We start from the raw sequence: 144,179 nt of genomic DNA on the forward strand, positions 1-144,179 counted from the left end.
GTACGTCGCAATGTAGCCGCAACATAGCATGGCCTGGTGTCCAGCTGCTCGCGTAAATGTGACATGGGTAAATTAATGAGGAAGTGATACAGCCGGGGTGGTGGTAAATAAATTAGGCCTTACGAGCGAGCTTCCTATGGGATTTCCGACTTCACAAGGAAGGGGAGAAGAAAGGGATGGAGGCAGGGAAGGCAATTCAAGAGGAGTGGAACACACGGAGATTGACAAGCAGAAGCAGTTTTGAGATCTTTATTTCTCTTCTTTCTTGCTCTCTCTGTTTGTCCATGAGCTTATTTCTTCTTTTCATTTCTCTCTTTCTTTCTTTCTTTGTCCTTGTCCGACACTCCTCCTTTGAATAAATTCTTTTCTGTCTGGCCCGGCTCAGAGTCTGTGAAAATGAGGGAGGGAAGAACAAGAGATGGAGATGGAAGATGATGGCTCGCAGAATGTAGATACAATTTCAATAGGCTGGGATACGATTTCAGTAATAGAATTTGACCTCAGATCTCTTTCTCTCTTTGCCTCTCTCTCTCTGTATCGGTGCGGCTCGCTGTCATGTTGTGTTGTCGCTGGGATGGGTTAAACTCAGGGCTAATCCATCTCGCTCCTCGGAGGACACACGCACACAAACAACATAATCTGACGTCGCGTTGCCTCTTGCGCACTCGGAAATTCAGATGAAGACGCCTACAGCTTAGAATGGCAGGTCTCTCCATGTGAGTGTCGGTCCTGACTCTGCCAAAGGAATAAAAAAATTAAAATAACACTTGGGTTGTGCACACACAGGCAAGGTGACTTACACCGTCTAAAACACGGTGGTGCACACACACATACACACACTCGCACGCCGCACTGTCTTTCTGGGGACTTCCGGGATGGTCCGTGTCATTTAAAAGTGATTTGACTCACGTGGTGACACTGCTGTTCCTGCTCTCCACATTCCTGAACGACAGAACTCCTCCTTCTTTCACTGATTCTTCCACTTTTCTCCTCTCTTGACATTTTAATTCGGAGGTCTGTATTGTTTTTCACTAGCTATGCTATAAACCACAGAGTGAAGCGCTGGGACAAATTTTAAATAATGAATTTTGTAGAAATGTCCCATCTACATAGTTGAGCACTAAATAGATTTGTATTTATGTGGCTTTTCTAGTCCTGATGATCACACAAAGCATTTACAGTACTGTTTTTTTTTTTCACACACACATTCATACAGTGCATCTATGGGCAATTTGGAGTTCAGTATCTTACCCAAGGACACCTCTGGATGCGGAATGGGGAAGACTGGGATTGAACCGCCGACCTTTCTGGCGCCAGTCTTGTAGCTCCAGTTGTGTCCCTCAATATCATAGCAACTAGCAAACAGTTGATTTTGGATTTTGATTTAGAGTATTTATGAGTGTGTGTCTACTTTAGTTCACTGTAATATGTTAGTAAATACCCAAACACTTATTTGTCCCAAACACACTCTATACTGTAGCTAAATATAAATATCATTCAGCCAGAAAGGCGGAGAGTTTTTTTTTTCATCATCAACAATCATCTGAAGTGTGTTGTTTTGTCTGGTAAAGCAAAGGATGAACCATACAGCGGCTGGAGATTATTCCTCCCACCAACTGTCCTTTCTTTACCCCTCGGACAATCCCCACCGGATCCATATACTGTAAGTTACTGACTTCATAAACTTTTATTTGAGCTAAATATAATGTTAGTTTAGACCTTTCAAGTTTCAGTACAGCAACAAAACAAAAAACATTTACCGCAGCTCCTGGACAGTAAATCAGAGAGAGGGTAACACTGCATGCACATTTAAATAAAAAAATATATGTATATATTAAATAAGAAAATATCCCTGCACCTGTATATGGCCCCATTTTGCGTCTTAGGTAACCAATTTAATCTTCCTCTACCAAAAAAAAAAAACAGTATTGAAGCATTGATTAAATTCCTCTGTTGTGTAGGCGGCAGAATATGCAAACTCTTATACTCCAGGAGTGCAACAACAATGTAATGTTATCAACCGCCACTAACTCATAGTCTTACACCTGAATTTATATTATTCAGATCGCATTATCCATTCGGGACATTTAGACATTTTTACAAAGACCAAAGGAAGACATTTTTTTTCTCTAATGGTGTTTTCATTTAATATGATCATGCATTAACATTGGTGGGAAATACTATAAACAAGTAAGAGGACATTTAAGAGGACTGGTTTTAATATGCTTATGGTATTTGGTGCATTTGATTTTGTCCACTCAGTCTCATTCAGGCGTTTTCCATGCAGAGCTGAAGATGTTGGCTTTTCAGTTGGAAGCCTTTTTCAGTGGTACATTCAGAAACACACCCACACCGGGAATCAGTGTATCAGCTGAATGTGCTAGTTTACCGCCATTAAACCAGCATCCATGTCGTCCTCTTTCATCCTGTTATCCCACTTGTCCATCGACTCCCAAAGCAGGGGCCAAGAATTTCCCTCTAACTGGAGCAGAAAATTCTGACTGTCTGCCTTATAGCCCTTGTTCCCCCCCTTACCTCACACCCCCAAACCTGCACACACTCTTCTTTTGCCCTTGCCCTTTAGAGCTGAGTGTGTGTGTGTGTGTGTGTGTGTGTGTGTGTGTGTGTGCGTGTGTGTGCTCTTGTACAGATATCTTTGTGAGGACCAGTTTGAGCCTACAACCTACGGAGGACAATTTGGGAAAGTGAGGACATTTTGGCCGGTCCTCAGTTTCTGACCCACCTTTAATGGACTGTTTGGGGGTTAAGGTTTGGTTTTAGGGTAAGGGTTAAAATAAGGTTTAGGTTAGGGTTAGGCATTTAGTTGTGATGGTTAAGGTTAGGGTAAGGGGCTGGGGAATGCATTATGCCAATGAGTGTCCTCACTAAGATAGAAGTACAAACATCTGTGTGTGTGTGTGTTTCTGTGTACATTCATGTGATACAGTTTTTGCTTAAGGGTGTGTATTTATAAGTGAGAAGAGTGAGGAAGGGAAATGAGGACATATGGCTGTGAAGTCCCTGAGATCCCACCTAAAAAACTGCAGTATTCAAAACATAAATCACCCAGATTGCTGAAACACACTCTAAAAAAACTCTACCCTTACGTTTATGCATCCTTGTGTGTGTGCACGCACATGCATACGTGCGCACACACGCACACACACACGCACACACACACACACACACACACACACACAGACACACACACACACACACACACACACACACACCTGCACACAAGCCAGAGAGTATTTCCTTACAAGCTCTCCCGTCACTGTGATGATTGCACTTTCATTTGCATTTACGTGCACACTTGTACACTTGTAGGGACATTATGTCATGCGTGTGTGTGTTCTCGTGTGCATGATTTGCATACCTGTGTACCATAATGGAGCTGCTCTACAAATCCAGCCCTCGAGCTCTGGTCCGCCCTACCATCCCCCTCTTTCTCCCACCGTCTCTCTTTCAAGTTCAGCGCGGGTTCTCTAATGCTATCACTCCAACCATATGGTGGGAGCATCAGTTAAATTGCTGCTGTTTCAGTGCTTCCTGGCTCGCGTACAGATCAAACACGCACATGCACTCACACTTGCACATACGCTACCTGGCCCGTGTGCGGATCCAAACAAAGCCATATGGCCGTTCTCTTTCTTCATTTGCTGTGTGTAACCCTGGTGCAGCTGAAGGACAAGAGGAACCAGCCACACCTGTCTACGCAGGGCACTGCACACAAGAGGGATAAAGAAACAGAGATGCACATCACAGGACTTTCTTTCTCACATAGCCGGACAGTGTGTCATCACTGGAGAAGCAGCTGGTTTAGCTGCACCTATTATTATTCTGGTAGAGCAGTGATTCCCAAACTAGGGTTCGGGACCTCTTGGGGGTTTGCGAGACACAAAGCTGAGGTCGTGAAATTATTTCCATTAATCAAATACAATTTAAAACCAATTAAAGTTGGCGTATTTTAGCCATAATTGTTACAAAAGATAACAAAATAATGGTTAAATTCAAGATAAAACAATCAATCCATTCATTCTCTATCCTGAGTAATCTGGGTCATGGGGGAGTTGGAGCCAATCCCAGATGATATTGGGCTTACTGCCCGGACAGGTTGTCAGTCCATTACAGGGCCAACATAAGCCTTTTTCCGACATGACCTCCGGGTAAAATCCGGAGAATTGGCTATGGAGTTTACCCAGAGTCTGCCTTTCACACATGCACAACGCAGCGAAGGGTTTTCTGCACAGACGCGTTCGCAACATCAGTCCAATCCAGCGCGGGATCCCCTGCTGGTTTCACACTTCGACTTCTCCTGAATTTCTACATCTCACTCACTACAACATTTGCATTTACACATGCACCTCCTCCGGGAAAAAAAATACGTAGTTCAGGGCATGTCTGAAAGCAGCTATACGAGACAAACAACGTTGCACTCACACATCAACACCTAAAGTCACCTTAGAGTCTCCAATTAAGCTGACCCCAATCTGCATGTCTTGGATTGTTGTCTGAGTACCAAGAGAAAACCCACGTTAACTTGGGGAGAACATGCAAACTCTGCACAGGAAGCTGAATTCAAACCAGGAACCTTCTTGCTGTGAGGCAGCAGTGCTAAACATTGCACATCCATCCTGCAAGATAAAACTATGCAAATGAAGAATCCCCACATAACCCCTGAGGTGATTAATCATAGCGTCAGTTGGAGCAGGTTAATTTATAGCACAAAGTGATACAATGCTACATGTGCACCAAGGTCCCGAGTCTGGGGGTCAGGATTGAGACATTTGGGAACCCCTGAGCTTGAGAAGTAGAAAAAAAAAACACTCTTACTTATCTGTATTTCTTTAGCAGTGACATTGTCCCTACTAAATAGTGTCGGGGGGAGGGGGAGGACCTGTTTTGGTCGAACATTTGAACTCAGGGAGGTGATTACTGGCAATAAAATGATTAATTGTTCCCCCCCGAAAAAAACTGTGGAAGTCTTACGTCATTTATGTGATTGCACGATCCAAATCTTTGAAGAAATTTGTCGCTAGCTCGGAGCTTGTTGTTGTTTCCAGCACGTAGGAGATTTTGAAAACTGACCAGATGCAGACGGGGAGGACAACGGTCTGAGAGACACGTGGTCAGGCTTATTCCTGCAGCCGACATCCGGTGAGCCGGACTAAGTCAAACTAGATCATTGCCCTTGTGCAGAAAAGCCACTTAAAACTCCACCGCCAGCTTCACAGGATGAGAGGAGAGTGTGGGGAGATTAAATTATAAGATTGAATTAAATCCTTCATCTTATCAGCACTGCGGTGCAGCTGTAGATGCATTTTTATATAATGCGGCCCTATCCGGTTTTACTGTTTGCATTTTACTCATGTAAAAAAGGTCAGAGGTGTACCTTAGAGGCCAGAGTTTATCCAAAGACATCACTTCCAACTTCCTCATCCAATGCCTGTGTATGTGTGTGCTTGCATGTGTGTGTCTATTTTGTGGGAACATGACTGTGGATGTTTCCTCTCCTCCTAGCCATTAGAAGGGGCTCATATAACCAGCCACTGGGCCTTAGAGAGACACACTCTCTATAAATACACACCACTTAAGGGCCTGTGGGGGACTTGGTACACACACACTCACACACTCACACACACACACACACACACACACACACACACACACACACACACACACACACACACACACACACACACACACACACACACACACACACACGCATACACGCACACGCACCACACAACCAGTACTTCTTTGACTACCTATTAAGCCTTCAAATTGATGTTTATGCTTTTGCTTAATAGGAACTGGCCAAAAAAACTATATGCCTCAATATTTGGCAAGGTCAAAAAAACGTAATGCCAAGCGACAAATATTCATCCCTAATGTCCCTCTTATTGCTTACCTTTATATCATACTGCATTCGTGTGTGACTTTGATTAACTTGATGAATAAAATTTGTCATTCACATTGGACTTAGGGGAGCGGAGGGTGGCGTTTTTAGAGTTTGACATTTTTTCGGGAATGGGGTTAATAAGGTTGTTGCTCTCTTCCTACATCACTGTGTGGGCCTCAGAACATTCTGCTAGGAACGAGATAAAACTGTGGAACAGATGTCCCTGTTGTCCTTCTGCTGCGTGTGTGTGTGTGTGCATACGTTTGTGTGGATGTGTGTGAGTGTACAAGTCCTTTGCCATTAGTATTTTTACTCTTTTAGCACCTTGTTTTGGCAGCATGTTCGCTACTTTTATCTAGTGCCTCGGTAATGGCCAGAGAGCTATTACACACACACACACACACACAAAACACACACAGAATACTCAAAGCCAAACCACTACTGCTACTAAACACACACACACACAGAGAGAAAGGGAGAGACACACACAGACTGGTGTAAGAGCAAACACGCACACATCTGCATACACACTTTAAAGCTGAGTCCTTCCCGATGTCGATGGTCTTCAGAGATGCGTCGTCCTCTCTTCACCTGGCCCTTGTGGATCCCATTTCTACATCAGGATGTCAAGTCTGTTCATCTCTTTTCCTGTCTGCCCATTTAGTGCATCCCAGTAGGCTTGTCGACTGTCTGTCTGTTTTTTTGTGCGTCCAACAGTCTGATAGTATGTAAGTCCATCTCATCAAAGCCCACTCTTCCAAATAGGAGCTCCATGTGTTTATCTGTCTGTCCGTTCAAACTGTCTGTCCATCTGCTTGTCCCACATATGCAGGCCAGTCTCTCTTTGCCCTCTCTGTCTCTCCATCTTTCTCTCCACTTAACGGTTTTGTTGTTAATTCAGATAGTCCGTCTGCCCAGTGGTCTGTCATCAATCTGTCCATCTGCTGGTCCGACTGTGTGGGATAGAGAAGAATCATAATGCAGTTTTTGCATCCACATACAAAAGAGCATCATAAGATGGCGATGAAGCAATTTCATGTTGTCTGTACGTGCTGTGGAGTCAAAGGTTGTTTTCGTGCTGAATACCTAGAACCATATATACGGATGCTTCAAAAATCCACAAAATGCTATATTAGATTCATTTATTTGGAAATTAGATGAAGGTATTAATATCGCGGTGGGGATGTTTGGTTTCTGCTGCCATACAGAAAATCACAAATTTAAAAAAAGAATATGTTGGGAATACAATAAATTCCTGAATAAATGTAAATGTGAGTGGAGACAGCTGAAGTGTTTCCAGGTCAGGATTAGCAGCATATGCTGAAGGTCCAAAAACATTTATCACTACTTCTCTATTTGATTTTATAAGTAGATGCTCTGCTGTGAATCACAAGCTGCTCTCTCAGTGATACACAGGCAATTGTATTTTTGTACATATTTATATCAGTTTTATTGTTCAATGATCTAAAATACATCCAGTCAACTATTCACCCTTCTACCTCATCTCTCCCTCTGCTCGTCCTTACTCATCCCTCATCTATTACCATTCATCATCCTTCCCTCATCCTCCGTCCCTCATCCCTTCATCCTCATCCTCTACCCTCATCCATTCATCCTCCTACCCTCATCCCCTCATCCTCCTACCCTCATCCATTCATCCTCCTTCCCTCATCCATTCATCCTCCTTCCCTCATCCCTTCATCTTCCTTCCCTCATCCATTCATCCTCCTACCCTCATCCCCTCATCCTCCTACCCTCATCCATTCATCCTCCTTCCCTCATCCATTCATCCTCCTTCCCTCATCCCCTCATCCTCCTACCCTCATCCATTCATCCTCCTTCCCTCATCCATTCATCCTCCTTCCCTTGTCTGCATCCCTTCTTTGTCCTTCCCTTATACCTTTACCCTCAACCCTTCATCCTCATTCCCTCCCTCATCCCTTCTTATTCCGTCTGGTGTATACTTCTTGCACGTCTTGTTCTAGGTTTTGGCCGAGGTGGGGTGGCTGTAATCAGCTCGGTTGGAATGATGCCTGAGATGGAACCTACACTCTTCTTCTTTCTTCTGACCGGTCACCATTCCATCCTTCAGCACCAGCTGATCAGCCACATCTTCCCCCTCCCCTTTCCCTCAATGTCCATTTAATTTTCCTAAACATCCAATAATAAATCATATATTGTTGTAGCGTTGTTCTCGATAAAGCGACAATGGTTGAGTGAGACTTCAATTTTCGATGGTTGGTGAGATACACTGAGCAGCCAGAACAAGTAAATCAAGCCATGTGGACACATCGCCGTGGATACGACTGAGTCAGTTACATGTTTCAGACTGGCTGCTGTGCGGCTGACTATATGTGGCTGCTCCCTCCCACTCAGTGAACGCAGCTGACAACCCACAGTCACAATGAGCAGGACTGAAGATTCGCCAGGCTGCATTAGAGCTCTTCTCCATGAAGAGTAGAAATCTGCCCAGAAATTCAAGAGGTTCATCGCCAGGCTTGTTTGCAAAGAAGAAATTAAAACCACTTGCCAAAGTAACCAAATCCAGCGACACTGTTGTGTTTCCAAAGATACTCCATTGGGCTTTTTAACAAATGTGTGTCACATTTCTATGTAATGGCAGATAATACTGCACCTCATGTAATGACGTACTTGAAAACTACAAAATAAAACGCAGTACGACTCTTTATAGTGCTGGTTATTCACACCATAAGTATTTGTACTGTGATGCTTGACTTGACTTTATTATATTTTAAGACCATTTTCAGTCTTGCATTTGGCTGTATTATTTTTGTGCAAACATTTCATTAGGGAAAAAAACAGATATCTTGCTGTCACTAAAGCATCTTCCTACCCACAAATACCACTCCGCTTGAGTAAAGGTCTATCCTATAAATAAAGAAAACCTGTGAATAAATGATAAGTAGTCCCCGATGCACTGTATATTTTCAATGTGGAGCTCATTAATATAACATCTGCATCCGAAACACTGCCTGTGCATATAAATGTCTCAAAACAGACATTAAGATCTGCAATTCACAAATATCCTGGTCCAGCCGTTATCTGACACGTGGAGTTTAGAGACTCTCCTCCGTCTTTCTCCGGCTCCATCTCATACAGGAAGGGTCTTGATTGCAAACAAACAAACAAAAAAACATCAAATACGTAGTTAATGTAAAAAAAAACAATGATTTAGATCAGTAGCTAAAACAAGGAAGTAGTAAAAAAGTGGGATAACCTATTTCAAAATTATTCAAATATTTTTCAACTCAAAATCAGATGATGTTCAAAATGTATCCAAGTTATTGTGCAAATACAAATGTGCCCACAGCTTTACAAAAAGAAGGATGCTGACAGTTCATGGTGTCATCATTAGGTCATATTATCCGAAAGAAACAAGAAACCGAAACTTAGTGAGAAGTACCAACATACAGTTTGCCCGTAAGCGTGTATTGGTGTTTATAAAGTTACAGTATTTTGTATACAGGCTCTGAGCAAGAATGCAGGTCAGACATATTCGAGCGGAGCCGTGGCACAGAGTGAACAGAAACAATTATAGCCCCGAGCAGAACATCGAGACGAGTCTGGGCTGCATTAATTCTCTTTACATACTCGCATACTTATTCTCAGGGTCACAGGGGTGCTCGAGCTGATCCCACAGGGACAGCAGGAAAACACCTCAGACAGGTTGTTTACACACTGCAGGCTAATACTTAAACAGACAAGCACATTCAAACCCAAGGGTGATTTTAAATCCTCACTTTCACTGATATGTCGGCGAGAGAAACGAAGACACGAAGAACATGCAAACTCCACGTGAAGGGTTCAAACCTTCGCTGTGAGCCCACACTGTTAACTCCGGCGCCGCACATTCTGGTCACACATTAGCTCCTCTTTTAAGACAATTTAGATGAGGTCTGGCAGGGATGATTGTGCAGAGGGATGGAAGTCTGCACTGGTGCACCTCAGGCTGCACCTCAGGGGGCCGACACAGAGGTGGTATAAGGTGCTCTGAAACTGCATCAGCTCAGTTTAGAGATGTTGGCAGGGTGAGTTCCTCCAGGTAGATATAGATAGCAACCGGTGCACAGCTTAACTGCATTACCTCTTGGAAAAAAAATCTGCTTCTGCGTGCACACGTTTAGTTTATTTAATCCTCTCGTTGATCCATCCAGTTCAACAGATGGTAGAGTCTGAGATGCAGCCTGGAATCATTAGCAGCAATTTACCTTGTAAGTGCAACCTGGTGACTCACAAACACTCACAAAAAACCGTTGCACACACTTTGATAAGCGAGTCTGTGGGCTGGATGCAGAGTGTGTGAGGTTTTCTACCCTGCTGCTGCACCTTTGTTTCTGTGTGTGTGTGTGTGTGTGTGTGTGTGTGTGTGTGTGTGTTGTGTGTGTGTGTGTGTGTGTGTGTGTGTGTGTGTGTGTGTGTGTGTGTGTGTGTGTGTGCGTGTTTTTGTCGAAGTGTGCACATGTGAGTGTTTTTTCTTTTTGTGCAAGCGGTGATCCATTATTCTGTCAGCTCCTTCCCATGATGCTTAACAGCAACAGGAACATTGTGTCTGGAGAAAATGACTTCATCCTTTGAAAGACAATACTGCCCCCTTCCTTTATTTCCCTCAGACTCTCTCCCTCGCTCTTATACTGTTTTGGTCTACGGTGGAGATGCTCTTCATCTCTATCAGTCCTACCTTTCTGGATCACTTCTGTTCTTCCTGTCCTCCATCTATGACAATTTTTTCTCTCCTGCTGTTCTTTCGTGTCTCCCGCTGAGACTGTCCTCTTTACAGATTCTCTCTATTTGTCTTGTTTCATCAAAAGCTCCGGTGATATGTCTCTTCTGAATGAGGGATAATTGTAACGTGTCACACACAGTGTTCTTTCCTCTGTCTGAGTCATGCTCCCTCTCTCTCTCTCTCTCTCTCACACACACACACACACACACACACACACACACACACACACACACACACACACACACACACACACACACACACAGAGTCATGTCTTTTTGACTTCATTACATTGACTTACATTGATTTCCTGGAGACTATAATGTTACTACTTGCCTAACCCTAACCCTAACCCTTACCCCGACACTAACCTTAACCTACACTTAACCTTAAAACATGTCCTCACCTGTAAATTTAATGAGTTATCCTATGGGGACTGGATTGTTGTCCCCATAAGGAAGACAAGACCCACAACAAGTGTAATACCTGGACCACACACACACACACACACATACACACTCACAGAAGAACACTTGCTCCACCAGCGTGATAAGCATCATTAACCAGCCCCAAGCTAACTGACCTTGGTTGCCAATTTTCATGCAAATAACTTGTTAGTGCGAGTTCCACAGAATTAACTGTTAATATTTACAGATTATCTTTATTTAATATTTGCCGTTTGATTACATCCAACGCAAACCCTCTGAAAGGACCAATTAATATATTTAGTTTCTTAAATAGCACAACAAAACACCCTCAGAGACTTAAAACTCTAAGGACCCTATTTCATCACGTAACTGCGATTGCAATGGCCGGTGCAATCAGTGTCATAATGCTGTAGCACACACAGTTGAGACCATTTCCAAACACACTTACAGCTTTCAGACACATCTGCGCACACGAGTGGCATTTGCAAAATAATAATAAACCTCTTAGCCAATCGTTTCATACCTATAAAACAGCTGTGCAGGACACAATAGAGCATAATGAAAATTGCTCTCACAGTGGAATGCAGCACCGGTGGGGTAGATTTAGTGCAAAGACTGAGACTGTGGCCAACACCCCCTCTCCTCGCGGCAATGTATTCTCCAGGCCTGAAACTATTCAACTTCCATAACAACTGAATAAACTATTTTGCAGAGGAGGAACAACAGATTTGAAAGAAGCTTGAGGATCAGATTTTAGCTGACCAGTAATTCAAACTTTTTTCAAGAAATGGTAAAATCTGTTATTATCTCCGCCAAGGAAAAAAAAATTTTGTGCGTAAGTTAGCAGGATTACGCAAAAACTACTGGACGGATTACCATGAGAGTTGGTGGAAGACTGCGTCAAGACACTTGACTCTTGCGCTCGGCACATGCAGCAATCACAGCAGAGGCAATGCAGTGGACCCTTCCAGTTTTTAAAACACATTTTTATAATTTTTGCTGCCAGAAAAATCTGAGCTGCAAAAGTAGGTTTTCATCTTGAAACAAAAAAACAGCATTTGGAGTTCTGCCAGCCGGCCCATATCCATATGACTTTTTTTCCCTTTCTATTGGTAGAGCAATAGTTCAGAACTTTCATCTTAACTGCTCCAGTTTGTGAATTTCTTTTACAAAATTAAATCATTCCTTAATTTCCTGATAGTATAAATGTGCATATAATGCTAGAATGGGGCAGAGGAGAGTGTATTTCAGGAGGCAGTGAGAAATGGTTGAAAAGTGGGTCTGTCCCACTTTAATTGGGTCATCTACACCCTGTCATCATCGCCAGATCTGGGGGGCAGAACCTCTTGGGAGTCTGGATATATGGTCCACATTCTTTAGTCTTGTTTAAGGGCCTGCTGCTGCCTTCTGAATGAGCTATAAGAATATAACGCAGGTTTTGTCATTTGAAAAACTGTAAGAATAGAAATATCACAGAGATATGATACAAACAATAGGATGTCTGGTTATTATCGGAGAGACTGTCGTTATGAGTGATGAAACCGAGAGGAAGAGGAGTCAGACACAAAACTCAGACCCTCTGTCTCACTGTTATCGGCGGGTGTTGTTTTGATGTTCTCTTGTCCGAGAGGTATTCAGGCAGTATTATGTGTGAAATTAGTTTCAGTGGGGATTTGATTGCATTCGTCTCAATGGGTCAATTTCTCACCTGCTTGAATAGTGAGCTGGAGGGGGAGAGACGTGCAGTCATGCTCTGCCTCCAAAACCGTCTGCTCAGACAGAGGCGCTTTCTTTTGTTCTTTATTCATATTACAATTACAATTGTTCTGTTTTTTATTTCCCTTCTGTGCTCATTGTACATTTCCTGTGTGAGTGCTGTTTTTCACCTGCTGCAGTGGAAGCGAGAAATCAAATGGTTGGTGGATGTGGTCTTGGGGGGGCTGTTGTTGCCATGACTTAATTCACAAATAAATACCAACACCTTGCCTTGTGTGCCTCATTTACATGCTGCTCATTGTATTTCATTTTGCTCCCCTCCCACCTCCGGGCCATGCCAGGTGTGCAGGGCACAAAAATACCAACTGAATAGTAAAATGCATATTAAGTTGATGTAAATGCCAATGTGCCACAGCAGAGATAGAAATGACAGACTGGAGGCTCTGAGTCAGTGCTACCTGTGGAAGGTTTGGGAAATGTGAGTCATAAAATCATGGATTGAGACTATTAAGTCATTACGCACAAGGAAGTCAATATGAAAATAAAAGAAAGTAGTGAGAAAGTAGAGCCATAACATTGTCTTAATAGGGGAAATAATGGTTGATGATCACGTTACGAGGTTGTTGTAGGGTTTTGCTCAAACCAGTGCAGTTTTAAACCTGCCTGTTTGGAATGGGCTGTTTGTTTGGCCTGTGGTGATGCTGGTTGTAGTTCTGAAACTGTAAAAAGTGACCTGCTGTAACTGAGCAGCAGCGAGTAAAGACCGACTGCTCCGCTCCACAGAGCTGGAGCTTCCCCACCGCCGCTGCACAAGGAGCTGCTCGCCTGTTAATTCAACGTTTATTTGGCATATTTATCTCGTAACCAAATCCCACCAAATTAGACACTGCACTTCCTCAGGCCCTTAACAGGACACACGCTGATAGCATTAACAGTTCTTGAGAGATGTCCTCCACATACAGACAGAGAGACAGAGCTTTCTGGAATAAGATTTCCCCTGAGAAGCAAATTATCCATCAGAACAGTAAAATAGTTTTGTGCACAAAACAGAACAAAGAGTGCATTGACTCACAGTATGAGCTCTATTAACACATGCTCGTGTTTTATATGGGTCTTCTGGAACTAAACACTTTGTTCCTGTTGCAAGAATTTAGCATGTGGCCAAGTTTGTGTTTTTTCTCTCTCTCTCTCTCTCTCTCTCTCTCTCTCTCTCTCTCTCTCTCTCTCTCTCTCTCTCTCTCTCTCTCTCTCTCTCTCTCTCTCCCTCTTCTCTCTCTCTCTCTCTCTCTCTCTCTCTCTCTCTCTCTCTCTGTCTCCGTGCATGTGTGCGTGCACGTTCATGTGCAACAGTCTCCTCTCCTTACAGTGTTTTTCCACACAATGACAGCCCATTCAAATCCAATTAAAGCAACACAGAGAGCTGCACAGCGTCACTCATTCATCTGTCACTCATTCCCCATCTCTCTCACTCTCTCTCCCCCTCTCTCCCTCATTCTCTCTCTCTTCGCTGCAGGTGGATGACTGGTTGGTAACATGGGTGTTGAGCTCAAACTTTCACTTCTGGTATTATCTCTCTTCCTTTTATACCTCATGTTGTGAATATGTTTCACTTGGCATAATATCAAGATGTTGATTTAACTAGAAAAGAAGTCTCTTCTTTGTTTGTATTTATGCTCTCGCTAAAATGCTTCAATTTGTATTTGAGGGTATTTTAAGCCCCTCTTTTACTGAAGCTTTGGTAAAACATAATATAAACAATAAGAATTTTATGTTAATTACTATAAATTGTATGTTAAACACTATAGCAAAAGGGTATTTTAGAGAGAAAGAGTTATTTAAGATCTCGCAGTAATAATATATAATGGTATATCTTGTTTGCTTTTTATTTACTTCTTTTTATTTTCATTCAACAGCAGACTTACAAAACAATTGTATGTAAAACAAACAACACAGTAATACAAGTCTCTTGAGAACAGTCTTCAGGTCTCAGCATCCCCTTCATATCCATACACTGTTCCAGTAGGGAGAGATGGATAGTGAGTTTCGTCTATTGGCCCTCAGAAGACAAATAAATACACAAAAATAAAAATAATAATATAGATTATTCATATTTGTATTAGAAGAGAAGAAAAATTAATTAATAAAAAAACACATCTGTTTTTAATTATAACCTTGCATTTAATAAACATATCTTCACTGGTTTAAAAAAACAAATCTGAACTTCAAGGTCCACTTACTTGCTTTTTCTGGAACTTTCAAAACTACAAACTGTTATTTCCAAAATTCAATCTGAAAATGTATACACAGAATATATTGAAACTTTTTTTAACGTACATCGTTTACAACACAGAGAGCAAATCGAGATGTACATATCATGAAAATATTTTCCGGCGAATTAAAAAAACCAACAACAAACCTATATTAGGACCTTTTTAAAGCTAGATAATAAGGACTTGCAGGTGCACGACTCCAAGGTAAACACTTTGTTAGTCAATTAGAAGCAGCCGATTGCAGGTTTGATGGTGTGCATGGTTCATGGTGCACGTTGAAGCAGAGACCCAGCTGCAAATCCACGACCTACTGGTGAGCAACAGTGCACACATGGCAGCTACAGGGTGTCTCGTTTGGCAGCGGAGGAACTGCTCCCTTTCAGGACGGCTACACTATCACCACCAAACAGGAGAGCGCCCCACCGCCAAATGTCACACCTCAGCCTGCACCTCTTGGAAGAACAAACCAGTTTGAGGGCCATAACCACAGCATCCATTAGGGTTAGTTACATCACCAGGATACACATTGACCCATATGGGAAAATGAATTAGGAAGCAGAAGTGATGATGTCGTCAAAAACAAAACAGCCCCAGTGAAGCTAACCTGATATATTTACACGAGCAGCAGTTTTGGATTGCATCTGCAGGAATAAGGTCAGATTCCTTATACCTGCATGTTGTGTTGTTTTAGACATAACTAATATTTCACTGTGTGACAACAAGACAGACTTGTACACTTGAAGTCTGACTCAGCTTCATGGCAACAAGTTCACAGAAGATAAATAATCTATACGTTTTGTTATTAGGTTCCATCACATACCATATTCTGAAATCTTCTGGGAGATTCCCACTTATTCCATTTGAAGCCTGAAGACTTAAACATCATTTACAGAAAAGTGTTGTTTCTGTGATTTCATTCATCATTCATGCATCATTTTTGTCCTCATCCTCTCTGTGATTGCAGTCATAGTTCATTAAATGCAACTTTAATTATCTGTAAAAGCAAATGGCTTCCATTGTTTGTATGGTTTTATTTTACACACAGGCAGCCACTGCGTTGAAATCAAGGGGCTCTATTTTAGCAATGATCTAAATTTTATTGTGTGGCTGCATTCAGGCCAGCTCCAAATGAACTTTATCTAGTTTAACGTTGGGCAAAAAAACACCAAGCGCATGGTTCAAAATGACTGGATGCATTTTCTTAATTAATCATGGGTGTGGTTTGGGTGTAACCTGCAATAAACCAATCAGAATGATGATCTTGCATGATCAGATCGTCTGTGTGCGTGACAAATAACGTACGTACATTTTTTCCAACCACCTATTACCATCTTGACTGTGCACCATGAAAACAACAGTGAGTTACTTTGCCAAAGACTTATTTTTGTTGGTCAAAAGCACAATCGCTTTCTGCTGCCTCAAGAATCCAATGCACCATAAATGCACCTGACAACACTTAATCTTGAGACCAACACACCCATGGGTGCTCAGGCACGAGTGTATTCGATTATTTAAACATACGCTGGCCGTCTATGGAGCTGACCAACACAATTGTCAGGAGAATAACAACTGTGTGTGTGTGCGTGCGTGTGTGTGTGTGTGTGTGAGGTAGGGGTATACTGCAGACAGCGCTGTTTCCATTAATGTCAGTACTAAGATGCAACTCAGCTTTCTGAATTATGTAAATGAGGTACTGTAAATTCATGACAGAATCAATGGCTTTCATTTTTATCAAATCAATCTGGCTTCCATAACTCCACAAAGTCCAGACCACTGCAGGACACACACACACACACACACACACACACACACACACACACACACACACACACACACACACACACACACACACACACACACACACACACACACACACACACACACTGCCAGGGCCCTATATTAATCCTGCCAAGACAGGCCTTAGAATAATGAGTTTTGGAATGATGTGTATACAGTCATAAATATAATTTTTGCTTTTAACCATCAGCTGATTCATGATAATGTGAATGTGTGTGTGAGAGAGAGAGAGGGAGAGAGGGAGGGAGAGAGAGAGGAGAGAAGGGCCTTTGTGATGAGTCAACTATTGGGACGTTACCAAATAGATCCCAGCCTGATGCACTATAAGTCATGAAGAATGAAGAGTCTGGACATTTTACTACAGAACCGCATATAAACCCACACTTTATTCCCACTCTCTCACACATGTATTGTATATGGAATTGCTCCTGTTACAAGCATAGTGGAGTGGTTGAGACATCTCTGTTGTAAATACATATTGACAATTGAAGACCGTATATCCTGGTATGTGGGTAAAGCTGAGGGAGACCAGTGACACTGGTGTTGGTGTGTTGTATAACTTTTTTCTTCGACAAAATTAATTATTCCCTGAAATTCTGAAAATTGCCCTATATCGAAATATTTTTTTTATAGCATCATACCACTAATTAAAACCAACTAATACTTAAAATAACAGAAGCTATATTTGAGAAAAACATCCCATATCCCATCCACTAACATGGATGAGGTGGGATTTATACACTTATACTGCAGCCAGCCACCAGGGGGTGATTGAGATGCTTTGGTCTCACTTTTTGGGAGCTGTCATGTCGTCCATCTTCATATGCACTCTATGGTTGATATTAAAATTGATGTTAAAATTGACAATTCAGCATGTGGCGAAACACACAATAGACTATTTTGGATTTTAAGAATGAATGATTGATTTCCCTATATGTCTATGAATAGGACCGATATGTGATATTACTGTATTTAACATTTTAATTGTGATAAGTAATCAAAAACAGGTCTTTACAGCAATAATGAAATAGAAATAGACTGAACATCCAACCCTCGATTATCCGGTTCATGACTCTCCGTGTTCATTTCTTTCCCCTTCATTAACCTGAGAGAACTTTCTGGCCGACAAGGGATTTAAGATTACACTCTTCACTTCTTTACTTGTATCTTCAAGGCTTTTTTGTAGATAAAACTACAAAAATCTGCCATGTCAAATCATCCACTTCTGCTGTTGTCATGCTTCCTTGTTTGGGCGTACGACAAGCATCTGTCCACTTCAGTTTGCTCGCTTCTCCTGAGCCACCAAGTCCCATCATTCTCCCGAGACACATCAATACATTCCCACTTCCTCCCTATATCAAATAAAGTCTAGTCGGGGGTTTCAGCACATCCTGGAGCTGCCATTGAAGGCTCACCTCACCGTCTGCCTCATCATGTTACACAAGCAGTGCATTTTACTGCTCCTTACCTCATACCATTCTCAGTTTTATGTCAGAGATGATATCAAACTTTACGTCAATCTTTTGAAGCTGCATCTATTTCCGGATTCTGGGACTCGGTTCATCTCTGTGCTTCTAGTTCAACTTTTGTTGAACCAGGCTGCATCATCCAGTTAAATACATGCATGTGCACATTCATGGTGGATCCTGTTGGAACATAAAGGCCACATTTCAGCTGTTCAACTGACATGTTTCAATCTACTACTTCACACAACTGACTTCAGGTCACAAAACAGTTGCCACGTTGATATAAACTAATTTTGAAATGGATGGAAGCGTTAGTTATTATTCTCTCTCTGCTGCCTATCTTCTGCAATGATTTCAGGAAATCACAAACCGAACCATCTCCTAATGTTAATATCAGTGAATGGATTAACGTTAATTCACATTTTCTGCTGCTGATGGTGAGGAGGTATTAAATGTGTTTTCTTCTTTTAGAAGAAAATTACCAGCCTGTGGTTGTTTGCCTAAACTAACCAGTGCAGCTTCAGTCCACACACATATTTTTTCCAGACTCGTATTAAGTCACAATGACCTTTGGCTACTGAAATCTGATCAGTGGTCAAAAATTGAAGAAAATCCCAAAGGGCAGACTTGAGATATCACGTTCACGAGGCCAAAAACATGTTTGTGACGCCACTGTGACTTTGACCTTTGACATCAGTTCATCCTTTAGTCCAATTTAACATTTGTACCAAATGTGAATTAATTCCCTGAAGGCAGTCTTGAGATATCTTGTTCACAAGAATGAGACGGACAGACTAACAGAAAACATTAATGTGTCCGGCCACTGGCTGTAACCAGCGTGGCGGTGTAAAAATAAATAAATAAACAAAACCTCTGAACAAGGTCCAACTCACTTGTTACTTCCAAAGCTGTCAGGGGGAGTAGCTCAGTCATCACTCAGGTGCTTCAGAACACATACGACAGACCTTCTGAGCGTTCTTTACTTTCTTAAGTTGTTGTTTCTAAAGTAAACTATTTTTTGTCTTTTTCCTTGTAATGTTGCATTTCAAACGTGTGTAAACTTTTAATTGAATACCTATATTGCCCTCATTTGTGGTTGTATATCTGAACACTTGAGTTGGCGGGTTTGGATGTTTGCTTTCACTCACACAGGATATACAGGTGTGTGTGTCTGTTTGTGTGTGTGTGTTGTTGGGGTGCAATCATTTCCTGTCTGTCTTAGAAAAGATGTTGGCATGACAACATGAAGGGTTGAAAGGTAGACATAGAGGAAAAACACTGTTCTCTCCCTCAGTAAAAAACTGGAGGCTTCATGTTTGCGGGACTTTGTGAGAGGGACTTTCAGGCCCGGATTTGTTTGTGAACATACCTCAGATCGAAACTTGCATCACAAACCAAAAATATTTCTGAATTAAAGAAAACAACTTTGACAGAAAAATGCTGAATCTGATAAAATATGACTCCAAAAACAACTGACGCAAGAGAAAACCCTCTAAAAGTAAAATGAACCCAACATTAAAGTAAATGAGATCATTTAACATCTCACTTTACCCTCAGTCACTTCACACAAACACTGAGAAGCAAACAGTGTCATTCACTCAGGGGAGCAGCTAATCTTTGCAAATGTGGATGAATGAGAATGTTTTTGCACGTGTTTAATTTACAAATAAGCTTTATGCATTGTCTGCCTCAACATTTATGAGACACTAAGCCAAGATAAGCAGTCATTATGAGACATTAAAGCCATTCAATATGGCTGCCATATTGATCCCATCTATCCATCATTCGCTCATATAATATTCATGAGGAGGCAATCGGGCCCATAACCACAGAGCACAGATATACGCTTAAACACCATTGTGTGACTTCACCGTCTAAGACTTTAGCTGATTCGTTAAAACACGGCTATATCTGTTTGATCTAACTGAACAAATGTTTTATTATTAAATATGTACAATTATTAACAATGTAAATGACCTGCAGAATCCACCCTGTCTGCCTAACTCTGCATTCAGTCAGGGAAAAAAAATAAAATTGTTTACACAAAGGTATTTTCTAGTTAAATCATCAAAATGAAAAGACAAAATAATAAATGAAAATAAACATAAAGTGCAAAAGAGAAGGAGAGGGGGAAAAAAGCTGGGGATGTTATCTTCTGAATTATTAATCAAGATAATTCAACTACCAATGACAAGAATATCCATCTCTGCGTGGCGCTGCACACACACGCCACAAATACACAACCCGCACACACACACACACGATTGTTCTCGCATATGCACAGAAAACTTTTATCTCCACTACTCGACAGTTGTCGCTTAAAAATGGGTCAAGACAAAATGAAAATCGAGAAACTTCTCATTGCGTGAAAGAGATCGAAAGGGAGGGGCGGATACGGGGGAGGGGGGGGGGTTTGATAAGAAAAGTTACCTTCACAAATCTGGAGATTGCAAATGAAAGTCTCCTCATATTAGTGGATACCGTGTGAATTTCATGTGTGGGCGGTGCTATGTTTGTTGCCACAGCAAAAAAAAAAACACACAACATGTATTTTGTGTATTTTGTAATGTAAGTGCTGTTCATTAGCAAAAACTGTCGTTTTCTACATTGACTTCATGTTTCCTCCGTGTTACCAAGACAACAGACCTACAAAAAGTAACATTCAGCCTCGGCTCCGATTTCCTCTTTTTCTCCTGAGGTCAAACGGTCGGAGAGCATCCGGTGTAATATTATAAGACGGCTAATGATGCCCTAACTCTTAAGGAACAAAGATCCTAAAACAGAGTTTGAGGAGGAGAAAGCGTGAGGAGCCCATGCAGCAAACAGCGACCGAGGTGGGGGGGGTGGGGGGGGGGGGGGGGGGATGTGAGAGGAAGCAGAGGAGGATGACGGAGCGCGGCGGCTGACACCCTCAGTGACGAACGCCAGACAGAAAACACAGCGTGATGACGGTGTGGTCTTGTAAAAATCCACAGTTGCTTTATTTGCATATCGTTTTCCTGTGTTTATCCAGTTCGGTAATTGACGATCAGACCCGATTAATAACGAGAGGCTGATAACCTGCCGTATGTTCAACACAGCTTTCAACATTTATCATGGCGTCACACAAACATGCCCCCGAAGCCATTTGCTAATTTGCTTTTTTCTGGAGTGTGCGCTCCGTGTCAGTTTCTTCCTCTATTGCCATTGGCTTCGTAATAATAGCATTGAGGATCTGTGAGATCTAAATAGAATCAGGTTGAAATAACAGCATCACAATGAGAAGTGACACACCATGACATTTTATCAAAACTGGGTAATATGGAACTTTTAAAGGCTTCTGTCGAGTCTAATTATCAATCAAACTGTTAAGTAAAAACTAAATGAAGGTCGTATAGGATCAAGAGCATGAAAACCTAGCTTGAATAAAGCATGGGAAAGCTGTGCCTGCCATACGCCTGCATGCATTCTTCAACTCTTCCTGCGTCTGCTTGGTTATCTATAGAAGGCTATTTATACCGCTGCCTAAACATGTGTCTGCGGTGTCATATTATAGTGTATAAGTCAACAGTGCGCCTATATGTACATCCTCTACATGGATCACTCTGTCAGGCCTGTCTGCTGCTGCTGCAAGAAGAGAAGCCGGTGATGGAGGAGAACACAAGCACCGACAGTCCGCCCTCATTTGAAACAGACACGAGCGGGTTTAATTTAAAATGCTGTTCATATACAAATGAGTTCCAGTACGAGGAGCCGACGTTCATAATTCAAAAGCCGGTGACACCGTTTTGTGTTTGTTGAACCACTTCTGTTCTACTTTTATCTCTCGCACCTTCTCATTTGTACCGAACATTTAGGTTAAGGGCACGCGCAGGTAAGCTGGAGAACAAATGAAGAACACGCTCGTCCATTCACACAAATCTGGTACAAATAAGCACATGGACGAACCATTGAGAGAAATTTCACTTCACCTCACACAACTTTATCCTGTAGTCATGCAATTGATTGGTAAAAATGTAACACATTTGCAGATGAATCCTATTTTAGTTTTATTATATTCTGTGTGTGAACTGCTGCCTCCGGGCTGTACAGTATGTGCCTGTAAATGCACGGAACGTTGTCAATAACAATTCTTCAACATATGTGAAGTTGATGATGCATAAAGAGTTTGTGGTTCAAGCATCCTCTTCAAACACATTTCACTTAATTGTTTTGTTTCATACGGCGGCAGTATCCCAGCCGTCATGCGGAGTTGTGTGTGCGTCAGTGAGAGGACACTTAATTTGTCAGCGGCGTCCTGCTGTTAATGGTATTAAGCGAGTTGTCTTGCAGCAGCAGTTTTGAAACCCGGCTGCTGTTGGAGACGCTAAACATCGCAAAGGGCATTTATTGTTCATTTGATGTGTGTGCATGTGTGTGGAGATTGAAAACAGAGGGTCCTTCGTTCACACGCTCTGCCTCACAGCAATGGGTGATAATTCCCGATTATTAATGTGTAAATGCAGTCATGACTTCTTTCTCTTTTCCTTTATTAACTGCTGAATTAAAATAAAACACATTTAATGTCTATCAAGAAAACGTTACACCCTTTCTCTCACCCTCTTAAACTTCACCAAATTACTTTGCGGTGCAAATGCTGCACATACACAGTTTGTGTTGTACGTTCTGCGCAGGCTCTGAATGTGCTTAAAGTTTCAACAAATGAAAATGATCCCTTTCTTATTTTTTTAATGGTGTTTTCCTTTAAATGTGCCTAAATAGTTTCAAATTCATTATCTTCACTCACCCAAAATGATCCTGCAGCATGGATTTGCAGGCTAAAACGGAATGGACCATGTGGAAATGTTTCATAAGAATTCCGCTGGGATTCCTGCACAGTACATGAATGAAGGGAAATCGTCTGTCATGCATCGTAAGCTGAGCTGTTGCATTCATAGAAGGAATTTCACATAATTAATGTTGAGATCATAAATAATGGATATAAAGAAATACAGGTTGACGGTAGCTTTCTTCAAATCTCAGGCTTTATTAAAACAACCGGCAAATCTGAAACACTTGTTCAACATTTACATGCATAATTCAACTACTGTTTCTGTATTATTATGCAGCTTTAATGTATGCGGAACATTTTCCAGTACATACGGCGACACCTTTCATATTTAATGCTATTCCTACTAATACATGCAGAAATGTCTACTGTATATGGATGTCTAATTGGTTACGACATTTTGACCAGGTTGCACTTTTCATTTTGAAAATATGGGATGTTGGGCGACCTCCTTGCCGAATAGCTAAGGTGCGTATCACATGGGTGCAAATATTTTGAGCAGTGCGCCCGTCTGATTCCCAGATGGCTCGACCGTTTACTGCGGGCCCCCCTTTTTGCCTGACCTTTGCTGCATGGCTTTCCCTGTTCTCTCTCCCCATTTTACACATAAACTCTGTCCAATCAATAAAGACCATACTGCCCAAAATATCTGAAAAAAAAGCCCCCAAAATACTGAAATTCCATGTAACAGGCAACAAACCTTTATTTGTTTGTTGCTCCACTTAGATCCTAAACCCTTGAATATAAAACCAACTCACTGAAATTAAAATGCAAAGTTCTTTTTATCCACATAAACCACAGCTCCACCATTCAGGCCAGCCCCTTCCAGTATGGCACCACGTTCATGTATAGCACCAACACACAGACGCAGTTGGATTGGCCCGTTGCTTTGTCATCAGCCTGTAACAGTTTGTGGACTGCCCCTGTAAGACTTGAGATATTTTCCCGTGTTGCCAAGATACAACAGCAGCCTCACCTGGTGGCGCCGTGGTTCTCTCAGGTTGGTTGATTAGTCCCACGAACTGAACACATCTGTTAAACTCAACTCACATGTGATGAGCTTCATGTATGTGTCCTGTATTTTGTTCATGTATGATGAGAAAGTAGCCGTTGAACCAGGAAACCCCAGTTCCTGTGTGGCTGAGTATTTGGCAAACATGAATCCACCATGACACACAGACCTAAATCGTTACAAGCTCTTGAATGCAGGCCACTACCAACAGGCACATTCTGAACATCCACTAAACTCATTTATTTATTATTACTTTATGCACAGAGCTCAAAATGGAAGAAGGAGAGGGAAGCAACTCAAGATTTTAAATATCCAGCATATGTGGAATTTGCACAAAGTGATTTATCTTATGAAGAACGGAAAATATTCTATTATGTAGTAGATGCAGCCTCTGCACCTACAGTCCTCCCACACTGGTGCTTCCTCACTGGACATCTTCTCACACCTCGTCTCCACCTGTTTGGGCAGGAGGACGCGCTGACCTGTTATCTTGTGTACTCCGAGTTCTGTGTCATCATAAATTCCCGCCATGGTTCCACTCATTTAAAACCTGACCCAGTCCAATCAGTGAGAGTGATTAGAAACAAACATCTGTGTGGGTGCACAGAGGACTTAATGAATGGAGACTGCAGTCACACAATCAACAAGAACTAATTTCCTCCCAACCAATCATTATAAATACAGGAAACAATGATCTCCAGCATGAAGGCTGATGACATCATTACATTACAAGACGTTAAGATATGGGTGAATCACTCGTTCATGTGTGTTATCAATGTGTTGCTGTCTTAAAAATGTAGAATATATATAAATGTCAAGAGTCACAGGTCTGCATTTTCACAGGCAAGGAATAGCAAGCCAGCTCTGCAGATTGATCTTATAATAAAAGTCTTAACTTGCTTTATTTTCCCGGTGTCTAAAGAAGAGATGACAAGTGAACGATAGAGGATTTCACTCATTTCCTCTGCTGAGACGTGCACATCGCCGCACCCCCAAAGGCCAATTAGTGTGTGGAGTTAATTGGTTTGTAGTTCATGGTACACAAACAGTGGAGAAGAGAATCAGCTCCCTTCAAAGTAATTATAAAAGCATTATCACACATTAAAAACTGTGTTGTTTTCTTTCTGAAATATCCACATTTTCCAAGAAGAAACACATGTTTTGATCCCACTTTTTCAAATCCTCTTATCTTATGCAACTCGTTACAGATGACTCATTAGCAGAGCTCTAAAATGTAAGCTGCGATCAAACACGGAAGAGACGTATTCTAAATACTGACTCTGTGGACTTTGTTTTGGCCCATATGAGTTTTATTCATTCTGTATTTCCTCAAAAACGCAGCTGGGGCCTCTATTCACCTCAACTGAAGCTAATGGTATTTAATTTGAGGCAAGGTTGTAAAAGGGGCGAGGGTTTTACTTCTCATTCCACCTGTTTGATAAGTATAAATGATCATCCACCCTGTTTATCTAGCCTTGTTGTTTTTCTGGCCTGTATTTTGGGTCTGGCCTTTATTTGTTTTTGTCAAGTGCACCATTATTGGAGTCTTATGGGCTTTTAAATTCCTCTCTCTCTCTTTTTCTTTTCTTTTTTTGTATTACCAGTGTTGCATCTTGCATAATACAAAGACAAAAATCACTGTTGCACGTATGTTTACCAAGAAGTATAGAAACTGTCAGGGTTTGCACCATGGCCGCCCCTCCCTTCTGTGTGTGTGTGTGTGTGTGTGTGTGTGTGTGTGTGTGTGTGTGTGTGTGTGTGTGTGTGTGTGTGTGTGTGTGTGTGTGTGTGTGTGTGTGTGTGTGTGTGTGTGTGTGTGTGTGTGTGTGTGTGTGTGTGAGTAAGAATGAGTTCTGATTGGTCTGACATGTGTGAGTGTGTGTGTGATTGGTTTGGTTCTTGCTGGACCTGCAGCTGATCACCACTCATCACGCGCTCCAGCATAAAAACTCTGGTCTTCAATTCTAATACCCGGTAGAATCGTTAGATCCTGGTCATCACTGATTCCCTGTGCATCACCAGTGTGTTCCCGCTCTGTGTCTCTGCCTGTCCTAGATGCTGGTCCGCCAGCCGATTAGTTTGCCTGCCTGAATCCTGTCTGCCCGTCACCAGCATGATCTGTTCGTACATCGGCGCCTAGTCCGGTCTGAAGTCTGTATCCTGTTTCCTGTCTCCTGCCGATCACCCTGTGGAAGTCTTCCGGGCTTCATTTCCTGCAGATGCCGCCGTGCACATCCACACCACGCGGTGCACCACACCAGAGACTCCAGATACCAGTCACCGACAATCAGTCTGACAAAACTGCTCATTTAAACTCTAATTCCCTGAGACCAGTTGTCTGAGTAGTTCGTCTGGGCCTTGCTAAGGCCTTTACACAAACCTTCACAGCTATTTACGTGCTAACGCCCAGAAGTTCAATGTGCGTCATTAAGTCGCAGCAGAAAAGGTCCAGACTGCCAAGAAGAAGAAAGTAAAGGTCTTCACTCAGGTGTCATGTTTCCCTTGCCAATAAAAACTGTGACTACTTCATTTATTTGACCTGGGAGTTAATGACAACAGCAGGCAAAAGCCAAATATTTTGTGTCTCTCTTTGTTTCTCCATTTCTATTTTCAGTTCTAAATTTTTAAGGTCATTCCTGATTGAAAATTACTGCAAACAAGCACTTTTTTTTTCTTCAACTGTGATGTGCACAACTTTCACTTTTTCATTACAGTTACATTTCTTGGGCTGGTTGTTGCAAATTTAATTTAAATGACAGTTATCTGTTAACAGACCTTTTGTGCAACTCATTAATTCAAATAAGACCTACGTGCACATACCCTAACTTGTATTGTACCTGCTCTATACTACAGACAAATCCGCTCTTTCATGCTCGGATTTTCAAAAACTGATGCAAGTCTCTATTCATTTCAATAGATGTGCTCACAGATTGAGCGTGCATGTACTTTACCTGTGTGCATCACATAAAGACCATCATTAGCTGATTAACAGACAACCACCGAATGCCACCGAGGTTCTGCACCAATCTTTTCCCGCTTGTCTCGACTTCTGACGGGCTCAGTGAAAAGTGGCTTTCACTCACAGATGCTCATAAACACACACAGACAAACACTAAGCCATGCCGGCACACATAGACACATGCGCCCACACACACACACACACACACTTTTCGGAGAGTTACACACACTTCATTTGCGCTCTGACAGCTCAGTACATGCTCTAGATGAAAGAATTGACAGTTCAAGGTGACGGCTCCCTCCAATCAATCCAGCGTTGCGTTGTGTGACGTGAGCTCCTCGTACAGGATTTGTGTTTGTTGTGTGGATGTGTGTATGAGCGTATGTGTGTGTGTGTCTCCTCGTTTGTAGTTTTGGTCTGGTTAGGGGGTAGCTGACAGGTGTCCCTTCTTCTTTACCATGCAATTTATCACCCCACTGGTGGTTGGGACCTTTGCCTGAGTCCAAATGTCCATAGAACAATTCCTCTCTCTCTCCCTCTCTCTTTCTATATATATATATAAAACAACAAAAACAAACAATCGTCAAATAATGTCAAAGTGAAGCTTAAAAATATATGATACTATTGTTCAACATCACCTCTGTGTTACTTTGCTCTTTTCTCCCTGCTCCTCTCTCTCTCTAACTCTCATTATCCATACACCGACAATAGCAGCAAATATATTCTAACAAGAAAAGAAAAGAAAAGGAAGAAAGTCATGGCATGCTGAGCATCCATGGAGATTTTGAATCTTTTGTTCTTTCTGACTTAATAATAATAAAAAAGTGTTTCGGGGCTCGGCATGAGCCAGCTGTCAGAAATAAACCACGGCTATCAATATCTCTGCTCAGATATCATTATTTTAGTTCTTTTCAATTAATTATGGGAGCGTGGTGAGTCGCTACTTTGGATCTCATTTCAGGGCGTAAATTGGTTTGTGAGCGTAAAAAACCTTTATCGTGTATGCCCTGTGGCAGACTCGCACACACACAGAGACACTCACGCACAAATAAAATGGTGTGAAGAGTGACTTTGGATATGGAAGTTAAATGTTTAATTTGGCTGCTGGAGATCACAACATTTTGCTGGATATCGACCTTTTCATCATCAAGCTTTTATTGGAGGTAAAACTCTCTCTCTTGATATTTTGTTCCACTTGATGATTTCTTCTTCTTATTTTCTTTTTTTTATTCTGTTGAAATAGACATTCCTTCACTCTCTCCTTGGTAACAGTAGCTTTCTCTGTGGGGAGCCCCTTACCACCAACCCTCCCACACCACCCCCAAAACCCCTCCTATTCTTTTCATCCTCTGCTGCTGTACCAAATCAGCTGGGGGGCGAGGGCTTTAGGGAGCGCGGGGGTGGGCTGCAGGGTTATGGGGAGAAGCATGAACCATGGCGAACAACACAGGCATAAAGAGAGGGGCCTTAAAGTTGAGATACAGATCCAATTCCTTGTTTATTTTCCCCTTCTATTTTTTCCCCACCTTTTTATTTCTATCGCTCTATAGCCCTGCTGTCTTAATCTGCCCCGCCTCTCTCTCTCTCTCTCTCTCTCTCTCTCTCTCTCTCTCTCTCTCTCTCTCTCTTGGCAGTGGACAGAAGGAGTCAGGGTGATAAATAGGTGGTGTCCGATGTGCTTCTCCTCTCCTGTCGTTCTTCCTCTCCCTCTCTTCCGCTCTCCTCCTCTACCGTCTCGGCTCACCGCACTCCCAGCCCAATAGCGTGTTCATTCCTGTCAGCAAAAAGGGAATCACTGGAACAACCAGCTCTGCTGCACACATGCGCAGACACACACACACACACACACTTTCATACTCGTGCACGCTCTCTCACACAGACCCACACACATAGTGGGGTGGATAAAATAGGGCGATGGTGGTATGTTAATGTGTAAAAAGCTCTCGGAGACTCACTGAGAGCCACAGCCGCACACTGGGCGTACAGTACACACTCACAGCCAGAGTCTATTAGTGTTCACAATGCACACAGTCTGGATGAATTAACATCAGTGGCCACAAGCATCGACACCGCACACGCACTTATTTATCACAGGCTCTTTTCTTGTTTGTGTTAGAGTGTGTGTGTGTGTTGGGGGTAAATTAAGGGAAAAGAGAGGAGAAAGAAAGAAAGAAAGTCTTAGTAGGAGAAGCTGGTCAATACCTACCTCGGTCATGATGGATAGAGGCCCTGGAGTAAAAGCTGAATGTAGCTTTATTCGCCGTGGCCTCTGGTGACATGTGTCCATGTGTTCTCCCAGGAAACCATGATCAAAGTGAGAGCACCATATATTCAAGCCTATAACAGCTCTGAACAGTGCAGCGCTCCCTCATCCTCTTGAAACAGCCGACTGTCCTCATCTTATCAGTGTCTCTCAAATGGCAGCGACACATCACACGCTGAATTCAGCCTTACAATAACTGTGTCAGGGCCCCAGCTCAAAATTTCCTCATGTGTTAGTGCACTTCTCTTGACCCCTCTTTGGTAAGTGAGTGTCACTGGAGCTTTATTGTGGAACAATGGATGTAAGCATCCCCTCAGTGTCGCCATGCATCACCTGTTGTATAATTGAAGAGGCTGAGTGCCTGTTAATGATCCCCTGCTTGACCCTGGGCCTGCATTTGCATTGTTTTTAGCTTAGCACATTGCTAATAGCTAGCCCGAAGGCACGCCGGCCTTGCAAAGGATCGAACACCAATTTCCTCCACGCCAAGGGCGAGCTAACCACATCATTTGGAACCTGAGAGTAAAGGTGCATGCCTGCACACAAACGCAGCCACTCTGAAGCACAGTGTGTCATGCACACATGCGCACAAACAGACTGTGTAAGTGAACCGCTGTGGCCTGGGGCGCGTTGAATAGGAACAGTGAAAGGTGCTATTTATTTAGCTGATGAGAGTGAACCTGTTAGTGGAGGGGCTGTGAGGGAGAGACGCTAACACCCCCAGAGAACTGGCTCTCTCCTTAACCCAGGAAGGCTCTTTTAAAGAGGTCACAGAGTGTGAGGAGCAAAGACAGCGTGCTACAAAAGAAAATTAAGCCTAAATAGAGCACACTAACACACGGGCCCACCCCACAGCCCCTGCCATTTCTGAACATGTCTTTAAATTGGGTTGTAAAAATGTGTATCTCCCGGGTTTATATGAGGATCCAATCTGTGACGAGGAGGGGGTGAGCAACCGAGCAAGTGATAAAAACAAATAAATCAATTTAGTTGCCGGATTTATTTTCCGATCACAGAGAGCAGTGAGTAATAAAAACTGTATTACACACCAATGCTAAGCTTCGCTTGCATTTTTCATTTACGTGCATTGCATGTGTGTGTGTGTGTGTCTGTGTGAATATATTTGTGCAAGACAGTTGCCTTCGTCAGCAACCGCAACATTTGTGTGTGTGTGTGTGTGTGTGTGTGTGTGTGTGTGTGTGTTTCTATTCACCAGATGTACAGTGTCATAACCAATACACAGTAAACGCCTACTATTTAACAACACAGAAATATCTACGCCCCATCCCTGGCCCACTGCTGTCCTATTATGCTGTGTCTATACTTCACTGTCTTTATGGTGCTTATTATTGGAAAGTGAACAAACATACAGAGACTCAGTGGGAGCTGGAAAAGCCCTGTTAATGTTTCGGAGTGTCATTTGGCAGGTGCGGTGAGGAGGATATTGGGAGAGGGGCGGCAAAATTGCTACAAATCGAAAAGCTATACAGGAAATAATTTATTTGGACTGTATGTCTCAGGGCACTCAGCATTTAGAATGAGCCCTGCTTCTTTAATTGAAAGGGAAAGAGAGACAGGGAAAGAGAGAGAAAAGCTGTTACAAACAAGAGCATGATTTATGAAATCCATCCCTCTGTTCGTCAAAGCGAACTCATTATGTATGCACAACAGTGAAAGCGGGAGAAGACGGATGAGTCGTCCTGGTGGCGGAGGAAGAGGAATGGCGGTGCTAAACTCCGCCGGTAATCAACTGGTGAAATTAAACCTCAAAAAAACAGGAATGATTGTGTGCGGCAAAGCGATTTGTCTGCAATTAGCGACTGGTCACATAACTCACACACAGCCACACATAAACACATTCACGCTTAATGGAACAAGACGTGTCACCGGGTGTGTGTGTGTGTGTGTGAGTGCGTGCAGAAATACAGCAGAGGATAACCATAAAAACAGTAAGTTAATAAACTTGAGAGACATTAACAGGACCTGGGGCGATTGGTGAACAGCTACTTCATTTGTCAACAGCTCCTATTGAATGCTTTGTGAGAGGTAGCTGCTTGTATTTATGGCCTCGTCTCTGCCGTTTGTTTGTGCGGGTTTAGTTAACATGAGAGAGGGAGAGAGAGAGAGAGGTGTGAGGTGGAAAAGGCCAAAGAGGAGAAAGAAATATTTTTGCTGACTTTTATTTATAGAGAACCGTATCTAAGCAAGTATCTTGTATCAAAGCCCCTGTCTTGACCTTTATGGCGCTCCATGATCAAACGTAAGGGAAAGCACCACCTCACCTTTGGCAGGATGACATCTGAGGTTGGTGTTTGACCCGGTGGAATCAATGCACTCAATATAAACGCAGTTTGTCAATGTCGCTGCATTTTTTTCCTGGAATGGAAGCGGCACGAGGAATGGTTCTCCGAGCCTTGGAGTGCCGTTTGGTGCTGAATTACATTTCTGACATTTTCTGAATGTTGCCACCGTAATTCATCGTCGTTGCAATTACCGTTTACCTCAGCATGGGTGTCACACAGCTAACACCCGAGACTGCAAACGTCTTCACTGGACATTTCTCAGGAGCCAACAAGCTGCTCTCCAACGTCTGTCCACCAGTCTAATTGAATTTCCCGTGTATCACAGGATTACTAGTTGTCTGAGCTTAATACTTTTCTTAATCCTCATCATGATTGCCTGTGGTCGTGACAGAATAACAAGCCCCATAAAAACTCGGTTGGATGCTTCACGCAGCCGAAGACGTTTGCTGCTGTGCCGTGCAGACGTGGTCACTGCAGACAGTCCGATGAATAAGTAATGAAGCCAGTCTGCGCTGCTTTGACTAAAGGTTTAGTGTGTTTGTCAGTCTTGAGGCTCTCATGTGCTGCCTTTACGTACGAAAAGAGATGGGAGTGCTTAGCCAAGTGTTTCGGACAACAACAAACATAACGACGGTGGAGGAGGTTGTGGCTGTTTGTCCCTGTGCCCGGGTGAAGTAACATACTGTAGGTACCTGTACTTTCTTACCTCCCTTACGGCAACATCCACACAACTATATTTAACATGCATCACTGCTCCTACACTTACAGCTGCCGTCCACACTCCATGAGTCTTCGAGTACCTAGAACAAAGATATTCTGAAACGCTCCTGAAGGAAACGCTGCTACTAAGAGGTATGGGGCTGGGTTTTAGTATGAACGAGCAGAAACTGAGACAGGAAACAATGCTGCAATCACCTGCATTCACTTCCTGCTTTGTTCTTATCAGACACAACCCGACTGCCAGTGGTGATTGCAAAGCGTCGATAGCACTTACTGTCAGTAATAGTTTCACTTTGTCTTCAGTCATCGCCCATAGTTTCTTACCAACTCGCAAAGTCTCTCCTTAAAAAGTTCTAATGTTGACCATAGATGAGCCTTTAGAATTGACAGATATTATTACTGATACGGAGCTATCACTCAAGTGTCTGTGCACTTGAGTGAAATACAAAAATGTATTTGCATTGACGTAGTTAAGTGACGGAAACTTCTGTTTGTCTTTTAGATCTGCTGCGTTTACCATTTCCAGCATTACAGAACAATGGGAACCTGTTGACAACAGACAGTAACATTTGGTTACAGTAGTTCAAGTGACCTGTTGACTACTTACGTGACTCGCTGGTGAGTTATAACTTCACTGTGGCATCTTAAATGCGCGTGAACGAGCCTTACGAGTTGTCCCAGGAGCATTAGACTAATTTAGTTTGACTAAAATCAAACAAGCCTCAAAGAGACTCAGAGAACCTTGATCGGTAACAAATCCCACTTCAATTTTTCTCAGCTTTCTTTTCTTCTCTGAACAGAAAATGTTGGATTTTCACTTTGAGCAGGTGAAATGCAGTTGACCTTAACCCCTTGCTTTTTGCGGCATGCAAAGGAAATGGAATCTGATATGATTCACATGACTTGATAGGGTTCATCAGATCAGACAAACCTGAGAGCCACAAAATCCACATCATCCAGTGTCTCTCTTTTTGGGGGGGACGATACCCACCCCTCTCCATCTCTATTTCCCCCTGCAGTCCTCAATCTATCTTTTCCTCTTTACCTCTGACCTTTTCATTTTTCACTACCTCCATACCAATCTGCTCTTCCATCTTGTCGTCTACACTTTCTCTCCATCCTGCCATATGACTGACCTTTCAGTTTCATTCTCCCTCCATCTCTCTACCTCTCCTCTCCTCCTGGTCTGGGCTGTAATTCAGCTTGTTTCAGGGCCAGTTAGGCAGCCAGTGGAGTTAATCTGTCTTTTCAGGCCATAAATCACTGCTTGGCATCTCTCTCTCTCTCTCTCTCTCTCTCTCTCTCTCTCTCTCTCTCTCTCTCTCCCTCCTTCTTCCTCTCCTCTCTCTTCCTTCCTTGCTCTTACCTGCTTATATGGAAAGTAGAGCATACTTTGAGGTGATTGCGCCCGACAGTCGATGCTGGTGTTCTTTGCATCCAGGTGTGTGTGCGCATGTGTGAGTGTGTGTGTGGTTATCACTGCTTTAACCCCCCAACAGATAGGGAGTGAAACTGCATACTCTGGAAGTGTCACAGCCAATAAGAAAAGATTGTTAAAATGTCAAGACCAATCAGAAGTGATGCTCCTCTCCGTGGATCAGTGTGTGTGTGTATGTACTTGTTTTTTCTACCTCTTGAGGACATTTCCTAGGATAAACACCGGCCTTGTTAGGACCAGTGGACCTCATGGGGACCAAATCCGGTCCTCGTGAGGCAAAACCTAATTTCTAAGATCCCAGTGAAGGTCAGGGGTAAAATATGAATTAGTCATGGTGTGTGTGTGTGTTCCTGTACTTATATCTTTATGAGGACCATTTTAAGTATCGACCCTTTCGGAAAGTGAGGACATTTTGTACTTGTTTAGGTTAGGATTAGGGTTACGTTCTGGTTTGGCATTTAGTTTGGATGGTTAAAGTTAGGGGTTAGGGGCTAGGGGATGTATTATGTCAATGAGTGTCCTCACTAAGATAGAATTACAAGTGTGTCTCAGACTTCGGTGCATACTCACACTCATCACAAATGGAATCTACTGGCTGGTAATTCATCCATAAGATGAGGAAATTCTTTGAACTTTCAGGTGAAATAAAATCTGACTGTGTGGGTGTATGTGCGTGTGTATGTGTGTGTGTGCACGTGCACGCATGCCTGTGTGACCATTTCGACATATCTACGACCAGGCAGGTGCATGGGAAACAGTTGGCCCCTGCAACAGACAAAACCACATCAGGAACTGGAGTGGCAGAATTGATAGGGGGAGAGAAATACAGAAGAAAGAAGGGGAAGGAGAGAAAACAGCTTAGCGTAGCAGGAGGGAGGAGAGAGTGAGAGGGCGAACGCGGGAGGAGAGTAAAGTTGAATAGCAGAGGGGTGGGAGTGGGAGAGAGGATGAATGAATGTGTTGTGGATCTATTGTGTCCAGCTCCTGAATGGAGTGTTAGTAAGCTAAGTAGTAACCGGTGATTTACAGCTCCGGGGCAATATCAGCTGAAGTGGGCAAACAATACCCTTTCATAAGCAACATTCAACAACCAGAGGAACCGTGTAGGACGGTGCTGTTCATGGATCTAAAGAGAGGTGAAGTGTTTTGGAAGTCGGTGTTTATGTGCAAGAAGACACTTCAGCGGAGAGGAGGAAGGGAGACAGAGGGAAAGAGATAGAGGTACAAAACCAAGTAGAGAAAAAAATTGAAAAGTGTGGAGACTTTTGTGTCATTTTAGCTGTAAAGCAATATTTTGGAGCCAATGTAAATTTAGTCTTACATACTTTCTTTTGCAAAGGCTGCTTTCAGACGTGCACCAAACTCTAGATATATTCCTGAAATTTTCTGGAGGTATGAACGCAAATGTCTGGGTTTTTCCTGCCAGCCCCCTTGTTGAAATGCCGGAGAATGTCAAAGTGAGCCCATGTGAAAATTCGGCAGGATATTATCTGTAGAGTTCACCGAAGTTCAGCGAGTGGGCTTATTGATGACATTTCTATCATGCAACGGACGCAAAATTCTCTTCATATGTGAAAGACAAACTCCGGTGAAAGTCCAGACCTAATTGTCTGAAAATGGCTAAAGTGAGTCCAATGATCTTGTTTGGATTTTTTATTCATCACCAAGCCTTGGTTGGTGTGTGTGAGTGTGTGTGTGTGTGTGTGTGTGTTTGGGGGTTGGGTTGGTATTGTAAATAATCTCCAGGCTCTCCTCTCTGCAGGTTTGCAGGGTCCCAGAGATTATCTCCCCTTCTCCCTCTGAGCTTAAAGCTGTGTTGAGCACCTTAAGGCTCTTCCCTCCACCGCTCCGAATGTAAAAAACACATAAACACATGGTAACTCAGCTATCGCTGCAGCTCTGATAACAAGCTGCATCTGCATAAGTGTGTTTTCAAACTGTTTTCTCTGTCAGCCTCTCACTTCCCCTCTCAGCCTACGTCCCCCTCTTAGTGAGACGCCTGTCATGAGCAGACCCGCCAAGCTGGGGGACCCTGAACTCAGACCTATCCGTGGCATTAGAACAACAAGCCCTGTGACGAATGGGAGAAAATAGAGGCGTCGCTCTCTGTTTGTGTGTCTGTGTGTGTGTGTGTGTGTGTGTGTGTGTGTGCGATCCTGATTTGTTGAGAAAAAGGGACATTCAGTCAACCATTCTGACTCTATTGCGCTGCAGAATTGTGATAAGGGCCACACACACACACACACACACACACACACACACACACACACACACACACACACACACACACACACACACACACACACACACACACACACACACACACACATACACACACACACACACATGATCATGCACCTAATCAGCAATTGCATTCCAGTCTGCAGTGGGCATTGGACTCTGCATATAGATTGCAAGGAAGATTGTCTGCAAGGAGGGTTCTGTAGAATTGTCACGGGACACACAAAAACACACACGCATACCCTGAAACGCAATACACACACAAGTCCTTCAGGCAGCAACAGTTGGCTCGAGCTCTGCCTCCCCAAACCCACGAGACCTCCTTCTGGAGACCCCAGAGACCTCAGCCTCCCTCCTAATGCTCCTCCATCCCTTTCCAATTCATCCTCTCCTCTGTTCGTTCCTCCCCCTCCTCTGCCCTTCCCGCCCCAGAGAGTTCTCACTTCTGACAGAACAGTTAATCATACACTCTCTGCAGGTCGCATCCTATGTGTGCGCATGTGCATGTGTGTGTGTCTGTGCACGCGTGTGTCCAGATGTACACCTTCATTTTCAGGCAGACAGAGGATCTATCTTTTCCACCTGCATTTTTCACTTTTTTCAACTCTTTTGGTGCCTGCCCTTCATCTGTCTTATCTTTCCCTTGAGAGTAATAAAAACACAAACAAGTTCATAAAAAAAAAAAGAAAATGTATTTGATATTAAAGTCCCAGTTCATGATTGGCACCATTTGTTATATTATACTCTTTTTGGTTGGAGCTATTGCCTCTATATTCTACTTCCTTAAATGTCTCCTTCTATTTTGATGCTTTTAAACAGCATGGAGCTCAGCACATATATATCCAGCTACTTAGCAAAGACAGTTGTAAAGTGACACATCTTAAAGTAAAAAATAATCCCAACATTTTATTTTACGTTTTGAAAAGTTGGAAGTATTTGCAAAAAAAAACTAGAAAAGCGCACAGTAGCATTCATTCCTCTGCCAAGGCCCAACAGTCCCGTTAAATTGAATCATCACTGATACTGATTTCTTTCATCAGGTCCATTAATTATTCCCTGGGAAATCTGTGAAAATGTCAAAAAACCAATGCAATGTTACAGGAAGTGATTAAAAGAAAATTCCTGGAGCTTCCCTCTGATCTGGATCTGCACCAAAATTGAAAAAAGTTCTTCCCTGACCCATATTGCATTTTTCCACCTAAATTTCGTGGTAATCTGTTTTGTACTTTTTGCTTAGTCTCGCTTACAAACTAACAAACTAACAGACAGGGGTGAAAGCATAACTCCTTGGTGGAGGTAAGAAAACAAAAGAAAGAACTGTCAAACTCCATGGACTGTGTTTCCTGATTTCTAGTCCCTGTAGAAGGTGGTGAAGGTTAAGCAAGGTCTTACACTTCTCATGATGCAACTTGTTAACACAATTTTTTTTTCATGTTCCCCTCCCGAACTCTCCCATCTTTCAATTTCCTGCCCAAGCTTTACAACAGAGGCTTTATGATATGAATTCATAGTCTCCAGGGCCCCGCTGAGATAAGCTACCGAGATTATTATACGGCTGTTTTTCACTGACTGAATCATCCTCCCCATGATGAGTAAACTGATCCAAATCTGCAATATCAGTGGAGTGTCTCCATAATCAGGAGCTCAATGTCTTGAACTCTGCCTGCCGTTTGTGACAGAGCTGCTAATGTGCGTCTGCTGTAGTGGATTTCTGTATCTTTGATTCCAACGATCCATAGAGAATACCTGCGTTAAGATGAAGTCTGTGACTTTCCACACATTGTCACCTTCGGCGGTGGTGAGAGGTCCTCAGCGAAGACAGCCAAGTTGTGAAGAAGCCTGCAGTTTAGTCGAATCAGCCTCGGACTTGGGAAACATCTGAGCCAGTGAAGTGTGAACGCACTGTGGGCTTACGCTTGATTTTGATGCGTGAAGCTACAAATGTGGTGAGAAATGTGTCGCTTCCAGTATTCCGGCTCCAGTTTTAAGTGGACTTCGTTGGCGCTGTCAGCCAGGACGGAAGCGACCTGACAAGTCACGAGTATTCGATCAACTCAGAACACGGTCTAAAACCATGTGCAGTGTTATACTCCATCACAAATTGCTTCATTGTTGTAAAGCACTTTGAGCTGCATTTCATGTATTAAAGGTGCTATAAAATGCATTATTATTATTATTATTGTTGTTGTCGTTGTTGTTTTTTTGTTGTTACACATATTGAGGACACTAATAGAAATTAAAGAAATATTGATTATATTGATTATATTTTAATGTAAGGAGCCCAAAACCAAACACAAAAGTTTATGAGCTTCAGACAACAGAGGCATAGTCTACATTAATACACAGCTGCAGCAAACAATTCATGAAAGTGGAACAAAGATGAAACATCCTATTTCCAACCAAGTGGAAAGTGAAACGATCAAAATAAAGAGCAAAGCTTGCAAGTCTCTTTTGCTTCTTTAAGCAACTTCAGGTTTGTTAAAGAACGTGTGTTTCTGGTTTGTTCAGTTATATTAATATTAATAAAGACTAATTGTGATTGTAATGATAATTGAAATGATATACAACCTTAAGTCAGTGCCTGACATTCAGTAAATTGAAAGTTTATTCTGCAAAACCCTTGATTCTATATAATGCCAAAATAAAATCTGTGCATGGCAACTATGGTAAAGATAAGGTTACACTGTTGAACCTATAAACTATACTGTTAACAGTAATATCAAACAGTAATTGTCTCTCTACCTAAATGAGAGTTGAAGACAGTGCATGCATGTCAACCACCTTCACCACCACAGCTTTGATCTCTGCCTCTGCCACTTTCACTGTGCTTTGGCTCTGACAATACATCTTATGTTGCAGAATCATCAAATATGAACATAATTCTTCGGGTACAAGAGTTTCTTGTGGAATGTGCCTTTGCTTCTATTGCCTTGACTGGGTACATATACTGCATTTATCAGATGAAATACGAGATACAAAGTATCTCACCCGGGGTATCCTGAGATCGAAGCCTCCAGACATCAAGGACAGACACAGCGTTTCTGTGGCCATAAACATTCCCACACACCCGGCCCACTGCTGCTTCCTCATCTTTGTCCGCAGATTGAGATTCAGGAGCAGGTTTGTCCCTGGAGCCGTCACCTGTCTGAACACTGCCCACCACATCTGCCTCTCAGCCCGACCAGCAGTCACAGCACTGCACACGCATCCCTCACATGCAGTGCTGGACGCAGGATTTACCGGTTCCTACTTCCAACATCACATTTACCTTCTGTCATCAGCCTAGTATCCTTCACATTGCTGAGGAGATTAACATTTTACAGTAATGATTTAAGAGGGAAAATTTGTAATATCTAAAATGGCACTTCCAGATCGGTCCAAATTTCACACACTCATAGATATCAGTCTTTTTCATCTAGACCCATTAATTATCATCTGAGAAAAGAGAAAATGTTGAAAAACGCCCTATCAAATACTAAAGTGTAGATCGTGCAAAAACCTACATGGAATCAGTTCAAGCACAAAGGCTCTGACAATTTTTAGAGTTAAATTTTCTTATTTTCTTTAAAGTTATGAATAGAGTTTGGTCAAATGGGAAAACATGAATGGAGGAGGGTTTGGAGAAACCACAACAGTGACCTATTCCAAAACACCTTCTGTTCACAGTCTCGTGTTACGCTGAAGGCTGCAGATAAAGCACAAGTCAAACCCCTATGCTGGTATGATTACATGCTGATGAATACATATATTCTTCCTCTCTCTCTCTCTCTCTCACACACACACACACACACACACACGATCATGGAAGTTTTGGTTTGGTGGAATATTCCAAGTCAGCAATATTGAAGTGTGAAATCTTTTTTTGCTCACCAGGATATTTTAAATTTCCCATCACTACTCACATTATCATGCTCGGGAACCCAACCCATGCACGTGCATCCACACACTTGTGCACTCACACACACATACACACGTGTATCTATATATGCACTGTCTCTCTCTGTGAAAGACAAACTCACCATGTTCACACTGCGTGACTGCCCATGTGATGCTCATCCTTGTCCTCCATTTAATTAGACAAGGGGCCGTGTGAGCTATTCTGGGAGAGAACGGTAACTTTGTCGGTCGCTCAGCTGAGGAAACATCTCTAATGGCAAATTAGACCTTATGGCCTCTTTCTGTTGCCATCCAGCTCCCTTACCTGTGGTTGTCACTGTCTGTGTGTGTGTGTGTGTGTGTGTGTGTCTGTGTGTATGGAGTTCATCCCTCTGTGTGTGCAGTTCCTGAGTGTGTACCTGTGTTTTTCCACGCATGTTAGTGCACACAGACCAAACAGGATGTGATCTATCACTCACAGATCCATGAGAGTGGCGCACAGCGAGGGATGAACACGTTAGTGTCAGTTGCAGACGAGGGAGACGGGCAGAGGAGAGGAGTGATGTGACTGTTATCGATCCTGCCTGGTAATTACAGCACGATTTATTACCAGAGAGAGAGAGAGAGAGAGGGAGAGAGAGAAGGAGGGAGGGAGGGAGGGAGGGGAAAGGGGGAGTCAGAGAGAGAAGGTATCATATTTAGTTTGGGGTTGTAAGTCAGGTTTTTGGCGAGAGTGAACAAGGTCAGAGAGAGAGACACAGATGGATCACTTTCCCCCTCCCTCCCCTGTGTGCTGTGTGATCTGATCACTGTTGTGCTTTCTGACATCCTCCTCCGTCCTCTCTCTCCCCCGCTCAGTCCTGTCCTCTCTTTTCGAAATTCTCAATTAGATGCTGATTCCATCCAACACAAACACACTGTTTGTTGACCTTCCCATTGCACTGTGACATTTTTTTTCATGTCAGAATCATCATCACTTGTTATCAGGGCCTGAGACACAGTGTTAATATGATATGAGACCAAGGTGCACACTGTCACTACCACGAGCCTGCCGGTGTTTTGTGGCTTGTAAAAGTGTGGGGGTGTTGGGTTGTTTACCGAGTCGTGCGAGCGTTAAGCCTGATCTTGTGGGTCTGTGTTCACATTTATGTGTGTTTCTGTTTGTGTGGAGGCAGTAGTGTTCCTGGATATGTCAAAAAACTTTGTTCTTGGTGGTGAACCACATCCTGTCTTTCAATGAGTCTCACAGAAAAACACACACGTACCAAAACACACTATTACGATCCTAACACATATGTCTGATTGAACTGTTTTTTTTTCCCGACCAACAACTGTTTTGCAACTATGGACTAAATGCTCTTCATTCTGTTACATTAACACATCTGACCTGAATGGTACTCAGTAGAGTGCATATATCTGCAAAGAGCCACCAGTCCCCTGACGTTCAAATAAGCTGCACCAGATTTCACACACACATAGATATCAGAGTTTTTTCATCAATTTCCATGTATTATTTCCTGGGAGAATGATGATAATGTGGAAAAACCTCACAATGTCAAACAAAGTGTAAAAATATTGCTGAATCCGCCCCCTGATCCCGATTGCAGCATATTGACCCTGACCAATATCGCATCCGTCCACCAAGTTTCGCGTAAATCCCTCGAGTAGTTTTTGTGTTATCTTGCTTATAAAACAAGCCAACAAACATCACCTCCCTGGTTGAAGTAATGATCCATAGACATCGTGAAAGAATATTGTGAATAAAAATGATTTCAAGCCAATAAAAATGTTTTCCAATTTTTTTTTGGGAGCTTTACATGTGTACACAGTCCAATACTCCATCCATTCCTTATCTATACCGCTTACCCTTCGAGGGTCGCGGGGGATTAGCCAGAGGCAATCCCAGCTGAAATTGTGCGAGGGGTAGACCTTGGACAGGTCCCGGAGAAACCCCATACAGACTCTGGGTGAATGTGCAAACTTTGCACAGAAACATTGTAATCTTATTCCTGAGAGGCGACAGTGCTAACCACGACACTTTTATAAATTTGGTGCCGCCCACTCTAAATACTTTTATTTCTTTCTATCAAAGCAGTGCATCGTGGGTCTGCCATATGGGACTGTACAGAGGGAAGGATTACACTAAAGTCAGAACTTTATCCAGGATTGTTAAAAGAAGAACACAGTTGATATCAGACTATCGTCTGCTGGTGTGCATTGCTATGGTAATCCTGCTACTGGCAGCCTTCCAGTCACAGATTGATTTTTGGTCCGGTTATTCTATACACTACACTCAAAGATGGAGGAAGAATATATCTTCCTCCTCTCTCTATGTGTGTGTGAGCATGTGTGTGCTGCCGTGCATGTGTATCTTTAGCCTTATCAATCTGTAAGGGCTGTATTGATTGGCCAAAAGATATTTCCTCTAATGTGCTCGCGGATGAGGAATGGGAGGAGGAGGGAGGTTGGGGGGGGGCGACAGCTTTCACTTAGCCTCCGAGCTCTTAGGAAGAACATCTATCTGTCAACGTTTCCAGGCACGGGGAGGGGTCAGGAGTGGGTAGGAGCAGGAATCATTAAAATAGCAACAGCATCAAGCAGCCAGCACACCTTAGCGGAGCTCGAGCATGTTGTTGTTTACACTGTGGGAGGCAGAGAGCTGATGCATCTGCGAGAGCTGCGAGTTTGAGCAATAGATCCTGTCCTTTGTGGGAACAGCAGCCAGCACAGGAGAGAATCATTATCAGTGCGAGGGCTCAGGGTCTAGTATATGTTGTATATGTGTGAAGTATATGCAACAATCTGTCCAATGTTTTGTTTTGTTTTTAATTAGGGGTGGGAGGTGGGGGTTGACTCCTGGGATGATGCAGCGCTTCGTGGTGATAATGTCTTTCCCTGTTTTTACACCCGAGCTCCATTTGCTCTCTTCAGGCCTCTAAAAATCGCAGAGCCACCATTTAGCTCTCAGCGGGGAGAGAGGAGAGGGGGAATCAGTCGCTCCTCCTCTCTTATCTCTCACTTAACAAAAGCCTCTGATGAAGACAACAAGCGTCTCCCTCGGCCTCTCTCTCTCTCATGCTCCCGCTCTCATTCGTCTCTCGCTCTCCTCTGTTTAACAGGCAGGGAGCTAGTTGAACATGGCAGCTCTGACACTTTTCACATCTCCTGTCCTTTGTTGTGCGTGCTCACATGTGAGTGTGTGAACATCTGTGCGTGCATTGTAGTGTCTACCACAGGCTTGCTTGTGTCTCCTGCTGTGTTTGTGCGTTGTGTTCTTGCACCAAGGCCTGTGTGTCAGTACGCAAGTTTGTATATTGTATGTACGTGTACATGTACACACACGTGAACACACTTGTACATGTGTGTGCAATGTGCATGCATTCTGTCCTTCAGCTTTCTCAGGGGCCTATTGTTTTGTTGTTTGCAGCTACAAGAGGCTTCGTAATTATCTTTTACAATTAGCACAAACACACACTCTCTGCAGCCTGCACTGTAGCCTATGTGCAGCTGTCTAGTTTTCATCTCTGGCTTATTGTCTCCAGCTAGCTCCATAGCCGAAGTGGTTCTTAGCTTGTAATTTGGAGGAAATGGGTGAACAGCCTCTCTAATTACACTTCACCCACTGACACTAATTTACATACAAACACAATCGCACTCCAATCCGAACCTTCATTATCTCTGGATTCCATTCTGTAGGGCACGATATTCTGGCTGTTATATTTCATTCAAGCTTTGTTTTGCAGGCACCACTGCTAAGTCATTACACTAACTGAGAGCCACAAATAGAGACATTCCCAGAGATGAATATGACCCGAGAATGTCTAAATTACTCCAACTACGAAGAGATGAAGTAAAAAAGACTCTACCAGTATGAAAATTGGTTGTTTTTTTCAGTGCTCTGTGTTCTTTAAGTGCATTGTGTGTGTGTGTGTGTGTGTGTGCGTGCGTGCGTGCGTGCGTGCGTGCGTGCGTGCGTGCGTATGTTTGTGTTTATATGGGACCCATGTGCTCAAGGTGTAAATTAACCTTTAAGTTTTGGCTGAAGTGTCGCTTTCTGGAAATTTAAAAAACGTCTTTTAAAGTCAATGCTGCCAGGTGTGGCTAAGACGTGCCTACATCTCTCTCTAGTACATCGTCAGCTGTTCGGTTGAGTTGAAGCGTAATTAATTCTGGGACAGGTTGGCCCAGGAAGACTCCACAGATTGGAGCCTTCGTTTCCAGTCTTTCATATCAGCCTCCGAAGGATGAATTGAAACACAGCAACAGACTTCATAAACAACAAAAACACAAACGGCATATCATTAGCTAGCTAAAGCTAAGGTATCTAGGTTGTCTAGCTATGAGCGACTATACTCAAGTAGCAGCACACACACTTTTACGCCCCACACAGGCCATGTTCAAGCCATAAATGTAGATCTCTTTATAAATTTGGTAATAACTGCGTTTATGCATTTCATCAAAGACCAGTGATGTCATTTAGTTTACAGCTGTAAAATCACATTTAAGTGAGCACTATCTCTTTAAAGTTGGATGGAGCCTCAACAACACTCTCAGTGAACCTGTTGGTCTATTACCGAGAAATCAGACATTTTCTTCACACTTGTGGCTCCTTTTCTCCCTCACATGCACACGCAGGCACACACACACACACACACACACACACACACACACACACACACACTGAATCAGCTCTATTGTAAAGCCATTACAATGTGAATGAGGGGCCCACCAGCTCCATTGAGATGTGTGTGAGTGAGTGTGTGTCAGTGCAAATGGGTTAGGGAGATTGATGAACTAGTAGCGAGGGGAAAAGGGGAACAGCTAATCAAGTTAAAACACTGTATGATTGACAGGCTGTGCTCGGGTGAGTGACACCCATGTGCAGCGGGGCCTGATCCATATGAGGGAACCCGCATGAACAAGTGTATGTGGAATACTTGATCGTGAAATGTGTGTGACAATGTGCTTGGTGCATGTTCCCCCTCCCTGTGCTGCTGCTGCTGCTGCTGCTGCTGCTTCTTCTTTCTTTATCCAACAACATGCGCACGGAGCTGGAGAGAATCAGCAAGGCGCGCCATTAACTTCCACCGGTGCGTATCCGCGTGTGACATCCCTCATCCGGCTAACACCACCTAACGGGCCGTGAGCTTTTACCGGGGCCCCGTGATCGCTGATGCCCGAGAAAGAGGCTGTTTGTGTCAATCAAGCCGAGACGCCTCCCCTTCTGTCTCTCCCCTCTCCTCTCTCTCTCTCTCTCTCTCCTCGGTCGCCTCCACTTGTGTAGGCACTCTTTAAACCGGAGCGTTTACGCACGGCACTCAGACGTTCACACACGAGCCCGACACCGGCGCTCCTCCGTCTCCGCGCCGCCTGATCTCCACCTCGGAGCGCAGGGGATAAAAGGGACGAGTGGGCGCAGCCGGAGAGAGGAGAGGAGACAGCGGGGGGAGAGTGAAAGAGGGAAGGAGAAGAATGGTGAAAGGGGGGAGGAGAAGAGCGGATCATTCCGCCTGGCCGCCCCTGCTGCTCTAGTGGAGGGTGAGGAGAGAGGGAGGGGGCGAGGGAGAGGAGAAAGAGAGAGAGAGAGAGAGAGAGTGGGGGGGAGAGATGGCACAACGCTTCAGCATCCAAAACACACGGGAGTGGTGCGCCACCGAGACCGGAGACCCGGAGCCCACCCGAGGCAGCGTCGCGTCCACCCCTCCGCCGTCACGCCTCCACCCCGCACGGCAGCGCCTCAGCCTCGGCTAAAGGTAAGAGGACGAGTCGGTGTTTGTTTCTCCACGGAAACTTCGGTTCGGCTGCAGGAAGACGAGCGAGGATCGAACAAGTCGTTAGTTTGCGTTTTTCATCTGAGACTTAACGATACGGACAGACTGTAAACTGTGAGTTTTCCTGCAGTTTGAAGTGTTTTTATCACGAGCTTCACACATCCAGACCTCATTGTTTATCTATGTAAGAAATATATACTTTTAAAAAGGAATTATTGCAGGTAGACTCAACAATTAATTTTATTATGAGAAACATTTAGATTTCCCATTGTCTCATTTAGATCTTAATTTTAAAATGCTTGATAAACTTTTTCATGTTGCCCTGCACACAATGTGTGCTTAAACACGATTTACAGACAATGCAAACTAAGCTTTTTGAATTTGATTTATAATATAATTTAGAGTTGAAGGCCATTTCTTCAAATAACAAACCAAAACTTCCATGTGGTAATTCAATTCCAGCGCCCCCTTGTGGCTCAGAACAGTGAGACACATTATATGGTAACAGGCTCACCCAGGACTCACCTTGTGTCAGATACAGTTTTTCACCTGCTTTGAAAACTTAAAACACAAGTTTGAATTAAATCATCTGAGCCCATTTTGAGACTGAGTAAGTTTTCTTGGCACATGAGACAGTATTTTGTGTAATAAAACTAATAAAAAACCATTAGAATGCAGTTTGTATTCTTATTGAAGTACCTGTGTTGGAAAAGGTACAAACAAAATTCCTTAAGAGTTCTTTTACTCCTCTTTTTTCATTTTCTAGTATCACATTTCAGGTCTGTGATGTCTGGAGTCCCTTCTCTGTGACCTTCTCTGAGCGTGCGAGGAACGAGCAGAGAAGGATGGGGGGGGGGATGTGAGGAAAGACGATTGATATTCGAGCAGACAGAAAGGGAGAAAGAAGTGTGCAGAAAGATAGAGGGAGAGAGAAGGGGAGAGTGAGACACAGAGAGAAAAAAGATGCTCTGGGATCTTTTCTTCTCCCTGGCTCCCGGCACATACATTAAGATGCTAATCCTGGTCTTTTTTGTCTCTTTCTATAATTCATTGCGTTTTGTTCCTCTTCTCCCTGCTCTTTTCCCTCCGTCTCTCTTATTCTTGTAGTTTTCTCTCCCGCTTGCCATTTCCTCTGTACTGTCACGGGCTCCCCCCAGATTAGCGCTCCTGGCAAAAGGATTCCAACTCTAATTTTGTGGTATTTCAGATGATTAGGTTCAGAAATAGGACAGAAGTGCAGAGAGTATGGCGCAATTAGAGGAATTCTCCGTGGAGCTTTATGGGACTGATTAGTTGAGCTCCCATCCACCCCTCCACACGGCCATGTTAACGCACAACCAGCTGTTGTTTATTTGCGAGGATGGACTTTTGCGTTGTGTTTGTGCTTTTAGCTGTGATGTCACTTTGTGTGTGTGTGTGCGCGTGTGTGTATGTGTGTGTGTGTGCCAGAGGTTGGATAAGCCCCAAGGATGCAAGTTGTTTTCAATCAGCTCTGTAGTTACCAGCTGTGCCCTCACATTCCCCAGGGTGGTACAACCTAGACACACACACACACACACACAGGCAGGCAGAGAACTAATGCACACTCTTCAACCTTGCCCAACACATTCACTCTTTCTTCTTTTCTCCTTGTCCTCTTTCTCTGCAGACATTCATCATCACTCGCTCCATATCTGCGAGGGATTCCTCCGTGAGGATCCAAGAAGAGTTTGTCTTCGACCGCGTTTTCCTCAATGACGACCTTTGTTCCCCGACATCCGGCGCAGCCCCCTTCTCCATCTGCCATGGTGACATGACCCACTCCTGAGTGGCTCTGCTGCTTTCTCAGACACACACAGACCATCTCTCGGGCTCGTCAACCACCTCCCCGAATTATTGCAGTCGCTCTCAAGTCTCTATCAAACTAAAAAAGATATCTCCTCCGCCCACGCGCAACACCTCTCCCAGTTTGCGATGACGGTGGCCGTGCGATTCCGTCGCCACTTACGTCGGCTCCTGCTCCTGCTGGCCACCTGCTGTCTCCTCTCCCTCCTTCTCTCTGCTTACTTTCTCTTTACCAACTCCTCTCCTTCCATGCAGCTCGGACAATCTCCTGAACCCGCCTGCTCCCAGCCCCTCTCCATGTCTCCGTACCGCCAGCTCCCCAATCCGTACCCACCCAACCCACCTCACACGCATGTACACACTGACCCAGTGGTGCTGGTGCTGGTGGAGTCCCAGTACTCCCAGCTGGGCCAGGACATTGTGGCTATATTGGAGTCGGCGCACTTCCAGTTTCGCATGGAGATTGCCTCAGGGAAGGGCGACCTTCCGCCGCTGACGGAAAAGGGCCGTGGACGATATTCCCTAATCATTTATGAGAACCTGTTAAAGTATGCACATGCAGACACATGGAACAGACAGCTGTTGCATCAATACTGCACTGAGTTCCGAGTGGGCATCATCGGTTTCTACCGCTCCAACGAGAACTCCCCTCCTCTCCTCAAACTCAGAGGCTTCCCGCTGGTGTTAAGGACCAACCAGGCACTTTGGGACTGTTGCGTGGTGTCTAGCTCCCCCCTCCTCCACCTGACCAAGCCTGGCACAGACCGAGGGGCCTTACCTGGGGAGGACTGGACCTCCTTCTCCTCCAATCACTCCACATACCAGGCTGTGCTGCACGCCCGGGCCAAGGAGGGAGCTGGGGCAGGCAGCGGTGATAACCCGGGGCCAGGCTTCAGTTTAGGCCTCCAGGCCACCGTGGTACAGGACATGGGACTGTATGATGGCGTGAGGAGGGTACTGTTTGGCCAGGGACTGGGCTACTGGCTCCACAGACTCATCCTGGTGGATGCCATCTCCTACCTCACAGACAGGAAGCTCACTTTGGGTCTGGACCGGCACGTACTGGTGGATATAGATGACATTTTCGTCGGGAAGGAAGGGACACGCATGAACGCCAAGGATGTGAAGGTATTGGGAGCGATGGGTGTGAGATAATGTGCATTAGAGAGAGGGTGGGATAGAGAGGATGAATTAATGTTGGGTCAGTGGTGCTAGATCAGATATGTCACTCTGCTATCAACATGTAAAACTGCCACTGATGGTTATATTGAATGGTATACCTGTAAGAAATCAGTCCTGTGTGTGTGTGTGTGTGTGTGTGTGTGGGCTTTACTCTGCCTCCACCTCCTGTCGGCATAATGGACATGTTTTTAGCTTTCAGCGTCACAGACCCAGAGGCTTCGCTGCTAATAACACCCACGACTTGTCTACAAAACAAACTCAAGAAGCAGAATATGACATTAGTTGGATGAGGCAGTTGAGGGCGATTTGATTCAGCGAACGTCAACCATCACATTGGTAATGTTAACTTTTCCACAACTTGCAATCTGCTAAAAATCAGGCGTTCACAAGTATGTGCTTCAACAACACCAGTTGGAAATAATCAATTTGTACTCAATCAGCGCTCACTATGATAATCATGACATCATCATTTCTGTAAATAATTATTTATATTATGAGAAACTGCTCCCAGTAGACACCAGAGTATTGAGTCTTATTAAATGCTGTGAAATAAGTTATACATAGAAAGGGGACATCAGATGACTGTATACCATGGAAAAGCTTAAATTTACATTGTAAAATATATTTACAAAAATCCAATTTTTTTATGTTCTGAATGTTTTAACTCATTTTCAGTATGAAAAACAGTTAACTAAACTATAATACAATCGAATATTGAACATAAAAATAACGTGAATGGCATTTACTAATAGTCGTGAGAGCTCCATCCCAGCATTATTAGCCTGCACATCACAGTAGTGCACTGAAGTAGACTGGACATAAATTACTTAATAGGTCTGTACTCTATTTTCTATTTTTCCATTTAGTCAAATTAGATTTAAAAATGAAGTGAATGAACAAATCGTATACAATCTATTTTCCATTACTCTTCTTGATGTTTTAGGTTTTTGTCCTGTTAGTGTTTCAGTATTGGTATCAAGATATTTATGCTGTTGTCATCACAGTTATAATTATTATAATTATAATTTTGTTACCCTGAAAACACTATGTGATGTTGGAAGATAAGGAATGTTAACTTACTGCACTGTAAGTCTGCAGAGAGTAAAGATTTTAAAACGTTGTGTATTTAAATAGATTTCAGCCCAGGCATGTGTTGACTGAAGGGGTTTTTGTAAAAGCTCATGTGTGCGTGTGTATGTTTAACGTCTCCGTGTTGTTGACTAAGTGCATATGTGTTGAGGATACAGCGAGAGGGCATTTACCTCGAATGGCGCTTAAGCCAGAAGTAAAGAGGCCGTTTAAGGGGGCAAAGAAGTGCAGTGAAAGAGAGCAAGAGGAGGGGCACGAGAGAAAGAGAGAGGTGGTGAATGAGCCAGTGAAAAGATGAATGGCACTTATTCCTCTTTTCCCACGTTCCCCCTCTCAGGGAAACTAAAGGAGAGTCAGCCCCGCAGGCCGCCTCTCAAGACGTCCATTGTTTCAACGCACACTTGCATCGGGCAAACACACATACACACACAGACAGACGTGCACCTACACACACACACATAGAGAAAGAGGAAAAACTTCATTTCTGTGGTTTAGTGATGTTTTTTAAGAGAAAGGAAAAAAACAACTCCGTTTTGCTGGAGGGATAAAACGTGACAGCTACAAGGAGTTTAGTTTGAAATCTGTGATCACATTCTCCCACTTCGTCGTTAGTCTGAGCCATTCAAGGGAAACAAATTAGGTTTGGTGGGTTTTCGTGTGTGTGTGTGTGTGTGTGTGTGTGTGGTAGGACTATAAGACAGGTGAGATTCATGCTGCTCTGCGGTGATGTGCGTGCGCTAAGACTTGAGGCATCTGCCGGGCTCACTGGATGTACATGATAGGAAAGTGTGTGTGATATATGTGTGTGTGTGTGTGGGTGTCTGTGTGTGTGCGAGTGTGTGTTTGTGCGTGGGTGTTTTTTGAATCAGTACTTTAGATTAGATTGTCACTTTCCGTCAGTGGCTGACACCCGTCCCATCAGACACTGGGGGGGAAAAAAAGATGAGGCACCTGTCTGTGAAACTCGAGGAGGGGGATGAGAGAAATGGCGAAGCTGAGAGAACAGGAGTGCAGCGAGTGGTCAAGTGGAATTCCACCCCTGAATATAAAAAAGGGGCTCGTATCCAAAAAGGATGAAGGAGTCTATATTCACACACAGTCACAGAGTGCACACACACACACACACACACACTCGTGCACGTACAGATTCACAAAAATGAGCACACACACGCACTCTCTCTCTAGTTTGAGTTTTCATTTTAAGTCTGTCTGACTCTTCAGCTTTGTAGCATAAATATACATGAGGATGAACCAGCGCCATAACAGAAGGACAGGGAGATGTGGATGGAGGAAGCAGCAAGTGAGAGAGAGAGAGAGAGAGAGAGAGAGAGAGAGAGAGAGAGAGAGAGAGAGAGAGAGAGAGAGAGAGAGAGAGAGAGAGAGAGAGAGAGAGAGAGAGAGAGAGAGAGAGAGAGAGAGAGATGCCATTTGTCACGCTCCTTCCATATTTCTACTCGCGTTCTCTGCTCCAGGATAGTTGGCAATCACAGAGAGGAAGATCTAGAAAAAGAAAAAGAACAGGAAGGAAAGAAGTTCGAGGGTGAAGAGAAGGGAGGAGAAGGTGGAGTGTGGCGCTCAGGGGGGGGGGAGAGCCAGCAGCCAACTTTGCGATTTCTGAGAAACTAAATGCTGGAGGGAAACGGGGGGGGGAGGCGGAGGCGGAGGAGGGGAGGTGCAGGAGCAGGAATATGGTGATTTGTAGCAGCCGTCCCCTCAGAGACGAGGAGCCTCAGGTGGAGTTGTCGGCTTACACTTTAAACAAGGCTTATTGCAAGTGACGAGTGTGCACGCATGTGTAGATTCACGATCATGTGCATCAACCAGCTTATTCCACTGTGATCTCTCCTTAAAGTCTTTTATCTTTGCCGCGACGCAGAGGGTTGTTTGATTAGTAAATCACGTCAGTTCGTTTTCAGAAGGGCCCATAAATGGAAGTATCTCCCCCTCTGGCAAGATGTCATTGAAAAGCTGTTGAAAGGATGACTCATGATGACCAGGCGTCAAATATACATCTAGCTCGGGGTGAAGGTGGCAGCTGAAAAGATGGATCTTCCCGTCGTTAAAAAGATGATTGCTTGTGAGAATTCAATGAGTTATTAATCATAAAAGAATGATGTTTCCACAGAGTCAAATTGAAGCTGTTAAATCTGTCGGGCCCTGATGATCTTAATGGAGTCAAACAAGTAAAACTTAACTTAACTTTTAATCAGAGTAGTTGTGGTTATGTGTTCATCTGCGTTTGTTTGTTAGTTTGCAGGATTAAACAAAAAGTATTCAACCGTTTCCCATGAAAGAGAACCCAACAGTCCCCTCATGAAACCACACTTAAATACACTAGATCCAGATTTTTATTTGGATTTGCATCCAATTGCGCACACTCATAAGTATCAGGCCCTGAAATAACACACTGCAGAGATCGTGAAACAAACATTCCTGGATCCACCCCTTCAAATTGTATCTGCGCCAAAATGTTATGGGTTATTTCCTGACCGGTACCGCATCCCTCAACCAAGTTTCATGGGAATCCATCTTGTACCTTTTACGTAAATCCTGCTAACTAACTAACTAACTACCAGATTGACAAACAAAACAAAAAAACAGAACCTCCTTGGCGGAGATAAAAATCAACGTCTGAATATTCTCTGTATTGTTCTAAATATTCCTCCCTTATGCACAGTTGCACAGACGCCACAGCACAAAGCATAATTATGAATGACACACAAACTATGTGAAAATGTAAATCCTCCTCTCATCCTCTCGTGCTCCAGGAGCAGCTTATGTGGAGCGCTGCATCAAAGTATGTAACAGGATGTGTTATTGACCAATTAGTAGGACAAGGCGTTTGCAGTGCCACTGTTATAAATCCCTTCTTACCTCTGTGAAGCCAACATTCAATCTCCTGTTCTCCCAGAGAGAAGAAGAGAGAAGGAGTATGACACAGAGAGAAAGAGAAAGAGAGACAGAGAGAGAGAAAGAGAGAGGCCAATTAAAATGCCACCCTCCTCCTCTCTGCACTCTTCATTAGACTCACCCCACGAGTTCATCTGGTGACAAACAATACCTACACCCCCCTCCTGTCTGCGCACACACTCACACGCGCTCACACACAGCTGTATTTCCTCTATTAAAATGATTCACAGGGAGGCACCCCGCCGATGACATTTCTCAAAATGAGGGATGATGCCAGTCAAAAACTCCCATCACTGACGCGCCCGTGTCGGCGCTTGTGTTTTTTAATTCATGCGTGTAGGCTTCGCTCCTCTCCTCTGCCTTGGAGTGGTCATTAGGCGGGTGTCTGATTCTCATCTTCAGATCCCTCTTTATCACCTCCCCCTTTCTCCCTCTCCTCCTCCTCCGCTCACCTTCCTCCTCACCCCCTCCTCGGCTTAGTCATTGATCACTATCTCCGGCCTATTTGTATTCCTTCCTAAACCCCGTCTCTCAAGTCGTTCTCACTGTTTTCCTTCCCATGGTGCTTTCTGAAGCCGTGTCATCTGAGTTGAGAGGACACACACGTTAACTCAAATATACCCCTTTTACACCAGAATCAGCAGGTACCCACACACGTATTTTGAACTCAGGTAAATACAGGAAATTAACTCCTCTCCAATTACCAGTAGATGAGTTTCCTTTTTTCTTTCCCCCGCTGTGTCTTCAAAACTGAGAAGCTCTCTCCCCTCGCTGTCTTGCCGGTGTGGCATCTTGCACAATCCAAATTAACAAATCGGTACGTTGCAAAGTACACAAATGATGTCGTCAATCAATATGCATCATCACGTCATGCTGGAAAAGGTGCAGCGTCATCGTCTAGACTGTCAAAAAAAAAAAGAGGACGATTTGCCTGTTTAGTGGGTGACATGTTTCCATCGCTGCCAATCGGAGCCGCAGATGATAAAAAAAATGTTTCTACTGCAGAGTCAAAGCCAGTTTCCCATTAATTATCAATGGCGACCCACCACATTCTATACTTCTCCCTCCAGTTTCATTTACACTTCTCATAATAACATAGGAGATCTCTCACTTGGTGTGTGCAGCGCTGTTTGGTGCTCGCTTCCGCTGTCGTGCGCATGCACATGCACCCCCGAGATTTAATATATTCCGTGGGATTTTTGACCAGTGGGAATGTGCATGTGGAAGCAAACCAAAATCTCTATGCACTTATTTTCCATTTGAAAGGAATCTATAGTAGCTCAGTGAATACTTCATATTACCCCAGAATCTCTTTGTGTTATGTGCAATTTCCCCCAATGTTTTTGTGGGCTTAGGTTAGATTAGCCAATGACGAAATTTCGTACATTTTGCCTATTTTACATTGTGAAGATCCATCCCCTTCTCTCCCTGCAAAGGGATAATTGCTGTGTCTGTGGAAAACATGCTCCGCAGACGCAGTGGGGCTATTTCTTTTGTGCAAATTCATGACTTTGTTTAATTTGCCAAGTAATAATTACTACTTTCATGTGGCCTAATAAGCCATAAAGTCCTATTTCGCCTCCGAGGAGAGAACGGAAAAGCCTGTTTAACATCTTATCCAGTGAGAAGGTAGTGATTTTACATACAGAGACTTCACCGTACTGCAGAATGTAGGACTATGAGTGACTTTAACAGATAATAGAGTGGGGACGTATGAAATGAAGAGCAAATGTTGAGGCTCAAGTGTTTTTGTTCATGTGCTGATGATCACTTGGTCTGGAAATGACCTAGAATTGAAAGAAAAAACGGAATTACACAATATGGGAAAAGTTCTGACGTCACTGAAGGTTTTCAGCTTAGCAGTCAGTAATTTATTGTGCAGACCTACTTAGAGTTAATCTTTAGACCTAATTTAGTGTGATGCATATTAAGTCAATGCAACTGAGCTCATTCCACATCCATTTATTACTTTGCCAAATGCTATTACAGAAGTAATGAAGAAAAGATAGTTGAGAAAATAGTTGAAAACCAACGGGGAGATGAAAAGGGAGAAAAGGAGACGGCTGCATTCAAACTTCTCCTTTTTTAATTCGTCGGACGACATCATCCATTTAATACATGGCAGAGGCCGGCACTTCTGATAAGGAATTAGATCTAATCTCTGTCTCTGTATCTTATTTGGATTTTCTCTACAACCACTCATCTGGTGGACTTCAAACACAAGTTTTTATCTGGATGAGTGGTTGTGGGGAAAATTGACAGTCAGAGATTCCACCTTTTTTTCCCACCGTTTCAAACTGTAAACTCTACTCAGCTCCTTTGCCTTTTGCCATGGTAACCACAGCTTTCTGAGCTGAGACGCAGCCCTTTTGACGACATCACCGGTGACATCACCAAAGGTCACGCTCCACGGGCTCTGCACCGGTGGGTTTTTAAAACAAAAAAGAGCAAAATAGACGCCATGTAATACAACAGAGGAGAGCTGGTTATTCTGCGACCATTCACCTCCCTCTGATGTGAACCAGTGAAATGATCACAGTGAGCCCTGCAGGGGAGAAGAAGTCCGACGGTTACACTATTAGAAAGAAAAACAATGAAATTAACATACACTACAAAAAAGACAATCACTGCAGTGTCATTGTAATGAACACTCTAAAGAAAGCATCCGTCAAAAAGAAAATTATCCTAATAACTTTTTTGTCAGCGCTCTTGTTTTTACTCGAAATTAATTCGGAGAACGTGGCAGCGCGCCACGCTTTTCTGAGGCAGGTTTTTTTTTTTTCGGCGGTCACAGCAATCACTGAAACTCAAAAGCCTTGAGGGGCTGCCAAGTAGAATTCAGTGTTAAGTGTAGCAATGCCAAAGCAATCACAAGTACCTTGGATCCTTAAATGCAAGTGAATAGATGAATTTGTGAAATTCTCCAAACTATATATTTATATAAATGTTTTTTTTAAAGCCATGCTGACTGGAACCTGACAGGCGAGAATGGAAGTGAGACAGAGAAGGAGAGAGTAAGCAAAAGGGAGACTGGCATTAACTGGCAAAGTGCTTCTCCTGCTCATCAAATAGAGATGCCTGACCCAGTTAAATTTGCTGGCCTGGTGTTCATATTACATGCACACGTAGAAACAAACACATGCAGTCATGTAGAGAAAATCAAGAACTTTAACCTGCTTTTCTACGAGACTTTAAACCCTGCCGACCTCACATTATTTTCTCGTTCGCCTCAACCTGCCCTCCAATCTCTTTTCACGTCAAAATCCCGAGCGCAAATAAGTTCTTTTATAATTACTTTTGTTATTTTAGGTCTCCCAGCCAGGCTTAATGCTGCGAGAAGAAAAGAAAAACAAACCGTGCGCAGAGTGACAGAATGGGGATATGGAGGAGAGGTGGTTGGTGGAAAGGGTTTGTGAAAGGCACTGAATGCCAGCTGTCCAGATGCCTGTCTCCCATCTGTTTGAACCCCAACATCTAGCTGGCACCTCTTCCACTTCTACACATGCAAGGACAAACACACACACACGCACATATGCAAGCATGCACACACACGTTGTTGCTTTCACGCACACAGAAACAAACTGGCAGTGCTTCTGACACCAGGCAGCTGTAGGATTGGGCAGAGAAATGAGGGCTATCACTAACGGCTAATCCCAGTGTGTGTTTACCTTCATCGTCGGGATTGTCAAGATCTCTCACATGCTACACAGTCCCACCTCCTGCTAATCCAAATCCTCCCCCCTATTCGTTCTTATGGCGTATCTCTTGTGGTTTAAAACTATCTTCAGCTCTGAGCTCAGTATCCAACGGACAGATTGGATCCACATTGCTTAAAGCCCCCCCCACCCGTTCCCCAAGATCTGCTGCCGCTACTCTCTGAAAAAAACAGCACGGGGACTTCATTGCCCCTCAGAGTCGTGGTTGTAACACATGTTTTCCTGCGAGATGTCTACTCCCTTTTTATTGCTGGGCATTGATTTTACCTGCAGTGCTTCCTCCTCATGAGGATCCAGTGGTGGTGGTGGTCTCAGAGCTCAGGCCTCAAGTTTGATGACAGCACACTGCTTCAATTTCCCCTGCACAGTGTTTGGTTCAGTCAGATGTTAATAATTGATGTTCTCCGCCAAGGTTATGAGGTTATGTGTTAGCCCGTCCGTTGGTTTGTTTGTTTATCGGCAGGATTACGCAAAAACGAATCAACAGATTTCAACAAAACCCGGTGGAAGATGGGACACGGGCCAGGAAAGAAGCCATTAGATTTTGGGGCAGATTCCAGGATTTTTTCTTCCCTTTCTTTATGCTGTGGTTTAACATTTGCACCCAGGGAATAATTCATTTATCTTGCTGAAAAAAATGTGGCATGTTTAGGGAACTGTTATCTATGAGTGTGTGTGAGATTTGGTGCAGTTTGATTGAATTTAAAGGTGCCTGTAGGTATGCGTTCTACTCAGTGCCCTTTATCATATTTTCTGGAGAATCTTTGCACAGGACACACTCACAAACTCAGAGTAGCCAAAATAAAATGGAAATGCAGAGATTTTAGGCCGCTTTGATAATCTGAGAGGCCCTGATATCGGCTTTATACCTTATACTTAATCTCAGGTTTGCCAGATTCATTTGATCATTTTATTAATTTCTAAAACCACTGATCTAACGTAAACACCCACTTCATGCTGTAAGTCAGTCTGCAGGTAATGGTTATCGTTTAAAAACCACTCACAGACAGGTGGAGTTCAGAAACAGAAATGGTCTCTCTCCTTGTGGATCTCTGATGCGTTAGATTTGAGAGATAGCTGCAGAACAACCTCTTTGACCCGAGGAATGACCTCGGAAAACAACATTTCTTTAGCTTTTTTGTTGGGCAGGTTTTGAATTTCCAATAAACGTCCCTTTTTGGAAGAATATTTACAGATTATTTAAATGCGGCAACGAATGAAGTTCCAAATGGTTCTTGGTGTAGTGGCATTAGAGGTGATAAAATGTTGACTGTTGTAATTAAAAGCAGCTCGGTGTTATCACAGCTGAAAACAGAACAGTCAGGCCATTGTGTTTTCTGCTATTGATGTTAGGTTGCAGAATACAAATGAGGTGTTTAAGCTAATATACTGCACACTTGGACACACACCTGTGCCAATGCTCGCAGATAGCAACGCACACGTTAATAATGCATTTCGACCAAGTGCATCGGGGAGTGTATATTGAGTTATAATGCAAAGCACTGAGCTACAAACTTAATTTCAATTCCTAAGTCTTTGTTTACCCCGTATTTGTGTGGATGGGCAAATATGTGTGTGGTTGTTTGTGTGTGTGTGTGTGTGTAAGATGTAGAGGATGTCATAAGAGAGGAGACAGGGGATCAGATTAGGGAGCCGTGCACATCTGTCAGCATGCAGCCATCTTCAACACCATTAGATTAGAGATAATGAAGACGCTCCGTGCATGTGTCTGTATATTTGTTAGTTTGGGAGACTCACACACACACACACACACACACACACACACACACACACACACACACACACACACACACACACACACACAGGAAGCGACACACAGCCTGGAAGTGACTCCCTGCTCTGAGATCAGCTGCTCAGGTCTAGTAGATCAGGGAAGGTTCTTTGGGAATCGATTAAAAGCAGCGTGACAAAGAGTGGTAACAGAGATGTGACATGTAGCTCAACAGAACCATCCAGCAGTTTGAGACGGACAGAGAATATGAGACTTTCACAAATAACCAAAAATTTTGTGCAGGAGCAAACAGGGAAAAGTGCATCGATGGCAATAGGACGGGGGTGAGAGAGGAAGAGCACGGGGAGAAAGGATATGTAGAGAAAGAAAAAGAGCGAGCGATCTCTCCTCCATGCTGCTTCAGCCTTCCTTTCAAATTAGAGCAGCCCCGTCTCCTGAGAATGTGACATTTTCACGGAGCAAGAGCGAGAGAGAGAGAGGCAGGGACGGAGGGAGGGAGGGGTGGAAGACAAATGTGGAGTTGGGGGCGACTGCATGTTCTCAGAAGTGGAAAGATGGAAGTGTAGAGGGAATCTGAAAAGGTGGAAGAAGGGGAGAGAATGGGGTGGGGCAGGGGGTGGGGGTGTCACTTGGTAATGTTAGGGATGGATGGAGAGAATGATGAGGAGGGAGGAGTTGTGTGTGTGTGTGTGTGTGTGTGTGTGTGTGTGTGTGTGTGTGTGTGTGGGGGTTATTAGTCCACCCTCCAGAGGCTACTAATGCACTGACCTTCATTAACTGGCATTACTGTCGGTGTGTGTGACTGTGTGCGACTGTGCAACTCTCTTTAGTTAACACTCATTACGGAGTCTTTGTTTAAAGGCCAGTAAACTAATGAAGTCATTAAATAAGTGGAGAAAATCCTAATTCAAGTATTGAAACCAGCGAGCGAGGGAACGATAAGGGTGGGAACGGCCGCTGGAACGCTGGGGGAGAAAGAAAAAGAGAAATACGGTGACGCACACTGTAACTATAGCACGTAGGTGACTGGCTGCCATTGTCAAGCCAGGAAAAGCAGAGATGAGTGTACACACACACACACACACACACACACATACATCGCTGTCTGATGTATAGTTCATCTGATACTTCTCAGGGGAGTAAGATCTCACTTAAATATACAACAGAGAGACATAAGATGTGAATCAGACAGATCGGGCATTTATCTGCAAGTGTAGGCTGGGGAGAGATGAAGCTGATCTACTGTCTGCAGGGAGGTTAATGGGATTCTGTCACTAAAGTCACTATTATCTATCTATCTATCTATCTATCTATCTATCTATCTATCTATCTATCTACAGGCTCTCCTTGATATTCAGAAACAGCTTCGTGCTCAAATCTCCAACTTTACCTTCAACCTTGGCTTCTCTGGGAAGTTCTACCACACAGGTGAGTTCTGTTTATTTGCTTTAAACCCCAATGACCACTATAATAATTCCTCACCATAAACCTTTATTGTTTTATAATGTAAACTGAAGGATTCCTGCCTTTCTTCATTCAACTCATCTGGGTTAATTGCAGACTACTATCCCAAATACTAGAAGTGAAAGTTTTCATGTAGGCGTGTCCAGGAGAGCACAGGACAGGACTGTGTGGGAGGTCTCTGTCTCTGACATCCTTCAGACCGAGCTTATTATGGGCCCCCCAGTCAGTACCTAGGTATGCACGAATAGGAGGGATGAAGAAGAGGATGAAGAGATGAGGGACGGAGGGATGGAGGGAAAAAAGAGGAAAAAAAGAGGAAGTGATGAGGGAAGGAGGAAGGAAAGGATGAAGGGATATGGGTAGGGATGGGTGTGGAAGGAAGAAGAGAATGAAGGGATGAAGATGGGGATGAGGGATGGGATGAGAGAAGTAGGGAACGGAGGATGAAGAAATGAGGGAAGGAGGGAGAAGAGGATGAAGTTTGACACGTGATCAGAGGTGTGGTTGAGGCGTGAAGTTATTAGCCCGCCCGCTAGTTCGTTTCAAGTTAAGTTAAATATATAACTTCATGAAACCCATCATAACATGTCGTGTATGGTAGTTTCATGTCTATTGTCACATTTAACTTGTTTACAGAAGAATGAAAGATCATGAACAGACCTAAACATTCTCAGCTGCTATTTGTTGTCATGGTGATGAAGGGTCAGGATGAAACACATTTTTACAAAAGGAAATGTTCACTTGGACATTTGTTAGCAGTTACCACAATCCATCAAAAGAAAAATGAATGTTCATACCCGTCGAAATCAAGTTATCTTTAGAATTGATGTCACTTAACGTCAGTCTGAGTCAATAAGACATGTGTAAGTGTGAAAAACAGTCGTCTGTTAATTGTTTTTAGAATAGAAATCGTGTGTTATGTGTTGACACTTGTACATATAGCTATAAGCAGTTGAACAAAATGTTTAAGGTTTGATATGAAGTCATTATGCACGATTCCCATCATGCATCTTATATATCGTGCAGAGTAAGCAAGCATCTCTCGTCCCACTATTCACACTGTGATATCAAATGAGTAACAGAGACTCTCACTGATTGGTTTTTAATTCAGATATAATCATTGCAGTACATCTAATGTGTTCATTTACAGTACTAAAATACATTTATATAATTTACATATGGAGTATTACACTTAAAGGCAGTAACAAACAAATGACCAGATATGATTTACTTAAGAAAAAATGAATTTGCAGCACAGTGGTCTTTGTGGGGAGTCAAATCATTCCTACGCAGTTTTAAAGCGTAAAGAGTGTACAATACATATTCCTGTTTATCATCATAAAAAAAAAAATTGTTTCAGTGTCGTACTATCTCTCCATTTTGAGTGGAATATACAGGTGTATTTGTTCGGCTGTGACATGCTGCTCTACGTTCTCAGCTCTCTCGCGGCACCAAGGACAGATTTTATTGATTTTAGTTTAAGCGTCTAAATCTGCAGCAAGAGAACAAAGAAGTGGTATACACTGGAAAAGAAAAACAATAGAGGTGAGACTGAACATGATTATAATTAGAAGAAATCTGATATCGAATGGAACAAATTATCAGAGCATCTGTTATTGCCATGGCATCGCTTCTCATCACCATGGTATCCGACGAGCACCTTATTTAGCAACACGACCCGAGACACCCCAGTCTCTTGATGATGTGCTGAAGCTGTGTGTGCCTGAACTATGTGAATCTATATGATGCAAACATTTGTACATGTTTCACTCTTTCTCCTTTTGTGTTTGTGTGTGTTTTTCTGTGTGTGTGCATGCGTGCGTGTGCAGGCACGGTGGAGGAGGATGAGGGAGACGATTTGCTGCTGAAGTATGTGGACGAGTTCTGGTGGTTCCCCCACATGTGGAGCCACATGCAGCCTCACCTCTTCCACAACGAGTCGTCCCTGCTGGAGCAGATGGTACTCAACAAGGAATTCGCTCTGGTGAGATGGATGCGCACGCACACTCGCAAGTGCGCACATTTCCCGCAGCTGTCTGCTCTGTTGCTGCTTTCTTCTCGCGTGTCCCTTTTAATCAAGCTCACTTCCCACGGTTGCATTTTTCTTCAAGGACGTCTGTTGCTGTTTTGCAATCGTTATTGTTGTTTCTTTGTCCAGCAGATTACAGACATGATGTTCGTGTGAACTCTGGGAATTCACGTCCCATGTTCATTATGAGCGTGGCCCTATTATGTAGATTACATGTTTGGTAAATGTAAATTAGCCGCATTGATGAGAGCAGCTCATCTTCAGACTTTGCCCTTGTGTCATGGCCCCGCCCATTTTTGGGTGAAAACATCCCTGCTGATTTGACTGGTGGAAAATACAAATTATGAGGTCTTTGCTAGTTTAACAGCGTAAAATGAGAAAAATTATATTTCTCACATTAGGAGTCAAAGTCCTATATGACTAGTCAGGCAAAATTACATTATGTCATCGTCTGCGTCATTACTTAAAGTTAAAGAAATATAATTTGCTCAGTGTCCTTTACTCGGCCTCCAGCAAAGTAGAGGAATGACCCCACTCAGTGGCCAGAGGTGTCATATGTTGACATACTGCAGGTAGTCCGGGTGAGCTAACATTAGCTCTACAGGATAACATTAAATTGGGGTCTCCTTTTTTTCTTTCTCCGAACCGCCCTTTCCTTGAATCAATATTCACTATGTTAAGATGTTGAACATTTATTGACTGGCTGGTTCCCACAGTTTACCGCAGCTCGCAGACCTCACATCTCTTCCTTTGTCGTCCTTTTGTCTTTGTGGCAGCATGGAAAAACATAAACCGTTTTTTATTATTATTATTTGATGTACAAAATGCAGCGCAGCAGCGTTTAGGAATAGTGCCAAGAGGGTTTTCAATTTCAACAGTTTATCACCCAAAATGGGTTGAAGTTACCCAGGCGACACGGAAGTGACATATGCCTGCTCTCATCTATGGAAGGAACAAGTTTGGAACATGTTTGGATATAGTTAGGAACAAGTAAGGAACAAGTTTGGATCCATATTGCCTTAGAAAAATGTCCTTGCGTTTTATCATCATTTTCAATTGAATCTTTTCTGCAAATATCTGCCAGAAATTCCATTTTGTTTGATATGACGGATAAGTTTAGATGCTGCAGTTCACCGATGAGACAGCATATGGGAGAGTTTTTGTATTGTTATGTTTTCATTTTCTAAAACATAAATAGTCAAGTGTCTCATTGGGGGATGATGGGCTTATTTAGACATGGACATATCTGAGCCCCTTTTAATCTGAAGTCCACAAGGTCGAGAGATTTTGTTGCTCCGCTCTGCTTGGCTCTGACATATATGTGAGTGTGTGTGTGAGTGTGTGTGTGTGTGTGTCAATGATTTGTATGACCGTGTCCTGTCACACATACAATACAGCGGGGGGGGGGTGCTGGTGGTTCATGTTGTTGAAGGTGAACGTGCTCATAAAGTGTGATCCCTAACCTCTATTGTAAACACACATACGTATGCCACTCCCTCATCCCGCTGGCCGCTGATGCTCAGCTTTGACAGTGTGTGTAGGTGTGTGTCAGAGCCAAGGACAACACCATCAGTCTGCGAGATGTACCCAGCAACCATCCACCCTCACACACTCACACACATGCTCACAAACTATATATATTTTTTAATTTCCAACCTGAAGGCCGACATCGTAACAAACACAACACAGACGGTGTGCTTCTTCGACAAGGTCACACTGTCTGGCGGTGTGTGTTCGTCATGCCCTTTTTCAAGAGTTGTAAATGTACCATAACTGTTTTTTGTTTCATGTATATAAACCCTCATGTTTGCGTCCGTGTCCCCTCTCCAGGAGCACAACATCCCGGTGGACATGGGCTACGCCGTGGCCCCTCACCACTCAGGCGTGTACCCGGTTCACCTGCAGCTCTACGAGGCCTGGAGGCGCGTGTGGAACATCCGGGTCACCAGCACCGAGGAGTACCCGCACCTCAAGCCCGCCCGCTACCGCAAGGGCTTCGTCCACAACAGCATCATGGTGAGGAGACAACGCAGTGTCCATCACGCAAATGTGCTGATTCCCATTCATGTCCATGAACCACTTTGATCAACTCTCACGTCTTTACAGGTACATGAAAGTTGGTTACAGACCACAACTAATATTCGATCCACATGATAGGAAATGCTGTTTGTCATGCTGCTGAAAAAACTTGCGTCATTTAAAACCTATTTTACAGGAAATAGATATCTGTGATTATTTCATATTCTCCCTCCTGTCTTGAATCTTTTTCTTGCTCTTTCATTCTCTGTAGGACTAGAGGTTATGCTCATTAAGCTTGTTTTCCCACAGCTTTTTATTGTGATCATCCCTATAAATACAAGCCAGTGCTGGTGCGGTGTGATATATCAGCCCTGGCAGACAGGACATGTTTGTTTTGTGATTTCTGACTAAAAGAGCTGAGTCACAGAAAAACTTGATAAATCCTTTTTTTTAAGCTATCATATGTGTTTCTCTAACATAACCCCCATTGATCATGCAGCGTTCATAAATCAAACCCAACACTCAGAGCACGTTATGCAGTCTCCTTGTCCGCCAGGAGGAGAAAATGATTTGCTTAATTCATCCGACTGAAATTAAAACAATGAATTATAAATTGCTCGAGGAACAAAAATCAAAGCGAGCCTAAACGCAGAATCATTTAGTCACAGGAGAGCGTCGGGGTACGTGGCTTCGCTGCTCGCTTTCTTTTTTATCTCACTTTGAGAAAGTGTTTTTATCTGCTGCCTCTTCGTGCAACTAAGTGTTTGCCGAGTAGTAAATTGTGTGCTGATTGTTTCTTGCGGTCTTAAACAAAAAAATCAATGACGCTGTGTGTGGTGTGTAACCTCTGTGTACAGCGTGTGAATGCATATGTGCGCTTGTGTGTGTCTGTGTGTGATATGAATTCTTTGACCTCGTCTCACCACAGCATGCTCAGCCCCACGTTGATTTAATATTTAATGGAGTTCCCAATGTGGCTGAACGGATGGGTTTTTCTACAAGTTTGTGTGTGTATCTGTACCGTATATTACCCATAAATGCTTCAATAAATGCTTCATCAGTTGCTGTTTGCGACTGTAACTCCTTTCACCCCTTTCACCTATAAGCACATTGTCTTCATCCCTCCCTCTTTCTGTCCCAGCTCCTCCTCTTCGTTCGCTTGTCAGTCAGGCTCTTTGTTAGCGTGCACAACTGCTCGCTTATTGACGAAAAGAACCAATCACATCTGACACCAAAATTACCGGGCCATGTTGTTCTTCTGTGTTTGGGTTTTGAGCAAACAATTTGCACAGACAGCGATGTCAATTCCCTAATCAGTCCCCCAAGTCCGCTTTTATTTCATTGTCATCTCGTCACGGCGATATAAAAGACAAGCCACTTAATCCAGCTTCCTTTCAATACAATATAAAGCTGACAGTTTGACAGGCTATAATGTGATATTACACACGAACCATTCTGAGGTATTGTGAAACACCAGTGATTCACTGAATTAAATAACAAGCCATTAAACAAAAATACACACTTTATTCAACACTGTACAACATCTCACAAAGAACGACAGAACATGAAAGAGCAAAAAAGAAATCTGAATTTTCACCGGGGAGAAATATATTGTTTGAAACAAATTATAGAGCAAGTGACTGGAGTTAAATTAAATCTTCAACAAAACTGTCAAGCCGCAGCATAATGATAGTAACTAGGATGTGGAGTGGAAGGCCCAACAGTTATTTGGATCGGCACCATGTTGCACACACTCAATATCAAGAAATCAAGGAAAATGTTGAAACTCGCTCACTTTCTCGCACTGTTAAAGAAAGTGAAAAAATATTTCAGGATCCAACCCTCTCCTCTGTAAAATTTCATGGAGATCAGTAGTAGTAGTTTTTGCATAATCCTGCTCACTGTCAAACAAATGCAGATGAAAACACAACCTCCTTGACGAAGGTCATAATAACTTGGTTAGCACGAGGAAGCCGAGGCAGCTTTAGGGAAATTAAGAATATGAATGAAACTAAATAAGGACAGAAAATAAAAGAGGGTTTTAAGGAGTGTTCAGTGTCCATTGTGGAATATCCTGTCACCATATAGGTGCTCAGGCTGGAACCAGCGATGGTGAGCAGACCTGCATCTGAGGTTCCAGGATGGAGCGTGGGGGGGGTCAGGCAGGTACTAGGGGGCGAGGGCAAGGAGGGATTTAGTGAGGAGTAGGATTTCATATTTAATACAGGACTTGACTTGTTGATCATGTTATTTACTATAAAAAATAAGACTCAGAATCCAGAGTGATGGAAGGAAAAAAACACAGCGTACACCCACCAGCAGCTTTTTCATTATATCCCATTATCTTTATCAGCATGTGGGCTTTGCTCAGCTGTCACGGATTTGTAGATATTAAAATTTAATGTTATCATCAGCAAATTTAGATTGTGTTGTATGAAGAAACGTTCCAGAACAGCTAATAAATGAGTTTATTTGGTCAACAGCTGTATCTAAGGTCGAGAATGAACTTTCAAAATGTCACCAAAATGTTCATAATCAAATATCATACATTTAAACAGCTGCAATTCCATAACAACCAAACGTTCGCCATCTGCTGACGACATGATATGTGATACGATCGAAAAGCCACCACAACAACGGCTACTTGACCTTGAGGTCTCACCGCTTCTGTGAAATTGCATTTACAAAGCTGTAGAAATAGACAAATGTGTATTCCACTTCAGGTGACCTGTTACCACAACTTAATTAAATGCATGGTAGCAAGACAAGAAAATCTAATTTATTGATTAAGATAAACCTTCTAAGTTGGAAACATTATTTTGTTGAATTATGGTGAAATAATAATGTTGATAATTACATCAACTTAATATAGTGTCTTATTTCAAGTGAAATGTCTGCATTAAGTGATTAGACATAAAGTTTAAATTCTAGTAACTTTATAAAATATGCTTGACAACTTAATTTTTTTCCAACTAAGTTCAGGATGGAAGTCGCCCCCCTGCCCATTTAACATGCCTGGACATATTCAGACGTAGACACTATTAAATATTTAAAACTGTGCCGCAATGTGAAAGCAGTGGAGGAAAATAAAGAAAGGTCTGCTGTTCTTGCTCTAAGACATTGCATGCTGCACTGACTAAACAGCAAAAGGAGGCTATAGGAAAAAAGAAAAAAAAATAACTCAAAAACTTAGCTCGTGCAGGCGGAACCTTTTTCTGTCTGTCTGTCTGTCTGTCTGTGTGTGTGTGTGTGTGTGTGTGTGTGTGTGCGTGTGCGTGTGCGTGCGTGCGCGCGTGTATAAGTACCCCTCCGTCCATGCAGAATTTTAATTTTAAATCACTCCCCCCGTAAACCGGCCAGTGATCTTTTCAGACACTGACAAGTCATCTCGTCTCCTGACCCCCCTCGTCAAGTTACTCCGGGACATCTTTCACAACCCGCCCCATTTTCTTTACCTTTCCCCTTTTTATTATTTTATTTTTTTCACCTCCAATTTTTTTGCAATTTCTGTCTATTAATCTCCGTCTCCTCTGCCTCTCTCTCTCCATCTTTGTTTGCTCGGAGGAGGACAGGACATTGTCTGAAGGCTGTAAAATTGGTGTTTGTGTGTCTCTGTCAGCAGATTGAGAGCCACCCACTGGACCCACAGTATCAGAACAAATCACACTGAGATATGGGACTGTGTGTGTGTGTGTGTGTGTGTGTGTGTGTGTGGGCGCATGCACCCGTGCAAACATGCATACTTGTGTGTGTGTATTTCTTTTTAAAATGTACTATATCACTTTGAGCTATAGCTCTGTGGATAATTGGTTTGGTGAAATAGTGCTGAGTGTCTGTGGCTGTGGTGGCCTTCTCTCTCTTTTCTCTCTCTCTCTCTCTCTTTCTTTGTTTCTCTCTCTCTCTCTCTCTCTCTCTCTCTCTCTCTCTCTCTCTCTCTCTCTCTCTCTCTATCTTGTGAGTGTGAATCAGTCTGCCTTGTTTTATAGATAAACCAATATCTACGCTTCCAGCCTTTACTCTTTATTTCACACGGGGAAGTGCTCCAGAAGGAGTTCACAATAAAGACCTCCTTCTCTTCTCTTCTCTTCTCTTCTCTTCTCTTCTCTTCTCCTAAAGCATAACCTAAATCTATTAAAATATCTATTCAATTTGGCCTAAATACAGTTTTTTCTTGTTTGGCGCATGCTACAGTACAGTTGAGGCGAGCTATAAAGATTTCCTGACAATTCTGATCTTAGATTGTAGAATTCAGTTCTAAAACAATGTCACTGATGTTGAATCAATTGCTGCTTTCACTAATACAACCATAACATTTTTTGCGATATCGAGAATCTGAGAAATTGACATCTGTAACCTGCTTTTCGTCAGTCAAGGCCCACAGATATACTGTATGTAACTCACACTGTGTGGCAGTGTGCTGCCTGTAGTACTCTCAGGCCCGGGGGTGCACGGTGCACCTGTTCGAGGTGGGCTTAAAAGTAATCCATTATTATCTCGTCCTGCTTCGGTAAACAGAGAGTAACCAAAATACCAAACAGGTGTAGTGGAGGTGGACAAGAAAAGAGACCAACAGTGCCCCAGGAAGATTGAACTTCACCTGCGTGTGCACGTCAAAGCATCGTGTCCTGTGCACCTGCATGAAAATCTCTGGTCTCTGCTGCCGGAGTGATGGAAATCTCAGCTGAGCAGCTCCTCAGGACTCAAAGCCCAAACACGCGGAAGGCACTAATTGCTGTGTCCTTTGACAACCCTAGTTTGACTCTTTTTTTCCCCCACCGCGTACGTCAGACGGGGAAATAATAACATTTAATTACGACCCGTTTTTCTATAAGAAGTGTCCCAGCGAGGTGTGTCAGTGAGCCCTGCACGAGCCATGCACAACACAGCAGAGTCCTGGAACTGGAGCACCGAAATGGAACGGAGCCGTCATTTGTGTTATTAATGACTGCGTGTGCTTTTTATCCAACGACACGTCACAATATCAGAAAAACGTTTTGTCACACTCTGCAAGAACGTGACTCGAACCATCTGTAGAACTCGTACCTGTTCTTCTTCTCTGCGATAATTAACATTCCCAGAGGCAGGAAGACACGACACATCAGAATAACCCTGACCTGCTTTGCTGCCCGCTTCTCATATTTAGAAACTGCTGTGTAGAAAAAAGCTTGTCTCTATAAGGCTGTACATCTGTCATGTTTTATGCTGCTGGCTGGTCTTCTTTGTGGCTGGTTTGTTTGCACCGTGACCTCGAAATCGGTAAGTTCGCGCCACAACAGCTGTTTTAGTTTTCTTTTTAATTTAAAATCATTACAGGGTGATTCCACACGCCCTCAAAGGGAAAACTCAGCTGATTGTTCATATTAAAGTGTGTTTACAGGTCTCTGGGAGTGCTAATGCACATGTGCAAAAAGTTGCATAAAGGAGTTTTGGGGCTCCAGCGGGAGCTGAGGGAAGCCGGATGAAAACGTTTCCCTGTTCCATGAGTGCAGGAGACAATCTGTGGAGTACACTTTGATGGGTCCTTGAAAAATCTCATTTCTCTCCATTAAGGCTCTTTTGTCTCAGACTTGACTAAGCCATTAGCTCATTTGCACTGATATGAAGGATATTAACAACTGCTCCCTTTTTGCATTCTTCTCTCTGTGTGTGTGTGTGTGTGTGTGTGTGTGTGTGTGTGTGTGTGTGTGTGTGTGTGTGTGTGTGTGTGTGTGTGTGTGTGTGTGTGTGTGTGTGTGTGTGTGTGTGTGTGTGTGTGTGTGTGTGTGTAGGTGCTGCCTCGACAGACGTGCGGCTTGTTTACTCACACCATCTACTATAAGGAATACCCTGGCGGACCTAAAGAACTGGACAAAAGCATCCATGGGGGAGAGCTTTTTCTCACTCTGCTTCTCAACCCAGTGAGTCAGAGCAACCACACTCACAATAAGACACGCACACGCTCTTACACATGCGAACGGAAACACAGAGTGTGAAACCGAGAGGACTGTTACTCTCTGTTTTGATTTGTGCACCTTAAAAAGGAAGCAACTGGGTTTTCTCACTGTAGAGGTAACTTCCTCTCTGTCTGGTTGATGCTGTTTTGTGGTGCGTGCATCTGTGTGCGTGTGTGTGTCTGTGTGTCTTTTTTCCTGTCAGGGCCTGTGTCTCACTGTGAAGTTGTGTTCATCTACCCACTTTAAATTAGGTCTCACCACAGGGGGGTTGCTGTCACACACACACACACACACACACACACACACACACACACACACACACATGAACTCACACATGCACAGGCCCGCTCACACCCATAAAGTCACACATGGACACACACACACACAACACATCCTCCCCCTCGCACTTACCCCTGCTGCGTATGTCAGCTCAACTTGATTCTGCTTTGAATTAAGGAACAGAATTAGGTTTTGGTGGCATTTAAGATGCTCGTGAGCACGTGCGCGCCCACAGTTAAGGGTAGGCATTGACATTCACAGGGAAATATCCAACAATCTCTCTCAGAGTCGGACCATCCTCGTGCACATTCACAACACACACTCACACACATGTGGATGCTGGTGCAGCAGCAGTAGGCTTCATTGAAGTGTCAGGTAGGGGAGTGCTGAACTAGAGGAGCTGTCAGAACTCAGGCAACATCACAGAGTCGAGTGCAGCTCGGCACAACAACCCAATCTCGTCCTTTCTTCTCCCTCTGCACCGCTTTGTTTCCGTCTGTCTCTCTTTTTCTTATTCTTTTTCATTTTCTTTCATTCTTTCGTCTCTTTCTTCTGACATCTTTTCTTTCTTTGTTTTTTTTTCCCCCTTTGCTTATCATTTCTTCGCCACTTTCTTTCATTCCTTGCTGTTTTAGTCAATTATATATTTTTTGTCTCTTTCATTCTTTCTATCTTCTGTATCTCTGTCAGCGTATCCCTGTTTAATCATATGTGACTTTTGCATTGAAGAAAATCAAATGCTTGTATTACCACTGATCTAACAAAATTGGAATAGTTTTGTATCCAGTTAAAACTAACAATATTATCGAATAACTGCTCTGTTTCACTGTCCCTAACTTCTCTAAGGGAGCTTTCACACCTTCCTTATTTGGTGCGGACTCTCTGACTTTTCAGTTTAGTCCGAAGCTGTGAAAGGTGCCTCATTCGGACCTCGGCCTGGACAAACGGACACAAAATAATGCTTTAGTGGCAAAGAAATCAATGAAATCATCTGGTTTAATCGTGAAACGGAAAGACTACTACACACTGCAGTGACAACTCTCGGGTGGCAGATGCATGAAGTATAGGTAGATGCAACCCATGTAGGTGATGACAACAGGGCATACATTTGTCATGCAAAAGTCTGCTCTCTAAATTCCAGAGTGAAACCACAACTAACAAAAGTGAACAATGTAATGGATCATGTATCAGTCTGGACTGATTTAGGTCCAGACAAAAAAAATGTTTCAAATTTCCACACAAAAAAGAAATCAGTGCATTCACTGATTTCTTTTTTGTATTCATATTCATATTCATATGTCATTTTTCCATCACTGCCGATCAGAGCTATAGAGACGATTAAAAACCAGTGTCTGCTGCAGAATTCGACGCGAAAGTGAATCACGATTGTATCCATTCCCACTGCAGACTAAAGCCAGATATTGGTGTAATGTAAACTGAGAAGCTCTCTCACCTCGCTGTCTTGCCAGTGGTGCATCTTGCGCAATAAAAATCACTGTTGCACGTTGTTCTGAAAATGTAAAAAACTCAAATGTCCCTGGCTGTTTAAGCACCAGACAAAAGCCAGATGTCAGTGGGTGTAAGTGTGTTTTTTGACCAGTGGAAGAGGGTCTGTATTGCCTATCTGGGGTTATAAACATTAACACTGTGGAGGAGTGTGAAAAAAAAACGACCGGGGAGTGAGCCTAATGTGACGGCATCTACACTAATAGGTTTAGAGGGAGAACTGAGAATCAACTTTAACACTCTTTAACACCTGCAGGTCAACTCTTGGCTGTAATTAGAATAAATGAAAAGAATACATTTCATTACAGCCTGATTTATGGCTCAACATTACATATGGCACTCGAGAATATCACCTGTTGGTGTGACTGAGAGGTCCACTGTTGAACACACATCAAACAAACACACACACACACACACACACACGCACAAGCACACTCATATTACATAGAGGCTTTGAGATTCTCCTTGAAAGCCAGAAACGCGGAGGCGAATTACATTTTTCCCTCTGTCTCTCTCTCTCCCCCGCCGTCCCTTTATTATTCTGCGTAATAAAAGATGAAACCCTCCTCGTGTTGTATCTCTTAATGAAGAGACCTATTAAACATAAAAGCAATTTAAACACTAAATGAGAGCTATCTGCCATGACACACACACACGCACACGCACACGCACACACATGCTCCCACATACATGCAGAGTGATGATTCATTTTCTCTTCTGCCTGCTCTACTTGCAGACACACAAGCTTTCATTAGTGTGTGCACTTTGTGTGTGTAATCAATAGTGTTCTGTAGCTCACTGCTTTAGTCCCCCGGGGATTTCCTATTGTTTGATGAGCTGCACACTGGTAACATTGTCACTTCCCTTTCAATGACTTTAAATCACATCTGGCCTGTGGTGGCAGTTTACCACTGGTAACATCTAACATATTCACTCAAGTGTGTGTCGTGCGTGTGCATGTGCTAAACATGTGTGTGTGTGTGTGTTCATGTGCGCGTTCGGATACTTTTGCATCATTCACGGCTGCATCAGCAGTCATTGAGCTCCCTGTCTCTCATAAGCTCAACAATCGATTGGACGACCTAGACTCTGCAAACAGCCAATAGGGCACAAGTCATTCTCCAATAAATGGTGAGGGAGAGAGGGGGAGAGAGGCGAGGAGAGGCGAGGAGAGCTGGGTGAGAAGGTGGCAGACAGATTGAGATTTAATTTTCAGGTCACGGCATCTTGTGTCACTTGAGAATCCAGACACATACAGAGAGGAAGTGATGCACACACAAACACACACACACAACACACACCAGTGCATGTTTGTGTGTCAGCGTCCAAGCATCTGCGCATGTGTGCGTGTGTATATTTGTATAAATGTGTGTTTAGCTGACATAAGCAGAGCTGTAGACATATATCAGGGCTGACATTTAGCGCGTAGCTCTGCCACTAAGCTTATTAGCCCAACAACAAATATCAGCACAATCTCTTTCCTTTCCGATCCTTCAGTCTCACCCAGTGAACGCCCTCACATCCCTCACCCTTCCTCCCCTGTGCACAGCTCTGACGGTCACTTTACTGCGGCCAGTCTCATTTTCAACCTGTGCGTGTTGTCTTCACTCGCACGTTTTGAATCTCTCAACTCCTCTTTTTGGTTTAATTTCTGCTCCTTCATTGCATTTCTCTGTAGCCACTGCTGATTGCTACTGAAGGCTCTGGCTGCTCATCAAGACTCTCACACACACACACACACACACACACACACACACACACACACACACACAAGCTGAGCTACAATCCACACAGGAGGACAAATTACAAAGTAAGAGCAAAGCAAGAAAAAATAAAGAAAAAAAGTGCCGGTAGAGAGGACAGGGCTGGTAGAGGCTGACTGGAGCAGACAAAATAATTGAATCGACATCATTTTCGGTATTGACGTTCAGCATTCAATTATCCACTGATGAGACGGAGGCAGCGAGATGGACTGTGAGAACGAAAGAGAGAAAAAGAGTGAGGAGGGGAAGAGGACAATGACAGTGAGGGAGGGAGAGTGAAAACGGAGGGGGGGGGTGCAGACTTCTTTTTAGTAGCAATAACAATTCAATCAGGGAGAAATGTATGTGGAACTAAGTGGTCTGTAATGGGAAACCAACTGATACAGCTACACATTAAAGAAGAGAGAGAGGGCAGCAGAGGAGACGGGGATGGATGGATAGATAGATAGATAGATAGATAGATAGATAGATAGATAGATAGATAGATAAGTAGTGGATGGATAGATGGATGGAGAGAGAGAGAGAGAGAGAAGAAGTCGAGGAAGTGCTGAAATGGAACTCTTGGAAAGGATAGATGAGTGGATGGAAGGATGGATGGATGGATGGGATGCAGATGGTCGCCCACAGTCCGGTTAAGAATCACCTAGTTGTGAGAACGGTTGCGTTTCTCTATACTATTTTGTGCTATTTTATAAGGTCTTGACCTTAATATGTTAAGTCCCTTTAGAAAATGTATGGTGCTATACAAATCAAATATAATTGAATTGAAACTGAATAGATGGACAGATTGAAGGAAAGAAAATTTGGGAAAAATGCAATCATGTTAGGGAGGATTGGAACATGTCACAAACTCAAATACATGACTGACTAATCTTCTAAGACATGGAATGTGTGTGTGTGTGTGTGTGTGTGTGTGTGTGTGTGTGTGTGTGTGTGTGTGTGTGTGTGTGTGTGTGTGTGTGTGTGTGTGTGTGTGTGTGTGTGTGTGTGTGAGAGAGTCTATGGATTTTTAAGAACATCACCCCACTGCTGGACTGACATGCTTCATCAGCACATCTAGGTCAATATGAGATCGGAGAGAGGAGGGGGGGAATAACGTAGTGACTTTTAGAAGACGAGTGATTGAGAGCAAGTCATTAAAGGGAAGAGAGAAGAAGGAGGAAATGAAGCTGCATTGGAGCAATGAGAGGAAAAGACAAGGGACAAAGATTAAAAAGAGGGAGGTCGTGGGGCTGGGCTTGATTTCTCTTATGTCTATACTTCACTTTCAGGCCAGCTCCAGGTTTGGACTTGAGCCCAAATCTGGTGTTAAATTATTAGTGCAATATTCTTTATTAAAGGCACATAGGGCACTCAGAGCAATCCAATATTCAGGAAATGAGACGTGGCGCTAGATGCTGAGAAAAGGTTTACATGGTTCACTTAATTGAATTCTTAGCCACACTGAGTCCCTCCATCAAAGGGTTTGGGGCTCGCACAGTGTCTGGAGATTAACAGTCTCAAAAGTGGCCCTTTTTGTTTTTTGTAATTCAGATTCACCTGCCAAGGTTTCTCTCCCCGTCTCTTCCATTTGTTAAACCCCCCCGTCTGTGCTTTTTTTCCGCACTCCTCCAATTACAAACACAAATCATCTTCAAGTCCTCCTTTGTTTCATTTGGCAGCCAGTGCTATAGCTCCATAATGAATGTTTCCATGTTCAATAACACTCTGATCCTCTTTTACTCTTCCCCCCTCTGGGTCCTTTTCTCTGTCATTCATCTCAGTTTAACACACACACACACACACACACACACACACACACACACACACACACACACACACACACACACACACACATGAATCTATATATCTGTATCTTTTATAATACATATACATACATATTTGAAAAAAAAACTGTTATCAAATCCGTATGACAAAGAAATGTAATTGAGGCTTTATATATTATAAATAACTACAAAGAAATATAAAGAAAACAAATACAACCAAATATATAGAACGTAACTAACGAACAAAAAACTTGATTCGATTATTCTGGTTGGGGTCAGGTTTGGACACGTTGGTTTGGCTGCCTCTGTGACTTTCTGCACTGCACATGCCTGTAATCAGGGAAACATCAGGCTTACGTCGTGTCAGTTCTCTATCGGCCAGCCGATTTATCGGTCGGGCTGTAGTTTTGTGTTATTTGAAAAGAACATTAATCACGTTTTGATGAACTCGCCTGCTTTAAAACACTGGGACACTTAGAAATTGCTCGGAACATTTTATTTATTCAGGTCAGACTCACCTGCATTCGCTGTACTTCACTACACAAGCTTTGAGTGGCGCTCCAAGTTCTCAATTCAATGCTTGAAAGAAGGCGTCTGGCGTTTTTTGACACTACGACTCATTGGACAAGAGGAGCAAGCAAACTGCTGTAAACTGGCGAGCGTCTGAGTGCCGGGTGATGCCTTGACAGTGGTTCCACATTGTTGCTCTAACATCAGCCAGATTGATATGAAGCAGGCGAGGCTGGATGGCACGCTGCTGGTTTGCTTCGACTGAGCACAAGATAAGGAGGCTGTGGCAGATGCGCAAATTTGCTCTGGCATGCACAAACGCACAGGCGCATAAACAATCACGCTGACATGCACAGACGCTCACGTACACGTAAAATATCACTGTGACATGCAAAGTCTTGCTCCTCTCTCCTCTTTCCTGTTTGCTTTCTTTGTCGCAAAGACACACACACACACTTAAGCAGCCTCACATATGTCTGTTCCTCTTTCTCCCTCCCACAGAGTGGAACACACACACACACAGACATGCACCCACACACACACACACACACAAATCCTGCCATCAGTATTCAGAGGCGATCAATATTCTGAACAGCTTTACAGGTCGGCCGGACGCTGATCCATCAAACCCTGACACTGTGTCGCTTTGTATCTACGGCAACCTTCAGCATTAAAGAGGAGCACCGACAGTCCTCTGTCACCAGGAAATACCCAGCGTGTGTGTGTGTGTTCACATTCACAGGCGTTCGCCCGAATATACTGACACACAGGCACCTACAAACACACACACACATGCTCACGTCCAACAAATAATTTATATCTTAATTGCTGATGTTACCATTTCATCCAGACACTTCTAGTTCCCGAGCTCCCTCCAATCACAAAAGAAGCGTGTGTGCGTGTGTGTGTGTGTGTGTGTCAGCTATCTCAGCTTGTCTCTTTGATCAGCCTATAAAAGCACTGAGGCGTGGACAGATAGCCTGGACCAACACACCAACGCTCCTCATATCCTTCTGAGTCTCTCCGTCTCCCTCACACACATTAACTATCATGAACACACTCCGCTGCACTCTGAAACCCTCTCCGCTGTGTGTAGCTGCATCTCTCCCATCTCCCACTGGCATCCGAGGAGCATTGTGCTCCCTCCTCCTCAACTTTTATCTGTTGGAAGTGGTGAATACATCAGTTTCAGGTTTATCTCAGTAGTTTTCCTTCCCTCTTTATACTTGAAATTGTATTTTTTTTTGTATCCCCTCTCAAAAGTTAATGTACAATCTTACATCACAAAAGTCAGTGATAGCAAATGTTGATACTCGGAGGACCGCTGCTCTGTTAGCGATTCAAAAACCATGACACACACTCTGAGAAATAAGATGTTTGCTTTCCACTGCAGCAGTAATTAGATTTACTCTGCCGCTGAGTTTTTCACAAACATCGGAACTTGGGAAATGAGATTTTGACAATCCCAATTTTGCACAATATAATAAGTAAGCATGTTTCCCCACTCTCCTTTCTCTCTCTCTCCCACTCTATTTTGTCCTCCACTCCAGATCAGTATATACATGACCCACCTGTCTAACTACGGCAACGATCGACTGGGTCTCTACACGTTCGTCCACCTGGCCTCTTTTCTCCGCTCGTGGACGAACCTGAAACTCCACACGCTCCCGCCCTTGCAGCTGGCACACAAATACTTCCAGCTTTTTCCCGAACAAAGGAACCCTCTCTGGCAGGTGTGTTTGCGTGGGTATTTGCCCACATGCATGGGCTTGTGCACTTTTATGCAGTAAGGTACTCTCTTTATGCAGACTGTAAAAAAAACTGTTAAACAGACTGTGGAGTGGAGAAAAAATGAATACATTTTCCACGAAGTGACAAAAATATGTTTGTGTACAGATAATAAAACAATTGGTTTGAAGTTCATTGTGTTTTTGTTGGTTCATTTCTCTGAAAAGCAATGAACAGAATATTATTCAAGATTGTTCTTGGTGATTTATGAATTTTGCAATACACAATGAAGATATGAATATTTGATCATGACAGTTGTTAAGGATGGTCTTATTTTCTTTCGTTTTATTTATCAAAAATATACTGGTTTATACAACTTTGTGGTGTAATCACATGCAGGCTGGTAAATGTGATATGCATGACATAACAAAAATGTAATTTGTTGATTCTATATTTATTCTACACATGCACGTTTATCTTTGTATGCATTGCTTTTTGTTCATTGCTCCGACTTCTAATCCCACAGAACCCATGTGATGACAAACGACACAAAGACATCTGGTCTAAAGAGAAAACCTGTGATAGGTTACCCAAGTTCATGGTCATAGGCCCGCAGAAAACAGGTAAGCTGCAGACAAACACTCACACGCAGCAGAGAAACTCACTCTGTGTAACCAGGTGTCTGCATACTCCACTTCAGAGCCCATTCATTTAATCCCCCCCCTCGCTCTCGCTCCTTTGGTCCTGTCAGAGGGAGACAAAGGAGGAGGCTCTTACCTCCTCTCTTCCACCCAAATACCACCTGCTTTAGATGCATGGAGATACTGTACCGAGCAACCACCCTGTGCCTCCTCCTGTTTCCTGCTCCATCTCTGTCAGGGGTACACAAAGAAGAGGAGATTATTACAGTTGTTAATCTATTCATCTGTTTTCAGTATGTGAGTGTTGCCTCAGTGTGATTCCAGGAATTCTAATTACTGGTGTTTGGGTGTGAGAGGTGAGGAAGGTCAGTCATGCTGCTCATTAACCAGGTGATCATTTCCCAACATTAGCAGACTAACAGCAATTACAGTAGACCTCAGCCCATCAGTACGTCTCTCATTGTATTCAAGGTTGAGCCTCGCGTGTCAGAGATGTTGAAGCTAATAGGAGACAGGCGGGGGGGGGGGGTGGGGGGGTAGCAGGACGTATGGGAGTAATGTACGGTGGAGCGAGCGGGGCGGAGAGAGCAGAGAGAGCTGCTGAGGGTGAATCAGAGGGCACAACCAAAGCCCCAGTGCTGATTGGTGTCAAATGGTTTTGAATCATTTGATGGTTGAGGCCTGTGATCTTTGCGTGCTCGTGTGACCACACACACACAAACACACACACACACATACACACACACATGCACACACATGCACACACTTCACACTTCCTGCGTGGTCCTTGACAGAACTGCCCAGCACAGCTGTGCTGACAAGACTGAGCTATTTATGAGGCCGACCCAAGGTTTTAATATCAAATATCAAATAAGTAAAGCAATATATATACTGTACATATATATATACATATATATATATATATATAAGTATGCAGCTATAGAGAAAGTACGATTTAGATGTTTACATAGTTTTTGTATTATGTCATATGTGGTTTTATCAATAACTAGAATAGCACCACATACACATTTAAATTCACCTGATCCGAATTTTAATCAAATTACACAGATTGTTTTTGTGAGGATTCATGGTTTATTCTCTCAGAGAGCAATTTATGAAATTATGAAAAACTCCCTATCTCACAATGAAAAAATAAATCTGGATGTGCCCCCTGATCTAGATCAGCACCCATACCCAAACCTTCCACCAAGTTCCATGGTAATCCGTTCAGTTGTTTTTTCATGATCTTGCTTACAACCAAACAAACCAACTTAAAAACTAATGGACAGGGGTGATTACATAACCTCCTTGGCTGAGGTAATATATATGCAGCTATGAAGAGAGTAAGAGTGAGATGTTTACAAAGTGTCATTCTTAAATCTTAAATAAAAGGTGTAAAGTCCTTGTCTGAAGGAGAGACCAATTCTGAATGAGAACTGTTTTTTACCTTAGTCATACATGTCGAAAAAAGAACCAACCCTAACCAATAAAAGGAGAAAATAAAACATCAGTACTATTTACGAACTTCATTTTTACTCTTTAAGGAAGTATTTTTGCTATATTTGCCCTTACGCCTCTATAACTTCATTACAATAACTTTCATGTACTACACAGAAACTGTCCTTGTTGATAAGCAAGTGTCTTTAGTCTATGATGAACAAATGTAGGTCATAAATTGTAAAGGTCTGAGTCAGCTGATTTGAGTATGAACAGCATCATTGTCTTTTCTCTACTTTTCTATCTCTACTTTTACTTGAGTTTGTTTCTTCATTAGTAATTTTAAACTTAAAACTTTACTTTAGTGAATTTGAGTGATCGTAAGCCACTTTAACTTGAGCAAACATGTCTCCATTACTCTTCCCACCACTGCATACAGGCTAAGGAGCCAGGCTTATTATTTCTGACAATCACATAGGTTATTAAATCATATATAATTAATGCTATAAGGAAATATGAGAGACATAAATGAACGTTGGACACATTTAGGCTGTAATTCTTTATGGGGGAAGAAAATATGTCTGGTGCAGCAAAGGGAAGCTGCGTCTATGACTGACTGACGGACGCACACATACACACACGGATGCACACATACACACACAGACGCACACAAACACATACGGACACACACATGCACACACGGACTACTCTCAGCTGAGCTGAATTAACGAGCCGGTTATGAATTATGCCCTTTCTTTCAGGAACGACAGCACTTTATCTCTTCCTACTCATGCATCCCTCCATCTCCAGTAACTTCCCCAGTCCAAAGACTTATGAGGAGGTCCAGTTCTTCAACACCAACAACTACCACAAAGGAATTGACTGGTGAGGACGCACACACACACACACAATCATTCTTTGTATTTTCCTTGGTCAAACCCAAAGGTGAAATAAAAGATTGTAAACAAACCTTTATTTATGTGGCTGTCACGTGTCTTGGAGACGCGTCGTCAATGATGCATTAAGCAGGTTTGAAACAGTTCAAACGGCATCTTCAAAAATGATCTTTTCAGCCTGGGAATTGAAGCCAACAGACATATGGCTGCCTAAATTGACCCATAAATGGCTTACTTAACTGTCAGAGACACAGCTGGTGCGTTCTCTGAAGTCATCCAAAAAAAGACTCGACTCTGAACATTTGTCATTAAACACAGCGGCAACTACATCATCAAGCTTATTTTGGGTTCATTTTCTAAACACAGACGAGGGCTCAAACTTTCTGACTTTAGAAGTTGTGTGTGACTTTGGGAGTATTTAGTAAATATACGCTCTGGGTGACTTGCGTTGGCAGCAGTGATGTCGCATGTACATCGTAAGTGTACACATTCATATTTCTTCTCTCTCCTGTGTGTCTGTTGCCGCAGGTATATGGAGTTTTTCCCCGTGCCCTCTAATGTTAGCACGGACTTTCTGTTTGAGAAGAGCGCTAACTATTTCCCCTCGGAGGAGTCCCCGAGGCGAGGTGCTGCCCTGCTGCCCAAGGCCAAGATCATCACCCTGCTCATCAACCCTGCTGACAGGGCCTACAGCTGGTATCAGGTACACACTCAAACACACACACACAGAATATATTAGATACCAGTGGCCCCACATGTATTTTTCTTTTTTAAACTCTCTACAGCCGCCTTATTCATCAGATGACACGCGTCATCTCTGTATTGATTTGAATTGAGTTATTTTCCAATATTGTGTTTGTAGTCCTGTTTCTCTCTGAGTGTGGAGTCGATGAGGCCACTTTATCTGTATAAATCTCAGTGTGCGAAATGTCACACAATCCTGAAATCTTTGACGCGCGAGACATGAATCTCAACCACATTTTATTGTCCACAATATAAATGGCTGTGAATACATTACGTGACGTTCGAGAGACTGAGCAATTTGTACGAGCAAGACGAGTCCTTTGAAGCTTGTCTGACTGCATCTGTTAACCTTCCCAGCATCAAAGAGCCCATGAGGACCACGCCGCCCTGCGCTTCACCTTCTATGATGTCATCAGCGCAAGACCGGGAGCACCGGCCGAGCTGCGCTCCCTACAGAGCCGCTGCCTCATCCCCGGTCTCTACTCCACGCACCTAGACAGATGGCTCACGCACTACCCTGCTAACCAGGTATGCACGGGCACGTACGCAGACACGAGGATACCAAACACATGCACAGGCGACGCTTAATACATATTTAATGCTAAAGCCTTGTGTTGGTTTAGTGAGATTTGACGTTGATTATGGAGATTAACTGAATTTATCGAAGTCTGTTGCAATAAGGGACACAACTGAAGGAATGGTGGCCACTTCATTAGCTTCACCTCTGCGGTCTGATGTAATCCAATTCAAGTCTTGATCCTGCAGGGTTCAGTTTTTGTTGTCATAGATTTGAATTATAGATTTAAGCTCTGAGGTCATAGCTCCATCCATCCGTCCGCCCATTATCTATATCGCTTATCTTCTTGAGGGTCGCGGGGGGGAAGCTGGAGCCCATCCCAGCTGACATTGGGCGAAAGGCGGGGTCGACAGCGCATCACAGGGCTGACATACAGATTAACCCAACTCCAGCCTGCGTGTCTTTGGATTGCGGGAGGAAGACAGAGTACTCGGAAGAAAACCCACACAGACGTGGGGAGAAACACGCAAACTCCACACAGAGAGACCCTGGCCAAATCGGGATTCAAACCGGGAACCTTCAAGTCATAGTTGATGAATGTAAATGACAACACCTCTCAATGCACAGAAGTCCAGTACAACAGCACCTTTAAATATCTGCTTATGCTGTCATTGTATTACACAATACACATTAAAAATCACATTAAAAACACTATTTGATGGAATTTATGTTGAGTTGAATTGCGTTAGAAAGTACAGGTGTACCTAATGAATTGGTCACTGAGTGTATATAGTTTCTTTAATTGAGTTTTTAAATGAGAACCACATTTCCCTGCACACTGCCTGCAGGAATTACATGCCTCTTTTCTCTGTTTCTGTTTTTGTGGCGTAGTGTGATTTATTTGTACCCGCTACCTGAACAGGTTGTAATGCATTAACCCGTTAGTCAATAGCAGGCAGAGTTACAGTATGAATATATCTGTGTGTAGGTGATGATCATAGATGGTCACCAGCTGAGAACCGACCCTGCAGCAGTGATGGACGAAGTGCAGAAGTTCCTGGGAGTCACGCCCCATTTCAACTACTCCCAGGCTCTTACGTAAGTGTCTCACACAGTATGTCCCTCTCTGTTGTTCTGTCCCTCTCGAACTTTCGTTCTGTAGTGTCTTCAATCCGAGGCACCTTCCTTTCGCCTGGCGTGCACTGTGCTTAAGAACAATTGTACAGATTCAAGCAGTAAGAAGAACCTCAACCCAAATCTGTGTGAAGCCTGACATCTACTGGCCATTTCCTCCTCTCCCATCTATGGTGCTGTGAATAGTAAAAAAAACCTGGCACCAAACATCAACCAATAGCAGCTCACAACGGAGCGATGGTAACATAATGAGTATTGGCGTCATTTTATTTAAAATCTGTCACACGCAAATGTAGGAGGCAGAAATTCTTCAGTGTAATGGCAAATAAACAAAACAAGGAAGTGTGTCAGAAATTACAGCAAGTTATTGTTTCTAATGTCTTATTTTTAATAAGAGGAATGACTTGAAAAGTCTTTATTTATTCTGATTGCCACAAATCAATTCAACTCTTACATTTGGCTCACACTCTCATTTCGGGCACCACTTCCAAACGCATTGAGAATATTAACATTGTTTGTATAATTTTGTCATGCATGAATCCATGGATGATGATTATATTATGCAACAACAGCGTGAATTTAGTTTTTTTTGCTATAACAATTTGATTCTTGTCAAGAGACGCTCACCTGAAGTGTCAGCGTCCTGACAATTAGGGGGTTAGTGCACTGTGCATAGTGTCAATCCAGAAGTAATATAGCAAAGACACCAGTGCTAGGAACCAAATTAAATTATTAATGTGACATTTATAAACTGAACATATCATTTGCTGTTTTGCACAGTAAATAAGAAAAGGGCAAGTGAGCAGAGGATAAACAATCGGTTTAATTGTGAACCATGTTTGAACCAACATATCCTGTTTGTATACTTAAAATTCACTTTAAGAATTGAGAACTATCAACACAACAAAATCAGAGATCAATATCTAAATGACACTATATTTATTCTGAGGCGTAGATATAAGCGACGTTAAAACCAGCGGATTAAGATTTTATTGTCTCTGCAAGGAGGTCATTTTTTCATTTGTTTGTCTGTAAGTTAGCAGCATTACACAGAAACTACAGATTACAGTGAAACTTGGTGGAAGGAGGAAGTATGGGTCAGGGAAGAACTAAGCAGATTTTGGTGCTGATACGGATCATTGTGCGAATGGTGAATCTGTTATTTCACTTGCGAGAGTGGGCGTTTTTCAACATTTTTATTGATTTCTCCGAGAATAATTCATTGATCTTGATGAAAAAGTCAGACATGGGACTTTAAATTTCCATTAGGGGACTGTTGGGGCCCGGCAGAGTTATGAGTGTCACTGCAGCTATATATCTTTGTTGCTGCTTTGTTGCGAGGGATTCCTATTATATGCATGTCAACCAAATTCTTTGGAGAGAAACCTTCAACCAGTTCAACTCAGTTTCAACTCATCCTCCATTAGAAATGCTGCATGTGACCGTAAAGTTTGGGCGCGGTGGTAAACAGTTTATTTCTCAAGCCCCACTCATCAGAATGCAACCGGCCTGCGAGCCCTCAAATCTCCAGACAGGGACATCAGAATTTGTAGCTCAGATTGGGACAGAGAGTGCCTCTGTCTTGAATCACAAGCCTACATGCATACAAATAAATTGTAAAGAGATGCATTTTGACAGAATAATAACCACGCTGTGTGTGTGTGTGTGTGTGTGTGTGTGTGTGTGTGTGTGTGTGTGTGTGTGTGTGTTTTGGGTGGAGAACGCGTTATACTAAAGCCTAATCTTTCTTTTCTCCTTCTCATTCTTTTGACATCGCGGCAGCCTGACAGATCCCCAACACTGGAGCCTATTTATTTAATCCCCCCTCTCCCTCCGTCCTCTTGTCCTGTCAAAGAAAAACTGAAGGAGAACCACTTAACTCGTTTATTCTAACTTTTATTCACCCACTGATACATGCAGATAAAGAACCATATTTGCATCTTTCAGTCACTTGCACATTAACCCTCATACTCTGCAACATGACAGTAATTATCTATTTATATCTTTACTTTTCCTGCGGAAACAAGGTGCACAAATTAAGTTCAAGAATAATTCACAGATATTTATAATATTTATATAAATAAATAACATATAATGTATTTTAGAAATCATTATAGATGCAGTAGAGAAACATGTACCCTTAAAATTCCATTATTTATACTGTACATACTTTATGTACACTAAAGTACACATAAATGTACATACACTTTATGATTCCATGCACATTTATATAATATGACGCGTGGCTTTGAAAGTCTCCCACCGTGTCCTTGTATATAACAGGCTGTCTGTCACATAACATGCTGCTGGGGGACAACAGTCTTTTATTATTTATACTTCTTTAGAGAACCTAATTTTCTGATATGAACGTTGAAGATCCCTCTTCTTAACTGGTCATGACAGTCAGATAACCTTCATTTATTATGAAAAATTCACACTGTGTATATCATATTTCATAGTGTTCAAATGTTTTTGTCTCTATGCTTAGATGAAAATAAAATAAAAATGGAAGTATGTGTCTATAAATATGTGATGGCAGTGTAGTCACACAAAAACAAAGTGAGAGGAGTGTTTCTGGTGTCCTCTGCACCCGCTGGTGTTCCCCAAGGAGGGGAAACAAATTAATAAAGGAATAACATATGCGACTAGATGAATATATATGCATCCACTGGTATAAAGAACCAAATTCCAGGTATTCAAATCAAGTGAGCTCAGTAGCTTTCGAAAACATAACTTCATCGGCGGAGGAGACTATCCTCGTGTGCAGCCATTGTGAGTCTGCATTGAGAGCGAGAGAGAGAGCGAGAGAGAGATGTTGCACAGCAGACAGGGGGGTCATGGAGAGGGAGAACGATAGAGAGAGATGAATGCAGACAGCTTGAATGTCAGAGAGACACCGGCAGCGAAAGAGTAAGCGACAGGCAGTGAGTGTGTTCAATGCGTCATGACATTTATGTCTGCTTCGTGAGAGTAAGACGGCTCAATTTTTCAGGTCTAATTTCCGAAACAAGGCTCACTTCTGAATATCATGTCCAATGTGGCAGCGCTGACGTTCATGCTCTTCCTCTGTCTGTCGTCTTTGCTTTTCTCTTCTCTCAGGTTTGACCCTCAGAAAGGCTTCTGGTGCCAGCTCCTGGAGGGAGGAAAGACAAAATGTTTGGGAAAGAGCAAAGGGAGGAAGTACTCTCCTATGGATCCAGAGGTAAACCTATACGTTTTAATCAAAACAGATTTATGCTCAGGGAAAATGAATGGATGTGTGCTTTGGATAAAGAAAACATGCCAACATGACTGACAGCAGCATCGCACCGCCCCCTCCATCGCACCGGCAACATTTCCCACAGGAGTCAGTACAGGGGTGGAAACTGTCAGCCATTCAGATCCAGCCAGAAAGTTACAACCTAATTACGAGGACTCAGGAGTGACAGAACGCCTGTGAGAGAAAGGATGTGGGGGATTAGGACAGAGAAACAACAGTAGACGGAGAAAATCCGATCCATAATTCTTTGCCCTCGCTGTCGAAGAGACACCAGACCTGTAGACAACACATTCAGTTGCTCTCCCGCAGAGACGAACGCACAAATCTACAATTTGTCCTCCCGCATGCGCTCACACGTGGCTAACGGCTGCACCTCACTGTAATTAAACCACATTTGAGTTTCCAGCATGGGGACAAATGACGAGGGAGGAGACGGCGAGAACTCGAGGCAGGAGAGAGAAAGAGAGGGGGGATGCACACAGTAGGGAGAGAGATAATTGTTATCATGCATCCTTCATGTCGTTTTCTCCCTCCGTTTATAACCTCTCTTTTCATACCACTCTGTATTTAGCGGCCCTATTAAAGAGAAATAAACAAAACTAAAAATGGGGACGTATAATTAATCTCTCTCTATTTCTTGTTTTCCCTCTACTCCCATACTGTCTTTCTTATTTTCTATTTTAAACTTTCCTCCTTTCAAACCTTTCCACGCCCTACACTTCTATCCTTGTTTTTCTCCTCTGTTCATGCTTTCCTTTCCTTTCTGACCTATTTCCATACATCCTTCCATACTTCCCTGTTTACCACCGCTTTGATTCTCTCCCTTTATTCCCTCTCTCCATCTCCCTTACCCATCCTTGCACTTCCTCCCTCCTGTCTTCCCTACTTCTCTCTGCAGGCTCGAGCATTTCTCTCCAGGTATTACAGGGAACACAACGTGGAGCTGTCAAAGCTGCTGCATCGCCTCGGACAGCCCCTTCCTTCCTGGCTAAGAGAGGAGCTGCAGAAGGTCAGCAGCATTAAACTCTATCACACTCATCTCACTGCATGTAAATGTTGAAATCTGCTAAAGATGATTTTCTCAGATGGATTTGGTTGGACTGAATCATGAAAACATGGCCCCTAAAGGTCTCTTAAATCAGTTCTTTGTTACATTTAACATGTTAACACGTCCTCCTTGTGCCTTTTTATATGATAAAAGATACATTTTGAGTGAAATAAGCTGTCAGCGGAATGGCTGAGTATTTCCACCTTAACACAAATTCAAAACACCCAGGGTCTGTGATGTCACAAACCTAAACACCAATCCTGCCAACTTGTGGGTGGGTTTTAGCAGCTGTATAAGGGTCCTCAGGTGCCGGAGGCACTGTGAGGGTGGGGAGACAGGGAGCAGGGGCAGGGTCATAGTATATTTTAAATCCCAGTCATGAACTGAGTGAGGAAGGTTTCTAAATCAGAGGGAGTCCATCCAGTCCATTCACAGCAGGTTTTCTTCTTTCATTTTCATGGTTGTCATTGTAAACAGAAATGAAATGAAATTACTCTCCTCCCTCTCTCTCTTTTCCCTCCCACCTGTGATTCCCACTCAATCCCCTCCCTCTCTCCACCTCTTTCTTAAGGTTAGATAACCTTTGCATCCATGAGCCGGGGTTAAAGGTCAAAGGGTCGAAGACCGGGAAGCGACCAGGAGCAGCTGACCTTCAGATGCACACTGTCTGTGGCCTTTAAGTGAACCCTGAGGTGACGGCGAGGACAGGGTGTCTTGTTTCTCCTCGTAACTGTGACGCTGCTGGAGGAGAGAGAGAGCAGAAGTCGAGGAAGTGCTGAAACTGAACTTCTGAATGGATGGATGGATGGATGGATGGATGAATGGATGGATTCATGGATTCATGGATTCATGGATGGATGGATGGACAGTTTCAGGTGACTCAGACAGCTCTAAAGAAAGCGGGACTGGGAGGAGAAACCTTATGTTACGGCAAAGAGAACTATAGGCGCCAAGGAGCATATGGCTTTGATAAGTCTTTGATGCCCAAACCCTGCCCTGAACTGTGGTGAACTCCTGTGCAGACCTGCACTGACATTGATTATTCTCTTTTTTCTTTTGTTTGTTTCATTTTATTTTAACCTTTAATTTATGATCCCAGAACAGCGCTGGTCAGCTGTGTGTGGTTCCCATAGAGATGATGTTGCACTAAGTTCCTTTCCTCCGAGACAAACAAATGCATCCTATGTGGTTTTATTTTTTAAAGGTTGTTTTTGTCTCATTGAGAGAGAATGTGCATAGACTCAGGGTGAGTGACAGGCTGTTACTTCCCATGATAGGTTCTCATAGGTTTTTTTTGTTAGTTTCTGGTAGATCTGGTAACCTTGTTCACCCTTAGACTGGAAATGATTATCTGAACCAAGTTGCATTGCCTGCTCATTATCTTCCTGTGACAAGCAAAGCAGAAGAACGCCGTGTCTATTTAGCAAAGCATGAGTGCTGCTGATTTCAGCGCTGAGGACCGAGGAGCCGTGAGTTTGTGGGATAAACCTGACCAAACTGAGCCTAATGGATATGCCACTTAATTCCAAGACTCTTTTAAGTAGCTACTGTAACTGCTTATGTTTTGTCAGTGTCTCGACCTCCTTCTGTTTCCTTTTTTTAAAACCAGTGGCCTACATTGTTAAGCTTCAATTTGAATGCAAAAAAACTCCCTAAATGTCAAACACAGAAACCAAAATTAAAGAAATGGATATGACTGACACTGTCTTTTTTTTCTTTTTTGTCAAACAAGCCAACACACATGAACACACTGTACATGCACACTAGTCTCACAATCTTTAGCCTAAATGTGTGATTGTCCTCAGAGATAAGGGAAAATGAAATGCATGCCAGTTGGCTGTTAGATATTCACATTTAAATAACCTATACAATAATGTTCCACTCAAAAAACAACCATATTCAGGATTCCTTTGTTTATGCCACTGCACCGGTAACAGCCAATGAATGGAGGCGTTACATTTCCTGGTTTTTCATCAGTCCCATTTTTGTGAAGACAATATTTAACATTTTGAGGGATCTTCAAATCTGGAGCCAAAGTACAGTTTGACTCAAGGATGAACTGGTAAGATTTTGGTGGACTGGATTTTTCTGTCAAAGGTAAAGGTAAAATATGTTACTTTTGCAGATTCAAATTACTAATACTAAATAGAAACTATAAAGTGATGTATCGTGATGAAATAAGACTTGTTTGTTTCTGAGATCCATTAGCTAGCCAATAGTAGGCTATAGAAAGTATGAATGAATAAGCAATTAAACCATTCTTTGACAGAGGAGGGGGTTTTAAGACAGTCCCAACCACACCTCATGTGACCCTTGGGACTCGGATAAAAGCAGGGGGGGGTCTACAGCTTACAGGTTTAAACGGCCATTCACACCTTGACTCAGAGGAACCCAACGACCCACAGAGGTCTGAAACCTGTCATTAGTCAGTCAGACTGAAGAAGCCCTTTGGATGAGAGGTGATGTCTTCAAAGCTGCTGCTGAATCAGACATCCACTGAACTCCAGAGATGTGTAAATGCAAATGTGCAACTGAGACTGACTTTCTGCTGACTTTCTCTGGCAAGCCCCTGAGGATTAGGTCCGCAGAGTTGACTGATGGAGCGGATGTGAGAATACAGCAGGAGATCCACCGCAGGATTTACCAGGAGTAAGTAAGCGTGTTGATGATGTTTCTAAAATGTGACAGATGAGAAAATGAAAACAACCAAAAAGAAAAGAATTATCTTAGGATGAAAAAGTGACGTAGAAAACAGAAAAATGTGTAAATGAGGGCTTTAGATTTTAAGGGCCAAAGCCATTGTCGATGTGCTGTAAACAACTTGATCTCCGCAGTAGAATTATTATGTTACATCCTGCCTCCACCACCCCTCACCTGAACACTGCAGAGATTTCAGTGTTGTAGTGAACGCGTCTGAGCGGAGAATCTGCTGCTGCGTTCGTCATGTGCGAAAGGCTCCGTTCATGTCTGAAAACGGCCCAAGAAACACAAGTAAGTCCAGTTGACTATGTTCAAGTCGTTGCAGATGCTCATTAAATGCAGCACCTGAAGGTATTTGTAGTTTACATGGTTTACACAAGTCCCTTAAATGCATCACCTGCAAACTCTTGCTCTTGAGCTGCTGCGTTCAAACCTCCTCAGCTACTCAACACGTGTTCACCACAAAAGAGGAAAACAAAACAACTTTAGCGAATTGTGTAGGAGTTGAAGTGGGACTGATGCTGACAGTGGTGACAAAGGGAGGAAGTGAACCACTAATGTGCCGACTAGCTGTGAGAGAGAAGTTACGGGCCCTTTATATTTAAATACTTTATATTTACTTCAGGAGCCCGTCCTCTCTACGGAGTCGCCATGTTTATTACTGTAGTCCAGACTGGATATACTATACACCTTTTGAGTTTTTATGACAAATTCCACACACTAAACCTTTAAGGGACAATTTCTTCATTTCACTGAGCTTCTTCATTTCATGCTACATCATCATTGGGCTTGTGGATGCCCTTGATTCATCTGGATGCTGATGTGTGGATGTTGGTGCCGTTTAAAGGGAGGTAGGACAATAAGACTTTATTTGCATTTTTTTCCTCTGAGATCTGTTTATTTTTTATCGGTTGAAGACAAACACAAAGGGATTAAACACATAATGATAGCCACCAAAAACCTTTCAATGCAAAGAAACTCCACTGTATAATCTTACAATCTATTGGAAGTAACAAGAAAAGGGTTGATGATGTTTCTAACGCGCGTCCGACGCAAAGATAAAGAAAATAAATAACTCTGGTCATGTCTGAAAACAGCTTATGTCGACTGAAACTGCACAGCTGGCCAAGGCATGTAACCACAGGGTCGTAATTCTCACTCCAGTCTATCTTGAACCCCTCCAACACAACAGAGAAACCGCCTCAGTGAAAGAAGTACACACACGTGTTACAGATGTATATAATAAGTCTAAAAATAACGACACATCTCAAGCTCATGAGTGTTTTTTTGCAGTGACTTTCAAAAGCAGCTGGTCGAGGAGGGAGTCTCTAGCAGCCAATTTGATGTGCATGAGATCCCTCTTATTCAGGTTTAATCATTATCCTCAGATCTTTTCCCCACTGCTTTCCCCAAGTGTTGCCAGAGTTTAAGGAATGGAAACCGAAATGAGTGGAAATAAATTATCCGTATATAATGAGACCTTCTGTGCTGCACCACCTCTGGTGACATCTCATATAGGCTCATTAGTGCAAAGAGCTATAGCTGGAGATTCAAAGTGAATAGCAAAAAAAAAAAAAAACGAAAATCCATGAAAGATTAAAAGGGGAAATGTTTTCTGGTTCCTTTTATCGTTTTTGTTTGAATGTGTCTGCACAATGTTTTTATTAGGATTTCCATATGCTGAATAAATAAAATAAAACGGAAGCACAGAGGTTTGAAAATTAAATATCATAACAACCAAGCCAACACAAAAATGAAATTAAACATCTTTCATTTATATTTTGTGTTTAATTGTTTATTATTTATGTCATTTTTAATTATCTAGGTGATCAACTTTTTTATTGTATTTAATAATGTTGTGTATATGAGGTCACAATGTCTTTTTACACCGAATAGTTGAATGTTTTTGTTGTGTGATTTTCTGCAATAATAGAGATTTATAAATATTCCTATAAATGTCTGTTTCATAATGTGTGATAATGACCACTTGGGGGTGCTGTCATACAACAAAGATGTTGGAGCTGTAAGTTCTTGGAAACCAGGCAATCGATTCAGTCAAAGTAAAAGCAGATAAATGATCATTTTGACATATTTTAACATCTGAATGCAGCATGTTGTACCTTCTGGTCTCATTAGTTCATAAAACAGTCAGCATTTAATCATTTGTATCAACCGGACTCAATAGTTCCACATTATTGTAAAGGTATTTTGCACAAAAAATTAACATGGAGGTTAATGTTTGTGCAAAATACCTTTTACAATAGTGTGGAACTATTGTGTCCGGTTAATAAAAATAATATAATTTTGATCAAAACAACTGTATATGAGGATTGAAATTTGAACAAGGAAATCCAGTGATGAAACATTAACAGCGTTAAGACAACATTGAATATCGAACAATAAGATCCCAAACCTTACACATTTATTTGCATCTTGTCACAAGACAATGAAATTAGGTAGCCCCCCCACCTAAAGTGAAATTTTTCGATAAGCAACTTGAACAACTGCAGATGAATTAAACGTCATGCACGGACCATCCAGAGTATGCAAACTCTATTCTTTCTATGATTGTTCTCAACAACCTTTGAACATAAATCTTGGCATATGGTTGATGATGCATGCGTCATTATAAGATACAAGAACGTACCATTAAAATAAGCAAGCTAATAGTGTGTTTATATATACACATATATATTGTGTGTGTGTGTATATATATATATATACAAATATATTTATATATTTATTTGTCCTATGAGGATATAAACTGTACCACAAATACATAACATGATCTCATTTGAAACAAACATGTATGATAACTATTCAACAATTTTTTTTTTAAACGCATACAAAATATCAAATCCCAGGAGAATGTACTTTAAAGGTAATGTACGTTTTTTCCAAGATTTCATGCAGCTTCTCATTGTAGTAGTTGGTCCCAGTTCTCAGGAGATTGGCTGCCTTTCCTGTTGTCACTGTGTGACATACCAGTGAGACAGTGTGCGAGTGTGTGTGCGTACGCATTGTCTGACACGGTGGTGCCCACTTTAACAGTTTGCAGTAAAGGCTAAAAGAAGTCTGTTGTTCAAACTGCTGTCAACTTCAAATGTCTGTGTGAATGACAGAAACGTAACCACTTTGAGTTTATACACTAACAGTTTACAGCAAGAGGATGTGACTCAAGTATTTACAAAGTTAGACACACCAGTTTTTCTACAAAATCTTATTTTATGAAGAAATGTTACAGTATTAAAACATAACAGAGTCAGTAAACACCAAAAGAGAAGGCAGTGTAGTGTTTGTTTTCAAGTGTACCAGATTGTCTTCCTTCAGTGCAGTCAAAAACCACGACAACACGTCACCATCCCACCAAGACTAAAGAACATGAAATGACAGTGTCAATATGACAAATCAACACTCAGAAATACTGTTGGAGACACAAGGACAAATACTGACTGAATATAAATTAGAAATGCCTGAGTAATTACCAAGACCAGCAATCTGCCTTTTACACAAAAAACAAAAAGTCCGACGGAGAAACTTTTCATAACCAGAGTGACTTGAAGTTTAAAGACATAATTCACTTGTGATGTCAATATGACTGTTGTGCTTGAAACAAAAGCACCGAACAACATGCGTTAAGTACCTAATGAGAGTTCTTCGTGCAAGTCTGCAAATTCATACCATGCCATTGCTTACTTTGTATGCATGCTTGTTTGTATTTGTACGTGGTCCCTTTTCATAATAATATCATAAATTACAACAAAAGCAAGAAATGATTCCTAGAAACAAAAATGCATGACAGTGTGGTATGCAATGTCACAGAAAACATCACACATGATATTAAGTTATGGCAAATTCTTGAAATGAGGTTTGAAATCATAAAAAAATACCTGCAGCCCATGAGAATATTCAAATTAGTAAAATAAGTGCTAATGACGTAGATGAGGGGGAAGATCTTCCTCCTCTGAAAAACATTTGAAAAGCGGCGGAGAAGTCCAGCGTTGTGCTCTGCATTTGAAAGTCAGGTTATAACTTACATCATTGGATTATCAGGTTATAACATCATGTAAGATATTGTCCAATCTGCTGTCACCTGATCAATAGAGTCACTCTCTCTGATCAAGGGCTCAACAGTTCCCTGTTCAACGCTTTTTCTCATCACGTCGAATCACCTTGCGTATCCAGGAGCTGAATGAAGAGACTTTGGTGTAGACGCCGGGGGACTGTTGTGTCCGGCAGGCGTGACCCCAGGACGTGACGCCGTAAACTACCCAGCCCCCTCCTGGACGCTCACACACCAGTGGACCTCCGCTATCGCCACGGCAACTGTCCACACGCCTCTCCGCCTGGATGCTGCCGGCACAGAGCATGCGGCTTGTGAAAGCGCCGTGGAAATGCTGCTGGCAGTGGCGGCGGGGAAGCACTGAGAGCGGGGCCTGCTGCAGGGTCTTGGAGTATGACCGGCCTGAGAGAGATAGAGAGGTTGAAGTTAAAACTGGAAAGTTGGAAGAGTGTGTGTGTGTGTGTGTGAGAGCATTTTTGTCTGTACGTGTTAAGGTCAGACTCTGAAAGTGAAGACTAGAGGGAGGGTTCAAGCCTAAAAACTTGCTTTATTCTTCTTCTGACTTTTAGAATGAATAGTTAAGTTTGGGTTGGTTGTTTCCACAAATGGAGCGACGCCGGCGACCTAGTTCAGGCAGCCAACTCGAGCTGCGCTGCTCCAATCATGTGACATACATCATGTGACATACCTCACTCTCCACAGCCATCTATAATACACACCCACCTCATCAGGTGGTCTATTTAAGCAGAGAGAAATTTCCCATCATCCCCTTTCATCGCACTGCTGCTACCAGTTGCTTCAGCCCCTCCACCACCCCAGCATCCACCTGTAGGCTCCGACGGGGGGGGGGGGGTTACAAGTATTTGCTCATCACTCCCATCATTCCTGTGTAATCATATGGGGTAGTGATTAAGTTGGAGCCTAGATGCCAAACAGTAAACCTGTTATCCTGCTGCAATAAACGTTTGAACGCGAGTTGTCTGACTGAACTTCCAAATAAATACCCAGGAAATTCTATGCAGACATCAGTCACAAGATCATCACCTGACACAAAGACCGTAAGAATGGCCGACATGAGGGCTCATCAAAAGTGAAGCCAGAGTATCGCCACCTGGCTACAATATAGGTCATAAATTGTAGATGTTACATTTTTCTCAAAGATGGTTTCTGTCATTTTAAAACTCCTGTTCATTTTTCGAGCAAGTTTGGTTTTAATTAGTTATTTGCTATTAAAATGGGGTGAGACATCATGATTGACAGCTGAGACTGACTTGCAATTGATTGTATGGGTGGGACGTCGATACAGAGGCTTCACACTACGATCTTTACTGCACAGGCTCTGGCTCCAAATGCACAACATGGCAGCGCTGCTAGCCGGGATCATTGATTTTGGATATGAAACTCGCAGCATTCCACATGGACGCTTTACCTTGCTTTGCCAGCGAGCAGCAGGCTGCTGTTGACTTGAGCAAAATTATCCCATTCTGGCAGATGTCTCACTTCTTTCAGGTAAAAGCAGTTTAATTTAGAGCTAAATTAATTTCAAGGTTTCTGGCAGAGTTCAAAAGAGGCAGGTTTCCTCACATTCCAGGAAAGATGTAGAGCAGAGGTTTGTGGCACAAGTTCACTCACTGTACTTCCAAGATGTATGGAGAAGGGGAAACAGTCTAAAGAGGTCGAAATTCCAGCATGACAGGTAGTAAAATGGCTTTATATTTCCATCCATTGTAATGTATTTTCATGTCTATGAAGGGCTTTGTAAACTTTGTAAAGTGTATCATTAGAGGTACCACTATATTGAACAATGTAAAGGGTCATCCTTTAAACATGGTATCACTCTGTCTCTTTTTATAAAAAATATATGTCCCTTCATGCAGACCTGGTCGGAGCTAACTCTGTTATTGGCCTGTGAACGGTGTAGACAGCTGTTTGCTTCCTCTGACACACATGAGTTGAGTTTCACCCTGTGGCCCGAAATGTCTGCAGAGGTTAAAACCGCTAATCAGTAGTGACAAGAGCGTGATCCATGGTGCTTCCACTTGTGAACCTACAATTGTTTTAGTTGGAAAGCACAACCAAGCTGGAGAGAATTGCTGCAGTAAGCTAAACGTTTATTGTGGTGGTGGGGGGGGTGGTATTTTCCCCCCCAACTGTCACCGTGACCACACAGCATGATTCACTATCCGTGGTGGCTTCATAGTGTAATGTATGTGTGAAATGTGTGCGTTTGATATCAGGGTGGCATATAGCCATGTGCAAGCAGCTGTGCAGAGCAGACATTTAGTCTCAGGTTTAACAGCCAAGTGCTGCTAAACAATCACACACTGTGTAAATAGACTGTTGTCATCACAGCAATCAAAAACAAACTGTCCCAGTCACACAAACAGATTAGAGAGAGCACGCTTTTAGATGCGTGTTAAACGTGGCCTTTTGTAGTCCTTCATGACTAAGTTGCCATGATCGACATAAAGATCACGAACAGATTTAAATGTGTTGTCAGTCACACGGACAAAACAATGTGCTACAATCACCATAGCATTCCTAACTATATGACAAATAGGTTGTATAACTCTTTAATTTTATTACCATACTGTTCTTCTGCATTATTTATTGTTACACTGCTTTAAAGTTTGTTTTGACAAAATATTTCTAATAAAAGAAGGTGAAATTGTATATCTCTTATTTGAAAAAAAAAAAAAAATTGTATGGACTTCCCGAGTCTGCAGGTCGGTTGTTTGGTTGGTTAAAAACTGTGAATAGTCAATAGATAAATAGACAAACCAATGCTATAAATGTCAGTTTAAGTCATTCTTTTTCTGCTTTTCCCTTTATTTCAAGATGGTAAGTATGAAGGCCTCACACCACTAGACAGTGACTTTGAGCTGTAAAGCCTTTTTAAATCAATTGTCTCGTTATATATTTTAATTTTAAAAAAGTACATTTATTCAGTTTTATTTTGAAATGCCTTTGTGCATCCATGGTGGATTTAGCTCTTGTCTTTTTTTAGCCACCTTTGTGATGAGCTGCCCCGGCCGGATTAGTTTCACATATTTCATCTTGGGTTCCCGTCACAAGTTTTATAAGTGTTTGTATTGTCTTCACCTGTCCATGTCAGTTTGCCAGTTTAGTTTTCTCATGAATGAATCATGCCAGTAATTTCTCCTCTATACAAAGGAGGCTGTTGTGAGGGTGCATGAGGAAGAAGTGTCCAAAATATAATATAATTTAATTGTCATGAGTGGTTTCTCATCACAGTTTACTCCCAGTGTGAAATGAGGTTTTAGGATATTTATAGCTTTGTGTTTTCCCCTTATCAGTAAGTGCATCTGTCATAACGTAGGTCTTAGAGTTTTGCTTGGCCCTACCCTACAGTAGTTTAATCTAGTTTGGATGTTATCCGTAAGATCTTAATCTTTGTTCTGAGTGCCAGGTATAACAACATATCCTCACCTGTGTCACCCCAGCCGGTAATGTGACAGTTGCTGGCTTGTTTGAGCGCTCTCTCTTTCCTCATGGGCAGACAGGCGGGAAGGACATGACGGCTGAATGACACACATTCTCCGGGCAACTGACCCACGGCCCCCGGCGACAGACGCACCAAGGCCAGGTCGTTATCGTTGCTATGCGAGTGGTAGCTTGGGTGGAGGACGATTTGATCGACACCGTACTCCTCTTCGTATTCCTCCGGGACGAGGGAGTGGTAGTCGCCCACTCTGACTTTATACTGCTTGGTGCTGTTTCCATATCTGCAGAGAGAAATGAAGCGTTGAGTTGAGGGAGACCATCGGAGACAGAGGGCGTGTGTGCAAGAGCGCTCCCCCACTGCTGCAACATGAACAATAAAATTACGAGCTCCTGCAGGGGTTACCTCAGCAATACTTCATCTAGAGTTGGACAAGCACAAGCTTGTTACACCGAGCGCACAGCCACCAAATCTGTACCAGATGCCTGTAGTAGTGGAATATGTTTCAGGCTTCATGGTGTTATTCTTGTGAGAAAAGTCTTGAGATCCTTTTGCATGGGTTACATGGGGTCACCTGTTTACCAAAGCTTACCCAAAACTTTCTTACTTTCTCTTTAAGTAATCACGAGGCTTTATCTTTTAAATCTCCTCTTGATGCGTGTGAAACACTTTTCTAGTTTTGGAGTGCATACCTCCGCCAATGCTCAACACATCTGGATCCGCACCTGTAGTGGTCGTTCCATTTGGTTCCACATTACAATGGCCACTTGTATTATGTCTGTGGGGTGTTTCTTGCGTTTGACTCGTGTCCAACATATAGACCCCGCCCCGTTGTGAGAACCCAATGTCACACACGCAAGAAAGCCGCAAAAAAGCGCCCAAAACAGAATATAATTGAATATAGCAGACACACTATACAAAATATATTTTAACTGTATAAAACTAAAACTACAAACCTGGATGATATAAGAAAATATCAAACCAACATAAATATTTAACTACACACACGCAGGCTGCATAGTTGCTCTTACAGCACCAAATTCCACACTTTCAGGGGCTAAACGAATGAGTAGGAGTATGACAGAGAATGAGTATCAGCAGGAATGATTATAATTAATCTGTCATTGCATCTGTGTGTTTATGTGCTTCTATGACTCACAGGTTAACATGAGGAAGTGTTTTTTGTGAGTTCTGTTTACTGGTTGGACATATTTGGGCCTTTTGGAAATAGAGCGGGTGAGAAGAGAAGAGTGAGAGAAGGAGGCCTCGCTGTCGAGCCAATTCTCTTGTGTCCGGTTACAACTGGTGGAGTGTTTCCGGAAAGATCTCCTGACCCGGGAATGCCACGGCGTTCCTGGCAGAGCGGAGACGCTGCTGACCAGCCATCTACGTACCAGCCACACTTAAACACAGCACGTGTTTTGCCACTAAATCACAAAGCTTATGAAGATAGATACGAAAAGAACAGGCTTAATCCTGTGCTTAACTTATCATCTCCCAATTAGAACAGATAGTGAATGTGACTGTTCACACATTATTGTTGCTAAAAGCGTTTAAAAATCTGCTGGAGTTATGTTACTGCTGGAAAGGCCCCAGCTGTAAAACCACACGGTATAAATAGGTTTAATATGTGACAACATGTGATCACTGACCTTGGGTCAGTTATTATTCACCTACTAACAAGTAATGGACGTTTAAGAGATCATTTTATAACTGTTAGTTTCCGTGTGTGTGTGAGAGAGAGAGAGAGAGATTCAGAAGTCACTATCTTGTAGTATGGTTTACATGCAGCAAATTACTTGTCATAGCTGAAGCCAACATCTTGAAACAGTGACACAGGACATGCATACATTTTTGTGATGTGAGTAGTACTTAGTTGGGTGTGACCATTCTTGTCTCATTAACCCTTGAAAAGGAAGGTAAAGACACATGAGATGACATATAGAGAAGACATAGATAATTGATGTAATCTCTGGTATTTATATTGTGAATACAGGGTTTACATAAGGCTTCTGTTTAGTTTATGAGCGTATGACTCCTAACCCAAAGAACAAGTTGTTATGATTTATTACTATTATCATAATTATTATCATTGTTGCCATTCTAGTTATGACACTGGTGGTGAACTGTTTCCATTAATCAGCCCTAAACGTCTGGAATGCAGAATGCCAAATGCTTTGAATTAGCAGCATAGTTTGTGTGCTTTCGATGTGGAGACAATGGGGAAGTCACTTCGCAGAGTAGAAGTTATTTTATAAGCAGGAAAAGTGGGAAAGCCTGGGACTGGTTGAAGAAATGGTACTGGAGAGGGTTTTATGAATGATGTGGAAACATCATGATTTATAGCAATGGAGCTGCAGGGTCTGCACAGAGTTCTGCTTTTCCTACCGAACCCAAACACTGGCACTAATAGTTGGGAACATAACAAAAAGTTATGAGCCCACAAAATTGAGTCTGACAACCTTGAATGTACTGCTCAAGTATCAAATGCAGATGCTCTGGTTTGTGCAAAACCCTCAATTTCTCAGTGGTTTACAAATTTGCTCTGCGTTGTTTTAATTTTCTCTTTTGCTGCATGGAGTCTTACTGCTGCTTTCTCTGCTGTATGAATTAGGTGATGGATTGCAAGTTGGTGACGCCATGCGGAGGCCCCTCAGACCAGATGTAGTTGGGATGAAGTAACTCTGGCTGCTTCCCTGCCACCTGCACCACAACTAAACCACCACTGATTGCTGCTCTGCTGAGGTTCTCCGGCCTCTGATTTTCCTCTGTATTTTCAAGTCTGACAATGAGGAAGTTGTGCAGTTGAGTTAAAACATCATTTTTGCATAAGCGGGCCAGCAAATGTATGCAAAATATACACACAACCTCATGTCAATAAATACAGACGAGTCCAAACACACTATTTAACAAGGTGATGTGTGTGTGTGTGTGTGCGTGTGTTTGACCTCTTGAAGCAGTGAGCCGAGGTCAGCACCCAGCAGGAGTCGATGAGCGTGGCTCCACACACCAACCTCCCATCTCCTCGAGAGCCTCGCAAACGAATCGCAGCCTGCCATGGCCAGCCACCCCTACCCCACACACACACACACACACACACACACACACACACACACACACACACACACACACACACACACACACACACACACACACACACACAAAAAAGAGCACAAAAAATGTAAACACCGAACCCACACACCTTAACAAAAGCAAAAGGCTCCTACTCAGACTCTGCAATGGGTGTATTTTATCCAGATATGATTCATGAGATATTTTGGAGGACATTAAAGTTCTGTGTATCTATCTGAGTTACTTTATGGGCTTGTTGAAAGAAATGTAAATCTAGAGGTCCCCATCTACACACACACACACACGAGAAGAGAAGGCAAGGAATATTTGCATGCATGTACAGACAAATTGAATATTTCTTCACTTGTAGCTTCAGATCAGCTGTTTTCCATCTGAAACTTGTGGAGTTGAAAATGCGTCCAATATTCTTTACTGTATGTGTCTCTGGCAGCCTTTCTCTCTGTGCTGTTATTAATCCCTCCTGTCCCCCTCTGGCGTACCTCAGAGAGTTTTCTCCTCCTATGATCCGGCGCTGGCGAGTGTGTACGAGCCGCAGACCGCAAATTGAGTTGACAGGATCTGACAGAGACACAAGGGAAACCATTGGGTGTGTATATGAGAGCGTGTGTGTGGGAGGGTGATGATCGCTAAACCATACACTTGGACTCAGAGGCTGCTTTTATTAAATATTTAGACTGATCGAAAACGTAATCAATTCTACTACTGCATGTGAGCCTAGAATAAAGAAAACTAAATATATAACAGATCGTGTGCGCACTGGTTTTACTTTTCACTGTATGTGCACATGAGAAATGGTAGTAATAGCATATGTGCTGGTAACAGATAGGGCTGTATGAGCCTGTCCTGATGTGTGACAGACGGAGTGAAGCAATAACATAGCTCTTAACATTTTACCATCTGGATACACACACACACACTGAAGTCGCCCCTGCTTCCCTCTCAAAGTGGTACCTCTTGACTTTTCCTTTTGTAATTAGTTTCTCATTAATTTCTCAGTGTATATGACATACTGGAACTGTTTGCTAAACAAATTACAGTTTGCTCATCCATTGTGTCTTCTTTTTCAGAGCAACATAAACACATGGGATAAACTCCTGACTAACTGACTGACCTTTGACCTCTTTGTAGCCGGCCTGTGTTTCACCGTAGTCACAGATGACCCCAGCGTCCTCACTGTGGCGACAGTTGTGCGTGCCGGGCGCCTGTTTGATGCAGTCTGCTAACGAGCGCTCCTCGCCGCCGCACTTCACATTGTCAACGTGGATGGGCCCCGTCCCTTCGCCGAAGTACGCCATGACTCGGGCCTTTGCCATGCCGCTGGAGGACAGACAGACAGACACAGGACAGACGCACACGTTATTACCACTGTCCTTCAAAAGTTCTAAAACTGTTATGTTCATATTGCACCTGAAAATAAAACAAACTGAGGAAAAGTAAGCGAGTCAGCATGTTATTCAGTGTGCATGTAATGTAAGTGATTCACAATAAAAGCATGGGTTATCAGTTAGGCAGCATAGTAACTAGCACAAGAGCAACAACATATAGTTTAAGCACAGATATAAACAACAAATAAAAAGGGGAAAAAGTTAAATATAGTTTATACAGAACTTTTAAATATACTAGAAATCTTTGGAGAAAAGCCAACATTAGAGAAATGGTGTCTGTGTTTGTTAGAAGCTTTTGAATGTGAAGGCTATGACTCATGAGGTTAATAGTTTATTATCGTTTTTTTGTAAGCACATTATGACACATAACCAAAAGAACAACATGTTTAACTAGGTGTTATAATTGATGCTGACTATTCAGGCTACAATGATCTACCATGTAATCTAAAATTCCATGAGACTTAGTGTAGTCAGAGTACAATTGATAATTTCAGGCTGTTATTACACTGGTAGTCGACAGCACTAATTATTTAATCATTTTGTTGAGTTGCAACATGTTGAATATAAATATTGAACTACTCAGTGTGTGTGTGAGATTATGCAGGTAGTACTCATGTTGTGGGGGAATCACAGTCACAATATGTGGACAAGTCCCCACAGCCTAAATCATTCCATTTTAGGGTGGAGACAAGTTTTAATGTTTAATTGTAGGTTAGGGTAAAGGTTCAAAGTCTCAGAAATCTGAAGTCATGTCATGACTGTGTGTGTGTGTGTGTGTGTGTGTGTGTGTGTGTGTGTGTGTGTGTGTGAGAGAGAGAGAGAGATTCAGAAGTCACTATCTTGTAGTATGGTTTACATGCAGCAAATTACTTGTCATAGCTGAAGCCAACATCTTGAAACAGTGACACATGACATGCATACATTTTTGTGATGTGAGTAGTACTTAGTTGGGTGTGACCATTCTTGTCTCATTAACCCTTGAAAAGGAAGGTAAAGACACATGAGATGACATATAGAGAAGACATAGATAATTGATGTAATCTCTGGTATTTATATTGTGAATACAGGGTTTACATAAGGCTTCTGTTTAGTTTATGAGCTTATGTGTTTGGTCATAAAGATGTGTTTGGTCATTAAGATATAGGCAGTGATCATATATGAGTGCCGATGTTATGTTTTGACATTCTCAGGCTGTGAGGCAAACCAGGTCAAAGCCCCTGTTACAATCTGACAGCAAGAGTATTCATATCACTATCTCACCCCTGACTTTCATTAGCAAACAGCTAACACACACACACACATGTCGGCTGTGGTCGTGTCTGTGTGCCTCTGTATGTTGTAAGTGTGATTTTAATTAAGATTGATGGATAACTGAGAGCGAGGATCTCATGTTGCGTCCCCGAGGTTTGGTGGGTGACGGGTCTCGTATCCACTACTCATCCACTGGGAACCGCATGTCTCTTATTCAGACATCTTGTGTTGTATCCGTGTCTCCCTGTGCGGTGCTAAGCATGCACACACACCTCCAGGCTGCGTGGTTCTGTGGCAATACAGTTATTGTACATCAGACCAAAAACGCAACACAATCTTTTCCGGTTACGAACAGCTTAAGTCAGATATCAAAGCCAAACATGTTCCTTTAAGCTCTGAATAATGTTTTAACATTTTTGTTGTTGGATCAGATTAAAAAATGTTGAGGGAATGTAGAGCTGTAGGCACAAGTGCCTGTTGGGCAAACTTCCAAGTTAAATTGACTGTAACACAGAGACACAAGTGAGCCAACATTACAGGCTCTACTTAACTTCGCTCATGGTGCAGTGATGCTGACATAACTTAAATCTCAGGTGATGAAGACAAAAAACTTTGTTTTCAAGATGTCATAAAAAAGTGATAACTTTAACTGAAGCACCTAGAAGATGTATGAAACAATCGTACTGTTATTCAATATTCAGAAAACATTTGTTACGGCTGTTTTTGTCCACTAGCTTTACATCGTTTACCTGTTGTGTTTTTGTGTTGTTTTTCTATGCTGTGCTGTGGCGCTCACTGCAGGTTTCGGTGTGTATTTGTGAGAGAGTCCATATTCAGGTGGGTCCTTCGGTGTGTGTGTGTGTGTGTGTGTGTGTGTGTGTGTGTGTGTGTGTGTGTGTGTGTGTGTGTGTGTGTGTGTGTGTGTGTGTGTGTGTAGTTCAGGCATTACTCAGGCTGTAGTGACTTAAATCTATTTACACAGTCATATTATGGGATCTTGTTTTCATTGTGGGAACCAAAAGCTAATCACCATAACGTAAAACATTAAATTGTAAGGTAAAGACATGTTAAGGTTAAGGTGTAGTGACTATGGTTAAGGTTAGAGTAAACCTCTAAAAATCTATTTAAGTCAATATGTGTGTGTGTGTGTGTGTGTGTGTGTGTGTGTGTGTGTGTGTGTGTGTGTGTGTGTGTATATATATATATATATATATATTTATTTTTCTTTCTTATCACCAGAGCAACCTCCAACCCTTGGAGACCTACTGTGTATGTAATGACCTTTCACCACACCCTGAGCGAGACAGAACGATGACCCTAACACGGCTTTTCCACGCCTCCATCACGCTTCGCTTCTCTCTGTCTCTCTCACGCTTATGCTCTCCAGATGTGGCTTTCATCTGCACACAGATGTGTCACAGAAAATTGGGCGAGTACGGGATGAGTTTCCCTTGCTGAGGAGTGATGAGAAGGGGAATGAAGACAGTTTGTTACGGTACGGTTTTCCCTCGCCGTCTCGTGGCCGTTGTTATGGAAAACGGGACAGCGTCTCGGAGGAAATGATAATTGGACAGAGAGAGAATGAGATGAGGTAGTTTTGTTTCACCACGACATGTCTGTCACTGTGAATGTTGCTTTGACACAATCGGCCTGCCCTTTAACTGGATGTTTATGTTGGCACTGCAGGAAAGGCACAGCTCAAACCCTTAATAGAAAATATTTGGCTGCACACCAAGACGTGCTCAAAAACTTAAGTGAACTGGATTGTTCAAGATTTATTAATCAAACATTGCTATTTTAAAAGATTCGAGGCAAACCGGAGCTTTTCCACCGTATATTAGCCTGAAACCATAGACATGTGCAATGGTGTGTAAAGTGGAAACAGAGAAGGACTGTGAAGATGGAAGGATGAAAAACAGACGGAGTAAAGGGGGTGTAAGACAGATGCCAAGTCTGAGAAATGGTGATTGATCTTGTGAATAGAGTTTGAAGTCTGGATCCACTTAAAAGTGAATGTATTGTATTGAGTGATCACATTGAACTGTCACAGGCCTTTTCAACTCCGTCATTTCACCTCTATTTCAACATCCTGACGTGTTGACAAGGATATGAGAAAGGAAGGGTGTGTAGCAGACTGCAAACCTGAATATCAGCAGCCTTCCATGACAGTGAACTGAGTATAGGTTATGACTGTCGGTGGGACAACATAAAGTCATTTCAATCTTCTAAAGCCCGGCTCAGACCACAGGAATTTCAGGCCGATTTAACCTCAATTGGGTTCCCCCTGAGAATCCGAGGTAAATCTAGTCTGGAACCTCGTCTGGACCGATGTTCAGCTCAGATTATCTGTTAGTGTGAGGGGTTACAGAGCTATTCTTAGAGACTGGCCGCAGAAGCATAGCCCTGATAATTATCAAACATGTTTGATATTTAGGATTTAAATTGGGGATGATTACCTCAGTAGTATGTAGTCGAGCTTATGAAAGGACGATTACAAAACACCGTGCGGTGCAAAGCTGAGTTGAGCTGAGTGAGGAAAGGCTTTCCAAAAATGAGAGGCCCGTACAACGTGTCGTCTAAGACCGATCACAACTGTGCAGACAAAGAGAAGAGCTGGGGAGAAGTCCCTATTGGACATAGCAGCCTTTAAAAGGTCAATAACAATCTGCGATATGAAGTTGGATGGCTACAGGCCAACGGAAAAAAGAAAGTGGAACTATGTTTAAGCCAAATCAATGTATTGTCTCAGTGTTTTGTCTGTTACAAGATCAACTAAATACAACATTAGTTGGTAGACGGTGTCTTATCGAGTATTTTGATCTATGTGGTTTCTAATTAGAGTATCATTTGGTAAAATAGCATAAGAATATTGTATTTCAGGTCAACAATGGCAGAATGTGGTTTTGAATTACAGCAGAATGAAAAGTGTTTCATTTCCTGCTTTGTGTAATTTGATATAAAGTAAACTTATTACGTCTCATTATTAGTATTATTAGTAGTAAAACCTGTTTGGTCCCTGTCTAATTGACGGCATATTATTTCAAGTTTGGAAACTGGAAAATACAGTCGCTGATTGCTCTGATAGAGCAAGTCTCTGTCGTGTTTGTTTTGTTTGCACCATCTTCCTCCTGAGATCAGAACAAAGAGGTGACGTGAGACCGTGCGTCAATCCCTCTGGACCCATGATCTTAATAATATCCTGTAGTGTGTGCATGTTTGAGATCAGAGTGGAGAATATCTGCGAAGATTCTCCTCTAATGCGCGACGCAACCTGATTTCAAAATTAGTCGGGTTTTTAAGATTTCTGTTGTCAGCTTTAGTCGTCTAAAAATGTAGATAATAAATATTTGCAGCTCTACAATGCATCTGTCATCCAGAACAACATACTGCAGACAACTTTGAAGATCTTTCATCTGGTGCATTCCTGTTCATGTTACCCAGGAGTGCGAGTCTGTCAAAGAGGCCACTCCCACACAAATGCACACACTTACATACCTGTAGCCCAACTGTCGGCACACGACCTCCGCATCACGATCAGTCCATCCATCGTCACACACAGTCCCCCATTGACTAGACAGGTAGAGCTCCACCCGGCCTTCTCTCGGGCTCTCTCCTCCCACAAGCCTCACCGGGACATCTGAGGAACACACACACACATAAAGTAGATAGCAGTTACCAGACGTCTAGGAGTCTCGCAGGCCAAGGCACTTTACACATTCTCAAACAAACCTGATCCTCCAGGCCAACCTGTCTAATGAATGGGGCATATGCACTCATATTTGCGACATACAGTATGAAGTGGCCGCAACGCCCGTCTGTTTTCATGCATGTAACCCATTGTATGTCCTTGAAGGGAAATTGTGAGGCTCCTATCACTATAAAATATCGTTGTTTTTTCACTGGCCCAGCTTTTAACAAACTCCTGTTCTCGGTCTTTCTCGCTCACTCTCTAATGGCGTTCAGCTCCCACTGTTGATCAAATCAGTCTGAGCTTTAGGTTTAAACAATCCATCATCATTTCATGCCCAGGCATTTAAACACACACACACACACACACACACACACACACACACACACACACACACACACACACACACACACACACACACACACACACACACACACACACACACACACACACACACACACACACACACACACACACACACACACACACACACACACACACACAGTAATCTTGTTTAAGTGGATCCTAATGTCTTTTCCATGTGTGAACAGTCTCTGGATCAGTTTACACCCTTGCCAAGTACCAGGTCAATCAGTATTTATTTGCCTTTGAATCAGCTTTCTTCAGCAGCTAAAAACACAGAAAGATTTATTTGACGTTACATTTTTTTACCTCTGCCTAGGTGTTTGCTAGTTTTTTTTCATTTGTGCGCAAGATTACACAACAACTGAACAGATTTCCATAAAACTTGGTGGAAGGATGGGACATGTACCAAGAAAGAACAGATGAAATTGATCTGGATCAGGGAGTGGATCCAGGTTTATTTAAAAAAAATTTTTTAACCTTCTTCAACATGTGAGAGAGGGCATTTTTCAACTTTTTTTTTTTTTTTTCTCTGAGAATAATTGATGGCTCTTGATGAAAAAAGGGCACTGATATCATTGAGTACGTTTAATTTGGTGCAGATCCAAATAAACATCTGGATCTAGCATTATAATTGTGGTTTCATAAGGGGACTGTTGGTGGAGGTATGTGCTCGACTGAGTGCCATTCCAGTTACTCTCTGGTAACTCGTTATTGCTGTTTTTAGGTGCAACATTTCACCATTATTTTGAAAGCAGGATTCCTCAATTAAATCAGTGGTATTCGGTGAATCCTGAAGTCCTTCTCTGTGGCTTATGTTGACGGGCCACATTTAGACATTTTCTTTGGTGACCTAAGAATTGTCAGAAGGGATGATTAATGTAAGTGGACTTAATTGTGGTTGTGTTTACTTCTATGTTGAGGAACACTCATCTTTGTCCCCTCACTTAGAAACACAAGCAAAGTTCAAAGCATAGCCATGGCTTATCTGCTTTTTCTCCTTTTCCAAAAACAACACAATCTGCCTGTGGCATGTTAGGGGGGATTTACACACCCACAACCCTCAAAACACAAATACACACATGCACAAATGCTTCGTTGTAATGACATAATTCTTTGGTGGGTGTTTGTGGGGCAAGTGTGTGTCCCTGCGGCTTTTGCCAAACAATATAATCTACCTAAACCAAACAAATGAAACAGCTATTTCAATCTGAAGTCTGTGCTCAAAACAGTCACATATATTCAACGTACATTACTTAGGAAATGAGAACCTGACATCGCAAAACTCATATTTTCTAAATTAGAGCAGTCGGCGAGAAATGAGCACACTTGTGCAGTAAGTGAAATCTAAGCTGAACTGGTACTGTCCAGCTCTGTCCTTACACATCTTTATTAGCGTCTGGAGGCTGTAAGACATAAGCCTGATTAATGGCGCTAGCATTTAACACTTCCTGTCTATTTCAGCAAGCAGTCACACCACTGACCCCCAGTCTCGTCCTATAAAAGTGCAGTTTTAAAGTAACACCAGTCATGTGTTATGTGATGGTGTGCCAACAGGTCAGCCCACTGGTGTGTGGTATTCATGAGCGGGGACGAAGGTCCATATAGTCATGATGACTTTAAAAGTGTCCCCGTTATTAAGGCAGGAGAATGTAAACGACAGCTGTGCCTTTTGGAGTTAGCGTGACTTTCGTTATCCTCCTTTATCGGCCTCTTGGAGAAGGCTTTTCCAAGATGTAATTAAAAGAGATTTCAGATCAGCTCATATTACCATTAACTGGTTTTATGAAGTGAAGGGACTTCATCATGTGATTACTTGTTCCTCACATGCCTCTGTGCTCCAAATACAAGGTTGGGCTTCTTCTCAGTCACTGACATTTAATTCAAATAATGTTACTGATAATAATATTATAATTGTTATTACTACTATAAATTGAATATATACAGTACATATATACCATTGATATCAAATTCTAATCACGTTCTTTACAAAAAGAAAAAGTTACATATTGCAGACTGCCTAAACACAGGTATAATAATAACAATAACTATATTAATAATAACTATAACTATATAATACATAATCATATAATCATTATTATTAGTAGTATTATATAAAATGTATAATTATGATTATTATAAATTGCATATATACATCTATAGCATTGATATCAAATAATAATAATAATAAATAACAATAATAATAATAATAATAGAAAGGACCATCGGAAATATAAGGTAGAGCAAAATATGAATAATTACAGTATTAGTAGGTTTTATATTAAGTGTTATTAAGAGAGATTTTGCACGAGATGCAGAATAAATTTGCCTGATATAATCCAGCCAGTCATTTCACAGTGGAGGGGCCCAGATGTGAACCCTGATAGTTTTTACTCCTCACCTTCAGGTCTAAGAGGAAGGGGATGCCAGGTGGACCTCTGCTAATGTGGCTTTAAAGGCTCATTAGTGGTCTGAAACTGGTCCCATATGTGCTATAGAAGTGATTAAAAATCAACATCAAAGTCTGCTCTGCCCTCTGACGTGTGGTGTAACCGGTGTTAAGATGTTTAAGTCGTGGGTTTTATGCAGAATCCTGCTGGATCCTGAGAGAAGCTGGTTATTCTAAAGTAATCAAATCTCTCAAACAGGAATAAAGAGCATTTTAGTAATCACGTCGAGCATTGCTGATTCCACTTGTTCATCAAGACTGTCGAAAGAGACACCATGAGCAAGTATTGGTGCTATTGAAACTGAAATTAATCAAGTATTACACATGATATTGAAATCAATTGAAATATTGCACATGATACTGAATATTGAATATGTGCCATGACTGACTCTAACTACAAAACACCTATACTCTTTACTAAGGTAAATGCCTGAGCTACAACTAATTTCCCTAAACTTTGGGCAGAGAGATTTAGTCCAGATTGTCCACACATGTATGTTAACTTGTAAACCTCCCTCCTTTCATATCCAAACACACCCACGTGGACATCACACTGACAAACAAACTAGCACTATGGTAATCACTTTGTCTTTCAAATTCCCAGCACGGTGACCATCTACAGTTTAACATGTATGTAATCACATAGAGAAGCAGTATTTGAAATGCTGCATAGAGTCTGCTTCACCCGTCTTCAGATCCCATGTTACCTTTAACCTTTTAAGTGCGTCTTACAGTAAGATAAGATTCTGTCTTACTCGTAGGAAGACTCTCTCCATTGCGCTCGGGGCTGCAGGCGATATTAACATCTTCATGGTGTGTGCAGTCATGACGGAGCCACTCCCTCTTGTTGCACAGCAACAGACTGGGTTCTTTCCCTGTGCAGCTCACATCATCCAAAAGAATTGGACCTGACCCAACCCCAAAGCGTGGGACTGGGGTGATGTCTAGTCCTTCAGAGGGCAGCGTCTCGCCTAACCTGTATGGGGAGAAAGGCCCACCCACACGTTCACACACAAATGCTAAGAAATGTGTCCCGAATATGCGCTGGTCTGGTGCTTTGTGTTACCTGTAACCAAGTTGTCGACAGACTACTTGTGCGTTTGAGTCTGTCCAGCCGTCATCACACACTGTCCCCCACTGTCCACCGTAGAAGACTTCTAAACGTCCCTCGTGGCTCCCTGTACCCCCGACCAGCCTAATGCTACCATCTGGAGAACAAGATAGACAGACAGACAGATATTATCTTATTCTAAAACAAGTTTTCCCACAAGAAGGTTTCACCCCTATCCATTCCTCCAATGTTTGGTTTGTTTCCATCAGAAGAATAACGAAACTTGGCAGAAGGATGGGACATGGACGAAGAAAGAACCCAGATGCAAGAGGTTCTTTTCATTTTCATTTTCTTCAACATTGAGCAATAGAATGTTCTCCTCGATTTTCTAGAGAATAATGCATGGGTCTTGCTGAACATTTGGTGCAGCTTGATTGAATTTAAGGGGACTGTTCGGCCTCGGCTACTGAGCGACATTCTAGTTTTAACTGATTTGCAATAAGTCTGGAAAAAAACATTACTAATTCTTTAATTCCTTGTGGCAGTCATGTTAAAAAAAAACTCCAGGGGGATTCTGAGAAACCAGTTTCTGTAGCAAGGGTTCAGTACTTAAGACTGCCTTTACACATCAGTCCCCTTGACTCCTGTGTGTGCTGAAGTTACACAAAACCTGTCCCACGTTGTGAGCTCAGGCTGAGCAATGTTTGAGCCCCATATTTCCAGGCCTGGTCACTTCGGTACGACGTGATATTCTAAAAGCTGCCCTCCAGCGCCTCACTGGCTCCAGGATTAAGCGATTGTTGGGGAAGGTGCCGTTTTCATCCTTCTTTTTTTTATCTCTTGAAAGCACTTTTCCATACCCCTCTCAAAGCAGACATTTTGACTTGTAGGAGAAACGGTCACATACTACATCTATAACTACACGTACATTTGTAACACATTCCTTTTGGGCCAACATGCAAAAAGTGGCAATTCCAGCACCAGATAACATAAATGTAACCATTATTATTATATCAGCTAAGCCTGTGTTTGTGGAGGGGCCTTCCATATCGCTGTATGTAAAATATGTTTGCATGACTTTGTGAATATGCATTGTTAATGCTGAGACGTGTTGGCCTACCTAGAAGAGGGTTGCAGGATACTCCTGCATCCTCAGCGTGCAGACAGTTGTGTTCCCCCCAAGCGCTTTTTGGACACTGCTCCAGCGAGAGCTCATTGCCTGTGCAACGCACCTCGTCCAGCCACACACGGCCCGAACCCTTCCCAAAATGTGCCTGGCCCCATGCCCTCGCTGCACCGCTGCAAAGACAGAGAGGAGACAAAGGCTTTGTTTTCGTGTTATGAAACAGATGACTATCTCTTGGTTACAGAATGCAGTGTGAATTTGTTTTATTTTTAAACTGAATGCACAAAACCAACAGTCAAATCTACCACTGCAAAATTGCTCACAATAACCATCTGTGCTTATGCAAACATTGCAACACCAACACCACGTTGGCACACAACAAAAATGCCTGCATGAACCCTTGCATAGTGCAGTGTTGCTTAATATTCATATCTCTGTGGTGCTAGAATCAGAGCAGGAACAATAAGCCTGATTCACTATGGGACCTCCAGATGTTCTTTAGTGCTCGCTCCTCTCTCTGTGTGTCTGAATGGAAAGAATACTTGTCATACTTTTGGAGACGGAGAGAAAAGAGAGACAGACAGCTAAACACCCACAGTGACGCATCTCAGCGTCCTACTCTGTCGTTCTCTCACGCTTTTTCCTCACTTGCTCATACTCACAAATACATTTCCGTTATGCTGATTATTGGTTGGAATTATTATGGACATAATCATTCATATCCGGGTATGCATGCGGGTTCCCCTTCACCTCAGTCCCAGCTGTCGACACACGACCTCAGCATCACTGTCGTCCCATTGGTCGTCACATATGGAGCCCCACTGCCCTGCGTGGAAGACCTCAACCGTGCCCTCTGACCCTGATCGACCTCCCAGCAACCTTATAGGGAGTGTCACCTCTGGTGAAACACAAACCAGTAATAATACGCACATGTACTAGTTATCTAATTAAAGAATCTATGCAGGCTTTTAAAAAATGCTTTTAAAATAAAAGACTGGTATGGGTTGTAGAATTGCACAGTTTAAACAGTCATTAGATTTCAGTAGATTCATGCAAACATTTATCCACCCGTCACAGACAATATTTCTCAAATAGGTGGCCCTATACCTTGCTGTTGGGTGCAGGTAACCGCTGCAGCCATAGAGCACTCTCCTCCATTCCAGGTGGTCTTAGGACACTGAAGCAGGTCTGGCTCCGCCCCCTCACAATGGACCGCCCTCCAGTGGAGTTTGGCCATGTTCGGACGAAACAGGGCAACTGCACGTCCACGACCTGAGATCCTGCCACGGCATCATTAAGCAAACAACTTACTTTTATTCATTTGAAATATTTTCTTGACATCGAACAGCAAGACCAGACTCATCTGATAAGAGCTGTTAAGATCCTTAAAAGCAATTATTAATTACTGTTGCTCTGCACTTTTCATATCATCAAAGGTAAATCCTGCAAGCGAGCTGGAGCCGCTCATCTCAGAGCAAAGATATTGGCCTGGTCACAGTAACCTTGAGGCATCTGTGTGCTCAGGATCTGCCATTCCAGGGTCAATATGGTCAGCGGTTTTACACGCAACAGCTTCCAATAACCGGCCACGTGAAAGTCATCACCAGCGATTCCAGCTGACATATGGCTGACATTTGCCCTCTTTCCTTCCCACTGTGGCGTTTCATTGACTCCTGTGTGAATATGCACAAACAGGCGTGCGTTCATGTCAGTGTGCGTGCCAGCACTGGTGCTTGTGTCAACATGTGTAAGTGCACAGACGGTCTCTGTTCTCCAGGGAAATCGCAACGCTCTCTCAAACGCACACCCCAGCTCATACACACTTTGAGACGCAGCAAATCAGTGGCTGCTGTGGCACGACAGAATCTCATGACCACAGTTACTTGTATGTGTGTGTGTGTGTGTGTGTGTGTGTGTGTGTGTGTGTGTGTGTGTGTGTGTGTGTGTGTGTGTGTGTGTGTGTGTGTGTGTGTGTGTGTGTGTGTGTGTGTGAGAGACAGAGAGAGGGGCAGACAGAAAGAGAGAGCTGGTAACAAGGTAAATAGCTGAGCACCAAAGGTATTTAAATACCTCCGGGGAATTGGGGGTTGGAATGCAAGGGTCACTCAAGGAAACTACAAAGACAGTGAAGACAAGGGAATGAATGAATGAATGAATGTGTGCGTCAGTTGCGTTGTGAAACCTTCTCACATTCCCTGACAAATTTCCATTGCATTCTCGCCATCTGTCTGAGGTAGCTTCACGTTGACAATCTATACGCTGGATGTGGATCGTACTTGCACCTGCGTCTGAATACATATGTTATAGAGAGCGGCAACTTGTGTATGTTGTGGCACATGTGTGTGTGTGTGTGCATGTGTGCTCTCTCACCCCTTGCCCAGCTGTCTGCAGACGACTGCAGCGTCTTTGTCCCCCCAGTCATCGCTGCAGACCGACCCCCACACTCCCCCCAGATAGACTTCCACCCTGCCATCGAGCTTGGTGCGGCCTCCTTGCAGACGCGCAGAGCCTACAGGATGGAGAAAGGGTTGGGGGGTAAAATAACACAAGTGATACACAAGTGATTCTATCATTGATTCGAATACTTTGATTACCTCCACCAAAGAGGTTATGTTTTGACCCCTGTCCTTTTGTTTGTTGATTTGTTTGTTTGTTGCTTCAATTGTAAGCAGGAATGCATAAACACAACTGGACGGATTACCACAGAACTTGGTGGAGGGATGTGCTACGGGTCGGGTTGAACCCATGACCTTTTTTTCGTGCTGATCCAGATCAGAGGGCAGATCCAGAATTTCCTGTTTATAAGGTGACTGTTTCCTTCGTGGAGGTATGTGCTCTACTGAGAGCCATTCTAGTTTATTTTTCCCAAACCAAGGTAATTAGGCTGACGTTTTTATATGAAAGATGTGATTACAGACACTTGGTGACCCGTGTATGCTTGTGTTTGATTATTGCCGGGATAATCTCATGGATTTCCGTGTATGTCATTGTCAATTTTATTTACACAGTATACATTTAAAACAACTTGGTGGACCAAAGTGCTTCACAAAGTAAAAGGTACAACAAGAAGACAGCAACATGCACTACATCAAAATACCAATAGTAAAAATAAAATAAGATAAAAGAATAGAAAAGAATAGAAGGCCAAAGAGAAATTCATTTAACAATGAAGTGTGCTAGAGAGAGGGGCAGATCTAATATGGAGTGGAAAGCTGTTCCACAAGTTTGGGGCGGCTACTGTAAAGGCTCGATCGCCTCTGGTTATGAGCCTAGTTTATGCTGTGTATCTATCTGAAGGGCAACAGAGACAGTCAGGTTGCATGCCCATGCACTACACACACACACACACACGTGTGGCTACCTGTCTCATGTTGTCATAACTGAACTTGCTTCAAAGAGATATTCCCTTTTTATCTTTTCTACAAAGAAAGATGCAGAATCTGGACACCACCCCTTGAATGCATGTCTTGTTTTCTTAATATCTTACATATGTGGATCAATAAATGTCAATTCAATGTATCTGCTACCCATGACGTGCCAACACACAGTCAAGACTATAAATACTGTCCCAGATACTGTCTTGTGCCAGATAAAAATCCCACACTCTGCTCCTTTCACCTCTCCCTCTGCCCTGTACCCCTTTCCATCAGGGATGTGGGTCCCACTTTGACTCCATGTTTTCATATTGTCAATAAAAGACTGTACATTTGACACTTACAGATGATGTTGTGTACAAATATTTTAATATCAAAGTATAGATTTTAATAAGCCTGTACACCCTGGTGATCACTTCATTGTAAACAGACCACATGCAGTCTAGTTTATAATATTTTCTGCAGATGGAATGATGATGGCTCCTTGTAAAACCCAACATTGCATGTGTGGTACACGGGCCTGGGTGTTTACCTTGTTTACAGTCGCAGTAACCCCAGTCCACTCTGCCTCTTTGGTTCCTGAAAAAGCACCAGGGTCGGATCCTGCCGTCCGGGTTGCGGCAGTGGTTGTGCTCTCCGATCCCTTTACCCGGGTAGCGCTCCCTGAAGCCGGCCACTTCGGTCCAGTTCATACACCGGCTGCCGGACTCGGTGACGTCTATCGCCCCCCGGTAGAAGCCGTCCTTCCCGCGGCTCTGGACGCAGTCGGTGAAGGGCAGGATGAATGAAGGCACGCTGCTGGAGCCGCAGATCGCGGCCAGAAGCGCGACTCTCACCGCGAGATCCAGAACCGTCAGATTCATGGTGACAGCAGGATATTCATCCGATTCTCTCATCGGCTGAGGAGACGCTGACCAGGCAGCGTCATCGCTCCTACAACCGTGGGACGAGGAGTGAGGACAAACCGAGGCGGATCGATGGAAGTCAGCGTGGAGCTTCACCAGACCACAACACACCAACATACCCCCTCCCCATACGGCACTTTATACCCGTTTATTGTTCAGGGCCAACAGAGTAAAAGTATATGGTGAATACAGAGGGACCAGAACCCACCATGAGGTTTTTAATGTTTGATAAATAGTCATGTATATGATTCATGTACAGAAACTTTGAGAATTAGCCAACATGCTTATTTTTACGAGGTATAATCTAATCTGATCCAATCGGATCTAATATAATCTAATCTGGTCATATTCGTATATGGGTTCATTAAAATGTATTGCTCTTATTATTATTATGGGTGACCACTTTAACGGAGTCCTGCCTTTTGAGCCACATTAGAGAAGACGATGATTTTCTCACGAGTCTTATTATCGAGTTTTATTTTTACTGATGATCTTAATAATAGTCAGTTTTAATTTTACTGTTCTTGATAATAGTCAGTTTTATTTTTACTGTTTTTAATAAAGGTCAGTATTATTTCCATCCTAATGGTTTTATTACAGGCTACATATTTTATAAAATATGTTGTGCTTATTATTGTTATTGTTATTGTTATTATTATTATTATTATTTACAGCCCTCCTAGTGTCTACCATAGATGCCGACAATATAGTGGTCTCTGATTGGACGAGGCATGACAAAACGTCAAACTAAAGCGCCCTTCTTGGTGACATCATCACGCAGCGTCCATTAAAAACACAATCCTTTGTTTTTGAAGCCGGCGTACACCGAAACTCGCCGAGGTGGGCGGTGTCGGTGCTCGATAAACCGCTCCATCTGACGGACGACGCGCTCTAATCGGGCTGCTAAATGGTCCCATATGTACATATCATACATGTAACAGGTCACATATGTACATATCATACATGTAACAGGTCACATATGTACATATCATACATGTGACAGATCACATATCTACATATCATACATGTAACAGATCACATATATGTACATATCTTACATGTAACAGATCCCATACACTACCGTTCAAAAGTTTGGGGTCACCCAGACAATTTCGTGTTTTCCATGAAAACTCACACTTTTATTTATCAAATGAGTTGCAAAATGAATAGAAAATATAGTCAAGACATTGACAAGGTTAGAAATAATGATTTTTATTTGAAATATTAATTTTGTTCTTCAAACTTTGCTTTCATCAAAGAATGCTCCATTTGCAGCAATTACAGCATTGCAGACCTTTGGCATTCTAGCTGTTAATTTGTTGAGGTAATCTGTAGAAATTTCACCCCACGCTTCCTGAAGCACCTCCCACAAGTTGGATTGGCTTGATGGGCACTTCTTGCGTACCATACGGTCAAGCTGCTCCCACAACAGCTCAATGGGGTTGAGATCTGGTGACTGCGCTGGCCACTCCATTACAGACAGCATACCAGCTGCCTGCTTCTTCCCTAAATAGTTCTTGCATAATGTGGAGGTGTGCTTTGGGTCATTGTCCTGTTGTAGGAGGAAATTGGCTCCAATCAAGCGCTGTCCACAGGGTATGGCATGGCGTTGCAAAATGGAGTGATAGCCTTCCTTATTTAAAATCCCTTTTACCTTGTACAAATCTCCCACTTTACCAGCACCAAAGCAGCCCCAGACCATCACAGTACCTCCACCATGCTTACAGATGGCGTCAGGCACTCTTCCAGCATCTTTTCACCTGTTCCTCACAAATGTTCTTCTGTGTGATCCAAACACCTCAAACTTTGATTCGTCTGTCCATAACACTTTTTTCCAATCTTCCTCTGTCCAATGTCTGTGTTCTTTTGCCCATATCAATGTTTTCTTTTTATTGGCCAGTCTCAGATATGGCTTTTTCTTTGCCACTCTGCCTAGAAGGCCAGCATCCCGGAGTCGCCTCTTCACTGTAGACGTTGACACTGGCGTTTTGCGGGTACCATTTAAAGAAGCTGCCAGTTGAGGACCTGTGAGGCGTCTATTTCTCAAACTAGAGACTCTAATATACTTGTCTTCTGGCTGAGTTGTGCACCGGGGCCTCCCACTTCTCTTTCTACTCTGGTTAGAGCCCGTTTGTGCTGTTCTCTGAAGGAAGTAGTACACACCTTTGTAGGAAATTTTCAGTTTCTTCGCAATTTCTCGCATGGAATAGCCTTCATTTCTAAGAACAAGAATAGACTGGCGAGTTTCACATGAAAGTTCTCTTTTTCTGGCCATTTTGAGAGTATAATCGAACCCACAAATGTGATGCTCCAGATACTCAACTAGCTCAAAGGAAGGCCAGTTTTATAGCTTCTCTCACCAGCAAAACAGTTTTCAGCTGTGCTAACATAATTGCACAAGGGTTTTCAAGGGTTTTCTAATCATCCATTAGTCTTCTAAGGCGATTAGCAAACACAATGTACCATTAGAACACTGGAGTGATAGTTGCTGGGAATGGGCCTCTATACACCTATGTAGATATTTCATTAAAAACCAGACGTTTCCACCTAGAATAGTCATTTACCACATTAACAATGTATAGTGTATTTCTGATTAATTTAATGTTATCTTCATTGAAAAAAACAGTGCTTTTCTTTGAAAAATAAGGACATTTCTAAGTGACCCCAAACTTTTGAACGGTAGTGTATATGTACATGTCATACATGTAACAGATCACATATATGTACATATCTTACATGTAACATATCACATATATGTACATGTCATACATGTAACAGATCACATATATGTACATATCTTACATGTAACATATCACATATATGTACATGTCATACATGTAACAGATCACATAGCAATACAACTGACAACAGCTGCTGTCATGTGTCTACAACTCTATTTTAGCAGCTAACTCCATCCACAGCAGGGACGTACATCCATACCGACCGCCCCGGTGTAGTAAACGAGTGTACCCATTGAGTTTTTTAGCGGCTGCTGCTAACATAGATGCTACATGTTAGCCGCTTGTTGTTTAGCTAGTCCGTCAGATACATGTATCGAAGGTTCTTCTAATAACTTACGACCAGGGGTTTAAACTAATCACGATTTCTAAGGGGGCGAAATGAATAGTCGACTGCAGGAGATTCGCCAGCGACAAAAACTTAGGCGGCAGCTTTTAGCTCAACAGGCAAGTACACAGTGTTGATGTTGTTAGCATGTAAGCTAATCTAACAACTCAAGCAAGAGTTAGCGTTGAGTGGGAAACGCATTTTCCGACCCAGTGGTTAAAAGGACAGAGAAGTTGGACAATGATGGAGACAACTGAGCTGATGGAGCTGATTCGAACATGTTCAGCCTCGTACACGCAAATCACCTCAGTGTAAATGCAAATGAATGAGTTGCACATGCTGACGCTGTTTGAGCCCATTTGATACCGAATAGGACGCTTGTAAATACAGCAGTGATACGTTTAAGTGTAATCAAAGGATGTGCATAAAAGAAAATACTCATAATGAAACGCATTTGCTGTGTTGGTATAAGGTTGAATAAATAGTCAGGACTGGCTAATGCTTCAGATAAGTGAAGAGAGAATATACCAGAAGTTGATGGACTAACGACCTGTGTGTGTCCACAGCTGGGAGCTGAGAGTGCAGACAGCATCGGAGCTGTCCTCAACAGTAAAGACGAACTAAAGGAGATAGAGGAGACGAGAGAAACATGCAGGTGAGAGGTTGTTCAGTCTCATAACCAACAGAGGGAAAAGTACTATTGGGTACAACTATTAAAAGCAAACTAGCAACTGATTTTAATATGCCCAGTATGTGCATGACCTCATAAACCCCATTTGTTAATTTTTCGGACTTTTCTACATTGCACAGCCCCCCCTTTTACTCCCGAATCAGTTTTTGTGCGGGAAATGAATCCCAGTTTTGTCTCATTGTCGCCGGTGCCGAACTCTTAAAGGGAAATCAGATGTTAGAAATGTTATCTTGGTGTTTGTATTTGTGCAGGTCTTCATTTGACAGTTCAGCGCTGCCCTCTAAAAGGAAGGCACAGACGGAGGGAGAGGACACAGAGGAAGATGTGGAAGAACAGAAGGTGAGTGTAATCTCAGTTTACCGTGATATACAGAATACAACCAAAATTAGAATGATAATAACATCAATATGTAAGGATAAAACAGGATTACAAAACAACACAAGATGATGTTGTGTAAGTCAGTGTGGGGGAGTGTTTTAAAACATGACACATGCTAAAAAAAGCTGCATTGTCTCAGGCAGGTTTTTCCAGAGCCTCTGGGCACTAAAAGCTAAGATGTTTTTTTCTGCGGGACAGTTAAGATTCCCCTTGCCTGAGAAACTAAGGCCCTATTCCATTTCACTCCTCCTCCCTTCCCCTCAGCCCTGCCCCTCTGTTTTGTGCATTCGCGTGTAGGCATAGTTTGTCCCCATCCTTGTTGGGATGGAGGGGAAGGGCCAAGTGTTAAAAAAGGGAGATTTGTCAGACTCACATTTCAAACCGAGGGCCATGGGAATTTCCCTGAATGCCTTGCGAATCATCATCAAGATGCGAGAGTCCCACATTCTTCTCCATTAATAACAATTTAAAAACTATGATAATAATTGTAGTATCTTAGTTTAATATCGTTTCAATGTATTATGGTCATTTGTTTCGCAACAACCTTAATTTTTATTTTATTTTGCATGATAATCACGTATTTTGACATAATTTCATGTCGCATACCCCCCTCTTTGAAGACACACAATGCACTTGATTGAACCCGCGTATAGCACTGATGTTACTGAACTTAACTGCTCCTCTAATAACAAAGCATTCTTGCAGAGTTGCCTACAGACCACTGCTAGCAGCCTGAAGCTGTGTGCTTTTGATTTATACGTGAAATATTGCAGAGCATCCAAGCTTTTTAATTTCCATTTCCATAGATGTTATTAGGATATCATAGGTTTGTCACTTTAGTAACTGCAAACAATAGCATATTTACATCGACTACTGAAGGGGGGGAATGGGATTGGGCCTAGACTATAAACTGGCAGTTTTGGAAGTAGTCTTGAGAGTATTGAGCTATATGTACAGTATGTGTAGGATTTAAGGACATCTAGGGGTGAAGTTGCATGTTGCATATTGCAACCAACTAAAGACCCCTTCCCTCAGCCTGGTAGCCATCATGTAACATTATATAGAACTTGAAAGGCCCTCTTTAGAGACAGTGTTTGGTTTGTCCATTCTGGGATTCATTGTGATTTCATTCATGTTTTAATTTGTTAAATTTTAAATTCTTTTCAATTGCAGCCATTGTGTTCCTCACATGCCGAAAAAAGGATATGTTTGTTTTTGTGTTTGCGTGTATGTTTTAGGAGGAAGTGGAAGTGCAGCAACTGGATGAAGGCAACCCATACGAGGAGGTGTACAAGGACTCGAGTACTTTCCTTAAGGTATATTACTGTCTTTGGTTTTACACACACAATGTGAATTTTCTACTTTACATTGTTTATATGTTACCAGTTATTAGCCAAGACCAATTATCTGTATTAGCCATCTTTAATATAGCAATGAGCAATATAGATTGCTTATATGACTATAATGGAACTCATTAGAGCTCATACCTTCGCCAAGGCCCAACAGTCCCTTTAAAGTACATCAAGCTGCACCAAATTCACACACTCAGATAAATCATCCCCTCAATGTGCCAGATCAAGATCTAGGAATATGTGAAGTGTGCAGGATTGTAGATGGAAGAGGAGCCTAAGGAATCTCACAGGTAGGTAAAGCTGTCTGAAACAGAAACTAAATGGAATGAGACCCTGTCTGACCTGACTGGCCTGATCATTTAGCGTACTGATACTTTTCGGAGACCTATTTCCATTTGGGGTGGGAACCTTTTCACCCAGTGGACTTAGTGTTGACACTTTTTCCAAGTTCTAAAAAACGCATCACAATAAGAAATTCAACCAAGCCATGGTACAATAATAACAGTAACAATCAAAATTATCATTATTATTATGTCATTTAGGGCTGGGCGATAAACCTACAGATTTAAGATACGTAGATAGAACTCATCCCGTCCATGTTTTGATAGACCACACGAACCGCCAATGAGAATGAGAATAGCGAAGCACCGAGCCAATGCAGGGACAGAACGTAATTGACTCTTGTTTTCTGCTACGTTCATTGTTACAGCAGGTTTCCACCGTTAAATAATTATAACACGGCTGCTTCAGGAGAGACTCTCATTAAAGGTCCAGGCATCTTGTTTTGGAGTCTCTGTCGGAGTCTGCTTCCTCCTCACTACCCCTCTGACCTGCGCTCACTTTACACTTTAACACACACACACACACACACACACACACACACTCCTGCAGACAGACGTTCCTCCCACAGATTATTACACAGCGCTGTTATTTAATTTAACATAAATGTATTATACAGAAGATATACAGAAACTTTCAGACACTCCTGTCTCAAGTAATGGAAACAATTTGTATTGAGCTGAGGGAAAGTTAGACAAATGTTCCCATGACCATGTGACGTCAGTCAGTACAACTGGTTAGTAATACAGCCTGTAAATACAGGTAAGAACCAGTTTAAGAGACCGAAGGGCATGGTGTTTGAGTGGAAACTATTTATATCATTGGCTTACTAAACGCTTCATCTTTTAAGTTCACACAAAAAACTCATGCTCTATTGTTGTTGAAGTAAAACATGTGTATAAATGAGGCGATGAAGTGTAACAAAATCAGCGTTATTTATTTGTTATTATTTATTGAAGTAGGAGGATTCCCAATGTTGATGTGACATCGATATTTAGTCCGAATTTATTCCTCATAAGAGTTTGAATTTTGTTTTGAGACTGGAAAAGTTTTACAAGTATTGAAAGTGCAAAATACATGGATACTAAATATCTAACTTATGTCTCTTTTATGCAAATATATTTTCTTGAGTACCCTGCCAATCTTGTTAATCCTCATTCATTTGTTTATTCTCAGGGAACTCAGAGTTTAAACCCTCACAATGACTACTGTCAGCACTTTGTGGACACAGGTCACAGGCCACAAAACTTCATCAGAGATGTCGGTGAGTATTTGCATATGTGTGTTAATTAGCAGTCGACCTTTTGGGGTTTTCAGTTTACTGAGCACTGAGACCGGTGGCTGATTATAATGCCAATTTTATGTTGTGTTTTTATGTCTTGCATCTGATAAAATACAACAAATTCATTGTAATATTAAAAAATGAGAAACAACATTGGTGAACTTAAATGAACATTTATTAATCACTAATGTTTTCCCTTGAGCACAGAAAAATATTTGAAAATAAAAAGATGTGCATTATCTTTGTTTGCTGAAGTAGAGCTGTGATCTATACTTTGATTATAATTATTTTAAATGTTCATAAGTAATCAGACACTGAGCTCTGCTGCTGCGTCTGCGGACATGTTTTCTCTATCAGCCTTGTGAGCCCTGCACAGTGTTATCATGATGTAAATTCTCTTATAATGGCTTTCTATCACTTGTGTTAATCCACACGTGCAAGCTCACATGTGGTTCTGACCTCTATGTCCTATCTGGTTAAGGCTTGGCTGATCGATTTGAAGAATACCCCAAGCTTCGAGAGTTGATCAGACTCAAGGATGAACTCATCTCCACCACTAACACCCCACCTATGTATGTAAAATAGTTGTGTGAATGGAAGACCACATATCTTTCAATAAGAAAACACTCACCATGTTATGCTGGTATCCAATGTTTAAAAAACAAAAAAACATATTAAAGCTGTGTGTGTATCTGTATGTTCAGGTACCTCCAGGCTGACCCAGAGCACTTTGACTTGCAGGACTTACAGTGCAAGTTCGATGTTATTCTGCTTGAACCTCCCTTAGAGGAATACTACAGAGAATCAGGCATCAGCAATACTGAACGTTGCTGGACCTGGGATGATGTACGTATGCATCTTTGAGTGTTTGGCATCAAGCAGTTTATGTTGATACAGTATGGGAATAGTTACAGAGCACTGCTATGACTGGCTTGCAGGTAGCAAGCGATAGTTCAAAAATGAAGATCCACTCATTATCTACTCATCACTATAACAATGGAGGGGTGGGTGAAGTGTTTGAGTCCACAAAACGCTTTTGGAGTCTCAGGGGTAAACAGCGTTGCGGCCAAATCCAATACAATTGAAGTAAATGGTGACCGATTTTTCAAACGTAAAAAAACAAACATTTTTAACAAACATTAAATGCCTCCATACTGCTCCTGTGGTGTTATCCAAGTGTCAGTAAGCCCCGACATTCAAATTGGACTCGAAACAACGTCATTTACACCATGTTTTAAGCCTAATGTCCTCTGTAATCTACACACGAACACGGAGGACATCAGAGGACATTTAGGCTCAAAACATAGTGTAAATGACGCCGTTTGGAGTAAAACCTCTGAAACTCAAAGAGTTTTTGTGGTCTCAAACACTTCCCCCTCCATCGCCAAAGTGGTGAGTAGATAGTGAGTGAATTTTCGTTTTTGGGTGAACTGTGCCTTTAATATTTACAAAGAGAAATTGAGTAAAGTTAGTAACAACGAAAAATACAGCGAGGAGTGGAAGTCAGTATCAGGAACATATGGAAATAAAGTTAAAATAAATAAATCTTGGTTTGTAGTGAGGATTGCCACTTGGGTATCTATGAGTGATTTTGGTTAACTCCAAGTAGAGTTCGGTACCCAAACCTGCAGAGAACACAATATTGATCCCCAGGCGGAGAATTTTGATATTTTGAATAATGTTTTGAATATGATAAACGGCAAACTCAACTCTCCTAGCTGGGGTTGCATCCACAATGACCCTGCCAATGTACAGACCGTAATCAAACCAAGCAGCTTAAGCACGTAGCCCAAGGGAAATGAAGAGATAAGTGAAAGGTACATTCATTCTGTATGGTTTATGCTTTTGGCATCACTTTCACTCACTCCTCTCTCTCCTGCTGTTGTAGATCATGAAACTTGAAATCGAGGAGATATCGGCTCTGCGCTCTTTCGTCTTTCTGTGGTGCGGCTCTGGTGAAGGCTTGGACTTGGGCAGGATGGTAATCCGATCGCTCACATTAACGTTAAAAGCACAAATTAAGTTATAGGCAAACTCTTAGCTTTGTGTCAATTTGCGTCATATTCTTTACCGGTGTCATTATGTCTGGCAATTTTAAGTGTGCGTGTCATTTTTACAATTTGTTGAATAAAACCGCATTCTTTGAGTCCTTCAGAAACTCACCTGTTCAGGGTGCTTTGGAAAAAAGGCCTATTTGCATAAGAAAAGCTCTCATACCAACAGTATTATTTTCTTGGAAAATGGTGGTCTGACGTTTGTCCTCTTTGAGCTTGTCAGTAACAATATGCAGCCTTTACAGGAGCTGGTAGGTTTGTTTTTCCACAACAATTTAGGTTTTCTCTGACTGTGGTTAAGATGTTTCCCATTGTCCGCTATTTGTAGAAAAGTAGATAAGATGTTTGATTGCTTTAATTTCATTAGGATCTTTTTTATACTAATGCCATTATCAAAATGTTTTTTTCCCAGTTTTTTTTTTTTTTGGTGAATTTACATTATTTATGATTTGCTATTTGATGAAACCCTTGTTTTTGTATAATCCTACTTACAATCAAAACAGCTAAAAAAAACAGAGAACAGGGGCAAAACCTTCTTGGCGGAAGCGATAACCTGTCAGTTGAGTGCTTGTTAGCTCTTGCTCACATAATCCTTCATATTACTTATCTTTATTACACCCATTTCAGTGTTTGAGGAAGTGGGGCTTTAGGCGGTGTGAGGATATCTGTTGGATCAAGACTAATAAGAATAAACCAGGAAAGACCAAGGCACTGGACCCAAAAGCAGTGTTCCAGAGGACCAAGGTACAATATTCACACACAAGCCCACCAGAAATAAGAAATATAAGTTCATAGTATTGTAAATATAATGTAATGTGTGTGTGTGTGTGTGTGTGTGTATATATATATATATTTATTTTCTTTAAAGGTCTGTGGATGTTGGATATTCAATTGAAAGTTTTCAAGACCCATCTACAAACGATGCGTTAAAACTTAAACTGGTGTAGATGCTACAGTATATTGAACTGAACAAAGACATGTGCAACACATTGCTTCTAGGAACACTGCCTGATGGGAATCAAAGGAACCGTGCGCAGGAGCACTGATGGTGACTTTATCCACGCCAACGTGGACATTGACTTGATCATCACTGAGGAGCCTGAGATGGGAAATGTAGAGAAGCCTGTCGAGATCTTCCACATCATCGAGCACTTCTGTTTGGGCCGCAGGAGGTTGCACCTGTTTGGGCGAGATTCAACCATCAGACCAGGTGAGGTGGACACATGCACTCTCCCAAAAGGGGGTTACCTTAGGTGAACACTGTCATTAGTATGTTCAGTTAATGTTTCTGCTGTTGCTAACTGGTCTTGGTGTCTTCTGTCTCTAGGCTGGTTGACAGTGGGTCCCACTTTGACAAACAGTAACTTTAACTCTGAGACCTACGCCTCACATTTCGTCTTGCCCAATTCCAGCCTTTCTGGCTGCACCGAGGAAATAGAGAGACTGCGGCCCAAATCTCCCCCTGCCAAGATGAAGTCAGACCGCGGTGGCGGAGCACCCAGAGGCGGAAGAGGTGGGCCGAATGCAGGAAGAGGGGGAGACAGAGGCCGGGAAAGAAATCGACCAAATTTCCGTGGGGACAGGGGAGGGTTTAGGGGAAGGGGAGGGCCACACAGGGGTTTTCCTCCTCGCTAGAGCATTGAGCTCATGTAAACCAGACTGATGCTCGGAATATCCGTCTGCATTAGCTCCAAACTTGTAATGCAGTGGGTTTGGTCACCATGTGACAGCTGAGAACATAGTGTCTCTTTGAAACTTTTTGGTCTGTTTATATTTTTCATGGATATGCGTTGCATTGAATGGCTATTCTCTGAATAAACACTCTTCACTCTTTGTATTTGTGTATTGATTTGTATTGTATGTCTTGTGCTTGCATATCTATTTTCCTAAATGTTAAAAGCCAAAAGATGGTGATTTAATATTCGCTAAGCAGTTCTGATTCAAATTTTAAAGAGAAGTTGTTTTAGAATGCTCGTAAACATTAATCATTTTGCACTGTCATTTTATATAACCATTGGTTTTATTTCCTTGTCCCTGACTTTTTTTTGTTGTATAACCTCAGCTCCATAAAAGCGTTGCAGCCAAATTCAATACAATTTAAGAAAATTGTGGTTGATTCTTCAAACGGAAACGGAAATTATTGATATATAATATATAATACAAGGAAATACAATAAACAATGCACATAGATTGAGTTTTGGTGCCAGGCTAAGACAAAATTCTAAAACCTCTTTGCTATTTATAGAATTGCTTGCTTTGATTGCTGATGCTGTAGATTAACTGTAGATTTTTTTTTTATCCTATAGCCACAGAAATATAATTATCAGATTGGATCATTTTACTGCATTTTGATGAGACAACTGCCGAGCTTATGGAATAAAAAATATATTTGGTGGTAGGTGATACTCTAGAGGCTTCTTCGAAGTCAACCCTAAGTTGGAATGCTCAAATGTCCCTGAAGGGGTTTAAACTAAATTAGCATTAACAGAATGTTGGTGAGCCTGATTCAGTGTTGGTTTGTTTTACGTCCCTAAGAGCACAAGACTGGTGTCTCATACAGAAGAAGTGACTCATACAAGAATTTGTGGTTTCTGCATCATCTTGATTGTTTAACATTGACTTCGCATATTGACATTCATATATACCTACTAAATTTACATAATATTTATATTAAGTTCCCCTTTATTGTGATAGTGCTCCTGCTACTTCTGTATATTCTCTATATGCGACCCCTATTGTGAATTGTGTGTCTGTCTGACCAAGAAGAGAGATTTGGCTCATTCTTGGCTTTTCTCTTTTGTTCCCTGTTCAGTTGTGTTTTCGAAGTCGTATTCCACAGATTGTAAAACGTCTCTGACACATTTTCTTTTGCGTAAATAGAATAAAATAAAATTGGATCTAACTCTACCTCTCCAGAACACACTGCTTTGAGACCATAACGATGCCTGTTTTGAGACAAAAAGGGACAAATGTCACAATGACTGTTAGTTTTGTATTAACGTCAGACCAAACATCGATATTTGTTTGGGAATAAAAGTATTTTTATTGCATGAGTTGTGATGTCGTTTTTAAGGTGCATCGATAATATTTTAAAAGTATTTATGACAGCGCTGAGCAGCTGCTTCTGTGACAGACTGATGCACTCAAAGTGTCTCAAGACAGGTAACACAGGTCATTCTTTCCTGCTGTTGTACAACCAGCACCACTCCCAGTTGACCACATGCACCAAATTCTAAGTCTGCACTACAAATCCTCATATGTAACTTCACTTACATATGCAAAATAATTTAATATCTGTGCAGTTTCTATATCTGTCTGAAATTTCTTATAAATCTTATATCTGCAATCTTTTCTATACTTTATATACTATTACTATTCATTTTATATAACCTTGTATTTATATTTAATAACGTCTTGATTACTTTGTTACTTCTTTACTGATGTTGTACTGCTGAACGTGTAGTGTAGCATAGCATAGCATATCACTTGCTTGGAAAACAGCGCAGTCAACAGGTTTGTGTTGACTTACTCTGGCCAATTCATTTTCCCTCACATTATATTGAGATTATATTCTTAGATATACTCTTTTGTTATTTTTGTTACATTCTCTGTTGTATTTCCTGCTCCAATAAATTCACAAAAGACAGTTTAATCTGAGAATTCTTATTTAATTTCCCACACCAAGAATTTCCACCACACTTACAGTTGCAAAAACCTGTGCAACACTACACCTCTAAGCGAAAGGAACTACACCACTGCAGAACAGTGAGGGTTCACAAGTGTCTACAAATTGCTTGTCTCTTTACCACTATAGAGAAAACTAGTGAGTCATTATTGCAGAGGTAGAGGTATATTTTGGACACTGCCAACATGTACAACAGTACCTAGTACTAGTAGTGGTAGTAGTAGCAGTAGTACTGCTTTTGGATTATTCGACTAGCCTTCTCTCTGAGGTTTCTACGTTCTTTTTACCCTGTTAAAATGGTTTTTTTTGTAGTTTTTCCTTACTCTTGTTGAGGGTTAAGAACAGAGGATGTCACACCTTGTTAAAACCCTATGAGACAAATTGTGATTTGTGAATATGGCCTATACAAATAAAATTTGATTGATTGATTGATCGATGTATGTTTTGCATTTAAAATGTTTAATACATGTTTCATTCCTAGTCAACATTACTGCTAGAAAGAGCATTTGTTCATATGTCTTATTAGGTTTAATTAAATTGTAAGCAAAGGGGACATGTTTCCATTCTGCTTCTCAGTGGTGGAAGTGTTTTTTAGTAAACAATAGTAATCATCAAAGTATTAAATTATGATAAAGAATGATGACTATGATGACCAGGTCCTGGGTAAGAGGATAAAAATTTGTTTTATCATCATCAGGATCAAGTGTCATTAGCATTTAGAAACTGGAGGAGTAAGAAAACGAGGTAAAAAGAGAGGATGGACACCTCCAAAGTAACTCCAAAGTTGTTATACTGTATGTATGCTATGTCTTCTTAGATGGCTGTCTACATTCAGGAATTATCAAGGGCTCATTCGGATCAGGATTCAGATCCTCAGCGACAGACCCGCCAAGTTTGAAGTCGATCGGACGATTATTTCTCGAGAAAATTGAAGGAAAGGCACACATACACACCAGTTTAACTTGGAAATTGCAAATCTTTCCCTTTCTGTTTGGGTGTATCCTAAGAATAAGCAGACAACCTTCTACACCTGTAAATCAATCAAGATAAGAGTGCAGTGATTAGTGGCAGGCTATTTACACTCACAACGTGATCTAAACCTGGAAAGTGTTCCTTTTTGAATTGTGATCAAGGTTTAGAACAGTAAATGCATTTTATATGATCATTTATAGTAAATTTCGATTCTCTAATTATTTTCTCACAATGATGGATATTACATAACAGCCAAATCAAAGTTTCAGCACCATATGCAAACACAGCTGAGATTCTATTTTAGCACGTTACATATGTTTGCAATAGCTAGACTGTTTTCATTACATACAAAGGACATTCCCTCCCACACACGCCCCACATTTTAGGTTGTGCCTTCTGCCCTTCATCCTTTTTAAATGGAAATGGTGTACAAAAACAAGTCCTGCAACATATGTCACAAGAATTTCTTGTCTCGGACAAAAACCTCAGTCACCTCTTCACTTCCATTTCCAAGTAGAGGAGATAAGGTAGCTGCTGCTATCTTAGTGTCGGCTTAAACCATCCACTAAACAGCTACTTCGAATAGAACAGGCCTGATTTGGGACACCGCGGAGGTAAAGAGCACATTTTTTTTACTTGCATTGCTGAATAACTGAACATAAAATTGAGCACTTGAAGTAAAACCCTTAAGGAATCACTTTTGCATCACCTTCATCTTCTTTGTGTCTATGTCAATTTACATTAAAAAAATATTATCAATACATACATGCATACATAGTATGATGTAGAAAATGTTATATGGAAACTGAGTTGTGTTATTTTGAAGGATTTCCATTAGAGTCCAATAATAATTTCTGCAATCTATGCTTTGCTTTTTACAAGTGTGCTACTTATAGTGGAAAATTGTTTCATTTTATTATTATGCTATGCAGTTTATTGCGAAGACTGTAATTGTTAAAAATATGGGATATATCTAATTTGATGGACTTCACTGCTTGGCTTGTTAGCGTGTGGCTGCTATATGAGCATATTTTTAAGATAACATAGCAAAAGGTTAAATCTTTTATCTCTCACACAGACCTGGAAAAATCATTCACGCCCTCATCTCCCCAGACTCGACTACTTTAACTCTCTGTATTGTGGTCTTTTTCAGAAATCAATCCACCCTCTATAATTATTCCAGAATGCTGCTGCTCGGCTTTTGAAAAAATGTAACCATACAACCCCTGTTAAAGCATCCTGGGAATGGCTGTCAGTTTGTTTTAGTATTGACTTTAAATTTAATATAATTACTTTTAAAGACAGACATGGGCTGCCTGCTCCCAATATGTCAGACCTTTTACCTCCCTATGAGCCAGGACGCAGCCTGAGATCCTCTGGTAAAGAGTTGAGTAAATAGCCATTCCAAAATCAAGGCTGAAAACCAAAGAGATCCAGCCTTTGCGGTGAGGGCCCCTACTCTTTGGAACAATCTGCCAGAAGAGATTAGACTAACAATATAGGTTACTTGTTTTATCTCTCATCTCAAGACACATCTCTTCAAAAAAGCTTTTATTGTATGATGTTTATACATTTTATTAGGATTATTTCTTTACTCTGATTGTTTGTGAATTTGATGTTGTTTGTTGTAAAGAACTGTGTTACTTGTATTGAAACGTGCGAAACAAATATAGTTATTATCTTATAGCTCTGTCAGCTGGGTATAGTGAATGTTCTTCTGCTGTAGCACCTAAGATCGTGTAGGAATGTCAGTAAATCACACAGTTGAAAAGCAATTGTTTTGTCTGATACCAATCTTTATATAAAGTAGGCTTCTAACTGGAGAAAATATATAGGGTAAAGCACATTCTGATACATATTGCTAAAAATATATATCTCTAATTGAAAGGTTAAAGGATTGCTTGGGGCGAGGAGGATTAAAGGAGGATTTGCCTGATATCAGTGATCATATTAACTGCATCATTATAAGGTAATAATAAAATGCAGTGGCAGAGTCCAAGCTGCAATTCAAATAAGACAGAATAAATTGTATTTATAATTTTCTCGGGTCTCGACAACCATCCTAAGAACCAACCTAAAAAACGAATTTGCTTTTGCTTGAAACCCACCAGACTATTTTCTTCCAATTCCAGTTTATATACAGTATACTTTAACATTTTTGGAATACAAAGGTTTAGCTGGTGGCTTATCTTTTGTATGTCCTTTAATTGATGGCCATTAAGTCAACAAAAACTGCATTTTGTTGGGGTCAAGCTTTATCGAGCCAGTCAAATAGTTGTTGTGTTTAAAATATGATTTCATCATTTTCTCCATCATTTCTCCAAATATTGAACCAACACAAAGGATTTCCAAAGCATACACTCATGGTTGTTTTGTTTCAGATGTAAGCATGAATTCAGCAGGGAGTCAAAATCACTCATCACATTTGAGTTGCTATGTTATCAGTTGTCAGTCTTGCAATAAGTGCTACATAATCAAAGATGATAACATTTGGAGTCTGTTGAAACTTCTCTGCATTCTAAAGTGTATTCAAATGTATTTATACCAACTTATATTTCACAGGAAATCAGAAGAAATGGTTAGGATGGATCCTCTCACACTCCTTCTGTTTGCAGGTATGTGTTAATTTAGTCACAAGTGCTCCTCTTCTCTTCTTTCTGTGTGTGTGTGTGTGTGTGTGTGTGTGTGTGCGTGCGTGCGTGCGTGTGTGTGTGTGTGTGTGTTTGTGTGTCTGTGTGTGTGCGTGCATCTTTAATAAATAATACAAAAACGTTTTACTTTGGATTGGACATAATTAATGTTCATACTTGTAACATTTTCCCACAGGAATTTTGGGAGCATCAACACAAAATGACACAACACCAGGTAACGTAAACAGGCATGAAGGGTCACGATTTAAATTCCTGAAACTTTGTTGTTATTAGGTTACTATGATGTATCCAATGTGAAGAAGATGGAAATAACATTATTATATTTTTGAGTTTGCACATGCATTGGATCTTTGTCATGTGAAATGCTTTGGGAGCATTATATGTTATTGATAAACATTAATAACATTAAATAGCATTACAATCTTAAGATGAAATATATGGAGCGACGCCTGCGAGCTAGTTCAGGCAGCCAACTCGAGCTGCGCTGCTCCAATCATGTGACATACATCATGTGACATACCTCACTCTCCACAACCATTTATAATACACACCCAGCTTATCAGGTGGTCTATTTAAGCAGAGAGAAATTTCCCATCATCCCCTTTGATCGCACTGCTGCTGCAGTATTGCTACCAGTCGCTTCAGCCCCTCCACCACCCCAGCATCCACCTGTAGGCTCCAACGGGGGGTTACAAGTATTTCCTATCATTCCTGTGTAATCATATGGGGGAGTGATTAAGTTGGAGCCTAGAGGCCAAACACTAAACCTGCTGCAATAAAAATATTTTTTCCTCATCACCACTCAACATGACCTCGTCACCTCAACATGACCTCACCACCAATCTCCCCGATGTCACCTTCAGGTATTGTTGTTTCCTCTGTCAATATTTCTACAAGTTCATGCTTCTCAGTCAACAAGCCTTGTTTATGTTAAATAACATCATTGCAAAATGTGGCATATAAATTTGTTAAGTTGTAAAATTTCATAATAACAAATATTTAATGATTTCTAGGTAATGAAACCTCCCCAACAACATCTGGAACATCAGCACAACCTGCTGTCACAACAGCTGCAGCACTCGAAAAAGAAAATGTTAGGATGACATTTGCGTTGATGCAACCCTTCAAACCACAACTTAAAAACAAATCCTCTGAAGAGTACAAGACATTAGAAAGTTATAAAACATCATTGGTAAGTACAATAAAATGACTATATCATTTGGATACATACTGAATAAAATACTGTACGTTATCAATGTGAATTATTGAAGAAAACATTTAAGTTCAAGATTTTATACAAGCAAAATAAATGTTTTGGCATATGTTATTATGGCATATGCAACACCATAACTCTGGTGGTTAAAGCTTCATCCATCACAAAAAAAATAAACTTTTGATCTCAATTAGTTCCAGTGGTGGTAAGTTTTCATAGAGGGAGGTAAGTTATGGCAGAGCAGGAACAAGAACCACTCATGCACTACTTCTGAGCTTGTTACACTAATGAGTAAGTTGTAAAGGAAAAAAACTGGGATGAGAATTTTGGCAGATCAGTGAATGTTTGGATACATTACTCATAATCCTACAAATGGACATTGGAGACAGAGATGATCCAGCTTTGAAATAAAAATGGAGAATTAATGACCAAAATGAGACAGTGGTTATGCAATTGCAACCGTCTTCCATCTCTAATCCTGTTTTTGGATATTACTCTTACTGTTTGTCAATTTCATTTCCCCAGCTTGACGCTGTCTATTCGGAAGAATACGGAGACAGATTCGTCGGAACTAAGATCATCTCTTTCAGGTAAATGACATCAGATTTTATCTATCATCTGAAAAAGAAAATAGTAAGTGTGTCACTAAAGCTGTTTGCATGGAACTGTAGGAATTACAATTTACTAAACAAATTAGAGTTTAATCATTTCAATGTATGATTATGAAATGCTCAAACCTTTAAACAATTTATGTATCCCTATTCATATGGAATTGGGTGTTGATTAGTCATTTTGACTTTAATAGATATCTGTAGTATATTTAGATTTTATGTATTTGTCAAAAACAGTGACTCTAAATCAAGGATGACATGACAGCTACCAAAAGTGAAGTCAAATATTTGAATCAAATGCTAGTGGCTTACTACAGTAAAGGTCATAAGATCTGTCCCTTCCATGTTAACATATTGGACAAAAAATCTAAAAAAGGTCAAATACATTTTTCCCAAAGATGATTTCTGACATTTTAGGTAATCCTTATAAATAAAATGTAAAATCAAGTGCTCAAAATTCTGGTTTAAATTTGTTTGTTTATGTAAAAAAGATTTGGTGGGTTATCATCATTTACAGCTGACACTGACTTGTGATTGGTTGGGTGGGTCTATTGGCAAAATCTCGACGCCATGTCTCCTTTCACGTTCACGACTTCACAGACTCAGGCTCCAAATGACATCACCAACACAGGATGGCAGCCCCTATTTTATTTTATATTTATATTTTATATTTTGCTACAGTGGGGGTAAATAGAGATGTATCACCCATGTTTATACAGTTACTGGTCACAACTAACCATAATAATGATTTTTTTTTTCTTACAGTCCAGGATCAGTTGTGGTACATGTTGAGCTTCAGTTCAAAAATACCAGCTCAGTGCCAGAAACTACTGATGTGGCAAATGTTCTGGTTGAGGCAGCAAACAGTTCCAACTTCTCCCTTCCAATTAACACATCAAGCATTGTTGTAACAAGTAAGCATTGTATAATAGGTTTTGTTGCTAAAACTACATAATACAGCTATTGACTTATAGTGTAACAGTGCAATTTCTCTGAACATTCAATGTAAATTAGTGTTTTAAATATGTAAAATCCTCACCACTGGTATGTAATGAAGGTATAGCAGAACAAGGGGTATCCATTGAGATTTAGTGGAAAGTATTTTATTGTTTACTTGCACGCGTTCATATTTTCCATATTTTATATGCATAATATCATGTTGTCAAAGATAACTGGATATTTTTATTTTGTTGAAAGAAATGTGCTAAGTTTGTAGTAGCATGTTGCCTTTGATGAAAAAGGCCAATCTTGAGCATGATTACAGCTGGAAACGTGATAAACTAGATGAGTTGAAAAGGACAAATTGGTTTGGATAAAAAGTAACACTCTTCAGAAGAGTTTGTGTGCACAACAAGCAACTCTCCTAAAGACTGCATTCTGATAAAGAACATGTTTTACAGTCAAGTTTTGTGGTGACCAAGCTCAGAGCTAAGGAGACGAAACCTCCTATATAGTAAAGGTTGGGAAGATAAGCTGTAATTTGTGCGCTGCGATATATATGTTAACTGTTTTAATTTTTACTGTGTATAGAGATGATTTTGTACTGCTTCAAAAGATCCTGAAACCACTAAAACAATGTCCTTTTGGTTGTTACAGAGATTGCTACACCAACAACAAGCCCAGCAACTGTGCCTATCACTTTAGCTGCCAATGTAACAGCTGCTACAACTGCTGCAACCAATGTTACAACTGGCTCTACAGGTATGAATATGACGTCATTACCGATAAACACAACATCACCACCTTTTACCATGACCTCACCACCAGTTAACATGACATCACCACTAGTCACCATGACCTCACCACCACCAGTCAACATTACCTCACCACTAGTCACTCTGACATCATCACCACCACTCAACATGACCTCACCACCACCAGTCAACATGACCTCACCACTAGTCACTCTGACATCACCACCAGTCACCATGACCTCACCACCGGTCAACATGACCTCACCACCCCTCAACCTGACTTATCCACCACTCAACCTGACCTCACCACCGGTCACCATGACGTCACCACCACCAGTCAACATGACCTCACCACTAGTCACTCTGACATCATCACCACCAGTCACCATGACCTCAGCACCACCAGTCAACGTGAGCTCACCACCAGTCAAGATGACGTCCCCACAACTCAACATGACCTCACCACCACCAGTCAACATGACCTCACCACTAGTCACTCTGACATCATCACCACCAGTCACCATGACCTCACCAACACCATTCAACATAACCTCTTCACTAGTCACCATGACCTCACCACCCCCAGTCAACATGACCTCACCACAAGTCACTCTGACATCATCACCACCAGTCACCATGACCTCACCACCAGTCAACATGACCTCTCCCTAGTCACCATGACCTCACCACCACCAGTCAACATGACCTCACCACTAGTCACTCTGATATCATCACCACCAGTCAACATGACCTCACCACTAGTCACTCTGACATCATCACAACCAGTCACCAAGACCTCACCACCACCAGTCAACATGACCTCACCACTAGTCACTCTGACATCATCACCACCAGTCACCATGACCTCACCACCACCAGTCAACGTGAGCTCACCACCGGTCAACATAACCTCTTCACTAGTCACCATGACCTCACCACCACCAGTCAACATGACCTCAGCACCACCAGTCAACGTGAGCTCATCACCAGTCAACATGACGTCCCCACAACTAAACATGACCTCACCACCACCAGTCAACATGACCTCACCACTAGTCACTCTGACATCACCACCAGTCACCATGACCTCACCACCGGTCAACATGACCTCACCACCACTCGAACTCACTTCTCCACCACTCAACCTGACCTCACCACCAGTCAACATGACCTCACCACTAGTCACTCTGACATCATCACCACTAGTCAACATGACCTCAACAACACCATTCAACATGACCTCACCACCAGTCACCATGACCTCACCTCCAGTCAACATGACCTCTCCACTAGTCACCATGACCTCACCACCACCAGTCAACATGACCTCACCACTAGTCACTCTGACATCATCACCACCAGTCACCATGACCTCAGAACCCCCAGTAAACGTGAGCTCACCACCGGTCAACATGACGTCCCCACAACTCAACATGACCTCACCACCGATCAATATGACCTCACCACCAGTCACCATGACGTCACCACCACCAGTCAACATGACATCACCACTAGTCACTCTGACATCATCACCACCAGTCAACATGACCTCACCACTAGTCACTCTGACATCATCACCACCAGTCAACATGACCTCACCACTAGTCACTCTGACATCATCACCACTAGTCAACATGACCTCACCACCAGTCACCATGACCTCACATCCAGTCAACATGACCTCTCCACTAGTCACCATGACCTCACCACCACCAGTCAACATGACCTCACCACCGGTCAACATGACGTCCCCACAACTCAACATGACCTCACCACCGATCAATATGACCTCACCAACAGTCACCATGACATCACCACCACCAGTCAACATGACATCACCACTAGTCACTCTGACATCATCACCACCAGTCCACTTGACCTCACCACCAGTCACCATGCCCTCACCAACACCATTCAACATAACCTCTTCACTAGTCACCATGACCTCAGCACCACCAGTCAACGAGAGCTCACCACCGGTCAACATGACGTCCCGACAACTCAACATGACCTCACCACCGATCAATATGACCTCACCACCAGTCACCATGACGTCACCACCAGTAAACACGACCTCTCCACTAGTAACCCTGACCTCACCACCACCAGTCAACGTGAGCTCTCCACCACCGGTCAACATGACCTCACCACCACAATTCAACATAACCTCTCCACTAGTCACTCTGACATCATCACCACCAGTCACCATGACCTCACCACCACAGGTCAACGTGAGCTCACCACCGGTCAACATGACCTCTCCACTAGTCACCATGACCTCACCACCACCAGTCAACATGACCTCACCACTAGTCACTCTGACATCATCACCACCAGTCACCATGACCTCAGCACCACCAGTCAACGTGAGCTCACCACCGGTCAACATGACGTCCCCACAACTCAATATGACCTCACCACCAGTCACCATGACGTCACCACCACCAGTCAACATAACTTCACCACCAGTCACCATGACCTCACCACCACCGGTCAACATGACCTCACCACCAGTCACCATGACCTCACCAACACCATTCAACATAACCTCTTCACTAGTCACCATGACCTCACCACCACCAGTCAACATGACCTCACCACTAATCACCATGACCTCACCACCACCAGTCAACATGACCTCACCACTAGTCACTCTGACATCACCACCAGTCACCATGACCTCAGCACTAGTCACTCTGACATCATCACCACCAGTCACCATGACCTCACCACTAGTCACTCTGACATCATCACCACCAGTCAACATGACCTCACCACTAGTCACGCTGACATCATCACCACCAGTCACCATGACCTCAGCACCACCACTCAACATGACCTCACCACCACTCAACTGACCTCACCATAGTCACTCCACCACCATACCATGACCTCACCACCGGTCACCATGACGTCACCACCACCAGTCAACATGACCTCACCACTAGTCACTCTGACATCATCACCACTTCACCATGACCTCAGCACCACCAGTCAACGTGAGCTCACCACCAGTCAAGATGACGTCCCCACAAGTCAACATGACCTCACCACCACCAGTCAACATGACGTCACCACTAGTCACTCTGACATCATCACCACCAGTCACCTCACCAACACCATTCAACATAACCTCTTCACTAGTCAGCATGACCTCACCACCCCCAGTCAACATGACCTCACCACAAGTCACTCTGACATCATCACCACTAGTCACCATGACTTCACCACCAACGGTCAACATGACGTCCCCACAACTCAACATGACCTCACCACCGATCAATATTACCTCACCTCCAGTCAACATGACCTCACCACAAGTCACTCTGACATCATCACAACCAGTCACCAAGACCTCACCACCACCAGTCAACATGACCTCACCACTAATCACCATGACCTCACCACCACCAGTCAACATGACCTCACCACTACTCGACCTGACTTCTCCACCATTCAACCTGACCTCACCACCGGTCAACATGACCTCAGCAGCAATCTACATGACCTCACCACCAGTCACCATGACCTCACCCCCAGCAGTCAACATAACATTACCACCAGTCAACATGACCTCACCACCATTTAGTTTAATTTCACAACTAACATCCACCATGTCCCCTTCAGGTATTGCAGTCTTCTCGTTCAATATCACAACAAAATATTTTTCCTCTGTAGACAAACCTTTTTTTTTACATAAAATAACATCAGCATCAAGAAATGTATTTATGCAAAATGGAGTTTATATAAATGTTCATTTGTAAAATATCAGAATAACTAATATTCTATGTATTTCTAGGCTATGAAACTTCTCCACCAACATCTGGAACATCAACACAACCTGCTGTCACAACAACTGCAGCACAGGAAGAAGAAAAAGTTCTGCTGACATTTGCGTTGACGCAAACCTTCAATTCACAATTTAAAAACAAATCCTCTGAAGAGTACAAGACATTAGAAACCCAATTAATAACATTAGTAAGTACAATAAAATGACTTTATCATTTTGATACATACTTAATAAAACTTTTGTAAGATCAGTGAATGTTTGGATACATTACTCATAATCCTACAAATGGACATTGGACGCAGAGATGATCCAGCTTTGTAATAAGAATGGAGAATAAATGAACAAAATGAGACAATGGTTATGCAATTGCAATCGTCTTCCATCCTCTAATCCTGTTTTTGGATATTACTCTTACTGTTTGTCAATTTCATTTCCCCAGCTTGATGCTGTCTATTCGGAAGAATACGGAGACAGATTCGTCGGAACTAAGATCATCTCTTTCAGGTAAATGACATCAGACTTTATCTAAAATAGTAAGAGTGTCACTAAAGCTGTTTGCATGGAACTTTAGTTATTGAAATAGAGTCAGTATATATGCTCCAGAAATGCTCAAACATGTTAAAAATGTGTGTGTCCCTATTCATATCAGATTGGTTGTTTAATCAATCATTTTGACTTTATTAAATGTCTGCAGTACATTTTGATTTTATTTTGATAAGTCAATAACAATGGCTGTAAATGAAGAAGGATGACATGACAGCTCCTCGAAGTGTAGCCAAAATATCTGGAACAAATGCCATTGGCTTATAACAGAAAAGGTCGGTCCCCTCCTTGTTAACATGTCGGACATTGGCCAATCTAAAAGATTTTAAAAATACATGTCAAATCCGTTTTTACCAAAGATGGTTTCTGACAATTAAGGTAATTTGTAATTATCTTAATCAAGAGGTCAAATTTCTGGTTTAAATTAGTTATTTTAAGTTACAAAAATTGGGTGAGACATAATGACTGACAGCTGATATTGACGTGTGATTGGTCTGCTGGGTTTATTGGCATAACCTCGACAACGTGGCCCAACTCCACGATGACTATTGCACAGACTCAGACTCCAAAAGCACGAGATGGCAGAATCCTTACCAGTGATATTTTGGCTTCATTTTTGGACAATGGGATGAAATAGAGATGCATCACTGGTCACAAATACCACATAACAATATTAATGATTTTCCTTACAGTGAAGGATCAGTTGTTGTAGAGGCTGAGCTTCAGTTCAAAAATACCAGCTCAGTGCCAGAAACTACTGCTGTGGGAAATGTTCTGGTGGATGCAGCAACCAACAATTCCAACTTCTCCCTTCCAATTAACACATCAAGCATTGTTGTAACAAGTAAGCATTGTATAATAGTTGTTGTTGCTCACACTACATAATACAGCTATTGACTTATAGTGTAACAGTGCAATTTCTCTGAACATTCAATGTAAATTAGTGTTTTAAATATGTTATTATGTAAAATACTCACCTGTTCATACTGGTATTTATTCAAGGTATAGCAGAACAATGGGTATCCATTGAGATTTAGTGGAAAGTATTTTATTGTTTATCGCGCTCATATTTTCCATATTTTATATTAATATCATGTTGTCAAAGATAACTGGATATTTTTATTTTGTTGAAAGAAATGTGCTAAGTTTGTAGTAGCATGTTGCCTTTGATGAAAAAGGCCAATCTTGAGCATGATTACAGCTGGAAACGTGATAAACTAGATGAGTTGAAAAGGACAAATTGGTTTGGATAAAAAGTAACACTCTTCAGAAGAGTTTGTGTGCACAACAAGCAACTCTCCTAAAGACTGCATTCTGATAAAGAACATGTTTTACAGTCAAGTTTTGTGGTGACCAAGCTCAGAGCTAAGGAGACGAAACCTCCTATATAGTAAAGGTTGGGAAGATAAGCTGTAATTTGTGCGCTGCGATATATATGTTAACTGTTTTAATTTTTTGTGTATAGAGATGATTTTGTACTGCTTCAAAAGATCCTGAAACCACTAAAACAATGTCCTTTTGGTTGTTACAGAGATTGCTACACCAACAACAAGCCCAGCAACTGTGCCTATCACTTTAGCTGCCAATGTAACAGCTGCTACAACTGCTGCAACCAATGTTACAACTGGCTCTACAGGTATGAATATGACGTCATTACCGATAAACACAACATCACCACCTTTTACCATGACCTCACCACCAGTTAACATGACATCACCACCAGTCAATATGGCCTCACCACCAGTAAACATGACCGCATCACCAGTAAACATGAACACACCAACAGTCAACATGACATCACCACTAGTCACCATGATGTCACATCCACCACCAGTCAACATGACCTCACCACTAGTCACTCTGACATCATCACCACCACTCAACATGACCTCACCACCACCAGTCAACATGACCTCACCACTAGTCACTTTGACATCACCACCAGTCACGACCTCACCACCGGTCAACATGACCTCACCACCCCTCAACCTGACTTCTCACCACTCAACCTGACCTCACCACCGGTCACCATGACGTCACCACCACCAGTCAACATGACCTCACCACTAGTCACTCTGACATCATCACCACCAGTCACCATGACCTCAGCACCACCAGTCAACGTGAGCTCACCACCAGTCAAGATGACGTCCCCACAACTCAACATGACCTCACCACCACCAGTCAACATGACGTCACCACTAGTCACTCTGACATCGTCACCACCAGTCAACATGACCTCACCACTAGTCACTCTGACATCATCACCACCAGTCACCATGACCTCACCAACACCATTCAACATAACCTCTCCACTAGTCACCATGACCTCACCACCCCCAGTCAACATGACCTCACCACAAGTCACTCTGACATCATCACCACCAGTCACCATGACCTCACCACCAGTCACCATGACCTCACCACCACCAGTCAACATGACCTCACCACTAGTCACTCTGATATCATCACCAGCAGTCAACATGACCTCACCACTAGTCACTCTGACATCATCACAACCAGTCACCAAGACCTCACCACCACCAGTCAACATGACCTCACCACTAGTCACTCTGACATCATCACCACCAGTCACCATGACCTCACCACCACCAGTCAACGTGAGCTCACCACCGGTCAACATAACCTCTTCACTAGTCACCATGATCTCACCACCACCAGTCAACATGACCTCATCACAACTCAACATGACCTCACCACCAATCAATATGACCTCACCACAAGTCACCATGACGTCACCACCACCAGTGAACATGACCTCACCACTAGTCACCATGACCTCACCACCACCAGTCAACATAACCTCACCATTAGTCACACTGACATCATTACCACCAGTCAACATGACCTCACCACTAGTCACTCTGACATCATCACCACCAGTCACCATGACCTCAGCACCACCAGTCAACGTGAGCTCATCACCAGTCAACATGACGTCCCCACAACTAAACATGACCTCACCACCACCAGTCAACATGACCTCACCACCGGTCAACATGACGTCCCCACAACTCAACATGACCTCACCACCGATCAATATGACCTCACCACCAGTCACCATGACATCACCACCACCAGTCAACATGACATCACCACTAGTCACTCTGACATCATCAACACCAGTCCACATGACCTCACCACCAGTCACCATGCCCTCTCCAACACCATTCAACATAACCTCTTCACTAGTCACCATGACCTCAGCACCACCAGTCAACGAGAGCTCACCACCGGTCAACATGACGTCCTACAACTCAACATGACCTCACCACCGATCAATATGACTCACCACCAGTCACCATGACGTCACCACCAGTAAACACGACCTCTCCACTAGTAACTGACTCACCACCACCGGTCAACATGACCTCACCACCACAATTCAACATAACCTCTCCACTAGTCACTCTGACATCATCACCACCAGTCACCATGACCTCACCACCACAGGTCAACGTGACCTCACCACCGGTCAACATGACCTCACCACCAGTCACCATGACCTCACCACCAGTCAACATGACCTCTCCACTAGTCACCATGACCTCACCACCACCAGTCAACATGACCTCACCACTAGTCACTCTGACATCATCACCACCAGTCACCATGACCTCAGCACCACCAGTCAACGTGAGCTCACCACCGGTCAACATGACGTCCCCACAACTCAATATGACCTCACCACCAGTCACCATGATGTCACCACCACGTCAACATACTTCACCACCAGTCACCATGACCTCACCACCACCAGTCAACATGACCTCACCACCAGTCACCATGACCTCACCAACACCATTCAACATAACCTCTTCACTAGTCACCATGACCTCCGACCACCAGTCAACATGACCTCACCACTAATCACCATGACCTCACCACCACCAGTCAACATGACCTCACCACTAGTCACTCTGACATCACCACCAGTCACCATGACCTCACCACTAGTCACTCTGACATCATCACCACCAGTCAACATGACCTCACCACTAGTCACTCTGACATCATCACCACCAGTCAACATGACCTCAGCACCACCACTCAACATGACCTCACC

General features: G+C 42.4%; 3 protein-coding genes across 5 annotated transcripts; 2 read left to right on the forward strand and 1 right to left on the reverse strand.

The window, feature by feature from the left end:
• Positions 1 to 45,534: 45,534 nt before the first annotated feature.
• On the forward strand, positions 45,535 to 88,560 carry ndst3 (N-deacetylase/N-sulfotransferase (heparan glucosaminyl) 3). Of its 3 annotated transcripts, none has more exons than XM_035184707.2 (15): positions 45,535 to 45,695; positions 47,362 to 48,665; positions 59,528 to 59,615; positions 61,481 to 61,635; positions 63,511 to 63,696; positions 69,468 to 69,596; positions 77,007 to 77,189; positions 77,711 to 77,807; positions 80,024 to 80,147; positions 80,687 to 80,861; positions 81,260 to 81,430; positions 82,408 to 82,517; positions 85,653 to 85,755; positions 86,711 to 86,821; positions 87,432 to 88,560. In XM_035184707.2, the coding sequence occupies exons 2-15, from the start codon at positions 47,667 to 47,669 to the stop codon at positions 87,438 to 87,440; spliced, it is 2,640 nt and encodes an 879-aa protein (XP_035040598.1). In that variant the 5' UTR covers positions 45,535 to 45,695; positions 47,362 to 47,666; the 3' UTR covers positions 87,441 to 88,560. The 3 variants fall into 3 exon arrangements, with proteins under 3 accessions (XP_035040598.1, XP_035040580.1, XP_035040588.1); XM_035184689.2 differs by having other exon boundaries at positions 87,437 to 88,560; XM_035184697.1 differs by lacking the exon at positions 45,535 to 45,695 and adding an exon at positions 45,707 to 45,827 and having other exon boundaries at positions 87,437 to 88,560.
• Positions 88,561 to 92,764: 4,204 nt separating this feature from the next.
• Positions 92,765 to 115,893, reverse strand: prss12 (serine protease 12). Its single transcript, XM_035179963.2, has 13 exons — positions 115,399 to 115,893; positions 113,863 to 114,001; positions 112,600 to 112,772; positions 112,243 to 112,390; positions 111,487 to 111,665; positions 110,382 to 110,523; positions 110,071 to 110,291; positions 106,311 to 106,452; positions 101,291 to 101,496; positions 100,659 to 100,737; positions 100,035 to 100,157; positions 97,074 to 97,369; positions 92,765 to 94,025 (listed from the first exon to the last, which is right to left on the reverse strand). Exons 1-13 carry the CDS (start codon positions 115,886 to 115,888, stop codon positions 93,703 to 93,705), a joined length of 2,661 nt encoding a protein of 886 aa, XP_035035854.2. The 5' UTR covers positions 115,889 to 115,893; the 3' UTR covers positions 92,765 to 93,702.
• Positions 115,894 to 118,736: 2,843 nt separating this feature from the next.
• Positions 118,737 to 126,766, forward strand: mettl14 (methyltransferase 14, N6-adenosine-methyltransferase subun). Its single transcript, XM_035184611.2, has 11 exons — positions 118,737 to 118,956; positions 119,404 to 119,492; positions 119,780 to 119,867; positions 121,145 to 121,222; positions 122,774 to 122,861; positions 123,361 to 123,451; positions 123,584 to 123,725; positions 124,768 to 124,860; positions 125,561 to 125,677; positions 125,933 to 126,143; positions 126,261 to 126,766. Exons 1-11 carry the CDS (start codon positions 118,891 to 118,893, stop codon positions 126,566 to 126,568), a joined length of 1,371 nt encoding a protein of 456 aa, XP_035040502.1. The 5' UTR covers positions 118,737 to 118,890; the 3' UTR covers positions 126,569 to 126,766.
• Positions 126,767 to 144,179: the final 17,413 nt, after the last annotated feature.

Source organism: Hippoglossus stenolepis, chromosome 2, assembly GCF_022539355.2.
Source record: "Hippoglossus stenolepis isolate QCI-W04-F060 chromosome 2, HSTE1.2, whole genome shotgun sequence".
Classification (NCBI taxonomy): Eukaryota; Metazoa; Chordata; class Actinopteri; order Pleuronectiformes; family Pleuronectidae; genus Hippoglossus; species Hippoglossus stenolepis.

What these genes read in the sequence shown, in the direction of transcription:
- ndst3 (XM_035184689.2), top strand. Translation starts at nt 47,667, where the DNA reads ATGACGGTGGCCGTGCGATTCCGTCGCCACTTACGTCGGCTCCTGCTC. An exon ending in TGGGAAGTTCTACCACACAG is followed by an intron (nt 59,616 to 61,480) that starts GTGAGTTCTGTT and finishes GTGCGTGTGCAG; the next exon opens with GCACGGTGGAGGAGGATGAG. An exon ending in TCGTCCACAACAGCATCATG is followed by an intron (nt 63,697 to 69,467) that starts GTGAGGAGACAA and finishes GTGTGTGTGTAG; the next exon opens with GTGCTGCCTCGACAGACGTG.
- prss12 (XM_035179963.2), bottom strand. Translation starts at nt 115,888, where the DNA reads ATGTTGGTGTGTTGTGGTCTGGTGAAGCTCCACGCTGACTTCCATCGA. An exon ending in TGTCGACAACTTGGTTACAG is followed by an intron (nt 110,292 to 110,381) that starts GTAACACAAAGC and finishes CTCCCCATACAG; the next exon opens with GTTAGGCGAGACGCTGCCCT. An exon ending in GGAGGAGAAAACTCTCTGAG is followed by an intron (nt 100,158 to 100,658) that starts GTACGCCAGAGG and finishes TGTGTGGGGTAG; the next exon opens with GGGTGGCTGGCCATGGCAGG.
- mettl14 (XM_035184611.2), top strand. Translation starts at nt 118,891, where the DNA reads ATGAATAGTCGACTGCAGGAGATTCGCCAGCGACAAAAACTTAGGCGG. An exon ending in GGCAGCTTTTAGCTCAACAG is followed by an intron (nt 118,957 to 119,403) that starts GCAAGTACACAG and finishes GTGTGTCCACAG; the next exon opens with CTGGGAGCTGAGAGTGCAGA. An exon ending in GCTTGGACTTGGGCAGGATG is followed by an intron (nt 124,861 to 125,560) that starts GTAATCCGATCG and finishes CACCCATTTCAG; the next exon opens with TGTTTGAGGAAGTGGGGCTT.